Source organism: Alosa pseudoharengus, unplaced genomic scaffold (genome assembly GCF_046254945.1).
Source record: "Alosa pseudoharengus isolate Yale_2024_CS ecotype anadromous, Long Island Sound unplaced genomic scaffold, YU_APseudo_1.1 YU_APseudo_1.1_scf_20, whole genome shotgun sequence".
NCBI classification, from domain to species: domain Eukaryota; kingdom Metazoa; phylum Chordata; class Actinopteri; order Clupeiformes; family Clupeidae; genus Alosa; species Alosa pseudoharengus.
Genome location: NW_027468664.1, coordinates 22760390 through 22904568, shown reverse-complemented (window position 1 = coordinate 22904568; position 144179 = coordinate 22760390). Strand labels below are relative to the sequence as shown.

The window sequence follows — 144179 nt, the reverse complement described above, 5'->3', positions numbered from 1 at the left end:
TAAGTTTGTCCATCATTAAAGTGTGTTTTTCTAAATTCTGCCTGGAGGAGTCTTGCACTTGTTTCCTATCTGCCTACCCTGACAAAATGACTCATTACAGGGCGAATGAAGACTCTCTTGCCCGCCCCTAGGCCTACTGCCTGTAGGAAGAATATCCCGCTTGCAAGTTCAGTGTATCGTACCTGCTGACCTTCAGTCTCACAAAGTCTCAGACATCGCGAGAAGCAGGATCAGTTTACATCCTGCATCCCCAGCACAGGCAGGCTAACGAAACGCTAGCGATTCTTGCAAATGTGTGTATAATGGCAGAGCCGGCGAAGAAGCAGCGAAAACAGGGCTCTCAAGTTTTGAAGTTTGCAAGGAGTGAGACTTTGTTTCGGGGGGGGGGGGGGGGGGGGCTGATCGAAGTACATGAAAGTCCTATGTCTGCTTGAACTACTCGTGGCGCCACGCCCCCTCCCCCCGATCAACAGACCCACCCTCCCCATGTCCCATCAACCCAGCTTCATGAGAGAGCACAAATTCCATTATTTCAAACACACTGTTTTATTTATTCTACCCTATAGTAAATAATAATAAATAATAATAACGCATCACTGCAAACCTCAATCTGATGCAGGTTATGTAGACCAGCCTTTCTCAAACTTCTTTGACCTGAGGCCCAGTCATGGCAGACTTTGGGGTCATAGGGCTCATCTACACGTACCCAACCCCACTCCCTCCAAATCAAATTGTCATTGTCATTATCACAATCATTATTATGCCTATATTGTTATACATGCACTTTCACTTAAATGTTTTGTGACATGCACATCAGAAAACTGCTTTACTAATGTAAGATATAATTAGTTTAATTGCTTTTGCATGGTTGCATGATGCTTGCATAAGAAGAATACTTCTCAAAACAGCAACAATTATATGGGTGCTATTGTTTTGGGATGTTTCCCTCATGCAAGCATCATACATTGGTAGGAAATGGAGAAAAAAATACATGTTTTTTAATGAAGTTTAATTTGAATGCCTGAATGTAAGGATTCAGGAAACACAATACCAGCTTTTTTGGCGAGCAGATAGGCGTAAATCACTGATCTGTTGATCTTTAACAGATAGAAAGAAGGCTACGATAGCTTATGGCCACGTTATATTCAAATTTGACTATACAATACTCAGTGCTATACAGTGTATTATACAGTCTCTGCTCTGTTTCTATGGAAGTTCCAAAAATCAACATTGTTCTATTAAGTGTCGTTAAACAATTAAATAGCATTCAACAGGTTGAAGCGGAGCTTTGATACCAACGTTATCGATTAGTTTCAGTTTCTCTCGCGCAGACGCCTGCATTGAATGAACGCTCATACCACCACTTTATTGTATGGCTCCATGTTTAATGACATCGATAGCAGAAACGTTTGTTTTCTTTTTTTGTCGGTCCGCGGAATCTTGATCAACTGCGCAGCAAATTATCGAATTATAGACGAAGCACCGGGCCTAATTTCACTCCACGACTCCGCGGACCAGCAGTCTCCACGTTGCGGACCCACATCAAAACAAAACTATTTCCTGATTGGTTGAGAAATCCTGTTTTCTGATTGGCCGATAGGTTAGTAACTGAACAGCAGCTCTCTGAGCTGAATGAGTGCACAGACAGCAACGTTGTATGACACGTTTGTAAAATATAGCCCTTAGAAATTTCTGTGCGGGCAAGTTAATAATTTCTCGGAGTGAGAAATGCCATGTGTGAGCGTGTGAAGTCATTGAAATGCGTGTGTCTCACACTCAATGCGTGAGACTTGAGAGGTCTGAGCGAAAACCCTTGACAGAAGATGCAAAGAAAAGGAAAAGGAAAAGAGCTTCAGACCGAGCGAGGGCTCGCACACGTATCGACACGTACAGACACTAGGGGGAGTTTCGTAGAGAAAAAGCATCAGGCTTGCCTGGTGTCCCTTTAAAGCCACCTGAGGTATATGTTACAAGAGGTGGGTTAAATATCCGGTATGATAATGCATTAATCCTATTTAGCGTCAGAAAGTTCAAAATAGTCCAGTGTAGGAAATGGAATTGTCCAGGGGGATTAGGAGTTGTCATAGGGCAAGTAGTGGGTCACTAGGCAGTACGGGCCAGGAATCCAGGTAGGGGGTACAGTTAGGCGATGGTCATTTAACCTTTCAAATGATTTCTAAACAGGTTTATTAAGTTGAAATAGTTGCCAAGTTCCTCTTTAAGTTTTTCACCAGATGAGTACCTTGGTATCTTCTAAGTTTTAGATTTGATTTATTCTTGATAGTCTCATATTGTCATGTGACATAAAGCAGTCTATGGGTGACACTTAGTGAAAACAAAATTGTGGTTATAACTGTTCATTGAACGTAAAAAAAAAACGGTAACACTTTCTATGAAGGTTGTTTTTATAATGCCCTATGAATGCATTCATAATGTTTTATAAGGTGTCTATAAAGCATTGTAATGCTCATTATTACCATCTATATGTATTCACAAGTCGTCATAACCAACTTCATGATGCATTATGACAGCTAATTATGAATGATTATAATTTTAATCTGAATAATGCATTATAAATATGTCAAGATCTGCCGTCTCACTTGTCAGTTTTATGATGCATCATAACTACTTTGCTTTGCTAAATGCGTATAGTGATGCATAGTTTTGACTTCTACTGTAGTCCTATATATCTACAGCTATAAGTATATGTAATAAAGTTATAATAATTTATACATCTCCGTACAGCACACAATTATAAACAGCTATGCAATATCATAAGTGTTATTTGTCAGCTCTAAGTAAAGTGACAAGAATATGACCCTATTATCCTACAATGAAATGAGAGCCTGGACAGTAAAGACAAAAGGAATGCATTTAGTTGTGCCTCATATATAATAACCTTATATCTATTTATAACAACACCTCATTTGCTCTACTTTACCTAAAGCTGACAAATAACACCTATGACATTAACATAGTAATTTATAATATTGTGCATATGGGGTAAAAATGCTAGACTCGGTACTTAGGCTAGTTCATTGCACCCTTTAATTACTCAGTGAACTTATATCTGTTAATAATAGGGTCATATTCTTGTCAATTTACTTACAGCTGACAAATAACACCAATATTGGATAGCTGTTTGTAATAGTGTGCTGTACGAAGATGTATAAATTATTATAACTATTACATATACTTATAGTTATAGACAGTAGAAGTCAAAACTCTTTATGCATCACTATACGCATTTAGCAAAGCAAAGTAGTTATGATGCATCATAAAACTGACAAGTGAGAAGGCAGATCTTGACATATTTATAATGCATTATTCAGATTAAAATTCTAATCATTCATAATTAGCTGCCATAATGCATCATGAAGTTGGTTATGACGCAGGGCCGTGGGAAGTGAGTTTTGGTTGGGGGTGCTGTAGTGGGGGGGGGCCTTTCTCTGTTAATGGACAACAGCATACTGGCATTGCATGACACACAGCACAGGCATACATCACTGTCAAGAACATTATGGCTACACTACAGAAAAAATTAGCTTTCCAAAAACGGGAGATTTTTTTTCGGGGGGGGGGGGGGGGGGGGGGGGGGTCAGTGTTTATAGGCCTACCGGATCTGTGTTTGCATATTTAATACGTTTCATACACGTGTTTCAACTTTGAAAAATTGCTCAAATTGCTTTTACCTTACCATTACCTTACGCATGCCAGTTATCCACCAGCTGCCTGCCTGCAGCCTACTTCCAAAACTCCAAAGCTGCTTGCTGTCAGATTTGGTTCCGAGGGCACAAGTTCAGTGTATCAACAACACTCAATAACAGTTTATGTGATGTGTTAATCAATTAACTCAGTTAATCAGTTAATCAGTTAAACAATTTCACAACAGCTAGTTCTGGAGTAGGCCATTCAACTAGCCCGCTTGCTTACAACGAGACTCAGGCTGCGTAGGGCACCCGCTCCTTATTTGGGTTTTGGGTTGCCAGGTTTTAGCCTATGACAAAACGGTTGAAATTGAAACTAAGTGATCGTGTATGTGTAGGGTGTATTTCATACACAATCTGGCAACCTGAATGGATCAATGATTTTAAAATGAAGTTTGATGGCCTTGCAAATTACAGGAGTTTTCCGGGAGAAATAACAAAACGGAAGGGTGCTGGGAGATGACCTTGAAATACGGGAGAAACCCGGGAAAAACGGGAGTGTTGACAGGTATGGTTTACACGATCCTTCACTGTGCTGTGTTAATATGACCGTGCTGATGCTAACAGCTGCAGCTCCCTCAAATCTATATAGGTTCTCATTTTATATTATATATTAGGCTAGCTTTTGCCAATGAAAATGAATGCAACATAAAAAAAACAGTAGGCTACTGCTAACTGAAGAAACGTTTACGCCTACTGTAAGGAAATTATTATCATTGTATAACCATTTGTGTAAGCTGTAAGCAGAAATATTGTTGTGCTGAGTTCTAAGAACAGAGAGTTCAAGTTAAATGTTGTTGTGCTGAGTTCTAAGAACAGAGAGTACAAGTGTGCACCCAGACAGACAGGAACTGCACCCTGTCTGTGTGTGTGTGTGTGGGGGGGTGAGATAGTATGTCACAATAAAGTCGCTATGTCTTGCTTCCTATTTTCTGTGTGCATCTGTACAATAAAAGACACAGCTTTTGGGCTGCAGTCAGAGACTGATGGTGTGAGGAATTCTTCCTTACATTAGCAGGCTCTCCTCTTGGTACCAGAGTTTGTGGGCAAAGCCATACTTGTGGTTCTTATATGTTGGGGTTAAATTCACTGACAGTTACCAACAATGTTAACAACAAACTCAGCTTCACTGCTGCAAACAAAGTTGGCTATATGCTTCGCCATATAACGAACCAGCTAGCCTTGTGATAACAAAATCTTTACCTTTTGTTTAGTCCACTGAAAGTTATCCACATATCAAACGATTAAATACACAGTTATGGAGGAATTGTTTTGGGGAAGCAGTTGCACTATATCCCACTTTTGCTGCCTTTAAGCCACTTAAATCCATAGCCTAGATGAGCATTGCGCATACGTTACAACTTGACGTGATGGTGAAGCTAAAATGCCCAAGAAACGTCACGTCATAAAAGTTGTAGGCCTACTAAACGCAAAAACTTAATGACAGCTTGTTCGTGGTGGTGTAGTGCTGCCTAATTACAATGGGATAGGCAAGGGTTATCTTATATTCGGCTATTACGTGTGGCACATTTATTGGGCTTAGCCTCTTTTAATTTATTTGATGAGGGACTGATAAAGACTGAGCAGCAGAAAAGTCATAGTCGATACATAAATCGTTTATTATTATAATTAGGCTATTGATAGCCTACTATTACTGTTATTATTATTATGGAGTTGTCGCAACTCTACCATGGCTCTGCCTCACACGTAATTGGAATCAAAAGAAAACTATTGACCATGCCAAAAGAATTGAAAAGAACGCTATTTAGCAAGGAAAAGAAGGGTTCAATTCAGGCTTTACTGCAATTTTTTGAGGTCTGAAAACACTGCATCTTTTTTGTTATTTTGACCATTTGTCATTTTTTGCAAATAAATGGTCTACATTTTTTTTTTTTTTGGAATTTGGGAGAAATGTTGTCAGTAGTTGATAGAATAAAACAAAACTGTTAAATTTACTCAAACACATACCTATAAAGGTATACTTCTCAAGTACACATTACCTCATGCAAGATAATTTGAAAAGGTCCAAGACTTCTGTAGAATATGTAGAATAATTATACAAAAGAGGACCATATGCTCATGAAACGTCCCAAACATTTTTAATCTAATAATATTTTATAATCCAACTATTTATTACAGAGTTGTGGTTTGTATTATGTTCATAGTTTTAGAAAAAAATAAGAGACTGCAATTTTGAAATCAGCATCTCTGCATGTATGACAGCCATTCCATTCCAGTGTCGGTTGAATTCCAGCACACCTCATTCTACTTAATGGTACTGATTACCTGAACTAAATCGTATTTAAGAAGGAAAAATATAAATACCACTGCTGTGGTCATCACTATCCTCTTGCATTAAGACCATCTGGATGGCAAAAATAGTGCTAGTAGTAGGCTACCTCACACGTAATTGGAATCAAAAGATAACTATTGACCATGCCAAAAGAATTGAAAAGAACACTATTTAGCAAGGAAAATAAGGGTTCAATTCAGGATTTACTGCAATTTTTTAAGGTCTGAAAACACTGCATCTTTTTTGTTATTTTGACCATTTGTCATTTTCTGCAAATAAATGGTCTAAATTTTTCTTTTTTGGAATTTGAGAGAAATATTGTCAGTAGTTGATAGAATAAAACAAAACTGTTAATTTTACTCAAACACATACCTATAAATAGTATTCTGAAATTCTTATTTTTTTCCAGAGCTGTATGTTTTTTTTTTACTATTCTAAGCTATTCAAATTGTTTATTTTAATCTTTATATAATGTTTATTGATGTCATGGTTAATCGCTTTGGACAAAAGTGTCTGCTAAGATCCTTAAACATAAATATAAACGTGATAATTCAGCTTCTACACTAAAATATTCTGTAGTCTATATATCCTTCTTCTTGTGTAATGCCATGTGCCGGAGGTTTGAAATAGAACACAATGTGTTTTCTAGAACTGCACTAGGACATTCTGAGGGTGGAATATCCTAATGTTTCACTGAAGTGTAGAATATTCTCTGTGTAAAAGATGTGGTGTAGACTCTATTAATGGCACACAGAACAAACACTGAAAGATTAGAAAGCAAATCAAACCAAAACACAATCAAATCATATGTAGCAAATCCTATGAAATAAAAAATAACAAAATAATCCAAAATGTATTATCCAGAAATTAAATTTTACATTATGATAAAACATTTATATTCACAGAATTTTTAGTAGACAACGTTTATTAAAAAAACAAAAAAACATCAAAATCAGTGGTTCACTTTTAAATGTTTCATCTCTTCTCAGCAGCAGGAGGCGACAAAGTCCACGTGTTCCTTGTGCAATAAACGCTTATCCTTTGATTCCCATTGTCGTTGGAGATGAAGAGAACGTACAGCAATTCAGTGACTTTTATCACTAGAGGTACTAGATACAGGATGTAGTTTGGCATTGACCCTTGCGGGATATGCCTGGACCTCCCTGCTAATTGAATACAGTACAGGCCTAGTGAGCTCCTACTCTGTGTGGGATGGGAGTTTCTGTAGCCTATTAACCTACATTAGTAGTCTGTATTGGACACTGTGTAGTCCAATGGTAGGTGCTTGGAGTACCCTCTCATTCACTGTATACTTTAGTACACTGTTTAGTCAAAGGTGTTGTTTTTTTTAACAAAAGACCTTCAAAAGTAATCGGGCCGTATACATTAAAAGAATAATTGTTAATAGAAGAACTGAATAATGCTTGTTATCCCTCTAACAAACAGCATGTGCGTGTTTTTGGAGATTATATTCAGTTTGTAAATTTGGTTACATTGTGATGTGAGAATGCTGAGGGAACATAACTGCCTGTTTGAAGAGGTCAGACTGTGGCTGCCAATGTCTTTCCATGTAGCAGTACGCTTCCTCGTAACAGAATTTCCAAGAATCTTGTAAATCTCTCTCTCTCTCTCTCTCTCTCTCTCTCTCTCTCTCTCTCTCTCTCTTTCTCTCTTACACACATACACGTTTTTCTTTTTTTCTCTCTATCTCACCCACACACTATCTTTTTCTCTCTTACACACACACATACACACACACACACACACACACACACACACACACACACACAAACATTATCTTGATCCACTAGTGACTGATAAGACTGAATATTTATTGGGTTTGAGATTAATTGGATACAATAACTAGAAGTTTGCTATCATAAAGGTCTATGGTCAATCCGTTATGAGTCTAACCAGTCAGAGGATGAATTTATGAACAGGTTGGCAATGGCATTTGTGCACTCCTCCACTGAGAATGATGAATCTACCTCTGCTTTTGTTATGGGGGACTTTAACATTGACTCATCAAAGAGCCACCCATTATTTGCAAAACATTTGATACAGTTCTGTAATGACAGCAATGTTGTTTTATCCATCAAAATGTCTCTGCCTGAGACCAGTTGTACTAACATTAGTGAAGTCCAGCACACTCAGTCCTGGTTTGATCATTCATTGCATGTGTATAGTGGATGCTTATACCTCTCTTGTCAATATGGAGATAAATTATGTGATAGCTACCTCTGATATCAGTTCATATTTCATTAAATGTTGAAAATATACGCTACCGGTGAAAAGTTGGGGGTCACTTAATAATTTCCATTCCACTCAATTATAGACAGAATACCAGCCGATTACATTATGTGCTTATATAATTGCAAAAGGGTTCTCCAATGTTTTGTCAGTTAGCCTTTTAAAATGATATCAGATTAGTAAACAGAATGTGGCTTTGGAACATTGGATGAATGGTTGCTGATAATGGGCAATGTAGATATTGCATTAAAGATCAGCCATTTCTTTCTACAACAATTGAGAACCCTTTATGTAAGCACATAATGTAATCTGAAAACTGCTACCCTGATTAAAAAAAAATGCTACTGATCTCAGCTGGTATTCTGTCTATAATGAAGTGGTATGGAAATTTCTATGTGACCCCAAACTTTTTTTTCAACGGTAGTGTAGCCTACCTGCGCTGACTTCTATCAGATGTGTGGCTACTGGTAAACTGGACTGGTCAAATTTTACTAAAGAGATTTAAAAATATTTCACCACAACTGAAAGACTTTTAAGCATGGAGATGCTTGCTGTGTTCTAACATAAACTGTCAAAATTTACATCATTGAATTATGCTGTATGGCCTTGTGGCAACTCCTGATGGTTCTAGTAAGCATTAATCCAAACTTATGCAAAATAGCATAATAGCCTATTAAACTAAATATATTAAAGGTTACAATGACTTAAATTAACTTTGAACTTTGAATGTGTTTTCTAGTGTTACATTTACTACAGGCTGTTGAAATGATTGACACAATTAAACCCATTTGTTTGGGTACCGTAGGCCTACCTGGGTACCGTTCCCACTATTAAGGTGGCAGGAATAATTGCCTGTGAGCAGTTTCATTTGCAAAGTCGCAGATGCGCAGTGTTACGATTTAGTTTGAAATAGCGCCTCACTATCGCTTCTTAAAGGGATATTCCACCATTTGGGGAATTACAGTCATGTTCCACCTCCCCTTGAGTTAAACAATTGATTTTATTAACTTTCTCCAGTTCATCCAGCCGTTCTCTGAGTCTGGCGACACCACAATAGCTCCAGCCTAGGATAAATCATTGAATTGGATTAGACCATTAGCATCTCGCCTACTAGCATCACGTTTAAAAATGACTAAAATGTACGGTAATTTTCCTATTTAAAACTTGTCTCCTCTCAAGTTAGAAAGTGTAATAAGACCACCGGAAAATGAAACATAACATTATGCACACCTGTCAGTTTTTCAGAAAAGTTTTCCTTTACACTAACCCGGTAGCCTATGCCTTCAAGAGCATGCGAAACCTGTACGTGGCAGTGCAACAAGAAGCTCATGCCCATGTTAGCCAATCAGAATCCCGAAAATATCAACAACAGCAACGAATCACTTCCTCTTTCTCTTTTGAACTGACTAAAAATCTCCGCCTTGTCACATAAATCTCCGATGTACCTCTTTAGTTTAGACGCAAACGAACAAACAGAGTTTTCCCCAAAAAACGATCAGCCCAGAGTTTTTAAAAACTTCGTTTGCGGGGGATAAGACCTCCGTTTGCGTCTAAATTACAGGGTCAAAGGCAAAAAACCATCACCGGTTGCATCGTTTTCATTGTTGTCTAAACAGGGCCTCAGGTTCTGCATATCATTGTGCAATTTGATTAATTTAGTGAAATAGGTAGTCAAGTGTGAGCCAGGATCTTAGGAAATGGAATTCACACTGTCAGGAAAAACATATAAAAACAGGAGGTGAATTCAATTATTTGTGTAAATTGATTCAAATTACATAGATTTGCATTAGGTCCAGGTGGCCTACCCAGTTGATGTACTTCCAAAGTTATTTGTGTCGCACTACCTTAAGAAAACGCTTTACTGACGTACCACGTGATACGATTCCTGGAAAGTTCCTAGAACTCGTTCTTTTGTGTATTGATCTGTTCAATCGGGATTGTTATTATATACCAAAGAGACGCTGCGCTGGTCACTGAAAAATACGTTTATTTTGGAGTGGAATGTATGTCGGTTAAACTTAGACTTTCATGGTGGGTAACAGTCTAGCCATTAGGCTACATGTGAGTGAAACGCAGTTCACGCCAACAATCTGTCTGTCCCCCGCAGCTAACGTTACGCCTCCCTCGCAGCGTTTGACACGGCTGTTTTTTGTAGCCTATACCTTGCCTGCTCTCATTGTTCTTCGTGACATTTTGCCAGTCGACATAGGCTATGATCATGCCACGGCGCCTACTATCTACCGACACAATACAGCCACTGCGTTATGTCCAGCGGTGTTTCTGTGACAGTTCGCTATCCAGAGTGACAGGCTTGTGAATGGTATTTATTCAGAGTTTTTAATGACTTCCGTACAGTCGTCGGGATCGCCATTGCAGGTTAACGTTAGGTCAGGCGTCATTGAAATATTTGGTTTGTAGTGCTTGCTCGTTTCCAGAGAGAGCATATCATGGACCCTTGTCTTAATCTCAGTTTTATTAAGAGTAAGTGTGTTTGTTTATTACATGTAAGTAATTGCTTTATATCATATTGTTTAAATGCAATAACATGCATGCAGATCTCGCATTTCGCCCACACATTTGAATCGAATGTGTCTGTCAGGCCAATACTTTACCGTTTAACTTGGCCATCATGGGTAACATAACAAGCACATAACATTACGCAGTACGCAGAACTGTCCAAATGTGATTAAATTGTGATTTGCGTAAATAACTGTTTTTTTATTATTGTCAATCTAATTGCTTAGCCTACTTTTTTATAAGTAGAGAGCGATCGTTTGCGCTGAGAGGACGGGGACTGTCATTGCCATTTCCAAGTAGACTTGTTAGTGGTGGTTCGGAGAATGCGCTACCCTGCATCCCTGATCGCACACTGAAAACGAGTGTCCACGTTCTGCTGGAATCAAGTCTGTCATGTGTAGACTATTGTGGGTCAGTTTATGCGCTTGTCATGAAGGCAACATTTAACAGTGTATCAGGCTACTCGGTGTAAGACGGAAACAAAGGGAGGCCATTGATAGCCATATAAAACAATCTATAGTGTTGAAGATGTGGTCTCACCAGTCTTTTTTCTTATTTGCAGACGGACATGCAGCTTTGCACATGATAACGAAGAGCTAAAAGGATTATTTTGCGCACAAGGGAACTGTCTTATAAAAGCAATTGGAACCTGTCGTCAGGAAGGGACTGTAACGTGTGTTGGATGTGTATCGCTCTTCTGGTGGCTAGCAATTCCAATGACTTGCCACTCATCCGAAACCATCGAAAATAATCGGAGATCGGAAACTGAAAGCCGCGCCGTAGAGACTGACCAGAGTCGCGTGGCCTCCGCCATGAGAGACCTGAAAAATACAGGTAACAGTATTTGTTTTCCTAGTTAATGATATCTTATGCCAGCGCGGTACATTCCTTTCTTGGTTGACTGACTGAATTTTTATTTGGTCTGCAGCCATACCTAATGTGTTCAAGAATAACCCTGAAATTGTGTAGAGTTGTAGAATAGAACCGAGGCAGGTGTAGGCTACGGAATAACGCTTATCTAGGCCTATTAAAAACTATTTCCATCTTGCTCAATTAAAGAGAATTATTCCGTCAGTCCCATCCCCTCTCAAAATCAACGATCATTAGGCTATATAAAAGCGGCATAATTCACTTCGCTAAAATGCCTCTCTCATACGTATCCTTTAGAATATGGACGTGTTGTTTTTCTTCCTAATTTCCCAGAACGAATAAAAAACATGATCATATTTCCGTTTGGGTTAAGTAGGGAAAGCTGCCGTGTGCAGAGTTGTAGGAACGGTCTTGATACAGGCTTTACCGAATTCCACAATATATTTCATAGTTAGAGATAGTATGCATGTAGAACAATCTCAAGGATTGAGGTGTTGTGTGCGTGTGTGTGAACGCGGGTGTGTGGGTGCTTGTGTTGTTTTATTGTTGAGATTAAATCGTCCAAATTGTTTTTAGTGGTTCATATTTTCCGAGACAGTTGGAATGTGCTGTAGAAATGGACTATATTTTGAGTCATGATGTAGCCCTATAACAGCACACCGAAGCTATGGCGATTGGTGAACCTCTGTACTAAACTCTTTACTTCAGACCCTTTTTGGGCATCTACCATACTAGTGTTAAATATCTAACTAAGCCTCAGTCGAAAAACAGAAACCCTCTAAGAACTGATTACAAACTCCAATTTGTATTACCCAATAATATATATAATCTTTATTCTTGCATTTCATCATAGTTTCTTATTGCGCATATTTTAAATCATAGCAATGGAAAATAAATACATTTTGCATTTTGTTTTTAGAAATATTCAGTAAAGGTAGCCATGAAACATTCAGGGTACTTGCATTCATATATTGCATTCCACGGAATAGTGGAGCCTGGCTGTACACCCCGTGTGTGTGTGTGTGTGTGTGTGTGTGTGTGTGTGTGTGTGTGTGTGTGTGTGTGTGTGTGTGGACTGTGAGATTAACTCTTTGCTGACCAAAACCTATTCACCTCTCACTGGCCATAACCCCCCCCCCCCAACACACACACACACACACACACACTACACCTCGTTGTTGTGTGTGTGTGTGTGCGTGTGTGTGTCGCGGGCATGTGTGCCACTTGTATGTGCCATCCAGTGGCATATGAGCTGCACCTGTCTGCCTGGTGAAGGGGGTCTGAGATGGGCCGTCTACTTCATGACATAGGGAAGTCCGACACGACCGAGTAGTTGTCAGCAATCTCAGCATCACTCCGCATGTCTAAACTGCACATCGTGGGTTGAGCCACTTTCAACCCAGGCATCAATATGATTTATCACAGTCATACAATTTAGTTTTTGGGGTTAGGAAAGGGAAAAAAAAACACATATTAGAGGTTGTAGCCCAATCCTTGCACCAGACACGTGCGTCGGGAGCAGCAGTCATAAAGTCTTGTGCATGCCTTTGCTCAACTGTAAATACGGACACAAAAGTGTCAGTGAGTGTTTTATGATTTGTTGTGGAATGCCATGTGCTGGGTTGGGTCACATGATGCCAGGGTAGGGTTGGGAGATAAGGTGTCGGTATTTCTGTAATCCAAGGAGAGGAACCAGATCCACATCACTGTTACTGACACAACTTGGTGTTTATACTTATACTGCAGGAGTGGGTTGGGTGCTTGTGTTAGCTGTTTTATATTATTGAGATTAAATTTTAGTGATAAAAATCATCCAACTTGTTTTCAGTGGTTCATGTTTTCCATGACAGTTGGAATGTAATAAAATAATGTTGTAATGAAATAAACCAAATGTGGAATGTGGAAATAAACCATATTTGAAATGTGGAAATAAACCATATTTGGTGCTAGATTCATGTGATGCTGCACATAAGATTTCCTTTGAATGATGCAATGCATACTTCTGCCTTTGAGGAAAAGACTGTTTTCTTAACTTTGGGTATCTTAACTCATCAATGAAAATGATCTTATCCATCTTAATGCCTTGGCAACACTACTCATGTTAATAATTGCTACTACTAAACCATAAAAATGCAGTCATGCTAATTAAGCACTTTGAATTGGAGAGGCTGCAGTATGAGCAACAACAGTCATTTTCACAGAAATCACCTCAAACACATTAAACCATTTCATATTGACAACTTGTGTGTGTGTGTGTGTACGAATACTCACTCTCGGTGCTAATGTGTGTCTGCACATTACTGTTCAACATCTGTGCATACATATGCTTGTATATACAGTAATGGCTCACCCTCTGTGAGAGTGAGTGAGTGAGTGTGTGTGTGTGTGTATAGGTGTGTACATGACAGCTACTTAACCATCTGTGCCTAGGTGTGTGTTCATGATCATGCACCTCTGACTATGCTCTGTGCTGATATGTGCAGATGCAGATGTGTGTGTGTGTATAAATATTGTGTATGTGTAATCGAGTTTCGCAACTGTATAAAAAAATTGTGCATGTGCACGGAAACTTTGTACTTGTAGAAATATTTTGTGCATGTGCGGAAAAATAACTGTCTTCGAGGATATGATTTGCACAAGTGTAGAACCGTTTTGTAGCTGTGGAATTAATTTGTCTGTGTGCAAAAAAAAAATGCGTACCTGCAGAAATATTTTGTGCACTTGTAAAAAACATTTGTCCACGGTGATTTAGTTTGAACGTGTGTGGAACCGCTGGATCTACGAAGCTACAAAACTTTTTTACAGACACAAATTTTGGCAGTGTTTTGTCGTCGTTTCTAAAGAGCCAATCAGCGAATTTTGGCACGGTCTTGACACCGTTTCTGCATAGCCAATTAGCACTTTGCATCGCCTATTGACTAGCCAATCAGGGGATGTCCTGCATCACATCTCTCGGCTAGGGTCGGCGAGCCGGGCACCATAGCACGCGCAGGCAGGCAGGCAGGCACAGAGCTAGCGAACTTAGGTCTTAAATCTAACAAGTTAGGCCTTTTACAACAAGCTTTTTGATGGAAAAGTGGTGTTTAATTTCCATAATCTTTGTTTAGTGAACGCATAAAACTGTCAGTTTGTAAGCAAGAAGAATCAAGAATAAGAAATCAAGAATTACGATCTTTGAATTTGTTTATCGTTACCTAGCAACCGAGGCTTTAAGTGTTAAAAAATATTGCAGTTTCATTATGTACAAGATGTGCCGTAGCACAGTGGTTAGAGGAGTGAGCTTTGATCTAAGGATCATTGGTTCAAATCCAGCATCAATCATTGTGCCAATGTTAGTTTTGGGTTAGTTTTCACGCACACATGAAGCACTGCCTTGCGCTCTATGCCATCCAGTTTGGAGGAGAAAATAAATCCAACTGATAATAAGCTACTTTACCATGATAAGCCCATATAAAACTCTGAGAATGGAATAATAATAATGGTTTCCACACGCACATAGACTCAAGTAGACCTGACTTGAAGTAAGCCTATAGCCTTTGATGAAGGTATACCTACATTAAAAGAAGACAGCTTTGTGAATTATGGTGTTTTAATCACCACCGCCCAAGCAACACAACCTTTTGTGTTGGCATGTAAATATCCAGTCCAAAACTAACATTGGCAGAATGATTGGATTGGATATCAGTTGGATTTATTTTCTCCTCCAAACTGGATGGCATAGAGCGCAAGGCAGTGCTTCACGTGTGCTTGTGTGTGTGTACATGACTACTCACTATCTGTGCTTGTGTGTGTGTGTGTGTGTGTGTGTGTGTGTGTGTGTGTGTGTATGTACATCACTACTCACTATCTTTGCCTCTGTGTGTGTGTGCGCGTGCGTGTGTGTGTGTGTGTGTGTGTGTAGATGACTACTCACTATCTTTGCCTCTGTGTGTGTGTGTGTGTGTGTGTGTGTGTGCGTGCAGGCTGGTACTGGGGCCGCCTCACTGCCAACGAGGCGAAGGAGATCCTTGCAGACTCGCCGGAGGGCACCTTCCTGGTGCGGGACAGCTCCCAGCGCGACTACCTCTTCACCATCTCCGCCATGACCGCGGCCGGCCCCACCAACCTGCGCATCGAGTACGCCGACGGCAAGTTCAAGCTGGACTCCGTGGTGCTGGTCAAGCCCAAGCTGAAGCAGTTTGACAGCGTCGTGCACCTGGTGGAGCACTACGTCAAGCTCTCGCGGACCTCCTGCAAGGCTGGACAGGGTCAGGGTCAAGGTCCGGGTCCAGGGTCAGGTGCGGCGCCGCTCGGTTCCAACAACAATGTGACCGTGCAGCTGCTGCTGACCAAGCCGGCGTACGCGGCCACGCCTTCGCTTCAGCACCTGTGCCGCATCGCCATCAACCGGTCCACGCGGCAGGTCCGCGCCCTCCCTCTGCCCAACAGGCTCAAAGACTACCTGACGGACTACACCTACCACGTCTGAGTGTGGCCCTCGTGGCGCCGCTGTGATCGTCGCAGCGTCCTCCAGGGCCCAGCGATGGCTTGAGCGTCACCATGGTTACGCTTACCTTGCCTGCAGCAGCTTTAGGGGTCGCCACTCGTAGTGAGGCCCCCCTCCTCAGGCATCGGGAGACGGAGCGATGCCCTCCCACCTCCCACCCTTCTTGAGGACTACTTGATGGACTACACATCCGCAACGTGTCTGGGGGGGGGTCCTCCAGGAGGGTGCTATCATGAGACTTCACTTGAGGGGGCGCTCTCGCGCCCTGCCCACGGTCATCAGGTTAACATGCGGCCTGAGACAAAGAAAGACTGTGGTGGCCGTGTGTGTGTGTGTGTGTGTGTGTGTGTGTGTGTGTGTGTGTGTGTGTGTCTCACTGTTGTGCACCTTTTGTAGTGTTTTCACTACGTGATGAACTAAACTGAATTGACCTGAACGGCCCGCCACGACTGCACTGCAACAGGGCATAACAATGACCCCTCAGTGCGGTGCGAGGGCCGGCGAAGCACCTTTACATTAATGCTCAGCGCATTCAGACAAACTCCGTCTGTCCGCGTCTCATCCGATGCGGACGCCGGACACTGTGTATACCTTTTTTGCTGTTTCTGATTCATTTTGTTTCTGTTTGTTTTTTTGAGGACCTGTTTTATTTGCTCATTGGTTTTTGTACTGTAATCGGTTAATGAGGGGTCATTTTGGTTGGGGGGTTTGTGGGGGGGGATCTTCTGATTTCCTGACGAATGCTTTCTTGTACATTACAGCAAGCAATACTTGAAACTCTGACGTTGGCTCGTTTTGATTGGAGTGTGCTTCTTCTCTTCCCGGTGTTTTTGTGTTCTGCTGAGGTCATGTCCACATTAAAACCAGAAGTTATAATATAATATAATATAATATAATATAAATAAATACACATAATTATTAGCCCTTCTTTCCACATTAAAACAGCGTATTCCGACACTGAAAATGATACTTTTCCAAAACAATATCTGAGGTGGTAGATAAATTTGAAGACTCCAGATTTGCGTTAGTATGTATTGGGGAAACGGAGGGCTTCACATACGATGAGGTGCGGTTGCCAGGATGATGGTGATAAAAGTCGGAGTTCCAGATACTACCAACAACACACACTTCTATGATGTTCTAGTGTGGATGCAAAACTTTTGAAAAACAATAATGTGGACCGAGATTGTTTTCACCTCAAATGTGCGTATTTATATTTATGCGGCTTAATGTGGACTGGACAAATCGAGATTTGAAACTGGCTACTAGTAGAGAAGTTGGTTCTAGAGCTGAACCACATAGCAGCTTCACCATGTTTTTAAAATGTATATACCGGTACACACACACACACACACACACACACACACACACACACAGAAGACTTATAGGACTTAAAGTGACGTATAGGTCAAAACTCATTGAATGTGGACTGAGATCATTTTCACCTCATATGTGTTTTTTTATTTACCCAGCTTAATGTAGACACAGCCTCAAGGGATTGACAATGATTGAAGTCTTCAGAAACATACCACATTTGCGTGCTGCTATTTTCTTATTGGCTGGAAGGCTTGATTGCTTATCTGCCAGTGTGTGTGTGTGTCTGTGTCTGTGTATTTGCATAATCCGAGTAATGACACTAGCTTCCGTTATACTTGTATATCATTTATTTGCATAGTGACTGCTAAAAGATTAGTTTTAAAGATGCCCTTCTATTTAGCATGTCTCTCAGTTAAAGTCATATGAGGCTTTAACCCTTTTCACAGTGAAGACTAAATCAAATGCAGGAAAGGAATGTTCTCGGGCGTGGGCCAGGCCTATAGCATAATCATAGCATAATTCACTGGAGGCAGGTTGTTCCAGTTAGCCTATAGCTCCCTTTTAACTATAGGCTAGCTATAGGTTAATGAGAATAACCCACTTTCAGTGAATTAAGCTATGCTAGGCTAACAGTGTCAACCTGTATTGCACGCAGATAAGAGGGGTATGTCTGTCTTCTTATTTATGTTTATGTTTATAGTATTTGGCAGACACTTTCCAGAATAACTTACAGTATATGAACACTACAATAGTTAAAAATAATAGTTTCAAATAAAGTTGAAAAGCCTACATTAAGCATAATAACAAAAGTATCAATAATAATAACACATTTAATTTGACATAGTTTGATTGCACTGAGAGTTTTATGTTCATTGCTGATTTACAACAGTTTCCCCTATAGTTGGGCCAGCAAGCAAGTAGTGAAAGCTTGAGAGTCAGTGCAGAGAAAAGGTGATACCCTCTCAGCCTGAAGATTAGCTGGGAACTGATACTCAACAAGTGACTGTGACCGATACTCACCTCTTTCAGTTTAAGTCCATTACGCATGAGGGTAAACTTCTACCACGCAGATCCCTGGAGGTCCAATTAGCGGATTGGTCATGGTGATTACCGGCCAGTCGAGTCGTTCTGGAAAGGTTACAGCTATGTTTGACTTTTACTTTTTCTTTTTTTCCCTTCTTTTCTAAACAAACCCAAAGCAATTGAAGATACTGGTGGATATGTGTTAAATCCTATTATAGACATGTGACATCATGGAAAGAGGTACATGGAGGGCTACACTTTTTGCACACCCTCCACATGCACACACACACACACACACACACACACACACACACACACTTTTTGCACACCCTCCACATGCACACACACACACACACACACTTTTTGCACACCCTCCACATGCACACACACACACACACACAGACTTTTTGCACACCCTCCACATGCGCGCACACACACACACACACACACACACACACACACACACACTTTTTGCACACCCTCCACATGCACACACACATACACTTTTTGCACACCCTCCACATGCACACACACACACACATACACTTTTTGCACACACTCTACACACATACACACACATACACTTTTTGCACACCCTCCACATGCACACACACACATACACATACACCACCACTGGCATTTTGATGTTCTTTTAGGGTTTCTGCCGACACTGAGGCCAGGAAATACTGTGTAATGCTCCCTGTCATTTCCCATTTCTCCCAACCCATTCACAGCACGCTTTGACTTGCAAGCAGAAATATCATAGCGTTCCTGGTTATTCCTACGCGGAATCAGTCAAACTCCCCGGGCAGAACACATAACTGATCCCTGTAACAGAGGGCTGCTTGAATGATGATCTTTCAAATGGATGAACTATGCAATCGTCCCACCTACTTTTAAGGCCATATAACAATGACATCATTATAACTATGGTTAAAAAATAGGATAGGTGCTAAATTGAACGGTGTGTGAACCTGACACAAAGTAACATTCATTTATAATGTGACCACTTCAGTTCTTTACCTTATATTCTTCATTCTTGCTTGTAGAGTGCATTCATTGGAAGTGCAACTACTCTGAATCTGCATGGTTTTTCCAACACATTTCATGTTGTGTGTGTCTGTCTGTGTATGTACATGGGTTGGATGTGTATGTGTGAACAGTATGTGTGTGTGTGTTGAATGTGCATGTATGTATTGTGTGTGTGTATGTGTGTACACAGTACACAACAAGTGTGTACATATTAAGGTCAAGTAGCTCAAATGTATAACACACACAGACACACACACAGCTCCAAGCCCTACAGGTGCAGTGAATGTCTTCTGAAAAAGGATTACCCCTGCTGACGTGAGGGGAATCCTAAGGTTAATTAGTTCTTTTCAATCTTTTTCATGCCAAATGCTTCCAATCAAGCCATTAGCTTCAAAGCTTAAAATCTCTTAAAACTAAGCCGCAGACCGAGCTGACTGCAAAACAGCATGCTGTCAAGTCCCCTTATGTTTTCCCCACTCACAGGCACAAGTTTGAAAACACAAATGCTGGGGTGATACCTAGCTTCCCAGATGTCACACACAATATACCAGACACACAAGTTTGTGACCGTAAAATAGCAGGAGGGGATGCAAATGGTTACTTTGCATTTGATGTCCTAATCTAGAGATCAAACAGTGCTCTACTGGTCATCTCAGGTGCAATACAACATAAAGACAAAGACTATACTGTCTTATTTCAACATTTTGGAAATATGCAAATAGGACATTCATAATGCCAATCTAGAGAGCACACAAACGTTGCTTTCCTGATCATGTGAGACACAATGTTATGTTACACAGACAAAGGTTCCAGTGTGTCGCAACGTTTTGAATAGATGCAAAAGGGACATTCTGATCTGTTGTGATAATATCAGTGCCAAGGGTGCCATGGGGGGCTTTAGCACTCTGGCCAGGTGGCATATAAAACACAGCGAAATGAGTAGGCCTCACCCAGTCTCTTTGCAGCTTTTTAGAGCGCTGGACCGAAGTTATAACTTTAAAAGAAAAGGAGAAAAGGCCGCTCTTTGCAGAAACGTTCATGTGAAACCCTCAAAACTACACCAGGTATTGGGACAACTTGCTATTGGAGGCAGTCAGGGGCGTGGGCTAATGTAAGCGAAAATTCAAGGGGGGCACAACAACCGAGCATGTGTGTGTGTATTGTTTTTGTACAAATTGTCACCAAAATACATCACTGACTAAGAGTGATCAGAATAAGGCCTATGAGCCAGACAGAAAGGTTAGCTAACCATGGAATATACTGGCTCTGGATAACAACAACTGTTGCCAAGGGCGTAGGTTTGGTCTCAGCTTTGGTGGGGACATCCAACCCCCCCCCCCCCCGCTGAAAAGTTAACTTTTACTGACAAGAGTCAGACTGTCAATAGACAATAGCCTCTTTCATTATTTATAGTAGCCTACTCTAAAGGTATTAGCTAAAGCATCTCCGACTGGAGAGAAATATGTGCAGACGAAAACAATTGTTTAAACGTAAATAAATGTTTGACCACTAGATGCCAATTTTGTTTCTCGTGATAACAGAAGCTAAGCATATCTTAAATTTGCCCAGATTATATAGTCATATATATCATATAGTCATATAGTTATATAGTATTTTATTTATGTTACTGAGTATGGAAATGCACCATAGTTTAGGACTGAATATGTCTATGAATTTATGCGACTCTAAATTATATTTGTATTTGCTTAACTGTAATTGGAATTCTTTTGCTGTAAGATAGTAGTGCCTTAATGGCGATTTCCTTTGTTATTTCAGACTGTTGGCAATACAGAATATCAGAAGTGAATCTACTCCATTTCATTATATTGTACAGCAATGCTGCTGACTCCAACTGAATTGACAATTTGACATAGGCTAATAATTAGAACCTCACCTGAAGCCCTGATGCTGTTTCCTCAACCTGCCATCCATCTGTAGTGGTTTGATGCTGTCTTTCCTGCATACAGTACAAAGTGGTTCATTCATTTTGTAGCCTATCCTTTGGCTAGCGAGTTTAACCCTCCTACCATATTGTATATGATAGTGTTATTTGGATATTATTCATCAAATAATGATTGATTATATTTGAATAACCAACAGTGTTAACTTATTCACATTGCCAACACGTTTTTACAGCATGTGTCATAACAATGCAATGACAGTCCTTCAAACGAATTTGGGTCTCCCTTTTATTTCTCTGCATTGTGTAGGCTACACTCAGAAATTCATAACATAAACAAAATAGAAACGAAAAATGTCCAGATCCAATGTTTATTGTGACTTCCAAGATTCTAACTTAAGGTAGGCTAATTAACATTCAGTGACTTGGTAATAGCATCTATTGTGATAGCGCGACTTCTATGCGACCGTGCTGCACACCCCTAATCAACACCTTGGTTGAAAGATTACAGAAGCTAGGTTTATCTTTAACAATATCCTGGGTAACATATGCTATCACCAGTTAATACTATTTTTCCACATAATAGAATCTGCATAATTTGAAAGCCTGGTCACTACCACTGCTAGCTTGTGTGGCTAGTTATTTTGCTTACTTACACTCTGCTTTATGAAAAAGCTTCGTATGTCCCCTTTCTTCTTCTTGGGTGGCATAGCTGATCTACACACCACAAAAAGGGGTTTGTATGTAGGCCTATGCTGAAGGGAAAAGGGAATATCAAAATGTTTCACTCTGGCCTTTCATGGGGTAGGCCTATGTATTGACAGACAGCCCTAACTTAGCCTACCGTTGTCGTTGACACACCTGCTCGCTTGACTACCAGTGCAAGAATAAAGCGTGCAACATGCGTGTCAGATAACCCTTCAACCCTTCCCCCCCTCGGTTTTTCAGCCAATCAAATGACGACGTTTCTTGTACTGTCGTGCTGGCTGTCGGAATGATCAGCACCACAAATGAGTTCGCTTAAATATTGGTGGGGACAATTTTGTCATCTTAAAATATTGGTTAGGACTAGTCATGAGCGTCCCACCCTAAATCTACGCCCATGACTGTTGCATAGAATGTACTGGCTCTGGATAACAACAACTCCTGACCTGAGGCACTCAGACAGGGACTTTCTGTATGTTTTTTTAAAAAAATGCTGACTTTTCCCTCTGCATTTTGACTGGGAGATATCAAATGGAATTCAGAGTTTTAAAAACAAGCCGTTTAGCTTACTGCCATAATATTCAAACAACTGTGATTATGGTCTACACAACAACGCATTACCTAAATTATTATTTATTGACTACCATTCATGTTGCAAGGAATATAGCATATGCTTCAAAAATAAAAATGCCCACTCTATGGCTTAGCCACTTGCAAAGAAATATGTAGATAAATAAATGGAAAGGAAATACATTAGTATTTTGAGATATTATATTTTGACATTGTATTTGAGATATATATTTTGACATGAAGTTCAAGAATCATGTGGTGAGTGAGGAGCTTGGGAGCTATTTAACTGAGAAGAAAGGGCGTGGAGATTGACAGAGAGCTGTATGTCCGATACAGAAAAATAATATATTCACATATATGCAGCTTGAACATATTCCAGTATAAGCACATCTATGTTAAATAAATATATTTACATCTATGTGAAATACATATATTTACATGTATGTATCAATATATTTCAAAATATAAGTAAATATTCAATATTGGCCACTTTCTTATATTTTATGCATATGATTAAATATATTTAAATATATGGCAGTAAGAAGCATGATCACATGACCCTTAATGAAGATTCTGATCACATGATCTATATATTTCAGACATATATTTCTCTAATATAGTTCATATTCTACTATGGTTTGATATTTTCCGCATTGATCAATAAATATTTCACTATTGTGTTTACTTAAAATGAACCATAGTATCAGTATAAAGAGGAAGAAACACACAACACTTCTGTTATCTTTTATTCTATTTTATTGAAAATCTTTGTTTTTGTGATGGAACCTCAGTTCTGTCACTTTGGCATTTATTGCCTGGCCCAGCAATCTGGAGTGAGTGTCTGGCCTGGGAACTGCTTCAGGGTGGCCTCTGAATAAGACAGAACATATACAAATAGAACATGCAAAATATTAGTGACACAAATACAGATGCTAAAGTGCAGAAACACTGTTGTGTTATCACGATAATTGGAGATAAATACAAAGTGAGTTGGAGAGAAAGACAAAAACTCACCAATTATCGTCTTAGTCCTCTCAGGGTCCAGGCATGCCCTCTAAGTGCCTCCTAAAAATAGCACAATCAATTAGGACCTCAAATAGTTACAGTTTACTAACACAGAAAAGATCTATGATGGTGAGGCGAAAAAATGTGAAGCAGTCCACACAGACAGCCTAACACTTTTAAATGAGACAACACAACTAATATATCATATACACAGAAGAGAGAAGCACACAGATACACACTAAAAGGAAAAGTTAGTTTCATCCTCACATTTTTACTAAACTTGTACAACCAAGAAGCTGCTATTTCATTAAAGTTAAACGTGTACATTTTAATGTAAAAGTTCACATCTGTATGAAAACACTCTACAAACCTTGTTGAATAAAAGCCTTCAGACTCACAACCTCCTCTTGGAGAGCCATTATCGCCACCTCTTCTTTAGGTGGTTGTCAGTTATCTCCCACAGCTCACACTCATAGAGAGCTCTACCAGCCTTCTCTGAAACCTGCAAGTGAACAGAATATACAGCATGAATGAGAGTGGCGTTGGTAAAGGGTATACTCGCGTAATATGTAATGTCCTGGGATATTCCCACTCATGAAGTGTCTCCCATCCGAGACTGCTATCTGAGACTGTAGGGAAGCTGTACCAACCATCATAGAAAGATACGGTTGGAAAGGTATTTCAGTTCACTTTGTGTCCCCAGTAGCTTGAAGCTAATTTCTTGTCATTCAAAAGATCAAAACTACTCAAACAAATGTATAAATTCTCAGAAACAAAAGGTTATGTTCTGCATTCGAAAATAGACCTTTAACAAAAAAGTTATATTCATAAGTAAACATTATTTTTTGATTACCTTTGGTCTATGTGATGATGAAGCATCAACATCAACATTTGTCAGTGAAGCATACTACTGGTTGGGCTTGGGTCGTCTTGGTCTCAGGTCTTCTGGTCCTTCCTCCGGTGTCCTTGATGTAGCTTTCGAGTGTTGCCTCTCTCTCGAAAATGTAAAAAAAAAAGGGGGTTTCAGTGCTCAAATATACTATATGACCATACATGGTCCTTTTCAATACAATTCAACTTTTACATTTCCATAATTTAGCATGGGTATGAATGGTTTTGCAAGAATGTCAGTGAACAAAGCATGACAAAGTAGTTTGATAGTGCACAAAAACAAAACACATTACTTGCAATACCATTTCCATGAAATTAAGCACAGTACTTGTGTCTTCAATTTCTACACGTCCATTCTAATACTCTCCCACACATACCACATTACATCCTATCTAAAAAAAAGAGCTAATGTTAGCTCTAAGTGTTGTCCATGATGCAACAATAGCAGCTAGCTAGCTAAACCACAGTGCATAGAATGTCTAGAAGCTACACCTTAGGCTAGTAGCTAATGTTAACCGTTACATTTTCTGTCTTGCATGACAAATCATAAGTTAGCTTCTATTTATGCCTAGCTATCAATCTACATGCCAGAGGCAAATATACTACCAAATATGACCGGGAGACAGGTTAAATTGGTATTTCACTGTCATTACAAGTCGTTTTCATTAATTGTCCAAACGTTTCTCAGTGAATTTATTTTTCAAACCCCTTTCAGGTGTAAACAAATAAAGCTAGCGCTGGCTAATTTATGCTAACGTTAATGTTACAGAAAGTAGCAAAGGTTAGCTTCCAGCTTCCACCAATAATACCATTGTTAATTCGGACATTCACTTCTGCAAATGTTATATGAAAGCAATTCAGCATACAATGAAGATCTACTTACCAGCAATTTTGACCACCATGGCCTCGAAAACCGACCAAGAGCCTTCCTCCCCTCCACCACATAACGTTTGTTTCTAGCAAGATGTTGTCCCACCCAGAGCCGTTGAAAAAGTCTTCCTCATTTCATTAACGTTAGGTCTACTAATGCAGTCAGTTGGCAAAATACTGGTTTTGCCCTCATACTCCCCGCCAATCCACTTAGAGCAAACATTTTGCATTTGGACTAGTAGTAGCTGTTAGTTATGGCAAAGATCCTTATCAACCGTCTCTGGTTAGAACTATGCTTATGTAGTGAAAAAGCTGCAAACATTTTAACCGTTATTCCAACGACCTTAGAGTACGTTGGTAGTGACGTATTTTGAAGTTGAAGGTTTTTTGTAAACCCCACCCATCACTGCCTGTGTGCAAATAAGTTAATTGAATATATTCACCATATATGTTCATGTACGATATCCACATATATGTTACATTGCTGGGTCCCACATATACTTGCATACATTCTTGTACTATATATGTATTAAATATATTGTAGCCATCTATTTAAATATAAGCTGGATGTAGCTGCATATATGTGAATATATTTTTTCCCTTGATTTTTCTGTATGAATAAATTTGATAGCTATAAATTCAAAGTCATTATTCTTGCCAGGGTGCGATTTGTAGGGGGGGATGGTGAGGATTTCCCCCCCTCTGGTTTTCCTATCCCTACCTCTGCTAAATTATTTTTATCCCCGGTGGGGACAACATTTATCCCCCTCTGCCCCTCATATTGATTAATGCTACTTCATATAAGTAAAGCGCTGCAACGTGAGAACAGTCTAGTAGGCTAGCCTACATAATAATCTGACATCAGAAACGCACCGTCACCGTCAGCACTCATCCTGCTGACACAGTGGCTGCGTGATAACTTAATTTGGCCTTCATCATGCAGGACATTTCAGAATGTCGAGTGTGTAATCCATCATAAATGGCTAGTTTCAATGGAAAAGTTAACTGGACAAATGAAAGAAAACGAGAAGGATTCAGTGAAGCATAATAATGTTTTAGAACCTTCAAAATTAGAAAACTGATGCAACTGAGATGGAGGACAACTGCACGTAGAGTAGAACGTAGGCCTATTGTCCGAAGGAACGTGAATGTCACAAAAAGTGTTACAGAAATTGCTTGGCATCGCTTATTCAATGGCTCTCTACCGAAACACCTATAGTTTGCGGAGGACGAACGAGAAAGCACTCGTTTGATAAATCAGCCAGTAGGCTAGGCCTAGTAGACAAATAACTTTTAGAAATAATCTGTACTGCAAAAACGAATGTTGGTGGGTATTTAAACTATCTAGCGGGTGTTTTAACAGCTGCAAGAAATAGAAGCTTCATGGTCTTTATGTTCTGGTTCATAAATTATTTTCATAAAACTTCAAGTTGCCCTATAACTTTACTCTCCAAACTCTTCACTGCACTAACTGACAGTATGATAGGCTATTTATTTTCTGTAGGCTACAATAAACACATTTATTTTTTCAACTTTTGCAATATTACGCACTTGGCTACTGAACGCAAATCAGCAGGAGAGAGAATGCACGTAGCCTATCGTGTAGCGCAATGTGTAGGCTATTTGGTTACCAACTAACACTGTTAGCCAATTCACTAACTTAAGACTTCAGTGCCATCATATACAACGTTTTTTTACACAACAAATACAGAGGTATGGAGGCAGCAAAAGTAGAGGAGTCATTTCAGATGGGGCAAGAACAAGGTGAATTTGTATGTTTGTCAAAACGTAGTCCTACCCTGCATTAGAGGAGCTGATCATCATACCAAGCACACTCGCTGTTTAAATTCATACACCACGGTAAACTAAAACTAAAATGTTACAAAGGTGGCAAAAATAATATAGGGCATTTTCAGCCATGACATTACTAGGCTATGAATCGTTCGTTCATTTTTTTTTTTTTGGTGGCAATTTACAACAATCAGTAGTATGGCTGCACAACTAATCGATTTTTGATTGAAATCACAATTTGAACTAGAAGTTAGCTAATCGCAAAGGGTACAGTTAATCATGCAGCTTGCAACTCAGCCCCAGTAGTTAATCTTGTCACATCTACGATTTTTATATCCATCTGTAATGTTTTACAGACTGTGAAGCTTTCCTATCAGAAGTAGCCTACTGTAGCTACTGTGCTTCTAAGCAATATGCATGCTCACCATGTCAGAAGTGGCCTAAGTTAAAGCGACATTTGGAATATAGAACTGAAGCATTGACTTTAAAAAAATAAAAATCAAACCAAATCGCAATATCTGTCAGAAAAATGGCAAGTTTTATATAGGTTTAGTCAGATTTTTTTCTTCTTCTTCTTTTTCGCATGCCCAAATTTCCATCAAGGATTCCCGGGACACTGAAAGACCGGGTTACACAAAACTTGGTGGGCATGTAACCCCACATGGATAGCATGGAACCATCGTTTTTCGTTTTGATCTGTAGCCCCCCCGCTGGACTGGACCCCCGAAAGGAGGGTAGGGCAGACACAGATTTCTGTGAATATCTCGAGAACTGTAGGGCCTAGGATGACCATTTTTTTCCGTATGTTTGCCTCCAGGGGTCATGTTAACCCATTTTATGTGCACACATGTGCACAAACAGATACACACGCACACACATACATTCACAGTAATCATACGTATGACACATACTCACACAGTAGACATATGTACGCATGTATGCACAGGCACAAACGCAGGCACACACACAAGCACACACACACACACACACACACACACACACACACACACATAACATAAACATGTACATGCACACATGTACACAATTCAAGAATTTCTCAGAATTATGAACAGGCAAGATGGAGGTGGGGTTGTATAAAATGAATTTTACATGTGAAATCTATGAACTAATCATGTTTTGGTACTTGTTGTCTAGCAGATACCAGTGAGAATTGAGTGTGGATAATGCAATTTAGTGAGAGAGTTAGAATCCTATAGGCCTTTCAGCGTGATTTATTTTTGTGGAAAAAATGTGCTGGACTGGGCGGCGGTCATATTTTGTACCGTTCTGCGGTACATCTAGTTTTGGCTGTAATAGGCCATGGTTAAATTGATTTTCTCAGACTGTCTGTAACTCAGTAGGCTACAAATACAGAGGAACAGTGAGCCAGGCAGTACCTGGAATATAATCTCAGATATAATTGACAACTCATTCCTCTCAGTTATGATTCAAACTAAAGGATTTGCATTTTTCAAGAAATTTCAAAATGTGCTAAATTGCTAATCTGTCTAAGCCTGGCTTTGGAGTTGGATATTTTCATCAAAATAATTTGTTGTGGAGCTTTTTTTTACATGACTTTAGACCTCAGGGATGTAAAAATATTACTAAAAGTATTACTAGGCTACTGCTGAAAAAGTAGCCCTAAGGTTAGTGGAATAGCATCAACCTGTTTAATGACTACTAATCAGATTTATTTTTTCAAATAATATTCAAAAGTGCTGTATCACACACCAGCGCTTGCCTGTTTTTAGTAACAATGTCGGTAAAACGCTCAAATAGCCTAATACAGTGGTCCCCAAACTACGGCCCGCGGGCCGAATACGGCCCGCCAACTCATTTTGGGTGGCCCCCCAAAACATGTCCGTGGTATATAGCATCTGGCCCGCACGGGAGTACGACATCGTCAAACTATAACCTCCGTAATTCTCTATGGCAAGTCTTAAAGCAACACCAAAGAGTTTTTTATACCTTAAAATAATGTTTCCAAAATCGTTTCAGTGGTTCATCAACTCGTAACAGGGTGAACGGCAATTCTGCATTCGCTTCGTGGCCCTCTATCGGCTATAACCGCACTATGTAAGTTTGCCAGATCGGGTAGCGGATCTGTAGTTCGATGGAATGAGACATAAGAAACTACAAATTTGACTTGCATCTGATGTCGCAATACATCATACTTTCAAAAGTCATGCAAAATATTCTACCTTGTCTGTGGACATCGTTATTTGCAAAGCGTTGCTGGATAAACAAATAGCGTGCGTGCGACAGAGGGAAAATTCATGTAATACTCTTTTTGTCCACTGGTGGTTGTTTTGGCGCTGTTTCACGTTTGCTATCGAAAATGAAATGAAATGTAGGCCTACCTGTAAACAATGTAAGAGGCCTATCGCTGACTGCATCATTGCTCAAAGTATTCTAAACGTTTATCAATTATTTGTTAATAACTAACTAACTTCTATTCAAGTCATATTTCTGGGACTTTCTGGGATACTTATTTCTATTTTTAATTCACACGTTCAAATGTTCACATAGAGTTCAAAGTTCTCATCAGGTGAGTGAAAATTAGAATGGTGGTCATTTCAGATGTGTTTGCCAGCACTTCATAAAACTCTCATAGTTTGATAACTTTAAATTATTTGTAGGATATTGCTTGTTCACAACTTGAGCTATGTATGCAAAGAAACAGAGTCTTTTTATTAGTATTATTTCATTTGAGCTACATTTTACACTGATATGGAATGGTGGCATCATAAACACAGCTAGCAATGGTATTAAATTCTAGTGATTATTAAATGTAATGGAATATTCAACTAAGGTAGACTGCTGTTGTTCACAGCACTAAGCTATTTATGGTTGATATACTCCGAGTCTCTGGCCCTCTCTTAGAGCCAGGCATAGTGAGCTGGCCCTCGGAAGAAAAAGTTTGGGGACCACTGGCCTAATACATTATAGGCAGGCACTTCTCTTCACACCATACCAACAGATGATTCCGGGGTTTTGGTTTCTCATCGGACGGTATGTAGGGCGGACACGAGCCTCCTGGAAAAGTAAACACGAGAACCATTGACGTAAGAAGAACAAGCAATAGCTATCGTAACATCATATTTCACAGTACATTTCTTATGTTCTGTCTAATGAAAACAATTTGCCCTTGAATATGCCTAGTAAATGTTTATTGAACTGCAGGGCTTTGATGAAGGCTAGATACGAGATAAATGCATGTTAACGTTAGCTCACTGTGTGATGAGTGACTTCAAACTATCAAGTTAGCTTGCTAACTTGTCAGAAGTTCTTGGTTAGTTGTGACTTGCTGCTGTGACTTAATGTCATTTCATTCAGCCAACACGTTACCAACGTATTTATCAGATAATTTGCTGGTATTGACATGGAGCCTCAGCATAAATATATTCTTCGTAAACACAGACTGGATCTTTCCTCAAACATCAGCACAGACGACACTATCGTGCAGTACCTTTACCAGGAAGAAATCCTAACATTGGATCACGTGGAGGAGATTCAGGCACAGAGCTCTAGCAAAAAGAGAACTTTAATGTTGCTCGACATCCTCCCAGGCCGAGGGCCGAAAGCCTTCGGGAAATTTCTGGAGGCTTTGGAGATGGAATACCCATGGGTGCAGGAGAAGCTGTTGCAGAGACTGGACAACAACGCCGTCCAAATCACAGGAACAGGTAAAAATAGGGCCCTAACCCATGGGCCTGGTTAAAGTCCCAAAGTATGTTATGTTTTACGAGGCTACATTATGAAAATCCTTACAACCTAAAACATTTCCACAGCAATTTAACAGCATCTGGCTGTGGTTTTGTCCATTTGAAACACTGAAGATGTAAGCTATAATATCGATGCAAATTTAATTTATTATGACAATCAGTAAATCCTAACAAAATCATAATTTTTGATCGTAATTCAATGACTTTTTTTGTGAATTGTGAAGCAATTGTGAAGTGTCTGATAAAAAAGGCACCTTTTAAAAATCTAGATAGAAATGTAGCCTACACAGGTTAGAAGAAGAAGAATTTTTTTTTTGATGGCTGTTAACAAGTAACCTGACTCTCGCCAGATGAATTTCGTTCCGCCTAGCTCCACTCATCCATCTGGGATCAGTCCATTGAAGTGTTGCTTCAGAAGGCTGGGCCTAATCAAAAAATGCTTGCATATGATTGGATAAGCCACTTGTCCGTCATCTATTGACGTGCTACTTCAACCACTCACATCGAAGCCAACCCGTGACGCTGATAACAGTCTCACATTCGCTTTTACGCTATGTCACATCTATGAAACTCCCGCCCTGCGTCCTGATTGGCTTTGTAAAGAATTCAATGTCCACGCAGTCTTAGAATTCTTAGAAGATTATTATTTTGTACCTTTATAGAACCAGTAGTACAGACAGGTAAGTGGTAGCTTAACTTCACTCTAGCAACGTTCAACTAACATAAGGCCCCTCGCGCATTGCTACGCATGCGCACTACATGCCACATAGCCATTAAAGGGATTAGAGCTATATTTCACTATTCACCTTATATGACATCTCCCCTTTTCAGGATTTTTGTTTTTTTCTCTAGCCAAACAAACAAAACACACATTGCTTCAGCACTGTTGAACATTCAAAGTATTCTGCATTTAACACTTAGTATTAACCTTTTAAACACCTTGAACAGTAATCTCTGTGGGTATTATCACATCACATAACCCATTATGTTATAACGTTCTCTCTTTTCCCCACCCCACAGTATATGGCCCATCTCTTAAACAAAATAGGCAGTTTGACCTTAAACATACACAAACTTATATACAGCACGTTTTTTTTTTTTTTTCACAAATTCATCCTTTCAGCAGGTTTACTCAGTCTGCCAGACCGGGTATACAGTAGTCCAGTCTGCTTGTCTGTTGATGCGACACTGGGCATCGGCAAGACAGCGTCAGCAGAGACTGTAGGGTCAGGCTGATGTGTGGCATCACCTTGCTGATGGTCATCAGGAATGCAAGGGATTGCGGTTGTCACAGGAACACGTTGCAGATGACGGCGGTTGCGTCTCAATCTGTCCCACTGGGGTGTTTCAATGACGTAGGAACGTGGTGTGGTGCTTTCTCCTGTGACGATAGCAGGTGTCTGCCAGGACTTTTGATGGTCCAGCTTAAAGACAATGGGATCACCTGGCTTTAGTGATGGTAGGGGTCTTGCACCATGGCACTGATTGAAGTAGAAGGCTTGTTTCTGTTTCTCACTGGCATCCTTATTTTTGATGACTTCTAGATCAGGCCATCGTGGCTGCAGATTTGCTTCCAGTGTAGGAAGAGTTGTTTTGATCTTACGGCCCATAAGGAGCTCTGCTGGGCTCACGCCTGTGGTGGCGCAAGGTGTTGACCTATAGCACATGAGGGCAAGCAGAGGGTCTTTCTGTTTCAAAATTATTTTTGCAATCTGAACTCCACGCTCTGCATGTCCATTCCCTTGGGGATTGTGTGGACTCGAGGTAATGTGCACAAAGTCAAATTTCACAGCAAAGTCTTTAAACTCCTGACATGAGAATTGAGGTCCGTTGTCGGACACAACCTCATCCGGACAGCCAAATCTGGCAAACACTGCCTTCAGCTTTAGGATAACTTGTGAAGCAGTGGTTGTTGGCATGTGGAGTATTTCAAGGAACCGCGAGAAGTAATCTGATACAACTAGGTAAGTGTGTTTGTTATACTCACACAAATCAGTGGCAAGTCTTTTCCAAGGCCGCTCAGGCAGAGGAGTTGAGATCAAGGGTTTTTTCCGCTGAGTAGGTTTCATCTCCCGACAGACCTGACAGGACAGGACTTTCTGCTTGATTTCGGATGAGATGCCAGGTAGGCTTGGGTATCGAATATCGAGTATTGGTTGGAACCGGGACTATCTTTGCGATTTTCCCGGAATCGTTCAAAAGTTTAAATTTCGATTCCTAGTTTCGATTCCCAGTCCACCGACCTGAAGAAGAAACGGCTGAACACCAACGAAGAAGTCCATAGTTCATAGAATTAAAATTCATGGAGAAGGTCAGACTATTTCATTCAGAAAGCAGGGTTCCCGTGGATCCTTAAATAGTCTTAAATACAACTGAATTTTCGAGAAGTATTAAATGTGCGTATGGGACAGCCAGCGAGTGCAAGAGAGCGAGTGATGTCTCAATCCAGTTTCGTGTATTTAAGTGTAGTGGTTGCAGTGTAGTGGTTGCAGAGTGAAGATGTTTTTCACGGGTGTGGTTAAAGGTGTGAAAACGGTAATAATACAGTAGGCCTATGTACAAAATAATATGCCTGACGTTTTCGTGGTGTAGCTGAGGCCAGAGAGATATACAGGTAGCCTACGTGGAATGAGGAAGCCTACGGTAGAATGAGCGGGAGAAAGCGATAGGCTGGCCATACGTTCGAATTTAGACCAGACATATGGATTTTAAAAGCCCTGTCCGGCGTTCGGCGCAGCCTCAAGCCGGACGCTCATTTGTTCTCCTTTTTGGAGTTGCGCTTGGCATCTAAAATCGTTGCTCGGACGCAGCATCGTTTAACAAACTATGGACGCGAAGACTGCTGGTCAAATGATGTGCAGTGCTTCGCAATCAGGAGGAAATACTGTATATGTTAAGTTGATTTGTTTGCATCTTTCCAGCGTGTGTTGCTGGCCTAGCCTAGGGAAGAAAATATCTGTCTACGTTATAATAGCCTACCTGTAATATCTGTCAGCAGCTTGCTTGCCAGCGTTTCCCAGTAGGCTAGGCCTACTTCGCAAAAGTTGTGAACTATAACCGCATATTTTTTGAATGTCGGCGACTGGCTACATAAAAAAAAACGTGCGTTCATAATACGTGCGTGCTTGAGATGAAACCAGCAGTTTTCAGCAGGATCATGCGAGGAGGACCTGTCTCTTAATTCATTTAAAACAAGTCAATGGTTTTACAATGTTTCAGTCAAGCTTTGGTTGGTTTAGATACAACTGGTATGCAAAATGTAAAGCAGTGGATTAACTTTAATTTGCTGTGCTGCATATTGGACAATAGATGCAAATAGTAAATTGTATAGGCTTATTAAAATATGTAAATAGCTTAGTCTAACTTTGAAAAAAATATTGAAGGGAATCCAGTCCAGTGCACATGCCTTTGGCAAGTAGCCTAGGCTACTTCAGACACAGGTGAAGAACAGTCAGCCTCAGCAGTAAGCAAAACCAAATATGTAGGCTACAGCCAGCTTCAAAAGCAAGCAGCCCAGACCCTAAAATTGGGAATTTATACTGTAGCTTTGAAGGTAATTCACACACAATTATTTTTCTTTCGCCAAAATATATTTGGTAACTTCTGTAGACATCCAAAATGGGGTGGGGGTTAAAATTAGTAGGAAAAAAAAACGATTGCATAAACAGTCATATATATCTTTTTGCCGTGGTATAGTCTTAAGTTTCATTTAGATGTCTTGAAAAGGTCTTAAAAGTCTTTAAATTTGAACTTGGAAAATGTGCAGATACCCTGAGAAAGACCGTTGGTTAGCTAGCTCATTTAAAATATCTTAAACTTTTTTTTTACCCTGCCTCTTAAAAAAATCGGAATCGAGAATCGTTAGGAACCGGAATCGAAATAAGAAATCGGAATTGGAATCGGAATCGTTCAAATTCAAACGATACCCAACCCTAATGCCAGGCCACCATACAGCCGTATGGGCGCGCTCCCTACACTTGGTCAGACCTTGATGTCCATCATGAATGCGCTCCAGAGTGTCTGGTCTCAACACGTCTGGTATCACCATTCGGCTCCCTCTGGTGACAATGCCATTGAATTCAGACAGTTCGGTTTTTATTGGATAGTACTCTCTTATTGCTACTGGTACATTACCTACGTACTCTGGCCACCCAGTCTTGATATACTGCAACACCAGCTGTAGATTGGGATCACTCTCATTTTCCGGACACTGAAGTGGACTACGCGAGAGGGTGTCAGCCACCGTCAACGTCCTTCCAGGCGCATATTCAGCAGTTGGTTTAAATCTCATCAATCTCATGAGTAGCCTTTGACATCGAATAGGCACATTGTCCAAGTCCTTTTTGTTCATGAGGGGAACTAAGGGTTTACGGTCTGTGACCAACTTGAAGTCTTCAAGACCGCACAGATACTTTTCAAATCTCTCGCAGGCCCACACACTTGCTAAACATTCCTTCTCAATCTGTGCATATCTGGTCTCTGCATCAGACAGCCGACGAGAGCAGTACGCCACTGGTTTCCAGTCTTTATTGTGCAGCTGTAGAAGCACCCCGCCAATGCCATAACTGCTGGCATCAGCTGAGACAGCAGTGGGTCTGTTCACGTCGTAGAATTTCAGAACTGGAGAAGTAGAGAGGCATTCTTTCATCTTTTGAAACACTTCCTGCTGAGTGTGGTCCCATGTCCAGACTGACTTTGACTTGAGCAGTTCATACAACGGCTGGCCTATTGTCGATAGATTTGGCATACATTTTCCAAGATAGTTGAACATCCCCAGCACACGTCTCAGCTCCTGGACATTTTGTGGTGCTGGGAGCTCACGGATTGCTTTGACCTTATCAGGGTCGGGTCTCACACCTGATTTGTCAATAACCTGGCCCAGGAAGTGAAGCTGGCTTTGTCTGAACTTACATTTTTCCTTGTTAAGCTTCAGACCTGCTGACTCAATTCGCTCCAACACTTTGCTGAGACATTGGTCATGCTTTTCTGGACTGTTTCCATATACCAGCACATCATCCATAAAGATAGCCACGCCCTCAAGGCCGCTGAGAGTCTCCGTCATCTTGCGTTGGAAAATGTCTGGGGCGCTTGTAATTCCAAATGGGAGTCGTTTAAAAGCGTATCTCCCAAAGGGCGTTATGAAGGTGGTTAACTTGCTGCTTTCAGGGTGAAGAGGAATCTGCCAAAATCCAGACGCTGCGTCTAATGACGTGAATGTAGTTGCGCCACTGAGTTTTGCAGTAATTTCCTCTGCAGTAGGAAGTATGTATCTCTCCCTTCTTACAGCTTCGTTTAATCTCTTCAAATCTACGCAAATGCGCACCTTTCCATTTTTCTTCGGAACTGGCACCATTGGTGCACACCAGTCTGTAGGTTCCGTTACAGGCTCTATCACTTCATTCTCCTCCATTCGTTTTAATTCCTCCTGGACTTGTTTCAAAAGGGGCAGAGGAACACGGTGGGCGGTATGCACTGTGTATGGCTGAGCGTTCTCTTTTAACCGGATTTTTACTGGATCTGTTTTAAGAGTTCCCTGCTCACCAAATGCTTTGTGCACTTCTTCAACCCGTTTCACCAGTCCCATCATCGTTGCGGTGTCTCTATTCAGCAGACTGTTTGCATTTTGGCCACTGATGACATAGACAGGAAAAGAGTATGGCTTTCCCTTGTACCTTGTGCTGGCCTCAAACTTCCCCAGACAGTCCAACTGACCACCTGGGCTGCAGAGTGTGACATTAGATGGCTCTAATTTCTTCTCTGGAACTAAATTGTTGAATGTCTCCTCTCCCATAACGTTTGCATCAGCCCCCGTGTCAATTTTGAATTTGACCGGCGTTGCTCCAATTGTGAACTGTACTGACCATTTCTCATCATTTTTGTTTGCATTTGTTACAGCACCTAGGAAATATCGTGCCTCTTCTGTTTCTTCAGTCACTTCTCTGACTACTTTACTGCGACACTTTCTTTCCCAGTGACCCACTTTTCCACATTTGTTGCATGTAGAATTCTTAGCTGGGCACATTTCAGGATCTTTGTGTTTTATTTTCCCACATCTACCACATTTTGGATCTCCTTTATCTCCATTTTCGTTTCTTTTAGGTAGCCATTTTGGCTTTCCCCTGTCTGCTACTTTCCCGCATATCTCCTGTACCGCGGCGTATGCCTCCCCCTGCTGGTGCACTTGCAACGCGACCTCCTCGGACTGGCGAACAGTTTGAATAGTTTGGGCAAGTGTAAGGTCAGCCATCAGTTGCAGCTTACGTGATACTTCTTTATCTAGAATGCCCACAACAATACGGTCACGTATATGTTCTTCTCTGGTCATGCCAAAGTCACAATGTTCTGACATCTCATAAAGAGCTCTGATAAACATTTCAGCCTTTTCCCCGGGCCGATGCACTCTTTGGTAAAAACAGGCGCGCTCGTGGATCACATTCCGTTTGGGATAAAAGTACTCGTCATATTTTCCTAACACAACGTCGAGCTTCTTCCTATCCCCAGCCTCAGCAAATGTGAAGGACTTGAAAATGTTCTCAGCCTCAGGGCCCATAGCATATATCAGTGAACTGACCTGAACTTCGCCGTCCTCTTTGCTCAGTTTCGTTGCCAATCGAAACCGCTGGAATCGTTGCTTCCAGTCAGACCATTCATTCGGACGTTCGAAAGCAAAACTCTCCGGTGGATTAAATTTGGCCATCTCCCCAAACAGAAACGAAGAGTCCATCGAACTCTTCTGACACCATGTAAAGAATTCAATGTCCACGCAGTCTTAGAATTCTTAGAAGATTATTATTTTGTACCTTTACCTTTGGTAGCTTAACTTCACTCTAGCAACGTTCAACTAACATAAGGCCCCTCGCGCATTGCTACGCATGCGCACTACATGCCACATAGCCATTAAAGGGATTAGAGCTATATTTCACTATTCACCTTATATGACAGGCTTTACCATAGAATCTGGTGCAGAAATCACTCTCAACGGAAGAGGTCCCAGATCAGGGGGTCAGGATTTGACGGGTTAGCTTCAGCCACTTAGCATGGCATTTGGCCGCCGACATTTTTGAAAACATGGCGTTACATGGTTGCAACTTCCTGCACCAGTTTTTACATGCTGATTGGTAGATGACAGCTCATGCACGAGTTTAGTGTTGGGCACGAGCGTCCTCGCGCGTCCATGTTGGTTTGCATTTCTGGAAGACGACAAATAAAACAACTAACTACTTGGATTAAGCTACTGATACTTGACTTAATGCCTACATGGTTAAGGCTGTATTACCGGACTTTGTGGTAAATAAAAGAAAAATGTTAATGTTGTCATATTAGGCTATTATTTGCCGTATATGGGGTGCCAATTACCTAAAGTAACTGACTATGACCATACACTTTGGCAGATGCATAGCAATGACCTATATCCAATTATTAGCCTACTCATTGCGTTGTGTATGAAGACTATTTTAAAACGCACAGGCTGTATGTAGAATGCAACGTCTGGATCAAGTAACCTATGTCTCCCCAAGTGATTTAAAACGAAACAAATGTCAATGACTTATTTCGTTTGCTTTCTTGCAACATTGACATGATTAGGCTATGCATTTGATTTAAATGTTCAGGCTGCCAGTTGAGGCAAAAGCCAAATGTCCAACAACAGTTGCAGACTCTATGCCTGCTCAAACCACAATACCCGAGGATGTGCGCTTCTATCGGTAAGTTTAACTTGCGTTGGCTTAATTTCGTCTGCCTGCAAATGTAGCCTAGGTTTAACAAGCTGCAAATTCACACTGTGTGCAGCAAAAATACCAGCTATCCACAAGTTTCTTAAATCCCATGTCTACTTGATTATATAATTTTCGTTGGATAGCCTATAGGCCTACAACCTGTCCAAATATAGCATTTAGGAATTATTATTTGTGTAGCCTAAAGTGACTCAATATTGATTCGCATGGTTTATTATCACATATGAACATCACATTAAATAACCTAGGACTTCAGAGACAGGGCAAACTTCTAACACCATTCCCAAAACCAATTAAATAAATTTGCGCCTAGGTGAAGTGAAGCGCGTTCCCGAACAAATTCTTTTCCTCAGGGAATGTCCAATCTTCATCAACGACATACCATTGTACCTGACGTTGTCTCTGTCTGTAACATGAAATCTAATAGGCTAATTCTAGCTGGTGCCGGAAACGAACACCCATGAAACGCCATTATCATAAAGATGGCTGCGGTCAATTTCAAACTTTTTTGGCTGAAGTAGCTAGCCTAGCATGGGCCATTGAAATGAATGGGGGCGGGACTTAGTCACTCTCTCCAGTTATATATAATACCTCCATGTCCCAGATGGATGTGAGTGAAGCTAGGCGGAGCTAAGCGGAACGAAATTCATCTGGCGAGAGTCAGGTTAGTTAACAAGCACCATTATTATTGTTTTCTAGTAATGCTTTGTCATTCTGAGCCCTGTCATAACATGATAGTTTAGAGTTTTCTTAAAAGCTCTCCCTCAAAAATGGCTCTGCCAGGTAGTCTATGGCCATTACCAGTGTGAGTAAACCCTCCGGGTCAAAGGTCACAGCTTATTTCTATTTCTAACAACCAAGGGTCTATGTTTGGATGACTTACGTTAATTTGAGTACTTTTGAGCTAGATGTTGTGTGTGATGTCTGCAGGGTGCGATTTGTGTAAAAACCAGATGGTTTGTTAACCCCCCCCCCACCCAAAAAAAAAAAAATGAACGAACGATTCATAGCCTAGTAATGTCATGGCTAATAATACCCTATATTATTTTTGCCACCTTTGTAACATTTTAGTTTTAGTTTACCGTGGTGTATGAATTTAAACAGCGAGTGTGCTTGGTATGATGATCAGCTCCTCTAATGCAGGGTAGGACTACGTTTTGACAAGCATACAAATTCACCTTGTTCTTGCCCCATCTGAAATGACTCCTCTACTTTTGCTGCCTCCATCCTTTCTGTATTTGTTGTGTAAAAAAACGTTGTATATGATGGCACTGAAGTCTTAAGTTAGTGAATTGGCTAACAGTGTTAGTTGGTAACCAAATAGCCTACACATTGCGCTACACGCTGCGTAGGCTACGTGCATTCTCTCTCCTGCTGATTTGCGTTCAGTAGCCAAGTGCGTAATATTACAAAAGTTGAAAAAATAAATGTGTTTATTGTAGCCTACAGAAAATAAATAGCCTATCATACTGTCAGTTAATTGCCTACAGTGCAGTGAAGAGTTTGGAGAGTAAAGTTATAGGGCAACTTGAAGTTTTATGAAAATAATTTATGAACCAGAACATAAAGACCATGAAGCTTCTATTTCTTGCAGCTGTTAAAACACCCGCTAGATAGTTTAAATACCCACCAACATTCGTTTTTGCAGTACAGATTATTTCTAAAAGTTATTTGTCTACTAGGCCTAGCCTACTGGCTGATTTATCAAACGAGTGCTTTCTCCTCCGCAAACTACAGGTGTTTCGGTAGAGAGCCATTAGATAAGCGATGCCAAGCAATTTCCGTAACACTTTTTGTGACATTCACGTTCCTTCGGACAATAGGCCTACGTTCTACTCTACGTGCAGTTGTCCTCCATCTCAGTTGCATCAGTTTTCTAATTTTGAAGGTTCTAAAACATTATTATGCTTCACTGAATCCTTGTAGTTTTCTTTCATTTGTCCAGCTAACTTTTCTATTGAAACTAGCCATTTATGATGGATTACACACTCGACATTCTGAAATGTCCTGCATGATCAAGGCCAAATTAAGTTATCACGCAGCCACTGTGTCAGCAGCATGAGTGCTGACGGTGACGGTGCGTTTCTGATGTCAGATTATTATGTAGGCTAGCCTACTAGACTGTTCTCACGTTGCAGCACTTTACTTATATGAAGTAGCATTAATCAATATGAGGGGCAGAGGGGGATAAATGTTGTCCCCTCTGTTATTGTCATCTCTGAGCCAAAGTGGGGCCTCATAAGAGCTGTTGCTATCAGGCCAGCTCGGCGTCAGTACAGAAGATGAACCAATGGGGTGACCGAATGCCGCAATTATATCGAAACAATAACTCGGACTGAATAAATGAGACAAACAAGAAGAATTAAACTTGACAAATGACAAAAGGGATGAGCCAGTTTGAATTCTTTAAGATTACTACTGCAAAAATATTGAATAGGCTACACAGTTCTGAGTTCTATGAGTCTCAGAATGACACATGGAGAGCATTGATATTGTTCCTCAGTTGCCTCCGAACAATCTCTGTGTTTTTGTTTAATTGACCTTATGAGCACTTTAATCGGCCAATGCTCATTATGACAAAATATTATTATTATAATAATAATAATAATAATAATAATGACAACAATAACAACAACCTGGATTTGTATAGCGTCTTTCATGAAACCCAAGGATGCCTTTGAATTACAAATAAAGTGTATTTGTTTTTGTAAGGATGCTGTCAAGTGATAATACACCAGTCATGTTGTTATGTCTTTATAATGTAGTGTGCATGTATCTTGTTTTAATGAAATAAATTCAAATTATTTAAAAAGTGTTATCAATATAGCCTAGAGAGAGTAACCTGACTCTCGCCAGATGAATTTCGTTCCGCCTAGCTCCACTCATCCATCTGGGATCGATCCATTGGAGTGGTGCTTCAGAAGACTGGGCCTTATCAAAAATCCTTGCATATGATTGGATAAGCCACTTGTCCGTCATCTATTGACGTGCTACTTCAACCACTCACATCGAAGCCAACCCGTGATGCTGAGAACAGTCTCACAGTCGCTTCTACGCTACGTCACATCTATGAAACTCCCTCCCTGCGTCCTGATTGGCTCTACCATACAATCTGGTGCTGAAATCACTCTCAATGGAAGCGATCCCAGATGGATGTGAGTGGAGCTAGGCGGAACGTAATTCATCTGGCGAGAGTCAGGTTATAGAGAGAGAGGAAATACAGAAGAATGTGTGTGTGTGCGTGTGTTTGTGTGTGTGTGCGTATGTGTGTGTGTGTGTGTGTGCACTTGTGTGTGCGTGTGCGTGTGTGTGTGTGTGTGTGTGTTTTAGTGTATGCATTGGTGCATGTGTTTACTGTTGTATATCATGTGTATCTCTTTGCATAGCTTAAAGGAAGGGTAAAGTGGGGATATAAGGAGGGGATATAAGATTCATTGTTGTACCTTGAGACACAGACAGCGTTCAGTCCTGTTTTTCATGGAAGCAGCACTAGTTCTCAGTATTACTGCAGAACACACACACACACACACACACATACACACACGCACAAATGCACTCTCTCGTATCCTTCTTTCTAGGAAAAATATAATCAAAGCCATTTGAAGGCTGCTTGCCTCTGACTCTCCCTCCCCCTCTCTCTTTCACTCATTCTCTCTCCCTCCCTCTCTCTCTCCCTCTCCCTCCATCTTTCTCTCACTACCACACTCCCTCCCTTATCCATCTCTCTCTCTTTCACTCACTCTCTCCATGGTCATCTTTCTAACTCCCTCCATCACACTCTTTAATTCTCTCTCAGGCTAACAATCTCTCTCTCCCTTTCTTTTTCTTCTCTCTCTCCTTCTTCCCCCTCTCTCACCCCCCTCTTTCTTGTTCGTTTTATTGACTGGACTCTGGGGAAGACGCTCATAAATGGCGGTAGAGGAGGTACAGTGGGCGGTTAGCACGAATGCTGGAAAAATCAACTCCTTGGGATTCGAAGAAGCATCAAAAGTATACAGTTCTGTTTAATACAACTCTGACTGCAACGAAGCGTGTGATATGAAAAAGGTCTATGCAGCATGTTTTTTGCACTGGAAAGAAGTTTAACACAAGTATTAATAACATGAATGCTAATAAATATTCATGGCTTCTGTTCTGCGAGTTCATTGTTTTTGTTGATGGCTCCGAATGACGCATGACCGTTGCCATGGAAATTGTTATGTCCCTTCTTTAAAGACAAGTGCTGTTGAAGTGGGAACTAGAAGCCCCACTCCCCCACCCCGTTTTATTTGGTATCAGACAAAAAATTATTATATATATGTATATAATAGACTGCCAATGTCTGTGTTAGTGGATAAGATGGAGCCCTATTCCTGTAGCTTGTTTGGTGCCGAACAATAAGCCTGTAGGTAGAGGCACACGTCACTACTAATGAATGTTGCATTCGCTTAATATTCTGTGGTTGAACAGACACCGCACATACCCGTGGCTGTGTGTGTGTGTGTGTGTGTGTGTGTGTGTGCGTGTGCGTGCGTGCGTGTGTGTGTGTCTGCGCCACTGCCTGCCCGGCTGGTAAACATTCATCTGAACTCCTCTCAGCGGAGCTCAGGGCGATGAGAGCTTGTGTGTGTGTGTGTGTGTGTGTGTGTGTGTGTGTGTGACAGGGCGATGAGAGCTGCTGGGTGTGTCAACACAAGGCGGACGCAAGTAGATTCGTCACTTTTCAAATGTGTTTGTGACATCCTCCAGTCGAGTACGCACCACTGCAGCAGGACAAATATTCAATGTTGACAACACCATGTGAATATGAGTCAGTAGAAACAGCTGAGTAAATAGCTTAACATTTAATCTAATAAAGGCTTAGCATGGTACATCTTGCTAAGTGTTGTTCTTGTGTGTGAGAGTGTTTTATAATACCTTTGTATGTTGCCTTTGGTCCAAGCCTTACACAAAAAGTGCCGGGAACTTTGTGCTCGGAGGAGGAGATGGTGCTCTGAGGGGCCATCCACACGGAGACAGCAGAATGCAGAATGACAAGAAAAGAGAAAAAAGTGTAGGGTGTTCTATAGCTGGTGTTCTATAGCCTGGTGTTCTATAGCTAGGTGTTCTATAGCCTGGTGTTCTATAGTGTTCTATAGACCCTTTCAACAATAAAAACAAAAACAATGCTTGAACAATCTACTTCCTCTGCATTAAGATAACATATGGAATGTTAAAACGGAAGCCTTGTGGGGCCAACTATGATGCTGATAATGGAACTCTCTTGAAAGGGTCTATAGCTGGTGTTCTATAGCAAGGTGTTCTATAGCTGACATATCGCTGCTGTTGGGTGGACTCCTTGTATCTCCAAATAAAAATAAAAAAAAATGATTTGATGAAGCAGTGTTGGATTATTTCGAAAATACAAGGTTTTTTCAATTTCCTGAAATTTAATGGATTTGGAGATACAAGATTTCCACCCGACAGCAGCGATATGTAAGTCGCTTTGGATAAAAGCGTCTGCTAAATTAATAAATGTAAATGTAAATGCCTGATGTAGCTGATGCAGTCTGTGAGAGGGTGTTGTCACAAGGTCTTTGACACGCGTCTTGGGCCACGCATAGAGGCTGTAGATCTCTGTGTGTGTGTGTGTGTGTGTGTGACAACTGTCTTGAGGTCCTGATTGTGATAAAAGTAAGGTGACCGTTAATAAGCATGAACTGAACGGTCCCGACAAAAGGGTCTAACCCACAGAAGGCCCGTCCGAGGCCTGTGTGTCTCCTGCGTGGTCCTTAAGGCCCACAGCGTTTCGCTCAGTACATCCGTGCAACCCCAGTGTGCCCCCCCCACCCCCTTCTCCTTCACCTCATTGAGGAAATGGCACAACATTCATCTTCTCCTCTATCTAGAAGAGGCTGCTCTCGCCTAATTGCTTATTTTTTTGGGGGGGGGAGAATAAATGTCCAAAGAGGCAAGAGCAGCACATCCTTCGGCATGCCTCAAGTTGTTTTTCCGAGAAGTTTTTAAAAAGTTCCACAAAAACCAACCCTTTTTCTTTATTGTCGATCGGCCCTCCCCTTTTCACATCCTTCCTTTTACTCTCCCCCGACTTCCCCGAACCGAGACTCACAGTTTCCATGGAGATGTGATATGATAAAGGCGGCTGTCTTCATGGTTATGCCATTCCACTGCGGCTCCTGTAGCACAGAGGTCTCGAAAAAGAAGTCATGTGTTCGTCTTTTGCCACACCGTTACCATAGAGGCTTTCGAAAAAAAGAAACCTTGTTCTTCTGCGAGTGTTCATTAAAAGTAAAGCCCAAGAAAAGAGGTTTTTGATGAGTTCCTATCAGTAGCATAGGGCAGAGACGTCTAGCTTGACCCTGCACATTCAATCATTCCGTGATGTGGACAGTGGACAATGAATGCCAATAAATTAAGAAATAGATACATAGATAAATAGATAGATAAAAAGAGAGATACCGGTTGATGAAATGTTTGATTGCACGATTTGAATGAATCTAATTTTCAAGATTCCAAGAATTAGCCTGTTGGTTGCTGACCAAGAGTCTTTCCTCCAGACTCTGTGTGTGCAGTGTAAACATCAGACAGGAAGTGTCTGTGTAAGCTGTGTTGTCATTAACGTTGAGGAACAAGGTGTATGTGTGTTTGTGTCTTTGTCCGTGGGGCTGGTTACACTATGTCCTAACTGCAAGTGTCGGTGACAAAATTAGTTGGATTTCTTTGTTTTTTAATTCGAATGTCCTGACTTAATGCGAGCAAAGCTGTCCTGTACAGTGTGACACAACACAGTGCTTTGAGCACAACTTTTGTTGGACACCCTGTTTTTAAAGCTATATTAAACAAGACACATGGCTTAATAGCAGAATATTCATATTATTTTTTAATGGATTCAGTGTGGACAGACAGCATTCAGTGCTGCATGACAGTTGGTCGCTCACAAGCAGTTAGGACAAGCTGTTACTGCAGTTACTACCCTGGAGCTGAGCAGGAGGGGGGCAGGGGTGGGTGTGTGGGGGTGCAGGAGGGAGCCCCCCCCATCCCCCTCTGTGAAATGGGCACATTAATAAGCCTCCTTAAAGGCTCTCTGGCACAGAGGAAAGCTTCTCCGTTTGTTTTTCTTGGCAGATGTCAGTAGTGCTGTTCTCCCTCCTCCCTCCTTTTTCCCCCATAAACTTTTTTTTCTTCTTTTTTCCTTCTCGCTGAGAGCCGTACGCTTTCCAGGAATCTTGGCGTGGCAAGAACTTTTTTGTCAGCGCAAGACTAGGGCCCCCGTTCTGCAAAACCAGAGAGAGAGAGAGAGAGAGAGAGAGAGAACAAGAACAAGGGAGCAGTGAAATCAAAAGCAGAGAGGGGGAGAAGAAATCCAACATGAAAAGAGAAAGAGAGAGAGAGAGAAAGAAAGAGAGCATAGAGAGGGGAGAGAAGGACACAAGTGAAGACAAAAAAGGTCAGACAGTTTAAGGGAGATGAACTTTAAAGAAGCGAACAGAGAATGAGGGATTCAGGAAGAGATGAGAGAGAGCTGTTAGAAAGAATGAACTAACACAAGTCACGCTCCTTGTTCTAACAAGCACACACGGAAAAAAACCAAAAAACTGCTCTTATTGTGTACACTACTCACACAATTGAGTTCGCACACACACACACACAGTGTCACACTACAGTCACCATAGACAATTTACACTTACGCACACACACATACACACACAATTTACACAATTTCACCTGCACACACATTCCCCCACACACAGACTAACAGTGGTGCAAACATTTGCTTATCCTTTAAAGCTACTGTAAATGTGCAAAAATGTCCTCAGGAAAACAGCTTTAAAAAAAAAAAAAAAAACATTTGGAAATCTACACCCTGCATATCAGTCAGGATTGTTCCATTCCTTGTCACGCAACAATGACAAGCTGTTCTTATTCATTATTCTAAAACATCAACGAGCGCATTGCCATCTAAACCAAAAATACTTAGCCATGGTGTTTACTGCTTATGTCGCTTGTGATATGTCTGGTAACCAAGGCTTTGAACCGTTTCATAAAACAAAAAATAGAAACAATTCATAGATCGTTATCAATTTTTAATCTTCTGGAACAGAAACATGTATTTGAAATATTGATAACCGGTTAATAATGTTTTTTTTTCTTTTATTATTACAACGATTAAAATATTGTCTGCTTTAGAACTGATACAGTGTTTGTGCATGTCTGAATGGTGGACTTAATGGCTGCAGGTAGTAAACTGTGAACTGTCTCTATGAAATTAACCTTAAAGGGGAACGTGGCAACTATTTCAACGTAATAAACCCGTTTAGAAATCATTTGGATGGTTAAATGATCTGTTCCGGTGAAAATGGTGACTGTCCCCGCTGTGCCTAGCGTCCCCAGGCGGAAAACCAACCTTGCAACATTGAGACTACCGTCCCAGAAAGAGAAGTGAGAAACAAGAAACTCGTTTTAAATCGTGTTTCTTACCTTCCACATCCACATAGTTCTGCCAAACGTATGCTAACCGTTCGCTAGCTTGTAAACAAATCCATGTGCTTTATCCCACAGTTTAAAGTAGCATAATGCACAATTTCTCCAGCAGAGGGGGAAATCCTGCCAAGTTTCCCTTTTAAAGTGAAATGTGTCTCCCGTCCCTATATATATATAGCTATTAGCAAGCGTTAATTGCGGCATTAAAATGACAGTTTCTCATTTAAATGTTTATGCTTAGATGGTAAGGCATCCAGGGCGGCAGCATTTTTTTGTTCCTCCCTGAAACCAACAAATCTGTATGCAAAATAGATAGGCTAGACATTTTTATGTCATCTGAATTATCATGTCACATAGCCCTACATGGAACGTTATTAACCGTTTATTTGGTTCTAACTGGTACTGGGAACAGTAATTTTAAGATGGAAAGCAAAACTAGAAACGTTAAAATACTGATTCTGCTCGGAATGAACCGAATGAAAAAAAAAATCTGGTTTGGAGCCCTACTGGTAGCACATTAAAAACACCTAATGGACACGTCAAAAAGATAAAACACCTTATGGACATGTAAAGAAGATGCAAAAATAGATTTTTGTCTCAGACATCCAACTCCCAGTTCCTGACCTTGCTATGACCCCAAGAGAAGCTCAGCCTGTCTAAGATGGGGAAGCAGGGGGGTTGCAAGCAGGGGGGTTATGCAAGGGATAACGGCCACCGAAGTGTCCTGTTATACGGAACTAATGGACGAGGGCGAGAGGCAAAGAAGCGTTTTAAAAAGAAGCCGACTTAATCAGTTTGTTGTTTCTTTGGCCCTGTAACAGCGATAGCATGGACAGTTAACTTGTTTACAGTTGATTCCATTGTTGCGAAGCCTGCTTCCAGGCTCAACTGTTGTCCTACTATGGTTGTTATAGTTACCATTCATAAGCATTGATATGGAACGGTGATCCCACCCCAACAGTCAATCAGAAAAGAGTGTTTCTTCTCTCCGGGTGATAAAGTTGTTATAACACCCCCACTTTTGCTGAAACACGATTCTATCCCCCCACTTTTTGTCATGAAAATGTAGCAATGCTGGGAGTCATAGACGCTGAAAGTGGGGTGCGCGCACCAAGCTGCTTGTTGTTACTGTGGGGACAGGCCCTTGGCTACACTAGACACGCAACTGCGTTCTGTTCTCAGAGCACATGCTTCCTCTGTCTATTATCTGAAACATTTGTCAAACTATGGGCCTCCTAGACAAGAGGATTACTGGTCCACGGAACCACAAAGTAAAAATATAGCCGCAATGGCGGGCCCGAGCACCTGCGGGCTGCAACCCGTGACATGTCGGAATTCAACAAAGCACTGACGTAGTGCGTTTGTGAAATGTACATATTTGATGCATGTGCTATTTGTTTTTGTATTTTATTTTCTGCCACATTTACTTGCTTGGCCAGGTGGGGGCGCAATGCAAGGCAGGCCCATTGGGTTTCATCATAATTATAATATATATTAATCTAAGAAATTTCAGACCATTCATTTTAAGCAAAGAACATTTCTGATACACTTTTTGGTTGGCCACATGGTGGCGCTAAGTTAGGCATGGAAATTACACATGTGAATATCATCACAGTAATGATATCCAAAATGTTTGTAAACTTTCAGATCAATCACTTAAGGCATTGTCCATTTCTGGCACATTTCCTGCTTGACCAGGTGGTGGCGCTATGCCAGGCAGGCCCATTGAGTGTCTGGATATCATCATAATCATAATATCTATTAACCTGAGAAGTTTCAGACCATTTATTCAAAGCATAGAGCATTTCTGGCACATTTCCTGCTTGGCCAGATGGTGGCACTATGCTAGGCCTGTGAATTACGCATGTGAATATCATCACAATAAGGTTATCCAATATTTTATAAAGTTTCAGATCAATCACTTAAGGCATTGTCCATTTCTGGCACATTTTCTCCTTGGCCAGGTGGCGCTATGCCAGGCAGGCCCATTGGGTGTCTGGATATCATCATAATCATGATATCTATTAACCTGAGAAGTTTCAGACCATTTATTCAAAGCATAGAGCATTTCTGGCACATTTCCTGCTTGGCCAGATGGTGGCACTATGCTAGGCCTGTGAATTACGCATGTGAATATCATCACAATAAGGTTATCCAATATTTTATAAAGTTTCAGATCAATCACTTAAGGCAGTGGTTCTCAAACTTTTTCTTTCATTCCCCACTTTGATCAAGGGGACATTCTCGAGCCCCACCTGTCCCTCATCGTTCTAAGAAAGTGGTAGGTCAAGCTTAAAATTGTCAAATTTATTGAAATAATGACAAGTTCTAAATATATCCTCTTCAACAGAGTTAAAATCAGCTGGTGCTGCAGATATAATAATAAATACATAACACACATATTTCTGTTTTCCAGCAACATATTAGGAAGTATAGGCCATTTTACAGCATTGTACAATATATTCAATGAAATACCAACATGCTGCATTAAATGGATCCATAATCCAGTCATACTGAGCACTGCTGGTTGGGAAATATTTTTGAAATAAACTTTGCAGGGATGTGATGTGTAGGCCTACTGTTTAATACATGGGATCACAAGAGTGCCTCCCAATCAGACGTTTCAGCGATTTCGCTCAGAAATCTCAAAAGCATAATACTGTCGCGATCGAGGCGCCTGTCCCATACTCAAGTTTTTTTGGTGAATAATCTTATTTGCTAGGTGAGGTAGGTGCTTGTCTTTGCCTTGTAACTGGACATTTAACTCAAATGTATCGCTAAGATATATCAAATATATCGCTAAGATAGGCCAGCTTCGTCAAGAAATGTTCATTAGTGAACGTGCTTGCAGATTCAAACATGCGCTCTTCCTCCAATAAGAGGCGACTCGGAGCTCAAACACACGCGACAGCACTTTACCTCGGGAAAGCCACCTTGCCTCGCTGTGAAACAGTACAGCCTTTTGATCAGCTACCATCTCTTCGCAAAGTGCGGAGAATAGACGCGCTTTTAAGGGCCGGGTTTTGATGTAATTCACCACTCTCACAACAACGTTCAAAATCTCATGTAGGTCGGGACTAACTAAGCTGCCTTGACACGAGCGCTTCCCTGTGAATAACACAGTGCGTCCATTGCGCATCGGGTGCTACCTGGGCCCAGGCTACAGATAAAAAATAAAATAAAAAAACTCCTGTTTTTCACGTCAGTTCGCGCCCCACCTGGCATGCTCGCGACCCACAGTTTGAGAAACGCTGACTTAAGGCATTGTCCATTTCTGGCACATTTTCTGCTTGGCCAGGTGGCGCTATGCCAGGCAGGCCCATTGGGTGTCTGGATATCATCATAATCATGATATCTATTAGCCTGAGAAGTTTCAGACCATTAATTCAATGCACTGTGATTTATGACACATTTCCTGTTTATGTGGTGAGCTATTAAAATCATATCAAATATATAACATATCAAAAATCCCTTCACGGACTTCCATTTCCGCCCCCTGGCTGATGGCTGTACTGTGATCAGGCTGCCAACCCCATTGACCCCTAAACCTATAATAACGAACTAATTTGAGTAATATTTTATAATTTTTTGTTTTACATATATGTAATACCAAGGGCGTGATCAATATGAGTGGAACAGGACGCAAGACAGAGACTTCAAACAAAGCTTCCACAAACTCAAAAGCTAGCACCCAAGCTAAAGCAACAGGTGACTCTGGTGATTTACTGGCTGAAGTGTTAGCTGAAATGAAACAAATGAGAAGGGACATTCTGAAAGATTGGACAAATTTAAAGAAACAATTAAGGACGTAAGGGAACAACTACAGGCATGTGGACAGAGAATGAACGAGGCAGAGCAAAGAGTGAGTGACTTGGAAGACCGAAGCATTCGAACCGACAAGCTCTTAGCATACATGTTGCGTAAACAACATCGTCTAGAAGCACATTGTGAAGACATTGAGAATCGCGCAAGGAGGTCAAATTTGCAGATTTATGGTGTGAAAGAGGGGACGGAGGGCAGCGCCAATATGTGCGACTTCACAGAGAAACTACTGAAGACTGCTCTCGGTCTCCCTGCAGAGGAAGAATTGGGCATAGAGCGTGCCCACAGATCCCTCGTCTCAAGGTCTGCGTCAAAAGCCCCAAGATCCATCATAGTGAAGTTCCTTCACTTCCAAACTAAGCAGCGAATCCTGTTTAAATGTTGGAATATGAAGAATGTGCAGTATGAGGGCTCTCAGATCAGGATGGACAATGATTACTCGGCGACAGTTCAAAGACGACGAGTGGAATACACAGAGATCAAATGGCAGTTAAAAGAACGCAGCATCAAGTTCAGGTCTGGATATCCAGCGACGTTACGAGTCTATCTCAAGGAGGGAGAGAAGACTTTCAACTCAGCATGGGAGGCCTTAAAAAAGTTAAAAAAGTTATTAAAAAAGTTTACCCGAAATTAAGTGTTGGGTCTTCTATTCGCGGACCCTGATTCTGAAGGGGAATATCTGCCTTCAGAAAATGACGTTGATTTGTTTAGTGAGGCTTCAGATGCGTCCCTGCCTTCGCAATGATGCAGCTGGACAAAGTGAGAGTTTAGCTTACACCAAGCACAAACGTTGAATCGTTTGCCCAATGTCAGTGGTGGGAATAATGTTTCACGGGGTTGGAGTGTTCATCAGGAAGTTAGCAGGGTGTTAGTGGTGTGGCGAACGAGGCTGGAGGTAATGTCCATGTAGCGCTGGCTTCTGTCTTCTGACCGTGTGCTTCTCCGCAATCGCGGCGACAGTAACGTGGTGGAGCCTTTGTCTAATGCCACTGGGTATGTTAGACGAGGTCGAAGTGCTCATAGGATAGTTAGGGGGGAACGTAGAGGCAGTGTGGGGAGTCGCAATGAGAATGACAGTAGGCCTAGTCCGAGCTGCGCAAATTCTCTCCAATCGGCGCGCGCGAGCAGATCTGGCCATGCTGCTCACAGCAGGAGCAGAGGTGGTGACACGGGGCAGGGGAGCCGACACGGGGCAGGGGAGCCATTAGGCTATGCATAGTCTATCACAAGATGATGGGAATGCCGGCCCTGTATGGATAGGGATAGGGAGTCATTATCTCTACAGCAAAAGGCCTGCTACATAAAAAAAAAAATGTCAGCCATTTATTAGTAATGATTTACACTGTTGATTTGCTACCTATTTCCCTGACCATTTAGGACATACACTAGGCCTATGTGTTCTTTTTTGTGTGTTCATGTCCTTGTGATGTGTGTGTCTTTGTCAGCTAAGAAAAAAAAAAAAGAAAAAAAATACTAATATTGTCTCTTGTCTTGTCTCGTCATCTCACTCCTGATCTGTGCCTTGCCGTGGCAAGTGAGCTTTTGAACTAAACAGGTCTTGTCTACTTGTGTTTGTGTGTCATCTGAATAATATATATGTGCCCCATACATGGAATCAGAGTGCCTACTGTATGTAGTAAATGGAAAATCTCTACAGCAAATGGCCAGCCTACCGCTACATGCATTTGGTTTGTTTCTGCCATTTATTAGTAATGATTTATACAGTTTGTTTACTACTTACTATTTACCTGAGCATTCAGTATTGTGCAATATAGCATACAGAAGGTGAGGGACATTTTGGGGGAAAAGAAGTGGTGCATTTTATAATTCAAACATGCAACTTTTCATGAAAATTCTATAATCCAAGATGGCCGCCACCATATGACGTCATAATATGCAAATTAGATATAAACATTTAATCTCTACATAAACTTTGGGTCATCCTTAATATTTCTCTAATTTACAGAAAGTCTCTATCTCATCACTTTTAAGATATAGCCTTTTGAAATGAAGATGTCAAAATCGAACGTTTCGAAAAAAAACCTCTGGCGCCTAAAGGGTTAAGGTGGAACCACCAAGATATGACAGCTGGCTGGACATAGTTAGGGGAATATACACAATGGAGAAGATAACATTTCAATTAAGACTACAGGAGGAGCAATTCCAGGTACGGTGGGCTCCATGGTTGAAAGTTATGGAGGGGGAGAACTGTTCTGCTTGAGGATTGGGTTTCTAGTTGGAAATATTTCATACATAGCTTACAGCAAGATGGTGTATATAGTGGTTAGAGGAGACCTATTATGCATCTGCTTATGGTGTGTGTCTTGTTTTGTTTTGTTTGGTTTTGTTCTGTAGTTTTGTTTCCTTTTTATAATGCTTCTCTGTTGGTTGGTTGGTCTTTTGATTTTTACTGTGATTGTAATATTTTATATGGGGATTTCATTTTGTGGGTATGTGATATTTAATTTATGTCTAAAGATTTAGAGGAGAACTTTTTGTGAATGTTATGAAAATCCACCCAATAAAAAATGTAAGTTGCAAAAAAAAAAATCCCTTCACAATTTATCATCAGCGACATCTTGGCATAATGTTTGCCACATTTCAAATTAATCTGACAAACCGTCTAGGAGGAGTATGTTCAAATTGATCATATGACATCAGTATAATTGTCATTCTTTCTGTTGTCAGTTGGTGGCGCTATGCCAAACATGCATTATGGGCATGTGAATATAAGCCATGCATGGTGAATTATGACACATTTATTGTTTATGTGGAAGGGTATTAAAATTAATAATTTCGCCATTTCGTCAAATTACAACATATAAAAAAAAAGCTTCACAATGTATAATCGGGAACATCTCGGCGTCATGTACACCAACTTTGACATGAATCGGATCAACCGTCTAGGAGGAGTATGTTCAAATTGATCATGTCCACAACGCACAAAATCTTAATTACCTCACTTCCTGTGGGCATGGCTAATGGCATGTTAATACAAAAGTTGTTTGTTTTTGGGAGTTACATAGACCCACCAAATTTGGTGTGTGTATCTAAAACTATATGCCAACCACAAGTCACAGTGACATAAGGGGGCGCTATGGAGTTCCTGGTCAACACCCGGTGCCAAGCTTTTATCACTGTCTATTCACTGTACCACTTGATGTGTGTGCCAAATTTCATGCGTTTTCACCCATGGGAAGCACCTCTTTTGGCATCATGATTCATCACATATTTCATCACATATTAGTCTGCACAAAATCACAAATATCTCACTTCCTGTTGGGCGTGGCTAATGCAATGTACATACGAAAGTTGTTCATCTTGGGGAGATACAGACACCTACCAAATTTGGTGTGAATTTGGTTTGGCTGAAAGTATATGCCCACCACGGGATCAGTCACCTAAGGGGGCGTAAAGGGTCGCTAGCGAGTCCCTGGGCCATGCCAGGGGCCAAGCTTTTGTACCTAGCTGCTTTGTGTGACACCTGATGTGTGTGTCAAATTTCAAGACTTTTCGACCATGTTAACCCCCTCAAAATATATACCAACCACGGGATCAGTCACCTAAGGGGGTGCTAGTGAGTCCCTGGGCCACGCCCGGAGTCAAGCTCTTGTACCTAATTGCATTGGTCTTTTCACCAACAGTATTCTAACAATACTCTATTGTAGTATGCTAACCACCACAACCCAACAGTATTCTAACAGTACTTTATTCTAGTGTGCTAATCTCTACAACCCAATAGTATTCTAACAATACTTGATTCTACAGGACTATTTATTTGTCGTGGATAAGATGAAGGGTTTGATAATGGAAGGCAGTGTTTCCCAGAGAATTGAATTGTATTTGTGGTGGTAGGTGAAGGGGGGGAGTGGGTTCTGTGTTGGAGTCAATAAGATAAATAGCCTATAATTATACTTGCCTTGCACTACAAGTCCATATTGACAAGTAGGTGTAATGTTATAGTGTGCTAACCTCCACAACCCAACAGCATTCTATTCTAGTATGCTAACCTCCACAACCCAACAGCATTCGAACACTAATGCTTCAAGTGGGATTTGAACTCTCAACCTAAGGATCACCAGTAGAGCCCGACCGATAAAGGATTTTGAAGGCCGATACCGATACAAATATTTGTTGATTTAAAATTCCGATACATCGGCCGATATATATAATTTTTTTTTTTTTTTCAGAAAAGCGCAACAAAACATTAACAGATTTCCCTAACATTAGTTATTTGTAGTTATTTATGATATTGACTAAAATAATATGATAATGCATTTCAAAAACAAACTTGTTTATTTATATATATCGAAATATATTAAAGTTCTGATAAATAAAATGTATAAAAATAGAAACTTTAGATATGAAACTTAGTCTTTTGAACAAAAACACAATAACAACAACAAGCTTCATAAATATAACTTTGAACTAAGACTTAATAATTACAAAAAATAATGATGAAATTATTACTATCATCATTTGTATTATCATTAAACAAGATAAAGGTCACTCCTAAATGTTTGAGTGTGCGTGTGTAATAATTAGTCCCTATTGCCTTATAAGCTACCTTATAATTACAATGTCAGCTTGCTTATCCCTTTACCTGCACTTTTAAAATTATTTCCATCAAGCTACATCAAACCATTTTCAATCATCAGTTTCTGCCTGCCTTCTAAAACCTACTATTTAGTGATCTAAATCCATTATGTAACTCGTTAATGCTGCGGCTGAACGACAGTCTGAAACGCACACTTGGCGTCATTGGATTTTACACACGTGTAAAAGAAAAGCTAACTTTTATGCACAAGCTACGTTTTGCACAAGCTACGTTTGATACTTTTTCTCTATGTCTAAATGTTCACTCCTCTCACATCTAATTTACATTTTACAATGCAGGGACTGTAACTACGGATATACCAGTAATAAATCATTACTTTATATAGGCAGAATAAGTTCGTTGTGGTTTCCAAGCTCATTAATGTTAACGTTAGCGGTCTTCCACTGATATTCATAGCATTAGCTAGCTTTGTGGTTAGCTAGTCTATGATGAGCCCTAATTTAGCAATGGATAACGTCATACTGCAAATTGTAAAACCTTTCAAAATAACAGGCCGGGGAGAGATGATACGTCTCACTGCTATAACGGTCACGCTATTAAAGAAATACATCTTCAGTCACATTGTCAAAAGTTAAAAGGACAGACAGTCAACTACACTGTAACAACGTAACGTAATTAGCCTACTAGCTAACTCCGCTTCACTCTCGGCTTATTTAACAACAGCAAAACTGGACATTTTCATGAATTTTGTCATGCTTATTTGAGTTAAGAGAACTGATGGGGATGTTCTTTTAATTGTTATTTCAAGCAATGTATGTCTCGTGACCAAATCACCATGAACACACTTCACTGATGATCTCACTCGGATAACTGGTTCTCTCTGCCCGACTCTGGCTGGATCAGCAGGTTGCAGGATGTGTGGCGCGTTATACACGAGTGTTGCCAGCAGGGACGGTGTAGAGTGCCCTCTGGTGGACAAACTATACAACGCCAACACTCATGACATGGTTGAAGGGTGTTTCGTCCGTTTTTATTTTATTTTTAAAATATTCATTTATCGGCCATCGGAAAATGCCTAATATCGGCCGATAAATATCGGCCCGCCGATAAATCGGTCGGGCTCTAATCACCAGTACAAGGCATTATCCCACTGAGCCACAGTCAATCCTACATGTTGGCCAGTCACATTCACATGGTGAAAAAGTGTATTGGTAAACACACAACAAGAAAAACTCCAAGCACACATTTGACAATAAAACGAAGGGCTTTCCTAAAAGAGTACACCTGAAAACTTTTTGAAATTCTGGGGCAATTAGACATTTGTAGAGATGAACACTAATGGATGAAATATAAATATGATAGACGTAATGATGAAGGAAAAATAGTAAACAAAGAAGTTCCCCTAAATGTAATAGAGAGTCCCGGCATTCTGATTCTTGGCAACTGATGAGTGTGAATGTTGATTGCCTGATGTCATTCAGGTGCTGTTCAATGTGAATCTTAAATGACCAATAGCATGTGTAGCTTAATCCTAAAACTCCAGCGGGGATTTGAACTCTCAACCTATGAAACAGCAGTACAAGGCATTATTCCACTAAGCCACTGACAATCTTACATATTAGTCAGTCACACATTCATATGGTAAAAGTGTGTTGGCAAACACACAACATCAAGTAAATTCCTAGCATACATTTGACAATAGAATTAAGGGCTTTATAAAAAAAGAGTACAGATCTGAAAATGTGCACTGTTAATGGTATCCACATAATGATGGTTGTTATCCAAGAAAAAAAAAATACTCATATAGGAATATAGGAGAAATGGGCTGAGTGGTCGAACTTTATTGGCCTATATCTCTGAAATGGAACAACATATCTAAATTCTTTTGATAACTTTTGTGAGGCTTTGTCTAAACATTGTCTGTGAGAATTTTGGTGAAGATTTGATAATTGATGAAGCCTGTGAAACTTTTTATGATGTTTGGCTTTTCTCTGAAATTGTGGCAAAAGTAAAACATTTTAGAGCATAAGACCAGGGTGAAAAAGATGCATCTGAATGTAGAGATTAATATGATGAAAGAATTTTGAGTCTAGGTCAATCTGGTAAGGAGAAATAAGAGTTTTTGACAAGAGTGCCACCTTTGGGTGCAGTACCCCAAATTTTGGGTTATGGGTAGTGGGGGGTACTGGTAACAATACTTGAAAATGAAAATAGGATTTACGGTTTATAGGAATATAGGTGATCTAGGAAAAAGGCCTAAGTGGTCTAAGTTTATTGGCCTATATCTCTGAAATGGAACAAAATATCAAAATTAGCAATAACTTTTGTAAGGCTTGGTCTAAACATTGACTGTGAGAATTTTGGTGAAGATTTTATTATTTTTGAAGAGTGTGAAACTTTTTCTAATGTTTGCCTTTTCCTTGAAATTGTGGCAAAAGTAAACATTTTTAGACCATAAGACCAGGATCAAAAAGATGCATCTGAGTTTAGAGATTAATATTACTACGCTGCTCGGACCCCTAATACAAATAATAATCCTTAAAAAAACAATAGGGCCTTTCGCACTGGGGTACTCGGGCCCTAATAATAATAATAATAATAATAAATATAGCTGCAAGCAGCAATGAGGGGGCCAAGCAGTTAAGCAGGAGTTGGGATTGGATTGGACTGGACTTGACTGTGTTGTGTTAGATTGGATTGGATTGGACTTGTTTGAATTGGACAGGACTGGATTCGAAGGTCACCGAATTTATTGTGTGTCCTCAAGATGTACTCCTAAGTCCACATACCAAGTTTGGTTTAAAGTGGTGAAAGTGTTGATAATTATAGCGTCCCTAGTGGTCAAAGTACACCAAATGTATTGTGTGTTCTGAGGATCGGGTCCCGAGTCCATATACCAAGTTTGGTTTCGATAAGTAAAGGCGTTGCTGAGATATGAGCTAATTTCCTGTATCTCTAGCACCCCCCTAGTGGTCGAAGGTCACCAAATGTATTGTGTGTCCTCAGGATGGGATCCCAAGTCCATATACCAAGTTTGGTTTCTATATGTAAAAACAGCATTGCTGAGATATGACCCACTTCCTGTGATTATAGCGCCCCCTAGTAGTCAAAAGACTCCAAATTTATTGTGCGTCTTCAAGATGTGGTCTCAAGTCCATGTACCAAGTTTTGTTTCAATATGTGTAAGCATTGCTGAGATATGAGCCTACTTCCTGTGATTATAGCGCCACACAGTGGTCAAAATGTACCACATTTCTAGAGCCTCCTCCTTATTGGGTCCTGAGCACATGTGGTAAGTTTAGTCTTGATACGAGAAAACCTTGCTGAGATATCACTTCACTTCTTGTTTGGTGGCTTTGCCGACAATTTTAATTGGCTGTTTCGGGCGAACGGTATCAGATTTGAAGACGAAAAGGGATAACTTTTATGAGGCTTAATCTAAAGATCATCTGCACCAAGTCGGACAAACTATGTGACCTGTGAAAACGTTTAGGTGTTTTTGATTAAATCCAATATGGCGGCCTAATCAATTACGATGACATCACAATTTGGCTAGGGTCAGCCTATGGACCTCCAACAGCATTAACAGACCCCACTAGTACATTTTAATTCCAAACACAACAGCAGCTACAAGCCAAAACGCATTTTTCCTAATTGCAGCGCCCCCTAGAGGTCAAAGGTCACCACCGTTTTTGAACATCCTCCTGATGAGGTCCTGAGTCCAAGTACTAAGTTTGGTTATGATACATGAAATGGTTGCTGAGATATGAGCTCAGTTCCTGTTTGGCGGCTTCGCCGCAAATTTCGATTGGCTGTTACGAGAGAACGGTTTTAGTTCTGAAGACCAAAAGGGATAACTTTTGTACGGCTTGGTCTGTACTAAGTTTCGTGAAAATCGAACAAACTATGTGACCTGTGAAAACGTTTTAGTGTTTTTGATGAAATCCAAAATGGCGGAAAATGACGTCATAGAGTGCGCTGAACTCTGCTTGGTCCAAGGATTCCAACAATACCTCAATTTTGACAATCGGGTCAACGGGTCAAAAGGTATGTGCGTGAACGCACATCCAACTTTGGCCTGTTGGTGGCGCTAGAATTTCAAAATTCCCCCCTCATAAAATAGGCTACTTTCAACATCCCTGCAGGGTGTTTTTAATTTGGCTAGGTTGTTTCACTTCCCTATCCCAGAACCCCCCCCCCCAAAAAAAAAAAACACACACACACACACACACTTTTAAAAAGCTTGATAAGCCTCTGGGAGGGTGCAAAAGTGGGAGTCTAGTGATTCGCTCACTAGAACGTTCTATACTCTTTGATTCGCTTCGCATGATTCTTAGCTCACAAATATTTTGATTAATTGTCGGACTCGAACCAGGGTCCTCGTGGGCACTTGGACTCAACTGTGGTATCGGTGCTGTAGCCAGTAAAACATCCGATTAATCTCTAGGTCAGTTATTTCACTCCCTTAGTTAGGTGAGACACTTAATGCTCTCATTGTTCCTTGTCTGTGACACCGTAGGTCAGCCATCACCAAATGGCGGACCGCGGTCCGAGTCCGGACCGTGACGTGATCCTATCCGGATCCAGACCATAATAGCTTAATTTAGATTTTCACGTAAGATTTCAAAGCTGCGCTAAATGTTGCGTTGGTTAGGATAACAGCATTTAGGCCTACTTCAGGAGCTTCAGGAACCATCATTTCGCTTGCTGCTACTCAGCCAGTGAAATCTGTGAATTCTGATAAAGATGAGTCAGTGAGTAAGTAGCCTACTATGGAGAAGAGACTGATAGCCTGAAATGAGCGAGGAGAGGAGACGGGACGAGAAACTTATCTAAGTTAACGATAAGTAAGTTATTTTCAAATCATCGATTGCTCAAAGAGGAGAAAGCTAGACAGCGAGAACAGAGCTTTATATAACGATACGGGGGCAATACCACGCAAAACTGTCACGTCCGTAACGCCAACTTAATATGGATATGACAGTTTTGCGCGGAATTGCCCTGGACCTCTTCTATATATACTGAGACAGGCAATTTGAAGCACCTCTACTAGACAAAGCATATATTTTGAGCAAGCATAGGGTAGGCTAGGCCCATTCAACAGTGAACTGAGACCACAGAATATTTTATGATTTAAGGCAAGATTGATCCACCACAATCTAGTTAAGCCTACATGCATTCACTGCCCAACAACGTGATATTCCTGGGTTTCCAGGATTTCGGGTCAACATAAAAAAAACAAAAAAAAATAAATTAAACTTGCTGATTAATGGGTTCAAGGAACCAGCTGCGGAATATCCATCCTTGTCTCAGCTCAAATTTTATTTTAAGTTCACGTTAAGATTTTAAAAATAGCCAAGGCTACTCAGTTTTTCTCCCCAATTAGGCTACTCTTATCTTGCCTTATTTCTCCTCATTTCGAATGTTGCCTTTTAGGCTACTTATTTTATTTCACATTAAACATTAGGCCTAGGCCTACAATCTTCTATTTCTTGAATTTCCCCTTGGGGATCAATAAAGTATCTATCTATCTACAACTAGGCTCCATCCATCCATCCTAATATTATACATACATACATATAGGCTACATAGCCTAAACACTCACGTTAAACATTATGATGCTCCGGACCTTTGCTTAAGGAAATTTTCCGTAACTGGACCTCGCTGAAGATTAATTGAATACCCCTGCCGTAGGTCAACACTATTTCTGCAAGTCTGGAGGTCTTACTTTGGTTCCTGGAGGCAAACACTTATGGTAAGCCAGTTAAGCATTTATCAAGCCCACTGCATTTCCACATTCCTTGTGACCAGGATAACTTATACTTTGACTGAACTGTTACTTCAATATCTGACCTTATTTGTTTTCTGTAAGCTGTACCATATGAGCTGTTGTTTGTCATATTTGAAAATAAAAATGTAAATTACAAAAAACGCCATACAGCCTAAGTTCAACTTGAATTTTCTCATGAACCGTTTATCACAACGTTTAGCTGCTAATATCATTGAGAAGCTTAGGTTCCGCTGTTTTACGTGATGTGCTGTGATGCTGTAGTTTTGTTCTCTGGATTGCAAACCACTTGGGCACTTTGGCCTTTACCAAAACAAATTTGCTGAATAGATCACCAAGTGTATCTGTTAGCAAGCTAGCTAGTGTTTTTATCAGTGGCAGGTGCGTGCATCTTTGTTATTGGTTCTTGCAGGGGGAGTCTGCTGACTTATAGCCAGTTAGCTTGCTTATTTTAGACAAATACTCCTTACTGCTAGTTTAAATGACAGACCTTTTTGTCAAATCTCTTGCCAGATTGGGGACAAACAGTAAATCAACCCTGGAATGAATTGCCTGTGTTAACAACCCTCTCTCCACACACACACACACACACACACACAAAAGCACCCCCTTGTTTGGATTTCCACAACCATCTGGTTCCTCTGGGGATTAATTGTGGGAGCCGTGGCCTTTTTAGCTGCTGATAACACTCTCTCTCACTCACACACACACACACACACACACACAAACAAACACCATCCAATGTCTACGGGACAGTAAGACCCCCACTCCATAACACCCACCCACACACACACACACACGCACACACACATACATAATAAGGTTTTAACCCCCTGCTGAGGGGTTAACATTATGTTGCGTCTGGTGTTTTTCTGTGTAGGAGATTGAAAAACTACTTACAGAGAAATTAAAGTGTTCCATGAAAGGATAACGAGACAAGCTCACCCATAACTGGCAATTTTTTCTCTTTGGAACGTTTGAGATGAGTGTCTGTTGTGGCAACCAGCCATGAACGCTGGGTCAAATTCAAGACTCTTTTCCTCAGTGGTTCCTTGTTGGTGGAATGAGTTGGCCAGTGCTCTCTGTTCCTGTGATAGTGGATGAGCAGCAATTTCTCAAAGCTAAATGACGATAAAACAGAGATACTTTTGGTTGGACCAAACTCAAAACGAGACACCGTTCTTACTAATCTTGGGAACCTGGCACAGCAAGTCAAATCAAAAGTAACAAGCCTAGGTGTCTTCTTAGATTCAGAGTTAAGATTCAAGCCCTATATCAGTAATGTTACCCAGACAGCTTATTTCAACCTGAGAAACATTGCCAAAGTGCGGCCTTTTTGAACACAACAAGACGCAGAGAAACTAATCCATGCCTTTATCACTAGTAGGTTAGACTACGGCAATGCACTTTTTACTGGTCTCTCGAAAAAGGATATAAAGAAATTGGAACTCATGCAGAATTCTGCTGCTAGACTTAAAGAGGCCCTATGCAACAATTTTAGCAAAAATGACCTTAATTATGCAGGTTGAGAGTCGTTCTGATGGTTCTACAACACTTTTTGGGTCGTTTGGTGGGTGCTTCGTCTCCCCCTAGTGCTTCTCCGCGGAAAAACCGAATATGCAACTTTCTGGTCATGGTCGGAACACATCCGGATGTAACTCGGCGGAAATACTCGAAAATGTAGTCAGATTTAGTCAGATTGTAGTTTCTAAGAAGACTGCAAAACGGACTCCGACTTGGCTTTGTTGCTGTTGAAATTGTAAGTAGCCTACCTTTGGGTGAACTTCGTTTTTGTAATGTGATTTTTGCTCGACCGTTTTATTGTGAGCCCTATATGTTTAGCTTGGTTTATTGATGCTAGCTCGCTAGCTATTGGGGGTTTAGCGTTGCAGTCACTTGCTACCGAAGCTGCAGGGGGAGCTATGTCGTGAATAATGCGAGCCCAAATCAGGCGAAAACCCAGAAACAGCGAAGGAATAACCAGACCTGCATAGGGCTTCTTTAACTAAGACCAAGAAGAGGGAACACATCAGCCCTGTGTTAGCTGAACTGCACTGGCTCCCTGTTTCCTATAGGATTGATTTTTAGGTTCTGTTAATGACTTAAAAAGCTCTAAATGGCTTAGCACATTCATATATCTCTGAGCTTTTAATATCTTATCAACCACAAAGAAACCTTAGATCTTCCAATGCTAATCTTTTAATTGCCTTGATTTGTTTGTTTCTTTGTTTGTATTATTACAAATGTATTATTATGTTAAATGCTCCAAATGTAAAGCTTTGAGCTGCATTCTGTGTATAAAAGGTGCTATACAAATAAAGCTTATTGTTATTAGGGCCTGAGCACCAAAGGGGGCAAGGCCCTATTGTTTTTGTAAGGATTATTATTAGGGCCCGAGCACTGACGGTGGCTCGGAAGCTTTTTTTGATATGTTGTAATGTGACGAAATGGCGAAATTATTAATTTTAATACCGTTCCACATAAACAATAAATGTGTCATAATTCACCATCCATGGCTTGAAATGTTTTAAACCGAGACGTGCGAAGCCCTATTGTTTTTGGAAAGATTATTATTAGGGCCTGAGCACCAACGTTGCACGAAGCCGGGACGGCCTTGCGCACCGAGAGGTGCGAAGCCCTATTGTTTTTGTAAGGATTATTAGGGCCCGAGCACCGAAGGGCGCAAGGCCCTATTGTTTTTGTAAGGATTATTAGGGCCCGAGCACCGAAGGGCGCAAGGCCCTATTGTTTTTGTAAGGATTTTTATTAGGGCCCGAGCACCGAAGGGCGCAAGGCCCTATTGTTTTTGTAAGGATTATTAGGGCCCGAGCACCGAAGGGCGCAAGGCCCTATTGTTTTTGTAAGGATTTTTATTAGGGCCCGAGCACCGAAGGGCGCAAGGCCCTATTGTTTTTGTAAGGATTTTTATTAGGGCCCGAGCACCGAAGGGTGCAAGGCCCTATTGTTTTTGTAAGGATTATTATTATTAGGGCCCGAGCACCGAAGGGCGCAAGGCCCTATTGTTTTTGTAAGGATTATTATTAGGGCCCGAGCACCGAAGGGCGCAAGGCCCTATTGTTTTTGTAAGGATTATTAGGGCCCGAGCACCGACGGTGCGCGAGGCTGGGACGGCCTTGCTCACCGAGAGGTGCGAAACCCTATTGTTTTTGTAAGGATTATTATTATTATTATTATTATTATTAGGGGCCGAGCACCGAAGGGTGCAAGGCCCTATTGTTTTTGTAAGGATTATTAGGGCCCGAGCACCGAAGGGCGCAAGGCCCTATTGTTTTTGTAAGGATTATTATTATTATTATTATTATTATTATTATTATAATTATTATTATTATTATACTTTTTTGCTTTCCTGTTTTTGAGGTGGTTAACATGGCTGGAAACTCTTGAAATTTGGCACACACGTCAGGTGTCACGCATCGCAGTTAGGTACAAGAGCTTGACCCCGGGCGTGGCCCAGGGACTCGCTAGCGCCCCCTTAGGTGACTGATCCCGTGGTTGGCAAATATTTTGAGGTGGATAACATAATCGAAAAGTCTTGAAATTTGGCACACACATCAGGTGTCACACAAAGCAGCTAGGTAAAAAAGCTTTGCCCCGGGTATGGCACTGAGACTCGCTAGCGCCCCCTTACGCCCCCTTAGATGACTGATCCCGTGGTGGGCATATACTTTCAGCTACACACAAATTTGGTAGGTGTCTGTATCTCCCCAAGATGAACGACTTTCATATGTACAATGCATTAGCCATGCCCAACAGGAAGTGAGGTTTTTGGGATTTTGTGCAGACTAATATGTGATGAAATTTGTGATGAATCATGATGCCAAAAGAGGTGCTTCCCATCGGTGAAAACGCATGAAATTTGGCACACACGTCAAGAGGTACCGTGAATACACAGGGGAAAAGCCTTGGCACCGGGCAGAGGCGTATCAAGCTTTTTAAAAGTGTGGGGGTTGTGGGATAGGAAAATGAAACAATCTGGCCAAATTATAAATAACTCCCTACAGGGACGTTATAGTATTTTCTGAGAGGGGTGCGGACTATATTGGTGTCCGGGAGTTTCTCCCCCGAAATTTTTTTGAAATTCTGATTGCTAAACACACATTTTAATGCAGTTTGGGAGGGACAGAAGAAGCAGTGCCCCTATGTGTGGCTCATGTGACATGTAGGCCTACATGATCTACCTGCTATCACTTCACTATTTGACACTACCCTATATGGAGACATATCTGATATCTCATGTTATAAATCAAGAAATCATTTCAGTTAGCAGGCTACAATAAATTGCCTAACAGACAGCAGCCTAATTTCGAGGTTATCACTAATACCTATTAAATAAATGTAAAGGACAGAATAGTGACAGAACTGTAAGCTCAAATTCAAAAACGTTTGAAGTCTACCCAAACATATGCAAAGGGAATATAAATAAATTGTGTTGCATATAGCCAGCTTAATTAATGTAAATTTAAAGATTATGATTAGCAGTTTCTATGCTTTTTCCATTGATAGTTACAGGAAGCCACGTTGTTGTTTAAACTATTGTTGCTTCTAGCCCACACCAGTTTCACTTGCTGCAGGGACGCACACATTGCATGAGCGCTCATAAGCGTTCTGAGTTCTACATGCTGGAAATCTTAGTTCTCAGATGTAGAAATCAAATGTGTCTCGACCCGGCCGTTTGTAAGATCAAAATAAGATGTTCTAAATGGAACGCGATCGTATTTAAGACATTAAGATCTCCAGTAGGCTAGATGTGGCTAGGGATCGACCAATTATCGGCCTGGCCGATATTTAGCATTTTTATAATAATTGGTATCGGTAATTTTTTCCACCGATAAGCCGATATTGAAATGGATAAAGAATGAAACGCGCTACTTTGTCTGTAAATCGTCTCTCACTCCCCCTGCATTTGTTACTCTGTGGTCAAGAGCATTGTCCTGCCCACTACACCGTCTGATTTGTTAGTTAGCACGAATGCAGCCAATCAGGATCGAAGACTGAACACAGACAAAGTTTAGGATTCTCACTGAGGCAGACTGTAGACTGGGCTTCAGCTGTATGGAGCTATTTTTCGAAGGTAAGGAAGGTAGCCTACATTGCTGAAGTTGCAATGAATCACAATCATCTACACTGAAGTTACAAAAACACCACTTTGTAAGCTATTGTCTCTTTGATCCGGATCAATAAGTAAAGCACCCACTTCCTTCATTTAGCGAATTCCCGATTGATGCACGTTACTGATGCTGTTTACTAGTTAGCCTACAAACTCAGGTGCTGCGTGTCGGGAGTTCTCTGCCTCCGCCTCGTTCGTTAATTGTGAATAACTGGACACCACGGCGGACATAGTACAGACAAGTCCTAAATTATGCGATAGCGAACGTCAAAAAGTCTAATTGCTCCTTTTTGAAACGGACTGTCAGAAAAGACAACATGCACCCAGGGCCAGCCGTAATTTAATCCGACCTGAACTAAATCGCGTCCTGAGCTTTAGGCTCTCAAAAGTGTAGCTTGTAGCCCACACATGGACACAAATTGCATACTTAAATAGCCTAAGAACTATTTTAAAACTGTTTTGTTAAACTATTCAACCGTAACACTTGCCATCACGCATGCACCTCTTCCTCTCCCTCTCTCGTGCACTCACACACACGATAGCAAAGCATCCTCTTTGTGACAGGTCCCTTAACAAGCACATAGCCCATTGTGTAGGCCTAGTCTATTAAAATAATTGCTATCACTTAGCTCTTGGATTAACATGATACACAGGATTTACACTTGCAAGTGATGCAAGTTGATAGACAATTGTGTATCAAAAGAAGAAAGAAAAGTTTGCATAATTAAATGCTTTTGAATTAATTTTTTGCAGCATATCGCCTTTACTACCTACCCCCCTATTTGACAACTGACATATCGGTTTTACATATCGGTTATCGGCCTCCTGTTTTGGTAATAATTGATATCGGTATCGGCCCTGAAAAAACCATATCGGTCGATCCCTAGATGTGGCACTACGACATTGACATTGAAATGCCGCCGACGTTTGTAAGATCAGATCAAATAAGACGTTCTAAATGGAACGCGATGTAATTAAGCTGTTCAGATCTTTTCCAAGCGTCTTGGAGACGTAGGCCTATGTGTGCTGACTGGGCTATGTCTATATAGTTGATGACACCAAATTAATAAGTATTTCTGATTGGGGAAACTTTTAGCCTATTTTTTTTTTCAGTCCGCGGTTCCATTCAATCTTGCTGCAAATTATCAGACGTGTGAAGCATTTCGCGGCTACGTCGACCAGTAGGTTAATTGTTGAGGAGGCCCTTAGATCATAGACAGAGAAAACATAATGCTCTGAGAACAGTAGCCAAAGGTCTTTCTGCAGAAACAACAAATGCCTTGGTGCGCGCACCCCCGCTTTCACTTTGACTCCCTGCATTTCTACATTGTGACAAAAACTGTCAGTCAGACAGTGAATTTTGGTTTACAATTATCATTTCAATTCTACCAGAAATATGCTCACTGCAGACGTTATAATGCAGACCTAAGCAGCAGCACAGCCTTGAAAGACGCACACTTTGAATTTGATCAGAGCGGCTCTGGTTCCTCACTGGCTAACTTGATGTGATTGGCTGGATGACCGTTCAATCAAATCAACAGACCTTTTTGTGTCTCTCTGTGTGTGCGTTATGGTAGATACGGTTCCAACTCTTTACGGGAGCGTTTATTTCCATATTTTACTTTCATTTTAATCTGACAAAAAGTGTGGGGGATAGAATTGTGTTCCAGCAAAAGTGTGTACGTTATAACACCCACATCCCCACGCTTGCTACGCGCCTGGCACCGGGCGTTGCCCGGGCACTCCATAGCGCCCCCTTATGTCACTGTGACTTGTGGTTGGCATATAGTTTTAGATACACACACCAAATGTTGTGGGTGTATGTAACTCCCAAAAACAATCAACTTTTGTATTAACATGCCATTAGCCACGCCCACCGGAAGTGAGGTAATTGAGATTTTGTGCGTTGTGGACATGATCAATTTTAAAGTACTCCTCCTAGACCATACATGGGCAACATACGGCCCGCGGGCCACATCCGGCCCGTGGGCTTTCCCTGACCGGCCCGCGTAAGGTCCGTGAAAGAACAATAGAGCCTAGCATAGAGATAATGCATGCAAATCAATATCGTTGTTTTTATTTTGAAAGCGACTGCTATTTGTACGCCCATACATTTGTGCGTGGATGCATACGACGTAAACACCCTCACTGATGTGCTGGTGAATTTATGCTTCTGCGTCGACACAATGCCGTTGCCTTTACGTCGGCGTAAACCTTTCAAAGTTTTGTGTCTCTGCGTCGCTCACCACCGCAAAGGTTGTTAGAACGAACTCCTACTGCTGCTCGTTGGCGATACGAAGTGTTCATTTCAAAACGTTACTGGCAGATAGACAGTTTACAATCGGATAACCCCATAATTGTAACCAAAATATGTCTGAGTTTATTTGCAAAGCTTATGTTAGCGAACTATGATGCTACTAGGCCTAGCCACAGGTTGCTTGAAGCAGCCGGCTCAACACACAGAGCGAGTTGACCAATCACAGTTATGTGCATAAAGTTAAAGCAAAAACATAGCCTACATTTTTAAAATAGTTGTCTTTGTGCATGTTGATTAACTAATGACAGCCTACTATTGTCTGCTCCACATTTTCGTAGTCTAATTCTGCATAGAGTTAATTTAATGATGGTAATGATTTAATGATGAAATATTGCTGAGTGTTGATGAAATGGTGGCACAGGCCTATCGGTTGTACTGACTCCTTCACATTTTCATGACCTAGCCTAATTATATAGATATTGTAGTACTTTTTTATATCAGTCTTTGAAAACTGAAAAAAAATGTCAATGTCAAAAAATCATTTTCGAGAATGAGGATTAAATACTGGACATAGGTTAAATATTGCTGTTTTTCCTTTGTCTCCCTCACATTTTCATCTGTTCTTACGACTAGTAAACAAAACCATATGATTTACTTAATGTTATAAGAACAGAATAGAATTGAACAGAATTGAGTTCAGACTTGAGTTCGGTATTTTGGGTCCGGCCCTCCTCAACAGTCCCAGTTTGTCATGTGGCCCCTTGGGGAAATTAGTTGCCCACCCCTGTCCTAGACGGTTGATCCGATTCATGTCAAAGTTGGTATACATGACGCCGAGATGTTTCTGATTATAAATTGTGAAGCTTTTTTTTGATATGTTGTAATTTGACGAAATGGTGAAATTATTCATTTTAATACCCTTCCACATAAACAATAAATGTGTCATAATTCACCATGCATGGCTTGAAATGTTTTATATTTCACAGGTCATTGAAGACCATGTTAATGATAATATTCACATGCCCATAATGCATGTTTGGCATAGCGCCACCAACTGGCAACAGAAAGAATGACAATTACACTGATGTCACATGATCAATTTTAACATACTGCTCCTAGACGGTTTGTCAGATTCATGTGAAATTTGGCAAACATTATGCCAAGATGTCGCTGATGTTAAATTGGGGAGGGTTTTTTTTATATGTTGTAATATACTGTATTATGGTTTTAATATCTCACCACATAAAGAGGAAATGTGTCATAAATCACAGTGCATTGAATGAATGGTCTGAAACTTCTCAGGTTAATAGATATCATGATTATGATGATATCCAGACACCCAATCGGCCTGCCTGGCATAGCGCCACCACCTGGCCAAGCAGGAAATGTTCCAGAAATGGACAATGCCTTAAGTGATTGATCTGAAACTTTATAAAATATTGGATATCATTATTGTGATGATATTCACACATATAATTCACATGCCAAGCATAGCGCCACCATCTGGCCAAGCCGGAAATGTGCCAGAAATGCTCTATGCTTTGAATAAATGGTCTGAAACATCTCAGGTTAATAGATATTATGATTATAATGATATCCAGACACCCAATGGGCCTGCCTGGCATAGCGCCACCACCTGGTCAAGCAGGAAATGTGCCAGAAATGGACAATGCCTTAAGTGATTGATCTGAAAGTTTACACAAATTTTGGATATCATTATTGTGATGATATTCACATGTCTAATTTCCATGTCTAACATAGCGCCACCATCTGGCCAACCAAAAGGTGTATCAGAAATGTTCTTTGCTTAAAATTAATGGTCTAAAATTTCTCAGGTTAATATATATTATGATTATGATGACACCCAATGGGCCTGCCTTGCATTGCGCCCCCACCTGGCCAAGCAAGTACATGTGGCAGAAAATAAAATACAAAAACAAATAGCACACGCATCAAATATGTACAATTCACAAATGCACCACGTCGGTGCTTTGTTGGATTCCGACATGTCACGGGTTGCAGCCCGCAGGTGCTCGGGCCCGCCATTGCCGCTTGCGGCTATATTTATTATTATTATTATGTTTCACTATTATTAGGGCCCGAGCACCGAAGGGCGCAAGGCCCTATTGTTTTTGTAAGGATTATTATTATTATTATTAGGGCCCGAGCACCGAAGGGCGCAAGGCCCTATTGTTTTTGTAAGGATTATTATTATTAGGGCCCGAGCACCTAAGGGCACAAGGCCCTATTGTTTTTGTAAGGATTTTTATTAGGGGTCCGAGCAGCGTAGCTCATGTTAAATTAATTATGCTAATTTCTCCTTACCAGATTGACCTAGACTCAAAATTCTTTCATAATATTAATCTCTAAATTTAGATGCATCTTTTTGGCCCTGGTCTTATGGTCTAAAAATGTTTACTTTTGACACAATTTCATGGAAAAGCCAAACATTATAAAAAGTTTCACACTCTTCAAAAATAATCAGATCTTCACCAAAATTCTCACAGACAATGTTTAGACCAAGCCTCACAAAAGTTATCGGTCAGAATTTTGATATTTTGTTCCATTTCAGAGATATAGGCCAATAAAGTTAGACCACTTAGTCCATTTCTCCTATATCACCTATATTCCTATATGAGTATTTTTTTCCCTTGGAGAACAACCATACAACCATCATTATGTGGATACCATTAACAGTGCACATTTTCAGATCTGTACTCTTTTTTATAAAGCCCTTAATTCTATTGTCAAATGTATGCTAGGAATTTTCTTGATGTTGTGTGTTTGCCAACACACATTTTCACCATGTGAATGTGACTGCCAAATATGTAGGATTGTCAGTGGCTCAGTGGGATAATGCCTAGTGCTATTGTTTGTTAGGTTGAGAGTTCGAATCCCCGGTAGTGCTTTAGGCTCTAGCTTGAATACTATTGGTTATTGAAGATTCACACCATTGAACAGCACCTGAATGACATCAGGCAATCAACATACACAGTCATTAGTTGCCAAGAATCAGAATGCCGAGACACTCTGACATTTAGGGGAACTTCTTTGTTCACTATTTTTCCTTTATCATTAAGTCTATCATATTTATATTTCATCCATTAGTGTTCTTCTCTACAAATGTCTAATTGCCCCAGAATTTCAAAAAGATTTCAGGTGTACTCCTTCAGGAAAGCCCTTCATTTTATTGTCAAATGTATGCTTGGAGTTTTTCTTGTGTGTTTACCAACACACATTTTCACCATGTGAATGTGACTGCCCAATGTGTATGATTGTTAGTGGCTCAGTGGGATAATGCCTTGTACTGGTGTTTCTTAGGTTGAGTGTTCAAATCCCCGTTAAAACTGTAGGATCAAGCTGCACATGCTATTGGTCATTTAAGATTCACACCATTGAACAGCACCTGAATGACATCAGCCAATCAACATTCACACTCATCAGTTGCCAAGAATCAGAATGCCGAGACACTCTATGACATTCAGGGTAACTTCTTTGTTTACTATTTTTCCTTCATCATTAAGTCTATCATATTTATATTTCATCCATTAGTGTTCTTCTTTACAAATGTCTAATTGCCCCAGAATTTCAAACAGTTTTCAGGTGTACTCTTTTAGCAAAGCCCTTCATTTTATTGTCAAATGTATGCTTGGAGTTTTTCTTGTTGTGTGTTTTCCAATACACATTTTCACCATGTGACTGGCCAACATGTGGGATTGACAGTGGCTCAGTGGGATAATGCCTTGTACTGGTGATCCTTAGGTTGAGAGTTCAAATCCCACTTGAAGCATTAGTGTTAGAATACTGTTGGGTTGTGGATGTTAGCATACTACAATAGAATGTTGTTGGGTTGTGGAGGTTAACACACTATAACATTACAGCTACTTGTCAATATGGACTTGTAGTGCAAGGCAAGTATAACTGTATAATTATAGGCTGTTTATCTTATTGACTCCGACACAGCTGTAGCCTATAATTGGGGGCCTAGCAGCGAAGCTGCGAAGGCACCCATTGAGTTAGTAGTTTTTCCTATTATTATTATTATTATTATTATACTTCCGCCATTGGAGTCTATGGCAGCCCATAGAACGCCTGGCTAAAAAGTTCAGATTTTTTCGTCGAAAGTTTCGGGACACTCCACTAGGGCTGCACGATATTAGGAAAACATGCGATATGCGATAACATTATTGAGTACTGCGATAACGATATAACTTGCGATATTTAAATATTTAATGTTTTTCTCCATTCTACTTGCTGCTAACATAGACTGTAGGGTTAAGGGGGGGGGTAAATGTATAATTACAGAAATAAATGTATAATTTTCTACATAAACAATATAAATATACTGCTCAAAAAATTAAGGGGACACTTCAATCATACACTGGATTGGTGCTCTGACACTGTTTGGTTCTGAGCATAAGAAAAACTTTTAAGGCGTTTTATTTTGCAAGAACTGTCAGACATTCTGTGAATGTAGTTTGAGAATGGAGAGAAGGGTGGAAGGTTTCAAAAAATGGGTTTTAACAATTGTGGAAAACTGTAAGTGTTCCTTTAAAGGAACCGTATGTAGGATTTTGGCCAAAACTGGTACTACAATCACTTTCAAAATACTGTAGAGCGGTGTACACCGCAGATGTGGTAACTAGAGCAGAGCTGGCAACCCAGATGCCGAAACACTACTGATTTTGTGATTACTAGATAGGTGGAGGGTGGCGGATCAGGCTAAAACACAAATATGTAAACATCAACATCAGTTGAGGGCTGCAACTTCACTTTTTTAAATGACAATATCCTGGCCGGACTACTGTTGTCAGTGATATAAGTATTTGAAATTAGCATGATTTCCTAATGTCTAGTGATAAATCAGGGCCATTTTATGATTAATTGAATTACATTTCTTACATACGGTTCCTTTAAGTAATCTTTGCGGTATGTCCATCGCAAGCGTTGATATCGCGATAACGATAGATTTGAGATATATCGTGCAGCCCTACACTCCACTGACCACTCACACTCATTTACGGACCTCTAAACCCAGCCGTCTAGCGCCACCAACAGGTCAAAGTTTGGCCGAAAGTTGAAAAGCTGGGTTGAAAGGTATTTGCAAGTCATTATTATTATGAAATTTAGCGCCCTGATTCAGGACCGTCCCATGATCACTCTCACCAATTTACAGAACTCTATGCCGAACACTCTAGCACCACCAATGGGTCGAATCTGGACTCACATTCACGCATGTAACAATTGAACGGTGTGTTCGATTTTCACAAATCATGCACCGTTGGAATCCCTGGACTGACTTGAGTTGAATGACCCCTACTACGCCACTTTCCGCCATGCTGGACCTCCGCCATATTGGATTTAGTCCAAACTCTACGAAAAGTTTCAGCGTTCGTAAATTTCTTCGGATTTTCATGACACTTGGCTGAGATGATCATCAGACCGAGCCGCACAAAAGATACTTGCCAGATTTTTCAATTTCAAGTTTGTTTGCCCGTGACAGCCAATCAAATATGGTGACAAAGCCACCAAACAGGAAGTGGACAAACATCTATGTGACGCTTTGAGTTAACATAACAAAACTCGAGACCATTAGTCAGGACACTGTCCCAATCACTTACACCAATTGTTATGTATACATTGAACACTCTAGCGCCACCACCAGTTCAATGCTGGACATGCGTTCATGCGCGTGATCCTTGACTCTTTTGTCTGATTTTCACAATTGAGGTAGTGTCTGAATCCTTGGACCATACAGAGTTCATTGACCCCTATCCTATCACTTTCCGCCATATTGGACCTCCGCCATATTGGATTTAGTCCAAACTCTACGAAAAGTTTCAGCGGTTACAAATTTCATCCGATTTTCACAGAAATTGTTGGAGATGATCTTCAGACCGAGCCGCACAAACGATACTTGTCAGATTTTTTAATTTCATTTTTGTTTGCCCGTGACAGCCAATCAAATATGGCGATGAAGCCACCAAACAGGAAGTGGGCTAACATCTCGGCTATGCTTTAATGTATGAAGTCCAAACTTGGTACAGGGACTTGGTATCTGATTGTGAGGACGCACTAGGAAATTGGCATCATGTGGCCTCTATAGGGGGCGCTGCAATACAGGAAGTGAGCTCCTATCTTAGCAGCACTTTGATGTATGAAGTCCAAACTTGGTACAGGGACTTGGAACCTGATTGTGAGGACACAGTAGGAAATTAGCATCATTTGGCCTCTATAAGGGGCGCTGTAATACAGGAAGTGGGCTCATATCTCAGTAACGCTTCATTGTATAAAGTCCAAACTTGAAACATGGACATATTAGCTGATTGTGAGGACATGCAAGGAAAGTGGTCTCATTTGGCCTCTAGGGGTGCTGTAATAAAGAAAGTGAGCTCACATCTCAGCAACACTTTGGTGTATGAAGTCCAAACTTGGTAGAGGGACATGGTAGCTGATTGTGAGAACGCACAAATACATTGGTGTAATTTGGCCTCTTGCTGTGAGTGCTTGCTCATGCCATGGCAACGCCATTCCTGCTATAGCGCTCTGCTAGGCCCCCGCATTGCTGCTTGCAGCTATATTTATTTGTTATTCTTATAATATTTGTCTTTTTAGCTGTACCGGTCATTTTTGGACAAAATTCTGTAAAAGTCATACTGCAGCCTAAACGGTAACTCCAAAACTCTTGAAATTTTCTGGTATGGTTACCTGTACCCCCCTCTACCCATAACCCAAAATTTGGGGTTCTGCACCCAAAGGTGGCGCTATTGGAAAAAAAGTTAATTATGCTTATTTATCCTTACCGGATTGACCTACACTCAAAATTATTTCATAATATGAATCTCTAAACTCAGATGCATCTTTTTGGCCCTGGTCTTATGCCCTACAAATGTTTACTTTTGCCACAATTTCAGAGAAAAGCCAAACATTATAAAAACTTTCACAGGCTTTAAAAATTATCACATCTTCACCAAAATTCTCACAGACAATGTTTAGACCAAGCCTCACACAAGTTATCCAAATAATTTGGATATGTTGTTCCATTTCAGAGTTATAGGCCAATAAAGTTCCACCACTCAGCCCGTTTCTCCTATATCACCTATATTCCTATATGAGTAATTTCCTTTTTTTGGATAACAACCATACAACCATCATTAGGTGGATACCATTAACAGTGCACATTTTCAGATCTGTACTCTTTTTATAAAGCCCTTAATTCTATTGTCAAATGTATACTAGAAGTTTTCTTGATGTTGTGTGTTTGCCAACACACATTTTCACAATGTGACTGACTACACAATATGTAGGATTGTCAGTGGCTCAGTGGGATAATGCCTTGTACTGCTGTTTCATAGGTTGAGAGTTCAAATCCCCTTTGGAGTTTTAGGATTAAGCTGCACATGCTATTGGTAATTTAAGATTCACATTGAACAGCACCTGAATGACATCAGGCTATCAACATTCACACTCATCAGTTTCCAAGAATCAGAATGGCAAGACACTCTATGGCATAAAGGGGAACTTCTTTGTTTACTTTTTTTCTTCATCATTAAGTCTATCTTTTATATGTCATCCATTAGTGTTCTTCTTTACAAATGTCTAATTGCCCCAGAATTTCAAACAGTTTTCAGGTGTACTCTTTTAGGAAAGCCCTTCATTTTATTGTCAAATGTATGCTTGGAGTTTTTCTTGTGTGTTAACCAACACACATTTTCACCATGTGAATGTGACTGCCCATTATTTAGGATTGTCAGTGGCTCAGTGGGATAATGCCTAGTGCTGGTCTTTGTTAGGTTGAGAGTTCGAATCCCCGGTAGTGCTTTAGGCTCTAGCTCGAATACTATTGGTTATTAAAAATTGATAATGAACAGCATTATTAGGTGAACAGCACCTGAATGACATCAGGCAATCAACATACACAGTCATTAGTTGCCAAGAATCAGAATGCTGAGACACTCTGACATTTAGGGGAACTTCTTTGTTTACTATTTTTCCTTCATCATTAAGTCTATCATATTTATATTTCATCCATTAGTGTTCTTCTCTACAAATGTCTAATTGCCCCAGAATTTCAGCCCTTCATTTTATTGTCAAATGTATGCTTGGAGTTTTTCTTGTGTGTTTACCAACACACATTTTCACCATGTGAATGTGACTGCCCATTATTTAGGATTGTCAGTGGCTCAGTGGGATAATGCCTTGTACTGGTGATCCTTAGGTCGAGAGTTCAAATCCCACTTGAAGTATTAGTGTTCAAATGCTGTTGGGTTGTGAAGGTTAGCATACTGGAATAGAATGCTGTTGGGTTGTGGAGGTTAGCACACTATAACATTACAGCTACTTGTCAATATGGACTTAGTAGTGCAAAGCAAGTATAACCCACCCCCCCCCCCCCCCCCCCCCCCCGCCCCTTCACCTACCACCACAAATACAATTCAATTCTCTGGGAAACACTGCCTTCTATTATCAAACTCTTCATCTTATCCACGACAAATAAATAGTCCTGTAGAATCAAGTATTGTTAGAATACTATTGGGTTGTAGAGATTAGCACACTAGAATAGAGTACTGTTAGAATACTGTTGGGTTGTGGTGGTTAGCATACTACAATAGAGTATTGTTAGAATACTGTTGGTGAAAAGACTCCCTAAGTTTATATATATTATTATTATTATTATTATTATTATTATTATATTGTTTCTCATTTTCGAATGTACACTTAAATCTGCACAAAGTCCTTGAGGTGAAAGTGCTGTGGAGAAATTGGATTGTTTGGCTCTGCCACCTAACCACGCCCAGTTTACCTGCTGGAAAACCCTGTAGCTCCGGAGCAGGGGCTCAGACCAGGATAAATTGTTTGCTCGCCCTCAGTTCACTCTTTTGTTCATCTCAACCCAGCACTCCAGTGTGTCCTGCTTTGTGTGTGTCTTTGAGTTAACGTAAGTCATCACTTTAATGACCCTCACTATGACTTTTGTGATGTTTATCAGTTTGTAGAGTAGCTCTGCCATCATGTGTAAAGTTAAGGTCTTTGTTGGTTTGGTGTGTTGGAGTCCCATGTGAGAGATGATTAGATGATGTTGGTTGACTTGGGATGTCAAGTATTGTTTAGTTGTTCCTTATATAGCCATATGATTTCAGTTTATTGTTGTGAGTTGGGATCTGTACTGATTTACCCCATTTCACTGATTACTCCATTTTCTGTTTGTTTCCTCTTTGATGGAGCACACATACAAGTAAAGAACAAAAGAACAGATGAATTGAAACTCAAATAAAGTTTACTTGTGTTGCACCGAAACCTGCCATCTCCGTGTCATCACTCCATACCATTGAGCCTTCTGACCGAGGCTCTGCCTGCTCGCCACACACTCATTCTACCTCAACCCACATCGCCCCCTACAGTTCCTTCAGTTGGGTTGTGGAGGTTAGCATACTAGAATAGAATACTGTTAGAATACTGTTGGGTTGTGCAGGTTAACACACTATAACGTTACAGCTACTAGTCAGGACTTGTTGTGCAAGGCAAGTATAACTGTATAATTAAAGGCTGTTCATCTTATTGACTCCAACACAGAACCCACCCCCACCCCCGTTCACCTACCACCACAAATACAATTCAATTCTGTGGGAAACACTGCCTTCCATTATCAGACCCTTCATCTTATCCACGACAAATGCATAGTCCTGTAGAATAGAGTATTGTTAGAATAATATTGGGTTGTAGAGATTAGCACACTAGAATACAGTATTGTTAGAATACTATTGGGTTGTGGAGATTAGCACACTAGAATGGGGTACTGTTAGAATACTTTTGGGTTGTGGAGGTAAGCACACTAGAATAGAGTATTGTTAGAAAACTATTGGGTTGTGGAGATTAGCACACTAGAATAGAGTACTGTTAGAATACTGTTGGGTTGTGGAGGTTAGCACACTATAACATTACAGCACAGGGTAATCCTAATTTTATGGATCAAATTCATTCCAATCCAACTCAAAAGTTTTGAACAACACAAGATTTGAAATCCAATAGCCAAAATCTGGTAACTGAAATCCGATAACCAAAATACAATCACGTTTTTTTTTAACAATTGGGCCCAAACAATCAAAGCATATGTAAACTAAAAAGCTATGCTACCTCATGTTCATTTTGCTCGGACCCCGTTAAATCACCGCTTGCGGTTATATTTAGGGGCCCGAGCACCGAAGGGCACAAGGCCCTATTGCTTTTGTAAGGATTATTATTATTATTATTAGGGCCCGAGCACCGATGGTGCGCGAGGCCGGGACGGCCTTGCGCACTGAGAGGTGCGAAGCCCTATTGTTTTTGGAAAGATTATTAGGGCCCGAGCACCGAAGGGCGCAAGGCCCTATTGTTTTTGTAAGGATTATTATTATTATTATTATTAGGGCCCGAGCACCGAGAGGTGCGAAGCCCTATTGTTTTTGGAAAGATTATTATTATTATTATTATTATTATTATTTTTAGTTCACCTTTTTGCTATTTTTGAGGTGGTTAACATGGATGAAAAGTCTTGGAATTTGGCACACACATCTGGTATCACACTGGCTACACAGGCATAAAGGCTTGGCCCCGGGCGTGGCCCAGGGACTCAGTAGCGCCCCCTTAGGTGATTGATCCAGTGGTTGGCACATACTTTCAGCTAGACACACCAAATTTGGTAGGTGTCTGTATCTCCCCAAGATGAACGACTTTCGTATGTACAATGCATTAGCCACGCCCAACAGGAAGTGAGGTATTTGGGATTTTGTGCAGACTAATATGTGATGAAATATGTGATGAATCATGATGCCAAAAGAGGTGCTTCTCATGGGTGAAAACGCATGAAATTTGGCACACACATCAAGTGTTACAGTGAATAGACAGGGATAAAAGCTTGGCATATAGTGACTTGTGGTTGGCATATAGTTTTAGATACACACACCAAATTTGGTGGGTGTATGTAACTCCCAAAACCAAACAACTTTTGTATTAACATGTCATTAGCCACGCCCACAGGAAGTGAGGTAATTGAGATTTTGTGCGTTGTGGACATGATCAATTTTAACGTACTCCTCCTAGACGGTTGATCCGATTCATGTCAAAGTTGGTATACATGACGCTGAGATGTTCCTGATTATAAATTGTGAAGCCTTTTTTTGATATGTTGTTATTTGACGAAATGGCGAAATTATTAATTTTAATACCCTTCCACATGAACAATAAATGTGTCATAATTCACCATGCATGGCTTGAAATGTTTTAAATTTCACAGGTCATGGAAGACCATGTTAATTTTAATATTCACATGCCCATAATGCATGTTTGGCATAGCGCCACCAACTAGCAACAGAAAGAATGACAATTATACTGATGTCATATGATCAATTTGAACATACTCCTCCTAGACGGTTTGTCAGATTCATTTGAAATTTGGCAAACATTATGCCAAGATGTCGCTGATGTTAAATTGTGAAGGGATTTTTGATATGTTGTAATATGTTATGATTTTAATATCTTGCACATTAACAGGAAATGTGTCATAAAGTCAAAGTGCATTGAATGAACAGTCTGAAACTTCTCAGGTTAATAGATATTATTATGATTATGAGAATATTCAGAAACACTATTGGCCTGCCTGGCATAGCGCCACCACCTGGCCAAACAGGAAATGTGTCAGAAATGGACAATGCCTTAAAGGAATTATCCGGAGTAAAATGCACTTTAGATCAATTTACGGATGATTGGGAGTACATACGTTGAGTTGACATCCAAATCATGTCATTCAGATGTGTTTTAAGAAAGTTCGATGTTACCGTTTTTAGTCAAAACTCGTTAGCGTGGAAGTGAGAAGGGCATATTATTTCTTTAGGGGAAAGTTCACAATTTCTTCGCCGTTTAAAAAAAAAAAAAAAAAAAAACATAGTCCAGTCCATACAACTTCATTTCAATTTCAAAAGAAATACTGGACTATGTTTTTTTTTTTTTAAACGGCGACGAAATTGTGAATTTCCAGAGCACACTTGGCAATTGACTCCTACGGACTTTCCCCTAAAGATGGCAGCAAAGATGACAACATTTCCGGAAAGGTACTGGCTTGATGAAATTCATTCTGGACTCTGTATCCGACCACATAAAGACCTCGGGATACTTCGGTTTGGCTTTAGGGACCCTCTACTCACTACCACGTAAGTGTAATGTTGTTTGGAACTGTAAAAGAGGTATAAAAATAGCGTTTTGTAGCGGCGAAATAATATGCCCTTCTCACTTCCACGCTAATGAGTTTTGACTAAAAACGGTAACATCGAACTTTCTTAAAACACATCCGAATGACATGATTTGGATGTCAACTCAACGTATGTACTCCCAATCATCCGTAAATTGATCTAAAGTGCATTTTATTCCGGATAATTCCTTTAAGTGATTGATCTGAAACTTTAAACAATATTGGATATCATTATTGTGATGATATTCACATGCGTAATTCACATGCCTAGCATAGCGCTACCATCTGGCCAAGCAGAAATGAGCTTTGAATAAATCCCATTAACTCATTAAATGCCAAGCTGTTTTCGGAATTTTTGTCCTAGAGTGCCAGCAATCTAGACCATTGTTGATGATTTTTGTACAGCCACAGCATATTCTGTGTTATAGCTATGAACACATACAATGGCTCGTTTGAAAGGTGAGACTTTAAGCTCTCAGTGGGTGCATACACGCCTCTGTTCCTGAGAAATACCAAGCTAAACAGTGGCTAGTTTTCATCAAAATCGCTGTTTTTTTCTAGAAATGGAGATATAACGTCTTTCATGAAATATGAAGTGTTGCCTGTAAAGTTTCCGGGAAGTGACCTGGCGAGACTGCCACCTAGTGATAGACCCACGAAAATGGCCTGGTTTTGAGCTGACGTGCATGCGTCACTGATTCGACCCAAAGCGGCAACCGAGTTATGATAAAATGTCCAGATAAAATGTCCAGATTGTGCGTTTTCATGAGTTTTCGATCGTCATATATTTCATTTCCATTCATCACAGAGTTCCCAAAATCACATATAAGGTGTGTTAGAGTGTCTAGTTTCGTAATTTAAAAAAAAAGCTAAAAAACTTAATATTACGTTTTTGGCACTCAATGAGTTAAGTGATTGATGTGAAAGTTTACAAAAATTTTGGATATCATTATTGTGTTGATATTCACATGTGTAATTTCCATGCGTAACATAGCGCCACCATCTGGCCAACCAAAAAGTGTATCAGAAATGTTCTTTGCTTAAAATGAATGGTCTGAAATTTCTCAGGTTAATATATATTATGATTATGATGACGCCCAATGGGCCTGCCTTCCATTGCGCCCACACCTGGCCAAGCAACTAAATACTACACGCATCAAATGTGTACATTTCACAATCGCACCACGTCGGTGCTTTCTTGAATTCTGACATGTCACGGGTTGCGGCCCGCAGGTGCTCGGGCCCGCCATTGCCGCTTGCGGCTATATTTATTATTATTATTATTATTATTATTATTATTATTATTATTATATTATTATTATAGTTTTGGGTCTTTCAAGAGGGGTCTTCAAGGCCTGAATCTAGTCATTTATTTTGTTTCTACTCTACTAAAGGGTATAATAACAACAAAAACCAAAGAAAGAAAAACAACTATCAGTATCAGCATCGTTCATTGGCCAAGTTCTTATTTTATACGGTATCAAATTTCACAATCGGTGCATATTTAGTTTGATAGATAGATAGATAGACAGATAGATAGATAGATAGATAGATAGATAGATAGATAGATAGATAGATAGATATTTTATACGGTATCAAATTTCACAATCGGTGCATCTTTAGTTTGATAGATAGATAGATAGATAGACAGATAGATAGATACTTTATTGATCCCCAAGGGGAAATTCAAGTATGCTGTGTAACAGTTGATCAGTGCCTTGCAGTGCAATGTCTAATAACTCAGTTGTCACACATGATTACGAAAACAGAGCGTATCAGGGAAAGTTTGCATGTACACAGCCACACACAGAGATGCATATGTGCGTGCGTGCGCGTGTGTGTGCTGTTATGGTTCTTGGTGGCCTTGTACCTCGTCTGATGTCTTGGAGGTTTGCATTGCTAGTCCCTGTCACGTAGGACACCATAGTGGTTGAGCTTGGGTGGGGTGGAGTGGTTGTGATGGAGATTTATTCCCTTCAGCGGATACAGCCTCTTTTCTGAGAAAGGACAAAACAAAAAGAAAAATGGCCCTAGTTGGTGGAACGAGGATATTTATCAGTCCTGTAGAGAGTGACAAGTAAACAACACACACACACACACACTGAAGCTGAGATTTATCAGAGAGGGCCCTGGAACTGGTGGGCTTTTCAGAGAATGTTCCAGAAAGCAGAATGGCCTCGAGCTTGAGTGATTTAAATCAGGGGATAATGTAGCGAGCCACGGGTTGGTCGGGTCTGCTGGCCAGCCAGCCAGCAGAGAACAGGCCTCCTCCTTTCACGGAAACAGTAAAGCGTGGAGTTCCGTACAGACGCTCACCCAATATGTACTTACAGCATCCCAAGCACACACACACACACATAAACGCACGCACGGACGCACATATGCACACTCTCACGCACGCAAACACACACACACACACACACACACACACACACAAGTTATTCATTTTCACATATTGTTATATGGTTATGGTTACGCTTTTGTCCAAAGCGACATGCAAATACAAAATAATATAATACTTAAAATGTAACAGGGTACAAATTAAGATGTTAGTCAGACTATACTAAGGAGAATAGAAATAATAAACAACCATGTCAATTCAATCAATAGCCTAATGAAATACACAATAAAAAAAGACAAAATAGCATTAATAAACAATAATGTACATTCAATCAATAATATAATAACAATAACAATAGCATGGTAAGACTACTTTATGGAGAATATCAATAATAAACAACAATGTCAAATTAATCAACAGCCTAATGAAAATAAAACAACACTATACCACCATAACACATAAGAAGTGCTTAATGAACTAAGTGCCTGTTGAATTATATATCAGATACACAGATATGATTGTCTGAGCAAATGCTTCCGCGAGAACTCTGGATTCCCAGGGTATGTCCTATAGGCCAAAGTGAGAGATTTTTTACATTTATTTATTACATTTATTTATATACTATTAAATATTGTATATAACTAAGTTGATAACGTAATTATCGGCACTGGCATAACTAGCACCTAAGTGGACTTGCAGATGTGGTCAATGACCAATCAGTGCCCTGAAGCCCACCTCCCTGTCCACCTGACATTAAGTGTCCACACGTGTGTGAAAACTCATGCTGGAGCATGTGCCCTCGTCATGAAAAAAAGTCCCTGTTCTTATAAGAGTGGAATGTTTTGCCAAATCTCTGGGAATGTTTGGAGAGCACCAGGCGTTTTTATCAACGGAGGCCTGGGCAGGGCAGTGGCTGGCAGTATACCCCTCGAGTGCCCATCCTCATTGGCACATATGTCTGCGTCTTGCTAAATTTGTTAAATGCTAATGCTAAATTATTTCCCCCCAAAAAATGTAGTTCACTCACTGGCTGCCCACCTCTCCCTACCAACCCAACTAATCACCCACTCACCCTTCCCTCCCTCTCCCTCCTTCTCTGCCTCCATCTCTCTCCATCTCTCCCTCCATCCCTCCTTCTCTCCCTCCCTCTCTCTCTTTCACTCTCTCCTGGTGCTCGTTTTTGTTCTTTGTTTGTCTGCCTGCAGCCGACCCCTTCGCATCCATTTTTAGTTCCCTGTTAGAACACATTTGGCCCGGTTCTCTTGGCATCGGGCTCGGAACGTGCTGCTTTCCCAGAATTCGTTCTTCCCAGCGTGTGCCGAAGAGCAAGTTCACGTGTGCGGCACTGGGAACCGCACGCGCGCCGCGATTGGACTAAAGGCAAAACAAAAACAATGACACAAAACATAAATGTGGAATCAGGAAGTACCATCAGCAGTGTCTGAAACATGAGTCACACCGTGAAATGCACTTGAGGTCGATAATTGGCCTTGTACTGGATTTCTAAGAAGGAAATCTCCCCGTGCAGTCAAGCCACGGTCAGCTTTATATGGCCTGGTTCAATCCCACTCACTTTCATTTTCTGAGCACAAACTTTATCATCCGAATATCTGATAGAGCCACCCTTTAACTGCCTCATTAAGTTCATGGAACCCACATGGAATTCTTTTAAATGAACTCACAATTGGATTGTTGGAATGGAATTGGAATGTGTTTTTTACAGTCTATGAGGCAAAGATTCTAGAGCGGAGCTCTGTTCTAGAATCTTTGCTATGAGGTGAGGTTGTTCACTATGATGCTTGCATTCCATGCCTGGTGAGGTTCGGCATTGATACACGTAGCTGGGGTTAAGGATGTTATTCTTTGTACGGAAGCACTTGACCACAATCCGCTCTAATGAACCGTGGCCTAAATTGCCTCCAGCATGCACTGCTGATGTGTTTATATTTAGCAGCAGGAGAGAGACACAAATAGGTACAGTAATCTGAAAAATTAATGCCGCTACCAGGAATAACTCAGAAGAAAATAGGCCCGTCACTGTTCCGTCTAATTTAAGATGCCTTCACAGAGATGGATTGCATTAATGAGGGTGGTGTGTGTGTGTGTGTGTGTGTTAAAACAGAGAGCAGAAATGTGTGTCCTGTGCATTTGGTGCAGCTGCAGGATAAAAAGCAGTTGAGTGTGTGTGTGTGTGTGTGAGAGAGACAAGAGTGTGTGTGTGTGTGTGTGAGAGAGACAAGAGTGTGTGCGTGTGTGTGTGTGTGAGAGAGACAAGAGTGTGTGTGTGTGTGTGTGTGTGTGAGAGAGAGAGACGAGTGTGTGTGTGTGTGTGTGTGTGTGTGTAGAGCTGGTGTTCACTGATGAACACCAAACACGTCCAACTCTAGGGAAAAAAAACATGGATGACAATGCGCAGACACACACACACACACACACACAAACACAAGCAGTCCAAAGACCACTAGACCTATGCTATTACAGCATACCTGAACATACCCACTAGGGTTCTGATAGCCTGAAATAAATGTTGCCATCATTTCACAGATGTCATGCTCTGATGATAAAAATGCCACAGAATAATAAGGCTTTTGGACACATTTGTAGTATAGCACATCTGTAGTATAGCACATCTGTAGTATCTGTAGTATAGCACATCTGTAGTATACATGTAGCACATCTGTAGAATAGCCCATCGTAGTATAGCACATCTGTAGTATCTGTAGTATAGCACATATGTAGTATATCACATCTGTAGTATAGCACATCTGTAGTATAGCACATCTGTAGTATCTGTAGTATAGCACATCTGTAGTATAGCACATCTGTAGTATAGCACATCGTAGTATAGCACATCTGTAGTATAGCACATCTGTGGACACATCTGTAGTATAGCACATCTGTGGAAATATCATGGTCTGAACATGCATAGTGCGGGACACTTAATAAAAGGGTAAGATGGTGAAAACCTGTGTGTGTGTGTGTGTGTGTCATGGCTGTGGATGAGTGGAGATCAAGGGGAGTGTGTTTGTGTCTATGCTAGAAATGTGTATGGTGGGGGTGGGATGTGTGTGTCTGTGTGTGTGTGCGCATGTATGTAGAGTATTAAGAGTTGAGTTAAATGGCACACACACAATGAGCACAAGGAGATCATGTCGTAGCGATAGACTAGGCTGCAGCCAGACACACACACTCTCTCTCTCTCTCTCTCCCTCACAGCATGCTCTTCTTTACACAAGCACAAAAGGGTCCAAGTTCCCTACTTCTTCTCTAAAAAACATATACTCACACACACACACGCAGAGGAAATCATTCACCCTTGCTTACAAACACACACCAGCTGGCATGACCATTGCCCTGTAATCAGGCTGAATTGTTCTAAACTCCTGTGGGCACAGTCAGTGGGCACAGTCAGATTCTTCTGATCTGGGTTCTCAATTCAATTCAATTCAATTCAAGAATGCTTTATTGGCATGACAAGCTCACTTATATTGCCAAAGCAGTTCTACAATAAATCTGAACACATACATGTAAGTAGATTTTCATGAGAATAAAATAAATAGGTAAAATAAAGTAAAATGTAGTGTATGATGCAGTGTGTGTGTGTGTTTGTGTATGTGTGTTGTGTGTGTGTGTGTGTGCGCGCGTGTGTGCGCACCTGTCTGCATGTGTCTGTGTGTGTGTGTCTGTGTCTGTGTGTGTATTTATTTGGTGATATAGGTCACTCATTGTCCCTCAGATTGTGGCATGTTGATACATATTGGGCAGCAAGATATGCTTTATCTCCTTCTCCTAATAATATCTTTAATTTTGATATGTCATTAAGTTCATTAAAATTAGGAATTTCTGAGTTAAATTTGTTGAAGAAAAGGTTTCTTGTTTGATTGAAGGATGTACATTGTAGGAGGAAGTGCATCTCTGTCTCGACCTCACCTGTCATGCAGTAACCACATATTCTGTGTTCTTTTGGTTGCCATGATTTTCTGAGTCTTCCTTTTTCGATTTCCAATTTGTGGTCACTTAGCCTGTATTTGGTTAGGGTCAGTCTCTGTTTTCTATCTCTGACAGTATTAAGATATTCTGCTAATTTATATTCTCGGTTTAGGGACAGATAGCATTGTAATCTACTTTGATTTTTAGTTTCTTCTTTCCAGTATTCCAAATAGGCTTCTACATTGTTTCATAATTTGGTTTACTCTGATTTTTGGAAAACAGTGTTGTTGTGAGACTGATCAGAGTGGGTGTGTGGTAAGGCAGTTAGTCTCTGCAACAACTGGTGTAGGGGACTTTTTTCTGGGTTCAGCTCTTGGGTTTGGAGGGCTTTAGAATGAAGGGTGTCTTGTGGGCTGGATTTAAGGTGATTCAGAAAATTGAGTGCTCTTTTGTTGATGTTAATGATTAGTGGGTATCTATCTAATTCAGCTCTACATGCATTTGTTGGTGTTTTTCTCTGTACTTGTAGAATGTATCTGCAGAACTCAGCATGTAGGGATTCTGTTGTGTGTTTGTCCCAGTGAGTATAGCTATGATGACTGAGTGGACCCCATACTTCACTACCATACAGCGCAATGGGCTGGATGACACTATCAAATATTTTAAGCCAGATTTTAATTGGAATTTGGAGATTATAAAATTTTCTTTTAATTGCATTTAGGGCTCTTCGAGCTTTTTCCTTTAGTGCATTCACTGCCATATTAAAACTCCCTGATGCTGTCATTGTTATACCTAGGTAGGTATAACTCATGGTGTGGGGGATGATAGAATTGTTTATTTTAAATTGGTGTTTGTTTTCTTGGCATTTGGGGCGTTTTTGGAAAATCATTACATTTGTTTTGTCTAGGTTTATCTCTAGGGCCCAGGTCTTACAGTACTTTTCTACTATGTCTAACTGTAGTTGTAGACCTTTTTCAGTAGCAGACAGTAGAACCAAGTCATCAGCAAAAAATAGAGACTTCACCTCTCTATCTAGGAGGGAGAGGCCAGGACCGGGACATTGCTCTAACTGGATAGCAAGTTCGTTTATATATATATTAAATAACGTCGGACTTAAATTACAGCCCTGACGGACACCTCTCCCTTGGGTGAAGTATTGGGTTATTTTTTTTTTTCAATTTTAACAGCACATCTGTTATTTAAATACATGGTTTTAATTAGGTCATACACTTTACCCCCTATCCCACAATTTAGTAGTCTAAAATAGAGCCCTTCATGCCAAATAGAATCAAACGCCTTTTTAAAATCAATGAAACAAGCAAATATCTTGCCATTTTTTGTTTGGTTAACATGTTTATTAATTAAGGTGTGGAGCGTATAAACATGATCGGTGGTACGGTGTTTTGGAAGGAAGCCAATTTGATTTTTGCTTAGAATGGAATGTGCATCAAGAAAATCTGCTATTCTCTTGTTTAAGATACTGCAGAACAGCTTTCCCAGGCAACTGCTGACACATATGCCACGATAATTAGAGGGGTTTGATTTGTCCCCTTTTTTGTGGATGGGGGAAATCAGCCCTTTACACCACATGTCAGGAAAATGTCCTGACCGTAATATGATGTTGAACAATTTCAACACTGCACCCTGCATCTCTGGGGTGCTGCATTTAAGCATTTCATTTTTAATGCTATCTGGACCACAAGCTTTCCTTGGCCGTAGAGCATTTGTCTGGGTGGTTAATTCTTCCCAAGTAATTGGAAAGTCAAGGGGGTTTTGGTTGTTTTTAATTTTTTCTTCTAATGATTGGAGTTTTTCTTTTATTAAATGTTGATCTGAATTGAGGTCATTAATTGGTATGTTTTTGTATAAATCTTCAAAGTGTGCTTTCCAGATGTTGCCATTTTGGATGGGTAATGCTTCTCGTTCTTTTGTGTTGAAATTGTTCCACATATCCCAGAATTGATTTTCATTAATGGCTTTCTCAATATCTTCAAGTTGCTTTTGGCTGTAGTTTTGTTTTTTGTTCCGAATAGGGTTGGGCGATGTCGCCTAAATTGGCATTTGACGATGTGTACAGTAAAACATCGTGATGGACGATGATATCGTGGGGGTGGGGGGTAGTGTGGTAAACACTAATTAATTAGCCTATAGCCTATGTCTGTACAGAAATACATTTATAATGTTCTCCATAAAAAAATAAAAAATATATTATATAGGCTATACGGCCTGATGAAAGTGGACAGCTAAGAGAGACATACTGACCAGGCTACCGAAGTTGTGTGGAAGATCTGCTCCAAGAAAATTGTTGTGAAAGACGGATAGACAATCAATCTGAACACTTGCGTGTGCACCGACCAGCGGAATATTACACATTGCCAGCCTTTGCTGGGCCCAGCAAAAAAGCTACTTAAGACTACTATCGTGGTCACTCATTTAAAATCTTGGTAGGCCTACTATGCAGCATCCCACGTTATCAGGCTACCGTCTATGCTGACTATGAGGGCGGCGGGAAGTGAAAGTAAAGGGTTGCGATCGCGCAGTCCAGGCTATATATAGGAGGGCAAAGTAAAAACACTTTTACAAATAACGAATCCCGATTACCACTCCGCTGCTGTCTGGGACTTTTGCTAAATGCATGAAATACAAGCCATACAGTGAAAGACGAATAGGCTACCTTCTGATCCTATAATTAACTAAAGAAATGGTTTATTTTAACACAGAGGAGAAGGACGCATTTGGCGCTCGCTGTAGCCTTGCAAAAATATTTGAGCGCTAGAATGTCCTAGTCGTAGCCTAACAATAATAAATCTATATTTTCTGCTAAAACATTAGGCTACCTATTAAGTCCAATGTAGGCTATAGGCTTGCGAGACATGTAGGCTACAAAAAGACAATTAGGCTACACATTCACGTCACAGTCAGGAACTAGAATTGCGGTTCCGAGGAACTGCAAGAGTGGGTTTGATCAGTGGCACGGAACTCGGCCTCATCCAAGGATTCCAACGGTACCTCATTTATGAAAATCGGGCACACGGATCAAAAGTTGTCTGCATTAACGCAACATCCAATAAGCTAAAACGCATAAATAACATGGTTGCTATGCTGGTTGCTATGGTGGTCGCTAGGTTGACATTACAGGGGTGGTTTCTAGGTTGTTGCTAGGGTAATTAGTTAGTTGCTAGTAAGCCATCTTAAGCTGACTGCATAAAGTGATTATTTTAAGAGATACATTTTCAAACCAGAACTGTGTATAGGTCATGGTTAAAAACGTATCAGAATCTCAGAAATAATCACGTAATGCAGCCAGTTTAAGATTTTTTAAAGGCAATCAAATTTCTGCTGACTCTCTTCTGGCTGCGGTTAAAGGCCAGCGCCTCCTGAGAGGCCTGAAGGGTCAGTTCTGAGGTTGTTGGCTGCTGGAACCAAAAAAAGGACTGCATTTTCTTAAAAGACAATGTGACTGAAGTGCGGGCAAAGTTTGCACAGAAATGTACGATTTTTCCCACCCTCATCGACCTCGTCATAAAACTTGTTTAAATGATCACACGACGCCTCCTTGCTGCTTTGTTGTCTACATCAGCATTTCTCAAACTTCTTTGACCTGAGGCCCAGTCAAGGCATACTTTGGGGTCATAGGGCCCACCTACATGAACCCACCCCCTCCTCCCAACCCCTATCAAATTGTAATGATATCACAATTATTATTTTTATACTATATTGCCTACATGCACTTCAAAACAGTCAATGTTTAAAGTGCTAAGATTGTTTACAAAAGTTTGTGAAAGCATGCACATCAGAGTACTGCTTTACTAATGTAAAATATTACCTTACTATGCACAGAGAATCACAGGCTTAGTCCCTGCCTCAGTCATTGCAAGCGCCTCTGATTTATTAATCACCACTATGTGGATACTGTTTTTAGAATTGATTTAGATTAAGTGTTAGTATAATTTGTATTTTTGTAATTTGTATTTTAGTATATTTTTATATATTGTATTAATGTATTAAGTGTTAGTATAATTTGTATTTTAGTATATTTAGCATATTCTTATCTTCTACTGTCCTTACTGCTTAGTTGTGTTTTTATATTATACACTTTAATTACTCTTTCTGCTGTTAAAGAATGTGTTGTGTTGTATGTATGCTGCTGAGACCTTGAATTTCCCCTGGGGATCAATAAAGTATCTATCTATCTATCTATCTATCCGTCCGTCTAGAAGGGACGCAGCGTTAGGTCGGCTTTAAATAGCATACAGAACCTATAGTAATATAACGTTGTCTGTAAGCTCCACAGATCGTGGCAAGACAATTGAATTGATTGTGGACTTCTTGCCGGGCAAAGATGAGTAACTTGATTAGTAATGCTGCGTGGATATGCATGATATCTGTATGAAAGTGTGTTTCTCAATGTAAAAATCTGTACAACTGTATACATGACTAAGTTCAAATGGAGCTAGCTGGGTATAGGACTGGGCTGAATGGATTGGTGAAATACTTTATTTATTTATTTTTTTAATGACCTATATGAACATGGTTTGGCTTTAAAAAAAAAGAGGAGACATGACCTTTACACTTAGTGCTGGCAAGGCATTGAACTGGGCTGAATGGATTTGGAAATATATATATATATTTTTTAATGACCTGTATCAACATGGTTTGGCTTTAAAAAAAAGATGAGACAGCGCGAATCTTTTTTTACATTACCTTTACACTTAGTGCTGGCAAGGCATTGAACTGGGCTTCATTCAAGGATTCCAACGGTACCTCATTCATTAAAATCGGACATACGGGTCAAAAGTTACATGCACACACCTTCATATACACAGACAGCCCAGCCCAGCCCATTAGAGCTCTGCCAGGTGGCTTAGAACTCTTCCAGGTGCAAGCTTAAGCAATTAGAGCTGTGATGTCACAATCGAATTAGAATCCTTGAACATTCCGCCATTCATTTCAATGGGGCCCAAAAACGCCGAAAAACGGGAATACCGCGAAAACGACAAGTGCCAGCGACACGAAATCAACAAGCAAGTTACACCGGTTCGGGCCTGAAAAAGTGGGTGAACAGGAATAATAAATAAACTAGAATTGCGGTTCCGAGGAACTGCAAGAGTGGGTTTGATCAGTGGCACGGAACTCGGCCTCATCCAAGGATTCCAACGGTACCTCATTTATGAAAATCGGGCACACGGATCAAAAGTTGTCTGCATTAACGCAACATCCAATAAGCTAAAACGCATAAATAACATGGTTGCTATGCTGGTTGCTATGGTGGTCGCTAGGTTGACATTACAGGGGTGGTTTCTAGGTTGTTGCTAGGGTAATTAGTTAGTTGCTAGTAAGCCATCTTAAGCTGACTGCATAAAGTGATTATTTTAAGAGATACATTTTCAAACCAGAACTGTGTATAGGTCATGGTTAAAAACGTATCAGAATCTCAGAAATAATCACGTAATGCAGCCAGTTTAAGATTTTTTAAGAAGTCAGATTTTTTAAAGGCAATCAAATTTCTGCTGACTCTCTTCTGGCTGCGGTTAAAGGCCATCGCCTCCTGAGAGGCCTGAAGGGTCAGTTCTGAGGTTGTTGGCTGCTGGAACCGAAAAAAGGACTGCATTTTCTTAAAAGACAATGTGACTGAAGTGCGGGCAAAGTTTGCACAGAAATGTACGATTTTTCCCACCCTCATCGACCTCGTCATAAAACTTGTTTAAATGATCACACGACGCCTCCTTGCTGCTTTGTTGTCTACATTAGCATTTCTCAAACTTCTTTGACCTGAGGCCCAGTCAAGGCATACTTTGGGGTCATAGGGCCCACCTACATGAACCCACCCCCTCCTCCCAACCCCTATCAAATTGTAATGATATCACAATTATTATTTTTATACTATATTGCCTACATGCACTTCAAAACAGTCAATGTTTAAAGTGCTAAGATTGTTTACAAAAGTTTGTGAAAGCATGCACATCAGAGTACTGCTTTACTAATGTAAAATATAATTAGGCCTACACTAGTTTCATTGTTTTTGCATTGTTGCATGATTGATATGCTATTTAATTACATTTCATTTGAATGCCTGAATGTAAGAATTCAGGAAACACAATACCAGCTTTTAACATTTCTGTTGTTAGTTTATGTAAATCACATAACACATGAACTGTTTACATACTACTGATAGCCCATTACTGTACACAATAATACTGTGCCCATTCATTAACATATATTAAACATCAGGCGTCTTGTTTACACATTTAAACCATATTTGCACTTCGAATTTCGCTTCCAAACTGTAATAACTACATCTACAAAGTCTAAAGAAGATAACCATGTAGTCTGTTCATAGATAAGATCAATTTTGACAGAACTACAGACTTCGTGAAAGTAGCCTAGTAGTCCTACATAAAAGGCTCCATATTCACTTCATTGCAAAATCGCGGTTGGTCTGTTTACACACTAAAACCATATTTACACTTCGAAATTCGCTTCCAAATTGTAGTAACTACATCTACGAAGTCTAAGGAAGATAATCATGTAGTCTGTTCATAGATAAGATACATTTTGACAGAACTACAGACTTCGTGAAAGTAGCCTAGAAGCCCTACATAAAAGGCTCCATTAACTTCATTGCAAAATCGCGGTTGGTCTGTTTACACACTAAAACCATATTTACACTTCGAAATTCGCTTCCAAATTGTAGTAACTACATCTACGAAGTCTAAGGAAGATAACCATGTAGTCTGTTCATAGAAAAGATCAATTTTGACAGAACTACAGACTTCGTGAAAGTAGCCTAGTAGTCCTACATAAAAGGCTCCATATTCACTTCATTGCAAAATCGCGGTTGGTCTGTTTACACACTAAAACCATATTTACACTTCGAAATTCGCTTCCAAATTGTAGTAACTACATCTACGAAGTCTAAGGAAGATAATCATGTAGTCTGTTCATAGATAAGATACATTTTGACAGAACTACAGACTTCGTGAAAGTAGCCTAGAAGCCCTACATAAAAGGCTCCATTAACTTCATTGCAAAATCGCGGTTGGTCTGTTTACACACTAAAACCATATTTACACTTCGAAATTCGCTTCCAAATTGTAGTAACTACATCTACGAAGTCTAAGGAAGATAACCATGTAGTCTGTTCATAGAAAAGATCAATTTTGACAGAACTACAGACTTCGTGAAAGTAGCCTAGTAGTCCTACATAAAAGGCTCCATATTCACTTCATTGCAAAATCGCGGTTGGTCTGTTTACACACTAAAACCATATTTACACTTCGAAATTCGCTTCCAAATTGTAGTAACTACATCTACGAAGTCTAAGGAAGATAACCTTGTAGTCTGTTCAACGATAAGATACATTTTGACAGAACTACAGACCTCGTAAAAGTAGTACCTAAAATTAGTGTGATAAATGGCCATCACGTAGCCTAAAGCATATAGCACTAGCATATGACAACAGCAAATAGCTAACGTTTACGTTAGCCTAACTTACTTATCGTTGACGTTGACCCGACACGTTTATAAGTTAGACCATAGACTGATAAGGACGTCCATCAAAATTCCGTGTGTATCCTGTGTATCTTTCGTGCTGCTATCCTGTTGCCTTTTCCCTGTTGTTCCGGCAACAAGGTTTTTACGCGATATTTGCCACATCCCAGAGAGTTGTTGTTTGGTGGGTCAGGTGACGAGCCGTCGAATCACAGCACAGCACCCAGAATGCATTGCAACACACCGTCTAGAAGGGACGCAGCGTTAGGTCGGCTTTAAATAGCATACAGAACCTATAGTAATATAACGTTGTCTGTAAGCTCCACAGATCGTGGCAAGACAATTGAATTGATTGTGGACTTCTTGCCGGGCAAAGATGAGTAACTTGATTAGTAATGCTGCGTGGATATGCATGATATCTGTATGAAAGTGTGTTTCTCAATGTAAAAATCTGTACAACTGTATACATGACTAAGTTCAAATGGAGCTAGCTGGGTATAGGACTGGGCTGAATGGATTGGTGAAATACTTTATTTATTTATTTTTTTAATGACCTATATGAACATGGTTTGGCTTTAAAAAAAAAGAGGAGACATGACCTTTACACTTAGTGCTGGCAAGGCATTGAACTGGGCTGAATGGATTTGGAAATATATATATATATTTTTTAATGACCTGTATCAACATGGTTTGGCTTTAAAAAAAAGATGAGACAGCGCTTCGCGCTGTCTCATCTTTTTTTACATTACCTTTACACTTAGTGCTGGCAAGGCATTGAACTGGGCTTCATTCAAGGATTCCAACGGTACCTCATTCATTAAAATCGGACATACGGGTCAAAAGTTACATGCACACACCTTCATATACACAGACAGCCCAGCCCAGCCCATTAGAGCTCTGCCAGGTGGCTTAGAACTCTTCCAGGTGCAAGCTTAAGCAATTAGAGCTGTGATGTCACAATCGAATTAGAATCCTTGAACATTCCGCCATTCATTTCAATGGGGCCCAAAAACGCCGAAAAACGGGAATACCGCGAAAACGACAAGTGCCAGCGACACGAAATCAACAAGCAAGTTACACCGGTTCGGGCCTGAAAAAGTGGGTGAACAGGAATAATAAATAAACTAGAATTGCGGTTCCGAGGAACTGCAAGAGTGGGTTTGATCAGTGGCACGGAACTCGGCCTCATCCAAGGATTCCAACGGTACCTCATTTATGAAAATCGGGCACACGGATCAAAAGTTGTCTGCATTAACGCAACATCCAATAAGCTAAAACGCATAAATAACATGGTTGCTATGCTGGTTGCTATGGTGGTCGCTAGGTTGACATTACAGGGGTGGTTTCTAGGTTGTTGCTAGGGTAATTAGTTAGTTGCTAGTAAGCCATCTTAAGCTGACTGCATAAAGTGATTATTTTAAGAGATACATTTTCAAACCAGAACTGTGTATAGGTCATGGTTAAAAACGTATCAGAATCTCAGAAATAATCACGTAATGCAGCCAGTTTAAGATTTTTTAAGAAGTCAGATTTTTTAAAGGCAATCAAATTTCTGCTGACTCTCTTCTGGCTGCGGTTAAAGGCCATCGCCTCCTGAGAGGCCTGAAGGGTCAGTTCTGAGGTTGTTGGCTGCTGGAACCGAAAAAAGGACTGCATTTTCTTAAAAGACAATGTGACTGAAGTGCGGGCAAAGTTTGCACAGAAATGTACGATTTTTCCCACCCTCATCGACCTCGTCATAAAACTTGTTTAAATGATCACACGACGCCTCCTTGCTGCTTTGTTGTCTACATTAGCATTTCTCAAACTTCTTTGACCTGAGGCCCAGTCAAGGCATACTTTGGGGTCATAGGGCCCACCTACATGAACCCACCCCCTCCTCCCAACCCCTATCAAATTGTAATGATATCACAATTATTATTTTTATACTATATTGCCTACATGCACTTCAAAACAGTCAATGTTTAAAGTGCTAAGATTGTTTACAAAAGTTTGTGAAAGCATGCACATCAGAGTACTGCTTTACTAATGTAAAATATAATTAGGCCTACACTAGTTTCATTGTTTTTGCATTGTTGCATGATTGATATGCTATTTAATTACATTTCATTTGAATGCCTGAATGTAAGAATTCAGGAAACACAATACCAGCTTTTAACATTTCTGTTGTTAGTTTATGTAAATCACATAACACATGAACTGTTTACATACTACTGATAGCCCATTACTGTACACAATAATACTGTGCCCATTCATTAACATATATTAAACATCAGGCGTCTTGTTTACACATTTAAACCATATTTGCACTTCGAATTTCGCTTCCAAACTGTAATAACTACATCTACAAAGTCTAAAGAAGATAACCATGTAGTCTGTTCATAGATAAGATCAATTTTGACAGAACTACAGACTTCGTGAAAGTAGCCTAGTAGTCCTACATAAAAGGCTCCATATTCACTTCATTGCAAAATCGCGGTTGGTCTGTTTACACACTAAAACCATATTTACACTTCGAAATTCGCTTCCAAATTGTAGTAACTACATCTACGAAGTCTAAGGAAGATAATCATGTAGTCTGTTCATAGATAAGATACATTTTGACAGAACTACAGACTTCGTGAAAGTAGCCTAGAAGCCCTACATAAAAGGCTCCATTAACTTCATTGCAAAATCGCGGTTGGTCTGTTTACACACTAAAACCATATTTACACTTCGAAATTCGCTTCCAAATTGTAGTAACTACATCTACGAAGTCTAAGGAAGATAACCATGTAGTCTGTTCATAGAAAAGATCAATTTTGACAGAACTACAGACTTCGTGAAAGTAGCCTAGTAGTCCTACATAAAAGGCTCCATATTCACTTCATTGCAAAATCGCGGTTGGTCTGTTTACACACTAAAACCATATTTACACTTCGAAATTCGCTTCCAAATTGTAGTAACTACATCTACGAAGTCTAAGGAAGATAACCTTGTAGTCTGTTCAACGATAAGATACATTTTGACAGAACTACAGACCTCGTAAAAGTAGTACCTAAAATTAGTGTGATAAATGGCCATCACGTAGCCTAAAGCATATAGCACTAGCATATGACAACAGCAAATAGCTAACGTTTACGTTAGCCTAACTTACTTATCGTTGACGTTGACCCGACACGTTTATAAGTTAGACCATAGACTGATAAGGACGTCCATCAAAATTCCGTGTGTATCCTGTGTATCTTTCGTGCTGCTATCCTGTTGCCTTTTCCCTGTTGTTCCGGCAACAAGGTTTTTACGCGATATTTGCCACATCCCAGAGAGTTGTTGTTTGGTGGGTCAGGTGACGAGCCGTCGAATCACAGCACAGCACCCAGAATGCATTGCAACACACCGTCTAGAAGGGACTCAGCGTTAGGTCGGCTTTAAATAGCATACAGAACCTATAGTAATATAACGTTGTCTGTAAGCTCCACAGATCGTGGCAAGACAATTGAATTGATTGTGGACTTCTTGCTGGGCAACGATGAGTAACTTGATTAGTAATGCTTCGTGGATATGCATGATATCTGTATGAAAGTGTGTTTCTCAATGTAATAATCTATACAACTGTACATATGACTAAGTTCAAATGGAGCTAGCTGGGTATAGGACTGGGCTGAATGGATTGGTGAAATACTTTATTTATTTATTTTTTTAATGACCTATATGAACATGGTTTGGCTTTAAAAAAAAGAGGAGACAGCGCTTCGCGCTGTCTCCTCTTTTTTTACATGACCTTTACACTTAGTGCTGGCAAGGCATTGAACTGGGCTGAATGGATTTGGAAAATATATATATATATTTTTTTTAATGACCTGTATCAACATGGTTTGGCTTTAAAAAAAAGATGAGACAGCGCTTCGCGCTGTCTCATCTTTTTTTACATTACCTTTACACTTAGTGCTGGCAAGGCATTGAACTGGGCTTCATTCAAGGATTCCAACGCTGCCTCATTCATGAAAATCGGACATACTGGTCAAAAGTTACATGCACACACCTTCATATACACAGACAGCCCAGCCCAGCCCATCAGAGCTCTGCCAGGTGGCTTAGAACTCTTCCAGGTGCAAGCTTAAGCAATTAGAGCTGTGATGTCACAATCGAAATTTGAATTCTGAACATTCCGCCATTCATTTCAATGGGCCCAAAAAATGCAGAAAAACGGGAATACCGCGAAAACGACAAGGGCCAGCGACACGAAATTAACAAGCAAGTTACACCGGTTCGGGCCTGAATTTTTGGAGTTCGAACCGCGTCGATAGCTCAAACGGTCTAGGAGCAGTAGTTCGGCCAAAAAGTGGGTGAACAGGAATAATAAATAAATAAAGTAAACTTAAGAAGAACAATAGTGGGCTTGCTCCGCAAGCCCATGCTGTGGGCTTGCTGGATCAAACCCACTAATAAATAAAGTAAACTTAAGAAGAACAATAGTGGGCTTGCTGGATCAAACCCACTAATAAAGTAAACTTAAGAAGAACAATAGTGGGCTTGCTGGATCAAACCCACTAATAAATAAAGTAAACTTAAGAAGAACAATAGTGGGCTTGCTGGATCAAACCCACTAATAAATAAAGTAAACTTAAGAAGAACAATAGTGGGCTTGCTGGATCAAACCCACTAATAAATAAAGTAAACTTAAGAAGAACAATAGTGGGCTTGCTCCGCAAGCCCACAGCATGGCTTTCAGCCATGCTGTGGTCTTGCTGGATCAAACCCACTAATAAAGTAAACTTAAGAAGAACAATAGTGGGCTTGCTGGATCAAACCCACTAATTATTTGAATAAGAGGGTAGACTAATACGTCTTTTATTTTACAAGATGGTAGACTAATACGTGATAACTGTTTGGTTGACAGCCTTTAAAGTAGGCTCAATTTCATTTTCAGGGAAAGTTTTTTTTTATGTTTTAGCGTGTTACAGCAGGAATTAGTGACTGGCATGTGGGGGCGTGGCATCACGATGGTTGCTTTCCATCGTGATGCCTGTCAATCATCACGATGGACGATGATATCGTCTATCGGCACAACCCTAGTTCGGAATTGTATGTTTATATTTGTTTAGAATTTCATTGTAATGAATACGTAAGGCTGCGTTGTTTGGTTGACAATGTTTTCATTTGCTATTTTTCTCAGGTCTTTTCTGATGGTCTTGCATTTGTCAGATTTTTTTCTTTTTAAAGGCTTCCGTTTTTGCCTTATGAGGTCAGCTTTGATAGCTGCTTTATGAAATATCATGTTGATATTGTTTACGGCCTTGTTTACACCATTACTTGCAAGGTTATATTTGTTTTGATCATATGTTGATATGTCATTTATCAGATCAGGTGAGTTCAAGGCCATAATGAACTTGTCTCTACTGTCTGGGGCCCATCTGTAAGTGGGATGTGAATCACATAGATTACAAGGTTCACTTTTTGTGTTGCTCTTTTGACCTGAGAGGTTAAAGAACACATTGATCTGACTGTGGTCTGAAAGGGGAGATTGCTCTCTGACAGTGAATGCACTGATAGTGGAGAGGTCCATGTCAGTGATTGCATAGTCTACTACACTGGATCCAAGAGCTGAGGAGTATGTGTATCTCCCTAAAGAGTCCCCTCTGAGCCTACCATTAACTATGTACAGGCCTAAGGCTCGACAGAGACATCTCCCTGCCACTTTGGTTTATTTCAGAGTCAAGGTTGTTCCGGTGGGGGATGGTTGGTGTGGTAAACAGGGGAAACTGGCCAAATACATGGTTGTTTCCCTGTGGGTCAACAATATCAGGTTCAGTTCCTGTTCGTCCATTTAGATCTCCAATTAGAATTATGTTTCCCTGGGCCTGAAAATAGGCAATTTCTGAATGAAGGGTTTCAAAAATGTCCTCTTCAAAATATGGGGAGTCTACTGGGGGTATATAGATAGCACAGAGGTATATGCTCTTATCAGTTATGCCCAGTGTTTGATCTAATCTTAACCAAATGTGTGATTTACACTGTTTTATTGGTAATATCTGATGGCAAAGATTTTCTTTATACCACACCAAGATACCTCCTGATGTTCTGCCCTTGCGTATATTTTTAAACTTTATCGAGGGCACCATGACTTCATTATATCCTGGGGGACAGTGAGTGAATGTATCGTTTTTACACCATATTTCTGTCAATATAATTATATCAATATTTTTGATAGAGTTTATGAATTCAGAGCTTCCACTCTTCAACTCAAAAGTTGAAGAGCGAAGGCCCTGAATATTCCAACAACTTATATGAAATGAACGCATTTGAAAACAAACAAAATGGACCTGTATAGTTTGACACATGAAAATAACTACAACTATCTACATTTACAGTAGTAATAAGAATTTCATAAAGCTTTAAGCTAATAGTAAAAAATAATATTATGTTTTGTAATAAATAATAAAGTTTTTTTTTTTTTTTTTTATAAATGAAGATATGTAACTTATATGATATGTTGCTCTGTTATTAGAATAAATAAATAATAATAAAAAAAAAAAAAAAAAAAAAAAAAAAAAAAACGTTACAAATGTTACTCATCTACTAGGAATATTCATCAGTATTACTACACAGTTATTACGTTTTTTTTTATTTTTTTATAATATATTATTAGTTATGTTACTTAAAATATAAAGGTTTCTTAGCTGAACAGAAGTCGGGTGCACAGGGTGTGCAGCATCTCCCTGATCTCTCCCAGCTCAGATGTTGCAACAGGAGCTGTAATGGCAGTAGGCCGGGCAGAAACAGTATGGCTCCGCTGCTGTGGGTGAAGAGGGAGGCAAGAGGCAGCTACTGCAGCATAGTTCTGCTGCTGTGGGTGGGGAGGGGGGCAAGGGGCAGGTGCTGCTGCATATCTCTGCTGCTTTGGGTGGGGAGGGGGCTGGTGGGTAGGGGGTGGGGATGGGGAAGGTGGCCTCCTCTGGTTTGGCCTCACGTTGATGGGGTGGTGGGCCATTAATGGGTCTGGGGTCCAGATTGAACCATTGTTTTTCCTTATGGTAGGATGGATGATCCTAGGGTGGTGATGGGGAGGAGGATGCCTGGGATGGTGTATATGGCTCCTATCAGAGGAGGGTGTAGCACATACATGGGCAACATACGGCCCGCGGGCCACATCCGTCACATAATGCATGCAAATCAATATCGTTGTTTTTATTTTGAAAGCGACTGCTATTTGTACGCCCATACATTTGTGCGTGGATGCGGCGACGTAAACACCCTCACTGATGTGCTGGTGAATAGAAAAATGCTTCTGCGTCGACACAATGCAGTTGCCTTTACGTCGGCGTAAACCTTTCAAAGTTTTGTGTCTCTTATGTCTGCGTCGCTCACCACCGCAAAGGTTAGAACGAACTCCTACTGCTGCTCGTTGGCGATACGAAGTGTTCATTTCAAAACGTTACTGGCAGATAGACAGTTTACAATCGGATAACCCCGTAATTGTAACCAAAATATGTCTGAGTTTATTTGCAAAGCTTATGTTAGCGAACTAGTATGATGCTACTACCCACAGGTTGCTTGAAGCAGCCGGCTCAACACACAGAGCGAGTTCACCAATCACAGTTATGTGCATAAAGTTAAAGCAAAAACATAGCCTACATTTTTAAAATAGTTTTCTTTGTGCATGTTGATTAACTAATGACAGCCTACTCTTGTCTGCTCCACATTTTCGTAGTCTAATTCTGCATAGAGTTAATTTAATGATGGTAATGATTTAATGATGAAATATTGCTGAGTGTTGATGAAATGGTGGCACGGCCTATCGGTTGTACTGACTCCTTCACATTTTCATGACCTAGCCTAATTATATAGATATTGTAGTACTTTTTTATATCAGTCTTTGAAAACTGAAAAAAATGTCAAAAAATCATTTTGAGGAATGAGGATTAAATACTGGACATAGATTAAATAGGCCTATTGCTGTTTTTCCTTTGTCTCCCTCACATTTTCATCTGTTCTTACGACTAGTAAACAAAACCATATGATTTACTTAATGTTATACAAGAACAGAATAGAATTGAACAGAATTGAGTTCAGACTTGAGTTCGGTATTTTGAGTCCGGCCCTCCTCAACAGTCCCAGTTTGTCATGTGGCCCCTTGGGGAAATTAGTTGCCCACCCCTGGTGTAGCAGGACTACGCCCCAGGGCCGTGTCCTTCAGAGATTTTGCAAAAATCTTTATCCTCTCCTTGTGTAGATGGAGTCCATCATAGAGGTCCCAGGTGCCAAGGGTTGGATGGAGAGCCACATGGACATTGGGCAGGCTGGCACATCCTCTTCTGATCTCCATGTTAATTTCATGGATGACATGAGGTGGGGTGTCTGTCCTAGGCAGTAGGGTGGAGATCACAATACGGGTGTCAGGGAACTCCCTACTGGCCTGCTCCGCCATCCTGTTCATTGCTCCAGCAGTGTCCCTTTGGAGCCTATGCAGGTCGTTTGTTCCTGTGTGGATCACCAGACATTCAGGGTTGTTGAGCGTCTCCTTCCTCAGCAGCTTCATTGCCTGCCCTGTGGTGCTGCAGCGTTTAGACAACACTCTCTTTCTGGGAAAAAGCTTGTCTGTGTCCAGGAATTTCCCATTTGAGTCAGTCAGCAGGACCACTTGTGGGCCTTGCTCCTCAGACCGCATGGAGGGAAGCTGGGATGGGTAGAGCTGACTGTTGGTAGGTGACTGCAGATGTTTCAGGAGTTGGGTCAGGAGGTTCCAGAGTGTTGCTGGGCTGGGTGCAGAGGAGAGAAGGCGAGGCTGAGACATGGCAGGGGTCTGCAATACTGGAAGGGAGAGTCTGTGTCTCTGTGCTTGTCATTTTTGGCATTGACAAGAGATCCGTCAGGCGTTGGATTTGCCTGGTGAGATTCTTCTCTCTCTTCTCAGCATCCTCCTTCACTTTTGCCAGCTGAGCACGGAGCACACTGTTCTCCTGTTTGAGTGTCTCTAGACTTATGCTGAAGTCAGATGCCAGGGCTCTGTGGTCTTTCTTGAGCTGTTGGAGTTCCATTTTGAGCAGCTGCATAGTGTTGTCTGGGAAGTCAGACAGCCTGGCCTGGGTCTGCTCTTTGAATTCAGCGAAGTCCATTTCCAGCAGGGCCATACTCTCTTTTAGCCGGTTGGTAAGGCTTGCAGGTGTGGGAGGAGCAGAGATAGACAGGTTATCAGCTGGACTCTCATTTTCTTCATTGTCAGAGGCGACATACACTTTCTTAGTGTTAACCTCAGCTTTCAAAACTGGGAACAGCTCTTCAAAGAACTCCAGGTTGGCTTCATTACCTTGGATCAACACTTTTCCTTTTGTGTAGTATGTGATGGTAAGCAGAGGGTCATCCTTGTCCAGATGTTCATCTTTGCAGATCTTTAATCTGCCTCCTGAACCAATGCCCTAACTGAATACATATGGATAATGGTTGCATAGGGTATCTTTCCAGATGTAAATGGAGGGGGTGAAGAAAATTATGTTGTTCTTCTTTCTTCCTCCTTTCTGCTGAGCGTAGTCAGTGAAGAGGACCTCCGGGATAGTGTCTTCACCTTGTGTTTCTCCATGGCTGTTCCACTTTTGCATTTAGCTGGGTATTCAATTTCCCTGCTCTTTTCTCTAAGAGCTGTGCTCTTTTTTGCTGTCTGTTGGGTGTTTTCCATCATCAGAATCCTTTTCTGTTAGCTTCTTCAGTTAGCTAATAGAGTCCCGAAGCCATGACGTAGCGTTGCCAAGGCAGCGATTTCACTGGATCTAAACAAATCAATCTAACCATTGAAATCGCCATAGCGGTGGCTTTCTTAATCTATTTCAATAATTTTACAACGTTTCTAAGACGTTAGTATATTTGTTTACACTGTAGGAATCACATACTACAACATATATTCATACCAACACGAACAAATTCGTGACTACAGAGTTTTATTTTAGCATGGGTTTCCTCCGTAAAGAGACCTGCATGTAACTTCACAGCATGCGGTTAAAATCCTTAAATTCATGGACGTGTTTTGGCTTTATTTTTTTGGCAAAAAACGTCGCTCTTAACAGCCGCCAGTCTTTGAGAAGACGTGAAATATCCACTGGAATTTCGTTTCTTTCTATTACACCTGCCAGGGAATCCGTGTTATGTGGCTAAGCTGCTGCCTAGCAGGTAAAACACGTTTAAATGGATATATTTATTTTTATTAGCTAGAAATGATGCCACATGTCTACATTCAATGCTATTTATGCCACTTCGAAAGTTTGTTTAGATCCAGTGATTTTGCTGTCATGGAAACGCTGCGTCACACTTCGGGACTCTATTTAAGGCAGTTTCTCCTTTGGAATGTTGGCAACAATGGCAGTTGATGATTAGCCTTTGATAGCTATATAGATGTTTTGATTTGAGAAATATGATAATACTCTCCTTTTAAGATATTTCCTCTTCAATTGTTGGTTATTATTGTTGTCACCTCTTCTTTAGAGTCTTTTCTGGATGTTTGTTGAGGGTTATTTTTCAAAGTGTCCAACTTTTTTAGTCCATATTTTGAGATGATTTCAGGAGCTCATTTTTGATGCAGCTTTTCCTTGGAATTAGAATCTCAGCATATTGGTTCTCTCTGACCAGATAAACCGGTTCCTTACACGTGGAACCCACCACACAAAACGCCTGAACCAGAACATGCTCCTGAATATATTTATTTATACCGAACACAATAATATTCAGGCATTGACACTACTGAAAAACATCTCAAAATGCAGAGGTGTGCTGAACAAGATCCTGAAAAATGATTTATTTTTCCTCTGTGTGCGTGCGCATGCATGTGTGTGTGTGTGTGTGTGTGTGTACGCGTGTGTGTGTGTGCATGCATGTTTGTAATAATAAAATAAAAAAAGTGTCCAAACTGACAGGATAGGAGGCGTCTCTGTGATCCGACGTGTGTATGCATGGGCGGACTGGCCATCTGGCATACCGGGCATTTTCCCGGTGGGCCGACGCACCTTTTGGGTAGAAAAGGCTATAATTGAATAATTTTGGCCAACGATCGGCCCAAAGGAAGGACAACCAGCGGCCCATTGGTTACATTTCCATATTGACACTCGACTGATCCGATAACAGCTCACGTCAGGCCCCACCCCTCGCATTTTGGCTCAGAGCCAGGATTTTGTGAGCGCATCAAAAGTTAATGAAAGTTGCCTACACGAAATTGCGGCGGGTGCCGGTAGTGTCAATAGTGCAAAAGTAACACTAATGTAGAAGCTTCAAAAATACAATATTGCAAGTAGGCTAGCATATGTCGGCAACATGTTGAAGTTCGTTGAGTTTGAACGAGGATATAAGCAAGCATACAGAGCAAGGGACAGTGAGCAGGTGGTGGAGCCTAGTTGAGGCTACACAAGAACTCGGTGGTGGTGCAGGTAGGCTATGTGTGACATGCCATGCTGACGATGATTATGATCATCGATGATTATGATGACTTTATTAATTGCGATAATGTAATAATATGGTAATGATAACGTAAGGCCGTGCTGTGATTATAATAACAAATAGCGCAACTTAAATGTTCTAAATTAATGATTTGCAAACCCAGACAGCAAAAGAGTGTCAAATCGATGTCAGATCGAGGTCAGATTGATCAGTTTCCGTCAGATGCCCAAAATTCAACATCGATGGCATGAGAGTGGTGGTTGGTCTCTCAAAGTAGAGCATCGAAAGGGTTCTATCTTGGAAGGGTTATCATGGTAAATAAAGATGGGCTAAAAGACTGTAGACTGACGGAAAAAAACAGAGGCTACAAAACATCAAGTCATATTCATGCACAAGCCAACTAATATACAATAACCTATATGATAGCCTACTGGAAGACATTAAAGATAATTAGTTAATGTAGCTATAATGTTCCAAAATGTACCAGCAATGTAGTATAGATAATGTATGTAATAAAATATTTCCAGCAACAGCCCTGTTTATTTTGTGTTGTTTCAGTTGTCCTACAGTGATAACTAATATAAATTACATTAGTGTCTAAGACAATCTGGGTATTTTAACTCTTTACACATAGGCTTCAGTAATTTTTGGTGCTGCTGTCAATTGTAGCCTATTGAATAATTTGAAATAATACTTTGAATTCAAGCAGAAACTCTTCTTTAATAATTGCTTGTTAGCCTATTTGAATATGGAGATCATGTGCTCCATGGCTACCTCTGATCAGTCAGAGTGATAGCCAATGAGGCCTACATCACTTTCAGTGCTCCATGAAAATGTATGCATAGTTAGAGGGTAATGCAAAGATTTTGTATTTAATTAGTTGTGCCCGACCGATTTGAGGGCCGCTTGGGCCAAATATGCCAGGCCCGATTTGTGGTCCCAGTCCGCCCCTGTGTGTATGTGTGTGTGTGTGTGTTGACTTTAGCGTAGTGCTCAGCTGTTGTCTGGGGCCCAAGCCAAAAGGTGGTGTTTTCGCTCACACGCACACACGACAACACCACATGAGCATCTGGTTCTGTATGAGTCTGGCCCGCTCCCTAATGAGGGGGTGGTGTGTGTGTGTGTGTGTGTGTGTGTGTGTGTGTGAGTCCACGGTCCTGGTCAAACATGCTCTAATGAGGGGGCGGTGGTGTGTGTGTGTGATTTGTGTGTGTGTGTGTGTGGCCCGCTCCACGGTCCTGATCAAACATGCTCTAATGAGGGGGTGATGTGTGTGTGTGTGTGTGTGTGTGTGTGTGGCCCGCTCCATGGTCCTGGTCAAACATGTTCAAAGTGCCCTGTCAGAGCCACGTCCCTCCTTCCAATGACACCATTAATTTAGAGATCATAATTTGGACGCTGAGCAAAATGTAAATAAAACCAGAATGCCATGATTTGCAAATCAAGTGAACTCTATATTTAATTGAACATAGTGCAAAGACAACATTTCAATTGTTGAAACAGAATTATGTTTCCTGTTCTTTTAAAAAATAATTTGAATTTGATGCCAGCAACAAAAAGTTGGGTTGGGGGCATGTTCACCACTGTATTGCTTCACCTCTTCTTTAAGAAGAGTTTTGAGAGTGAAATGTGTGTCCCATTCTTGCCCGATAAAGGATTTCAGCTGTTCACCGTTGTGGGATTTTCATAATCATGTTTGTCATTCCATGATGCACCCAGAAGATTTGATATTCTTCTCATATTTACCTCTATATTCCCCTCATATTTAGCTGATATTCCCTTCATATTCACCTGATATTACTCTCATATTTACCTGATATTACTCTCATATTTACCTGATATTCTTCTCATATTTACCTGCAATTCCTCTCATATTTACCTGATATTCTTCTCATATTTACCTGCAATTCTCCTCATGTTTACCTGATATTACTCTCATATTCACCTGATATTACTCTCACATTCACCTAATATTCCCCTCATATTTACCTGAAATTCCCCTCATATTACCATTTACCTGGTATTCCTCTCATACAACCCGAACTCCGATGCTTTGTAAAATGTGAATAAAGAAAAGAATGCTTCGATTTACGAATACCGTCAACAGGGTCGCAGCGCTGTACCAGTGCTGTGGTTTCGTGTGGTATGATTGTCCATGGTTATCATGTTGTGTACATTTGCTTAATTGTTTTAGGGCAATTCCATGGAAAATTAAGTTTTTTGTAACATCCATAACGCCAATAAAATGTGATGGTATGGTATGATGTGAATGATTACCATATTTTCCGGACTATAAGTCGCACTTTTTTTCATAGTTTGGCTGGTCCTGCGACTTATAGTCAGGTGCGACTTATATATGAAAAAAATTATATAATTGAACATGTTTTTAAATGTTAATTTATATTAACTGACATGAACCCTACATGAAACATTATCGTCTACAGCCTTGAGAGAGCGCTCTCAAATGCACAAGTCGTGAAACACACGTGCATACTTAAATCCTCAAATTACGACCAGGATTCTATTTATAGCCGGGCCTCAGATTCGGACAAATAAAAGCCAGTATAATTTTGTTTCAATTTAACTCATAAAAGAGCTCTTCTTAATAATTTATATTGTTGGTTGGTTTAAAATTGTTGCCAATGAAAAGTCATCGTCCTACACCATGAGTCTCCAACACCTTTGTTCTCAAGCTACCAGTCGCACGCAGGTTAACCTACATTTAAACACAATTGTTGCTGCCAGGCATCAGCCTACGAATTTTATAAAAAAGTAAATCATGCATAATTTAAAAAATAACTAAATTTAGGCTATCTTAGACTCTTTGGCTATACGGAATAAGGTTTCCCTTGCAGCACAGCACACGTACAGTACCATAAATGAAAGCGGATGCATTTCATACACGAAACTTAATAGTGAACCATTGCCATTGATAGCCTACCGGTATGCCGCTCCAAACGAAAAGTATAGGCCTATGTCTCACAGTAAAACGCAAGAAATAAAGGCCTATAGCTGACTCGAATAGGCTACAAGCCATGGTCCAAATAAAGGTGCTGTGCTTTGCCAAGCCATAAATTCAGGATTCACGATAGTCCCCTAAACATTCCTCACCCGTTATCTAGACATGCATGAAAACATTTGAAAACAAAACTCACTGCCATGTAATATTTGATCGCTGTTTTGCTACTAATTATCTTTCACGTGAATAGGCCTACGCACAGAAAGTGAAAGTAGGCCTACTATGAGCTCTGTGCCTGTAGCTGTCTGTTCATGTCCGCAATCGATTATAACGTTCCTCAAATGGAGAACACATTCATGTTCTCTCGCGTTATATTATAGGCTGTCATGCTTCTGTGTTTGCAAAATTCCTGACGGTTCCTGATCGCTAAACGTTTGTTTTCCTTTCCTGTCGATAGCGGTTGATGTAGAAGCACCTATAGGCTAGGCTATAATTTGACTTTAGCCATGACAAATCCTGCTGAGAGAGAGAGAGAGAGAAAGAGAGAGAGAGAGAGAGAGAGAGAGAGAGAGAGAGAGAGAGAGAGAGCTAAGAGAGAGAGAGGCACCCCCAAAGTGGTCCTGCGCACGTGCGCCTCTGCATGGGGTTCAATTGAAGTCAGAGTTGGTCCGTCCAGTCAATAGTCCCGCATTCAGGCCACTCCATTATTATATTAACGTCAGACAGCGCTGTAAAATGTGTGGGAATTTCTTGCTTTATGATGGCTAGAGTTGCGGGACTTTTATTAGTATGCTCAATACTTAGTAATAATGTATGCGCAATCCCACGCTGAAATTTAGGCCCTGGTTTTAAATGCGCATCTTTTTTTCTCTCGCTCTCTCAGCGAGCATTTCTTCTGCTGCCAGCTTGTGCCAATATATTGTCCAAAATGCTTGATTACATTGCATTCTCCACATTTTTAGCTAAATTTGCATGTACCACCAGCATTTTTGTTCAGTGAATCTTTACAATAGCGTCGGGCCCTTGTCAGCAGCCTTCGGCTTGCCTCTTTTACTCCTTCGTCTTCAACATTCCCTGTAGAATTCTCAATATTTTTGGCCTCCATGTGTCCATAGTCTGTCTGTTCTTAGTCTTGGATTTTGTGAAATAAATGTTTAAATATCACCTGCTTGCTGCAGCTTCGGTCTGCACGTCCTTTTAAAACCGCATCTTTTTTTCTCTCAAGCATTTAATCTGCTGCCGGCTTGTCTCTCCACATCGTCCAAAATGCTTGACTGCATTGCATTCTCCACATTTTTAGCTACATTTTCAGGTACCATATAAGCATTTTTGTTCAGTGAATCTTTTGTAAATTGCTTTACAATTACCGTCGGGCCTATAGGCCTATTGCCTGCTTGCCTCAGCTTCGGTCACGTCCTTTTAAAACAGTCTTTTTCTCTATCAGGACGTGAGCATTTAATCTGCTGCCAGCTTGTGACTCCACATCGCCCAAATGTTCGATTGCATTGCATTCTCCACATTTTTAGCAACATTTTCATGTATCATATCAGCATTTTTGTTCAGTAAATCTTTTGTAAATTGCTTTACAATTACCGTCGGGCCTATAGGCCTATTGCCTGGTTTGCTTCAGTCACGTTTAAAACTGCATCTTTTTCTCTCTTGTGAGCATTTAATCTGCTGCCAGTTTGTGACTCCACATCGCCCAAAATGCTTGATTGCATTGTATTCTCTGCATTTTAGATACATTTTGGTGTACCACATGGTATTTTCTTTCAGTGAATCTTTTGCTTTGCAATTACCTTCCTGCCCTCCTTCACTCCTTTGTCTTCATTAACATGAATCTTTTTGGCCTTAATAATCCAGTCTCTGTTTTTGGTTTTGGATTTTGTGAAATACATTTCTAAAATACATACATACATACGTAAAATACATTTCTAAATGCGACTTATAGTCCAGTGCGACGATATATGTTTTTTTTCCTGTTCATGACGCATTTTTTGACTAATGCGACTTATACTCAGGAGCGACTTATAGTCCGGAAAATTTTGGGCTGAAGAATGTACATGAGGAAAAATGCATGTTATCATTCACATCATACAAATGCCAAGGCATTTCACTGGCGTTATGGATGTGACAAAACGTCAATTTTCTGTGGAATTGCCCTTTAATTGTTTTTTGTATGTAGCATCTTTTTGCAAAAAACTCTGGACACTGAAGTTGCTGCTGTTTTTTTGTATATAGTATTTTGCACTCTGACAATACACATCTCTTGCATTATTACACTTTTGCACATCTTTCTGCTCTATAGGCCTACAATTTCTTCGCAAACTGTTACATTCTTGTGTTATTGTCTTGTGATTTTGTCATTTAATGTTTAGTGTTAAAAATGTTGTTTCTTCTTCACAGTGGGATAGAGAGAAACACAATTTCAATTCCTCTGCATGTCTAGTATATGTGAAGAAATTGACAATAAAGCTGACTTTGACTTTGACCTAATATCAGTATTAAGAAAATGCAAATGAATTGACGTAATGTGGCTGCTATATTAAACATGTTCGCCCATCTTCGAGAACACCGCCTTAAACCTAGCATAGTTTAGACCCAAATTTTCTAAAGGTTTGTGTGGGTATTCCCAGGCTATCTTAAACCATCCCCAGCCATGATTTCCCCACATCCCAGCGCCAGGCTAAATCTGACGTGCAAACAGACACAAAATACAATACTGTATTCTGTGATCTCTTCAGAGACACACATTATCACACCCGCAGAAATCTTAAAAAGTCCAACTCGAGATCAAGTGTGCCTGTCGTCGGCGTTTCCAGCTCGAGACTTTCCTCATCTCCTTGGTGTGTGTGTGTGTGTGTTCCTGTCGTCGGTGTGTGCGTGCGCGCGTGTGTCTTGTTTCCTCCCTCCCTCCTTGTTTTTTTTCATTTCTAGGAATAAGCATAGTTTTGAGCCTTAGCCTGCCAGCACCCACAACCCTTTTATACAATACTTTTCTCTCCTCCACGTTCCTTCTCTCCTCTACGTTCCTTCTCTCCCTCTCTTTCTCTCCCTCTCTCTCTCCCTCTCTCTTTCTCTCTCCCTCCCTCTCTCTCTCCCTCTCTCTTTTTCTCTCCCTCTCCCGCTCATATATATTGTATTTTAATGATTTCTATCTCTATTCTATCTCTCTTTATTTAATTAAATGAATTTTCATTGTAATCTGATATCATTTTAAAAGGCTAACTGAGAAAACATTGGAGAACCCTTTTGCAATTATGTAAGCACATAATGTAATCTGAAAACTGCTGCCCTGATTAAAAAAACAACGCAACTGATCTCAGCTGGCATTTTGTCTATAACGGAAATTTCAAAGTGACCCCAAACTTTTGACCGGTAGTGTAGGTTGGTGCTCTTAAAAACAACCTGTTGTATTCGGAGCAATGTTTTCTTTGTCAGTGACACACACATACGCACGCACAAAAGATTGTGAAATGGACCCCCGATTGCACAGTGTGTCGTTGATAGTAGTTTTTCTCTGCTTTGTGGCCTAAAGGGGTCAGCTCACAGGTTCTTTGGTAGTCAGTGCGCAGCAGAAGGGTTACATCACTTAGGCCAAATTATTTATTTATTTATTCATTTTTTTAAATGTATTTATTCATTTTATTTGTTAGGGACTATGTACAAGTTTTAAAGGGACACCAGGCAACGTTTTCGTGTTAATTACTCATCTTCGTAAATCGGTATATGGTTAAATGACTCATTACAGGGCGAATGAAGACTCTCTCGCCCGCCCCTACTGCCTGTAGGAAGAATATCCCGCTTGCAAGTTCATTGTATCCTACCCGCCGACCGAAGCAGGATCAGTTTACATCCTGCATCCACAGCACAGAGGCAGGCTAACTAAACGCTAGCGATTGTTGCAAACGTGTGTATAATGGCAGAGCCGGCGAAAAAGCAGCGAAAACCCTTGACGGAAGACGCAAAGAAAAGGAAAAGAGCTTCAGACCAAGCGAAGGGGGAGTTTCTTAGAGAAAAAGCATCAGGCTTGCCTGGTGTCCCTTTAACATAAATGTACAAATACAAAGAGCACATAGGGAAATTAAGGTTACACAAAAAACATGCACCTCTGTGTTGTGGCAACATGATAACTGCTGTACAGTAGTTGCCTACTATTTAAAGTGCAGTCAGCGATCTGATGATTTCAAGCTCATAACATTTTTTGTCACATTCAGCAACCATCTCCTGACGACCACTAGCCCATTCACTGTGCATTCACAGCACACTGTAAAAAAACCTGGTCTCTGTAGGCTGCTCAGGATCTGACAACTGGAAACAAAGTGGGGGCAGCCTGTCCCCCAAACAAAAACGAAACCCTGTGTGTGGAGTTTCTCTGGGAATACTGAAGGGAGGGGTTATCTAGCTCTCTGGTGTGTTTCGTTTGGTCCTTGGCTAAAATATAATGTACGTTCTTTTGGACAAAGGTGTCTGTGAATACATTTAAATTTAAATATAAACATAAACAAATGTGACTTCTGTGACTTAAGGATTTAATTGTTTATTGTGTCTACTGTTTACAATGTGTTTCATGTATTGCATTTCATGTGTTGGATCTGTCTTTGCAGTGACTTTAGTTGATGCAGCATTCTGTGGATCATGCCATAACATTTTGAACTAGTGGAGTTAAACAGACAATTGATCTCTCTCTCACTCTCTCGCTCTCTCTCCCTCTCTCTCTCCTCTCTCTCTCCCTCTCCTCTCTCTCTCTCTCCTCTTGTTCTAGACCACTGGGCTGTTTCAGAGTCGGTTCTTCAGTCAGTTCCGTCCGAGCGTCAGCTGAACCGGCTGGCGGGTCGCCTGGGTCCGGAGTGGGAGTCCGTTCTGCTGGACCTCGGCCTTTCTGCCGAGGATGTGTACCGTTGCCGTGCCAACCACCCTCTGGCCGTACAGAGCCAGGTTCTGGCAGGCCTGGTTCTGTGGAAGCAGCGGATCGGCCGGAGGGCCACGGTCCAATCGCTTGTCCAGAGCCTGCAGGCCGCGGAACTGCACCCCTCGGTACTGGACCAGGTGTTTCTGTGACCCAGGGCCCCATACTCCGCCCTGTCACCTGCAAAGCACTGCAGCACTGTTAGCCTACAGGACCAAATTCACCTGCAGCACTGTTAGCCTACAGGACCAAATTCACCTGCAGCACTGTTAGCCTACAGTACAGGACCAAATTCACCTGCAGCACTGTTAGCCTACAGGACCAAATTCACCTGCAAAGCACTGCAGCACTGTCCGTCACACTCATAGCATTCACATGCCACTATATGTTGCCGTCAACCACTCACTCTTAAAGCACTGGACACCATTACAGCACCCAACGCAGTAAGGTTACGCGCTCCGCACTCACGTCAGAGTTTGCGCCTGCCACACTGGAACCAATAGGAAACGGCTACAGGACTAGCAGCACATTCAATTGACATTCATAACAGACACCTACAAAAGGATTGCCCATGAAATTGAAAAGCTACTGACTTATTGGTCATCTCTTAAAATTCTTTTGCAAAGTAATAAAATGGAGAAAATTAGGTTTACACAGCATGAGAATAGCATCCCAATGATTCTTTTCCCCCTTACTATTGTTTGTGAATGCAAAGGTGCTTTGTGTCCTATCTGGGTTCCTGTAGCCCAGCTGGGTAAGCATGCGTGTGACGTGGTCTGTGTGTGTGAGAGTGTGTGAGAGAGTGAATACGCTTGTTTTTGCTCTTGTTTTAGTGTTTGTTTACACATTCGACCAATGTGTCCTGTTTGCCCTCAGGTGAACCCATTCACCGGCCTCTGTTATCCTCACCTCTCTTCACCCCAACACAACCACACTCTCACTTACACACACACACACCCACACACAGACCACCCCCACTCGCCCCTGACCTGCACTTTCAAAAACACACTCTCATACATGCTTCTGACCTGGACTTTACCCAGCAAACTCACCCACTGACACAGCCGATGGTACAGGGCCCAGTCAGGCGCTGTGGCGTTCGTGGCGGGTTAGGGGTGGGAGGGACTCCCCTGTCCTCCCTGTTTAATGATTGACAGGAAGCCACTTGTTTGTCTGTTTTTTGTTTTTCTGTTTTCTATCTCAGGATTACAAGTGTCTAATCTAAATTGAATTTACAGGTTGTCTATACGAATCAGCACCATCATCACCTTAGTATTTGACTTGTTTTAGGTGTCTTTTAGACAGAAACTAATTATTGATAGTTTTCAAATGAACTAATCAAAAACAAATCAAAATGTGCATAGGGGCCATTACTATGTTGTTGTGTATTATCGCAGAGAGTAAAGTTGCACCTCTGGGGGATATTCCATCAACCTCGCTAAAGGCCAAACCTGGCTTATTTCGATAAATCTCGCTAATTTTAGTGAGAATTCCGTTCCATTAAGGAGGTTAACGTGAATCCCAGCTTGGTAACCATGGGAATTTATGCCACAGAACTAACCTGCTCCGTAGCAGGTTAACTTTCAAGCTAAATTAAGCTGTGTTGCAAAAAAACCAATCAGTCGGAAAACGAGTCCAAAAAGATGGTTCCGTCAACCTGTGCTCTCGTCACCTGTAGCCTACAACTTCAAAAATAGAAGTAGGCCTATAGAAATGTTTTTTTTCCGACAGTGCACCAAGCATGGATTTACACATTCACTAGCTCCAAAGAATGTATGAAGATTATACAATTAAAAATGTTTTAACTTCACATGCGTGTGGTTCTAGGAATCGTGCTACTCTGCGTCACTTACGTTCGGTGGTGGTGTAACGTGCAGCAAGACTGCATAGGAAAGGAATTACATTCCTGCGTGTTCGCAGGTTCGCTTCCCAAACGAAGTATTAAGGCTACATTGTTTATCACCTTGATAATGGCATTTTTAGTTATAATCTTTGATGAAAGACATATGTCTACTGCTGATAAAGGGTCATGCACATTTGGTAGGCTGTTCAGACAGCTTTGCCAGTGGGCTATATTATATCTGATGCCAGCCAAAGGATAATTATTCTGTAGCATAGGCAGCTAATAATTAAAACTGCTTCATGTGTCGACGATTGTTCATGAATGTCAAATCAACTGTGTGCTACACAGATTAAATACTAGGCATAAATTGAATTGAAAGCAATTGCAGCCATTTCAGATAATTTTATTTCAAACACTTTTATAGGCTACTTATGGGAGACAATAGGCTATTATGTTGATACTAATTTATTTTATGACCACCTACACCTAGACAATAATTTGGAGTGAACTCTTGTAATATAAGAACGTAGGCTATAGATAGTTTTGAATATATGCCAAAGTTGTTTTTAAACTATTTATTCATTCACTCGTTTTGTTCAAGCATAGACTGTATAGACCTGTTCAAGAGTGAAGCCAATCAAACTAGCAATTGATTTCAAAACCATTAACATTGTTGTTTTAAATGTATGCTTTCATTATTCTCCCATTTCTAAGTAATCTATTTTTTCTCTCGATGTTAAATTTGATGACTTTCAATGAAAATCCTGTAGATGGCGCTTGCCAAATCGAACAAAAATCGTCTAGTATTGTCTTCATTTTACGACATATATCCTCTTTTCGTCAATCTACTGTTTTGGTCTACTGTTCTACCTCGTGCACGAGCAGAGATGAAGCTGACTTTAACCTCGCTTGAATAAACGAGACCAAGATGCCGCTAACTTGAGTTAATGGAACGGCTTCAGCCCCAAGTGAAAGTCTACGCTAGTTCAAGCCAGGCTATTTCTGTTAAGCGCCGCCTTCATTAGCGAGGTTGATGGAATATCCCCCTGGTTAGATGCTAACTGCATTTCATTGGCTCTGTGCTTGTATTCAATGACAATAAAGTTGAATGTAATATAATTTGATCTAATCTAGAGGTTTAAGACTTTCAGATTGTAGGTGCATGTGCATTAATGAACTTAAATGAAAGGAAACCTTTTTGAAACACTGATGTACGCTGGAAAATAGTCCTCTTTTATAAAATAAAACATGTAAAATGAAAAAAGACATGACTTATGTTTTTAGGCCTTTGTGCACTGATCAGGGATTTTGCATTTATCATTTGCAGTTATCATGTGAAGCTTTATGAGATTTTCTGTCTCTAAAGGTGTTTAGTCCCCAATGTGTTTCTCTGTTAAAATCTTGTCATGTTTTTTTGGTATTGTATCTAATTGAACAGACCATTAAATGGATGATAGTGTCTTGTCCAGGGCCTTTTGTTATCTATTAACCTTCTGTGTTGCACCACATACCATTGATGTCCTTTTTTCCTACCAGACCATGAGAATATATGTATGTTTGGGTGGCTAAGAAACAGGGCTAGCATGCAGTAGCCAGAAAAGTGGCCACCTTTTGGCACTTAACCCCGAGATGATCTGGGAATAAATGGAAGCGTAAGCGTTAGTTCTGTCAGGAAGACTTAATTGGTCACTCATCATTCATTACTTCCGTCCAATCACCTGTCTGCATCAGTCTTTATAATGACATGACTTTGCACCTGCCTGTTGCTTTCAGGTGCCGGTTTTCGATGTTCCGTATCCATGCATGGGTAGCTAGTCATTCACTTCGCCAAAACTTTAACTTGTGATGCAGTCACTGATCTTACCTTACGTTCGCTTTCAACTGTTTTGGATGCATCAACAAAGTATCGGGGTTCAATTAATGTAGGAGGACATATCTCTCGTAAACGTCGGAGAGTAGGTAGGCCAAATTGTTGCCACTTATTCGGGTTGTCCGCTTGGTCTTATCAACAGAAAGAAACAAGTTCCACGGCTTTTGAAGGTTTCTCTTTTTTACCCTAGTCTCGCTAAGATCCTAGTTGCTTAATGATGTTTACGTTCGTATCGCTAACAATGCAATTGGTCGCTAAACCTTCTGAAGGAAAACGTCAGACTTATTAGGCTACGCGGTCACCGTAAACACACGGAACCCTCTTAAACCTCAGTTATTCCAGTTACTGTAGGCCTATCGACACTCGCGATGGTTTCCCTGCTATAATACAGCTTTGCTAGGTCCACATCCTAGGCGAATTGGCTTGCTGGTTAGGCTACTGTTGTGTATGGAAGGCCAACAGGGACAAAAGTAGGCTACTTTCCTTGTTGGCTGCAGTGCACTGGTCTGTTTATGACTGCAGTTCAGGAGACGGGATGTTAGTTTGCAGAGATTTATGGTAGGCCTGTTGGTATTGTCTGCAGGGCTATACTATCGTCATTAACCCATAATATTTCCGATGCACCTGAAGGCCATGATTAATCCATTTTCATTCTCATGTCTGGCTGATCATTATCGTGTCATTGTCTGTTACTGTCATGGTTAAATGTGTCTACATAATATGTAGGCCCATACATTGTTGATTTAACTAATGGCAATGTAAATGTTTCATGGCTGTTTATTTGCCCGCGTGCTAGATCCTTTCGAAAATTCTGTATGTATGCTATTCTGTATGTCTCCTCTCTAACCACTCCATTCCTCCTTGCAGGTCTTCAGGCTGTAGGGACTAGCTTGCACCACATTTGCACCACATTCTTGCATCGCAAGAACTGAGCTTATGCAAGCTCCTGCACTTCGAATCGACCTCTGCATTACCAATGCTGGTTATGCTCAGCTTCAGGCGCGCCTGCAGGTGTACGTCCGTACGCACTGTGGGTACCATCAGGCTCAACAGCGAGAGAAAATTTCCCGTGTGTGTGTGTGTGTGTTCACACCAAATTGGCCTACCATACCTTCCCAACTATCCCATTAGCTGCATGGGTGTGCGTACCATAGCATTAATTCCTGCAGGCGCCCCTGCTCATCTTTACACTCGAGAGAGCACTCATCTCCATGAGCTGTTCTTATTCCTCGATCCCTATTCTAAAGAACTTATTACCCATGGCCAATGTCTAATATTCATGTTTTCTTGTCTTGTTTAGCTAACGTTACCTATGCTGCTCATCTTATTTTGGGGGGTTTTCCAAGAGCAAGGTGCAAAAGCATGGCCTCCCTCATTCACCTTGCCCTTGGGTCTGCTTTAGCTTCATTCTGTTGCAGGATGCGGCTTACTCACAGAAACGGTCATCTCTTTTTAATAGGGGTCGTCCTTAAATCAGATTTATTCTGTCTTGTAATCATGTACTTTCTCTTGCAAATGTCTGGTGGTGGTTATTATCTAAATTTAATCTTTCTTTATTCATCTTTTCTTCACTTCGTTTGTTCCAGGGCTTTGGCTTGGTGGCATTAGTGCAGCTGGCACCTTGTGCACTGGGTCTGGGTGCTTGTGGGTTGTCTCATTAGTACCGCTGCTCGAATAAGGCCAACTCGGGCCACCATGCATCGAATCATGCATCATGAGCTTCTGCAACTGCAGGCTCTATTTCTTCTGCTCTAACCCTGAGCATTTGCAACTGCAAGCTCTCTGCTTCACTGCCCCGAGCATCTGCAACCTCTGTCCCGCTGCACTGACCCCAAGAATCTGCAACTGCGAGCTGAATCCTGCAGCACTGTACCTGAGCATCTGCAACTGCAGGCTCTATTTCCCTGCTCTGACCCTGAGCATCTGCAACTGCAGGCTCTATTCCCCTGCTCTGACCCTGAGCATCTGCAACTGCAGGCTCTATTCCCCTGCTCTGACCCTGAGCATCTGCAACTGCAAGCTCATTGCCCTGCATGTCATTTGGGGGGTAATTGTGGCCTACTGGTTAGGGCTTCGGGCTTGCAACCTGAGGGTTGCCGTTTTGATCCCCGACCAGTAGGAGCGGCTGAAACGCCCTTGAGCAAGGCAGCTGACCCCTCAATGTTCCCTGAGCGCCGCTGTAGCAAAGCAGTTCACCGCTTTGGGTTAGTGTGTGCGTTTCACCTCACTGTGTGTTCACTGTGTGCTCTGTGTTCACTAATTCACGGATGGGATAAATGCAGAGACCAAATTCCTTGTATACATATGCAAGTATCCTATACCGAGAAACCAGATTTGCATTTAAATTTACATGTTAGTTAACAACATCTGCAAGCTTGACTCCCTTCTATAGCACCAAATCAATCTTAAATCTTTGAGTTACAGGTGGTTGAATTACTATCAAATCATGAGTTTTCTTATTAATAGTATATTTATTCAGGTCATCGGATACTCTTTCTTGCTTTCTCTGATTCATCTCCTGGGTTACAACATGCACTGTTTAATATTGTTATGCTCTATTTCAGAGAGGATGACCATCTAAACATTTCTTATTCTTTGGGGGTAGGCTCCGCCACCTGCCGTTGCATTCTGGCAGGATCTGCAAGGGTCTGCACCAGGGCCGTAGTCACCATAGACATTCAGGGGGACGTGTCCCCCCCCCAATATTCAAATATGACCAAAATGTCCCCCCCAATATACGGACATAAAAAAATAAAGAAAGAATAAAGCGCTATACTAGGCGATACCAACACGCATTTGAAATGTAATCAAACGTAAATAACGCACAAATTAGTGACCTATGGTTCCAGAGTAGCCTACACCTCTGAGTGGTTTGTCCTGGTGATTTTCCGTTTTTCGTTAGTGGCGTGCGCTATCAAAAGCTTCCATTTACTGAACCCTACTGCAGTGAGGTAGGGCTGTCAACAATATCGCAAAAGCTACCGGTACAATCTTCACAAAACTTATTTGAAAGGTGTAGCACAGGCTAAGGAAATCCCATACATTTTTGGAGCCGATCAGACTGAAAGGGAACATTTTCCATATTGTACAGTAGCCTGTTCTCGCAATGATAGCGAAAGTGAAATGTTTTATTTTAAATGATGAATTTGTGCAAGCCTGTGTCATTTCTTTCACGTCTTTCAACATAAATAATGCATTCATATGCTAGTAGTAATGCCAGAAATTACCGTTTATAGGCCTCTTAGAAATTATTGTTGCATCTTGCATATTATTTAAATGCGCACTCAATCGCGCATCCATGCAGGCAAAACATGATCAAATGTGGCGACGGCACACAAGTTGAAATAAACGTTTACAATGCACTGGCGGTGATAGCCTACAGTTAATGTGAATCGCGGACAATAACCAAGGAAAGGAATTTGCACCTCCATTCACCAATTAAAGGCTGTAGTAGGCCTAGTGTTTCTACATGTTGGCACAAAATGTAATTTCTGTCAGAAGCCAGTCTATAATGCATACAAGGGTAACATGAGGTGAGTCAGACAGAAAAGGGGCCTGTCTTAGTAGCCTATTCCTGAATCCTAGTCCCTTACTTAAAATTGTGTGATTAGCCGCCAGCATAATAAAATCTATGCCCACGGGTTCATAATCCATCCATGCCATGCCTATGTCCGTCAAAAGTTTGGAATACCCTAATTGACTGACCTAACTAACGACTTGTTTGTGATTTTTAATAATATTTTGCATGTTAGGAAATGTATTGAAATTCTGTTTGGGGGTCCGTCTGACCCCACCACAGATTTGGTCCCCCCCATTGTTGACATCATGACTACGGCCTTGGTCTGCACATTCAGTGACCTAGGACGAGGCCTACGCCAAAGACCATCTTATTGTTGCTTATGTATTTTGTGTATCCTTCGATGGATTAAAACATGTGTTCACTTTCATTATACTTCCCTGAGTCTTTCTGATAGAACTGACATGTATAAGGCACTTTGGATAAAAGGGTCTATATGTGTGTAGCGTTTATGAATGCACTATACAAATACAGCTGGAGTTTTTGGTTACACTTGACAGTGTTGACATAAGAGTGACATGACACTGTCATGAATAAGTCATAAACGTTTATGATATAACGCTTCGGTTATTAAGTGACATTAGTTTTTTGTCATAAATTAAGGTTAGGGTTAGGGTTAGGTTTCATGTGTCATGACAGTGTCATGTCACTCATGTCGATACTGTCAAGTGAAGTGTTACCGATTTTTATATATATTTTTAAGTATATATTTTTTTGCCTTTTTTTACATTATTCAGATAGGACAGTGCAGAGTGACGAGGCCAGTGTGAGAGAGAGATGTGTGAGATCATGAAATGGCCGCGGGTTGGATTCGAACTCGGGTCCCCATGAACCCAAATGACCGCGGATGGATTCGAACTCGGGTCCCCATGTTGTTGCCAGCGTCCTCTTCTATGCATTTAGTATGTTGGGGAGGAAGCACAAGGAAGAAGGATGCAGGGCGAATTGACAGGCTGGTAAGGAAAGCTGGCTCTGTAGTGGGAGCTGAACTGGAGTGCATCACTTCACTATCTGACAAAAGGACCCTGAACAAACTGATCAACATCTTGGACAATGAGTGTCACCCACTCCACAGCACTATTGTTAAGCAGAAGAGCCTGATCAGCTGGAGACTTCGCTCACTGCCTTGCACAACTGACAGACTGAGAAAGTCATTTGTCCCCAGGGCCATTGAACTGTTCAATGCCTCACTTAAGGGAAGAGGAGAGATAGACTTCTCTGCATAGTCTGTCTGCCTCTTCACCCCCTCCATGTTTGGATACTGTCTGTCCACTAGCCACTTTTACCACTGTCTTATGCCTCACTGTTTGCGTGCTATATTAGCACATTAGCACATATGCATAACCCCCCCCTCCATGCCACAGCCGAACTGTGGCCACACTTATACATTTTCTTTAAAAAGTTAAATATATAGATATATAGACTTTACTTTACTTTATTTCTGCATTGTTGCACTGTTGGACTTACTCATTTGCACTATCACCATTGCACTACCACATTGACACTCATTCACACACAGCGCCTTAGAGCACCTTACCATACCTTACTATGCACAGAGAATCACAGGCTCAGTCCCTGCCTCAGTCATTGCAAGTGCCTCTGATTGATTAATCACCACTATGTGGATACTGTTTTTAGAATTGATTTAGAATAAGTGTTAGTATAATTTGTATTTTAGTATATTTAGCATATTCTTTATCTTCTACTGTCCTTATTGCTTAGTTGTGTTTTTATATTATATACTTTAATTACTCTTTCTGCTGTTAAAGAATGTGTTTGTGTTGTCTGTATGCTGCTGAGACCTTGAATTTCCCCTGGGGATCAATAAAGTATCTATCTATCTATCTATCTAACCCAAATGACCGCGGATGGATTCGAACTCGGGTCCCCATGAACCCAAATGACTGCGGGTTGGATTCGAACTCGGGTCCCCGTGGGCACATGAACCCAAATGTGATTTGGACGCTTCAACCACTTGTGCATTTGTTTTACATTTATTAATTTAGCAGATACTTTTATCCAAAGCAACTTACAGTACATAGGTCAATTATATTACAAGGGCCGGAGCAACTCAGGGTTAAGTGCCTTGCTCAAGGGCACAACGGCGGAAGGTGGGAATTGAACCCACAACTTTTTTCCGGCTACTGCATGCTAGCCCAGCTCCTTAACGACTACACTACCACCTTGCTACCACTTTTGCCACAGTTCCCCCTAATACAGCCTGATATCATTTTTTATTTGATTTGGTTAATTAGCTCCCTGTAGAGGTCTGCGCAGATTTTTCAGTCCTGTGCCCGCCTGCTTCCGCGACATTCTGTCCCGCTCCTGCAATAATGTGTCATTTTTAGTCCCGCTCCTGCCCGCATCTGTAACATTAGGTCCTGCTCCCGCCTGCAAAAGCCCGTAGGATATGCAGTAGGGATATTCAGTTTTGCCTTCTGTCTCACAAAAGGAGCACTTGATCATTGCTATTTGTTATTTTACGCAAATATTTAATTTGCGGGAGTGCAGTGAATCATCTGTTTCTCCCGCACGCTCAAACGCACCTCTCTCATCCCGCCCACTCCCGCATAGAGCTTTCAAAACATGTCCCAAAACATGTGCCGCACTCTTTTGCGCCGCGACCCGCCGGAGTGCAGACCTCTAGCTCCCTGTGAGTCGGACCCACGAGCGGGTGGTCAGGCGGTTGTAGTGATGTAATGTTAGGTCACCCAGCAGTGGACTCAGGGGTGTGTGTGTATGTGTGTATGACTGTGAGTGTGTATGTGTGTGTATGACTAAGTGTGTGTGTGCGGGTGGCTTCTTTAGGCTCTGTGTGTGTGTATGACTGAGTGTGTATGTGTGCGGGCAGCTTTAAGCTCTCTGTGGGTTGAAGGCCAAATCTAAGCATGTGCTTAGGCGGTTAGTGATGTAATGTTAGGTCACCCAGCAGTGGACTCAGGGGTGTGTGTGTGTGTGTGTGTGTATGAGTGTATGACTGTAAGTGTGTGTGTGTGTGTATGACTGAGTGTGTATGCGTGTGGGTGGCTTCTTTAGGCTTTGTGTGTGTGGGTGTGTATGTGTGTGTGTGTGTGTGTATGACTGAGTGTGTATGTGTGCGGGCAGTGGTGGAATGTAACGAAGTACAAATACTTTGTTACTGTACTTAAGTAAATATTCCACGTATTTGTACTTTACTTAAGTAGAATTTATAGTGCATACTTTTGACTTTTACTTCGTTACATTTTACAGCAATTATCTGTACTTTTACTCTGCTACATTTCTACAACACCATCGTTCCTTTTTAGATACATTTTATGATCAGATTTTTTTTCTCTCTGACAAACACGTTTGTTTTACCAGGGGGCGAGGTTGATACCACAGATTCTGGAGCGCTACGTGCCCAGCTTCTAAATCTTTGAAACATAAGCTTCTAGTCTAGACCAGGCAAAGCGTGAGCTTGTAGCTATCTGCATTCGGTAGGCTATATTCACCAGACCCATGGCTACACTGGTCATGCAACTGTGTTCTGTGCCTTTCTCTGTCTGTTATCTGCAGCGTTAGGGCCTCCTCTCTGATGAGATTGCTATCCGCGGATCAGCGAAGTTACAGGCTATGCCCATGCTTCTGTCACACGTCTGATCATTTGCGGACTTCCGAAAAAAACGTAGCATTTTCCAGATTAGGAAATATTTCTTAATTGTGTGTGATCAAATAAAGAGGCATAGCCTACAATTGGGGGGGTAGAAATGTGAGCGCTTATTCAATGTCTATGTGCGTCTGCGCAAGTGAAACTGAACCTAATCATAAAGACACCTTTGTCAGCAACTTTTCTGTTCAATCAGCAGAATTGGCATTACGATCCACCCGACGTTTCCCTGGTCTACCCCGTTAAACTTCAGGCTCTCGTGTTTTGCTGAATGATATACTCAGCAGATCACCCTAGTAGATAACCAGAATTACAGTCTCTAGAATTGTAGGTCAGAATGTGAACTGGGCCACAGATGGTAAGCACAATTGCATTAGCTTAAAACTATCTAGTCGAATATAGCCTAACCTAAAACTAGCTTAATTAAAATGCCACAGCCCATACTATTTTTTCTTTTAGAATATAGATATTAAGAGAATAAATCATTATGCAAATACTTTTACTTTTAATACTTAAAGTACATTTAAAAGCAGGTACTTTTTACTTTTACTTAAGTAGGGTTGTCAGTGTGGTACTTTTACTAGTAAATATTTCTCTGTGTATTTGTACTTTTACTTAAGTACTGAGATTCAGTACTTCCTCCACCACTGTGTGCGGGCAGCTTTAGGCTCTCTGTAGGTTGAAGGCCAAATCTAAGCATGTGCTTAGGCGGTTGTAGTGATGTAATGTTAGGTCACCCAGCAGTGGACTCAGGGGTGTGTGCGTGTGTGTGTGCGTGTGTGTGTGCGTGTGTGTGTGTGTGTATGACTGTGAGTGTGTATGTGTGTGTATGACTGAGAGTTTGCATGTGTGCAGGTGGCTTTAGGCTCTGTGTGTGTGTGTGTGTGTGTGTGTGTGTATGTATGTGTGCGGGCAGCTTTAGGCTCTCTCTGGGTTGAAGGCCAAATCTAAGCAAGTGTTTCCTGTGCTAAAGAAGTAAACAAGCACAGCTTTGGCCTTATGGGACTGGTAATTAACTCTCCCCCCCCCCCCCCCCCCCCCCCCCACACACACACACACACACACACACTCCAGCTGTATATTTGGCCTCCATGGTCAGCTCACCCTCCTTTTTCTCTCCACACACACTCTGGCTCTCCTTCTCACTGACGCACAGGCATAATGAGCGTTTCAGAGTTAGCATCAAAAAGCAGGTCGTCAGATCAGCGAGCTGGACAGACGCACACAGCGATGGTGACTCACTGGACAGCGTCTGATGACCAGCACTGCTATGATCACAAGCCACGGGCTGTGTCCTCCGCCCTGACAGTAATGAAATCATACAGGACAGTCAAACTCCATCAGTCAGAACAGGGACCGAAGAAGGAGCGGCGAGCCTTGGCGTCGGTTCCTCATTAATCATTAGGCATTAGGCGTTGCTTGTGTGTGGGCAGCAGCCGCGGGACTGCTGACTGGGTATTTAACCTGTTGAGGAGTACTGGTCACAAATATGTGATTAGAATGTTCGCGAACCGAGAGTTCCGCACTATGATGCGACAATTACCCTCAGAGATGTTTCCCAATAGACTGTATAAAGAACACTGAAACTATAGAATGCTTGTGTAGAATTCTAGGAGGAGCCAGGAAAAGAATTCACTCCTCATCATATTAAACATCAGAGATGACGCTCAACATGCTACCAGAAGTAGCCAGGGAGGGATACGGAGGGAGGTGTTAGGGGTAGTGATGACGAGCTAGACTTCCAGCTCATCAATTCTGTTTGTCAAATACTTGGCAAAGCTGTGTCGTTCAGGAAGGGGGCTGGGCCAACCACTAAATCCTCAAATTACGGGTGTATTGTCTTAGCAAAATGACACACTTGCAGCCACAGAAGCTCACACACATACACACCATCATATCAGAGAGATACATGCAATTGGGAGATGGAGGAGAGTTACTGTGAGAAAGGAAGGATTGACTTTACGTTACTTTAAACAATAACATGTAACAGCTGCTGCTTCTTCTTCGTCTTCTTCTTCGTCTTTGTCTTCGTATTTCCCTTCTCCTTCTTATTGTTATTGGTGGTGATACTTCGTTGCCTCTTAAGTTGTGTGGTAAAGATGATTCTCCAGGACAGGGGGTTGCTGGAGGTGGCTCCTGAGGTGATGGCCCTGTGAGCTGATCCAGCTTAGTAAAGAGCAGAAGAAGGTTCTACAGCGTTGGAATGGCCCTCGAGGAACAGAGCTGGAGCAGCGGCCAGAACACTTGACCTCCGCTCACCTGCCCATCCACCCTGTTCCCATGGCAACTCAGGTGAGGAGAGGAGAGACAGACAGGCCAACCGATTGTCAGTTGGTGATGTTACCGTTGCTCCACCACGCCCATCTCTTCAGACAGACAGACAGATAGGTTACCATGTAAACTCACGTGAAGTAAGCACAGTGCCAGTTCAGACTTCCATGGGGCCCTAAGCAAAATCCTACTAAGGGGCCCTCCATACCTGAACTCTGTGGGCCAAAATGTAACCATTTTTTTACAGTTTGGATGTCTACAGAAATGACTTGTGTTAGAGATTGTGTCTACATATCTGGTTGTGCTAGCCGCCTACTGGCTGAGGTTGACTGTTCTTCACCTGTGTTTGTAGTAGGATATACTTGCCAAATGCGTATAGTGCATATCAGCCAACACCGCTGCACTGGTGGTCACCCCAACACCACTGCACTGGTCACCCCAACACTGGTCACCCTAACACCACTGCATGGTCACCCCAACACAGCTGCACTGGTCACCCCAACACTGGTCACCCTAACACCACTGCACTGGTCACCCTAACACTGGTCACCCCAACACCACTGTACTGGTCACCCCAACACTGGTCACCCTAACACCACTGCACTGGTCACCCCAACACCACTGCACTGGTCACCCCAACACTGGTCACCCTAACACCACTGCACTGGTCACCCTAACACAGCTGCACTGGTCACCCTAACACTGGTCACCCTAACACTGGTCACCCTAACACCACTGCACTGGTCACCCCAACACCACTGCACTGGTCACCCTGACACTGGTCACCCTAACACCACTGCACTGGTCACCCTAACACAGCTGCACTGGTCACCCCAACACCACTGCACTGGTCACCCTAACACTGGTCACCCCAACACCACTGTACTGGTCACCCCAACACTGGTCACCCTAACACCACTGCACTGGTCACCCTAACACTGGTCACCCCAACACCACTGCACTGGTCACCCCAACACTGGTCACCATTACACCACTGCACTGGTCACCCTAACACAGCTGCACTGGTCACCCTAACACTGGTCACCCTAACACCACTGCACTGGTCACCCTAACACTGGTCACCCCAACACCACTGCACTGGTCACCCTAACACAGCTGCACTGGTTACCCTAACACCACTGCACTGGTCACCCTAACACAGCTGCACTGGTCACCCTAACACTGGTCACCCTAACACCACTGCACTGGTCACCCTGACACTGGTCACCCTAACACCACTGCACTGGTCACCCTAACACCACTGCACTGGTCACCCTAACACTGGTCACCCCAACACCGCTGCACTGGTCACCCTAACACAGCTGCACTGGTCACCCCAACACTGGTCACCCTAACACTGGTCACCCCAACACCACTGCACTGGTCACCCTAACACCACTGCACTGGTCACCCTGACACTGGTCACCCTAACACCACTGCACTGGTCACCCTAACACTGGTCACCCCAACACCGCTGCACTGGTCACCCTAACACAGCTGCACTGGTCACCCTAACACAGCTGCACTGGTCACCCTAACACTGGTCACCCCAACACCACTGTACTGGTCACCCCAACACTGGTCACCCTAACACCACTGCACTGGTCACCCCAACACCACTGCACTGGTCACCCCAACACTGGTCACCCTAACACCACTGCACTGGTCACCCTAACACAGCTGCACTGGTCACCCTAACACTGGTCACCCTAACACTGGTCACCCTAACACCACTGCACTGGTCACCCCAACACCACTGCACTGGTCACCCTGACACTGGTCACCCTAACACCACTGCACTGGTCACCCTAACACAGCTGCACTGGTCACCCCAACACCACTGCACTGGTCACCCCAACACCACTGCACTGGTCACCCCAACACCACTGCACTGGTCACCCTAACACTGGTCACCCCAACACCACTGTACTGGTCACCCCAACACTGGTCACCCTAACACCACTGCACTGGTCACCCTAACACTGGTCACCCCAACACCACTGCACTGGTCACCCCAACACTGGTCACCATTACACCACTGCACTGGTCACCCTAACACAGCTGCACTGGTCACCCTAACACTGGTCACCCTAACACCACTGCACTGGTCACCCTAACACTGGTCACCCCAACACCACTGCACTGGTCACCCTAACACAGCTGCACTGGTTACCCTAACACCACTGCACTGGTCACCCTAACACAGCTGCACTGGTCACCCTAACACTGGTCACCCTAACACCACTGCACTGGTCACCCTGACACTGGTCACCCTAACACCACTGCACTGGTCACCCTAACACCACTGCACTGGTCACCCTAACACTGGTCACCCCAACACCGCTGCACTGGTCACCCTAACACAGCTGCACTGGTCACCCCAACACTGGTCACCCTAACACTGGTCACCCCAACACCACTGCACTGGTCACCCTAACACCACTGCACTGGTCACCCTGACACTGGTCACCCTAACACCACTGCACTGGTCACCCTAACACTGGTCACCCCAACACCGCTGCACTGGTCACCCTAACACAGCTGCACTGGTCACCCTAACACTGGTCACCTTAACACTGGTCACCCTAACACCACTGCACTGGTCACCCTAACACTGGTCACCCTAACATTACTGCACTGGACACATGCATCACCCACACATGCATCTCACACACACACACACACAAACACACACATACACACACAGCACCACGATATCCATGCACCTGCACTCCCAGCATGCAGTGTTAAGCGTACTACATACTCGCCGCACCCGACCGGTAGCGCGACAATGTGACGTCAAAATTGCGTCATTTCCTCTGTCGCACGAGAAAAAACAAGCAGGATGAGCTTGAAGCCAAGATCAGGGAGCATGCGTGCCTCTATACAGACATCAACCACATTCAGGCATTTCATATAGCCTAGCCCACATCTTAAAAAAACATGCTTGAATAATCAGTTTGAGAAGAGAGGGAAATTAACCTGGCTAGGTTACCAGCGAGAGTTCGTGATTTTTAAATAGTCTGCTGGATAAGTTAATGAAGCTACCAGAGAGAGGGAATTAAGATGAAAGACCTAGGACCCAGGGACATGCCAATAATCCAGCAAAAGGTAACAAGTATAAAATATTATTTATTTTCAACCAAAGGATATCTAAGACCTGAAAAAATCTCTTTCCACCTCAGGAAATTACACAAACTCATTTCTCAGCACCAGCCAGCTAGCTTACTTGCTAAAATTACCCTCGGGATGAATAAAGTATCTATCTATCTAACTGCACATACCTTGGAAACTAGATGGTAATGGAGTAGATATAATAATAATGTGTGTATGAAGGGGAGCCTTTGGGTTAGATGCAATAATGTGTGTGTGTGTATGAAGTGCAGGGGAAGTTTTGTTGTCAATGTATCGACCCATTCAGCAGTTCAGGGAGGCCGTTGGTCTGGATATTTTGCTGTTTGAGAGTGCAAGTGGCCGTGTGCAGGGGATGTGATGGTGTTTGAAGCGTCCGGTCAGGACAATGACCCCACACAGCAGAACTCAGTGTTCGTGTTTGTTTTATAATATTTGGACGACAAGTTATGGCCCCTTTGAGAGAGAGAGAGAGAGAGAGAGAGAGAGAGAGAGAGAGAGAGACTTTATGCTTTGGCAAAGCTATTCTCTAGTAAAACATGGCCAAAAACTTACTGAAATTGAATTATTGAAGTGTGTGTGAGAGAGTGAGAGAGAGAGCAAGTGGGTGTCTGTGAGCAAAATAGAGAGAGAGAGTCTTTTGAACGGCTTCTGTTTTTCTGTTTGTCCGATCATGCACGTGAAGTGTTAGGCCTATGCTCTCTTATGATTGGTTGATCCACGATGACGTGATTTGTTAGGCATATGGTCTGTTATGATTGGTTATGATTTATGATGATGTGATCTGTCATGAAAATGCAGGGGGCAGCACCTTTGTCTCAGTTAAGACACTTAGAGGTGTGTGTCTCTCTCTGTGTGTGTGTGTGTGTGAAAGAGAATCTCAGTTAAGACACTTAGAGGTTAAGTCTGAACTTAAGGCTGAGCACTGCACGAGACAGGCTTTTATGAATAATGGATAAGATTTCACCACCATACACAACCAAGCTCTCCACACACTGATCACTCACAGAGGCTACACTTCAAACACACTCGTTTGGAGGCTCACTCATGTTTTCTTTTAAATATTCTCTCCTCTCCCTCTGTCTCTCTTTCTTACTCTCTTTTGCTCTTTCTCCCCATCTCTCTCTTTCTTCCTTTCTTTCACTTTCTCTCCCTCTCTTCATCTCTCCCTTTATTTCACTCTTAGGGGCATGCCTTCCTTTAATCCCCTCCCTGAGCATCTGAGATAACGTTCATTCCCAAACACCCACTGGACTACTCCCTAGTTTCAACCTTCATTTTTTGCATTTCAACAAAGGTGTTTGAAGTAAGGAAGAGTATGGTTACAAAGACTAAAAGTAAAGTAACTGATCATACTTGCAAAATGTTTTGCTTGCATAAAGGGATAGATTCATTAAGTATAAACTGCCTACAATGTAGATTGTGGCAATGTGGTAATAACAGAACAAAGACCTCTTTTATTCTAACTATTTCTATACACTCTTTTAATTCTTAAAATAGTTAGGCCTGTTCAAATACATAATGCTCCACCTTGATTAGAACCTTGTTAAAAATGACTATTGGTCGATATACCGGTTATCGGTTTTTGAAAACCTCAAATATCGAAATCAGTATCAGCCTTCAAAATCCCATATCGGTCAGGCTCTATAGATGGAGACAAATTAACATACATACACACGCATGCACACACACACACACACACACACACCCACACACACACACATCCACACGCATGCACACACACACACATGCACACACACACACACACACAGGCACGCACATACAAGCATACACAAAAGTTGCAAGAGTAGGGGATGGAGTAGGAGATGGAGACAAATTGACAAGCGTGATTTATTTTTGTGAAGAGGATGTAGAGGACTGAGCACCGGTCATATTTTGTACCGCTATGCGGTACATCTAGTTCATTATATCATATTACATTATATTACATTACATTATACTATATCATATTATGTTATATTATACAACTGTATAATGGATATTGATACTGGGTAGCATTGTTTCAGTATGAGTTGTATAATCATTGTATTGCCTTCAACTGCTGAAAGTATTTTCATTTAATTTCTCGCCTTTTGTCAGGCCTATCTGAGGATGGAAACATCAAATGTGTCAACCTAACCCAGGTGTCAACCTAACCCAGGCTCCAATTGTGCCTGCAGTCACCAGGTAGATGGGGGTTTGGTCCTAAGATCTACAGAGCCAAGGCCACCCATGTCAGGAGTACTTCTCTCAGTACAGAACATGCAGCATGCATCGCATCTGATTTGATTATGGTGTTCGAACCACAGAAAGGTATTTGTAATGGTGCCATGAATAAATGGTGTCTGACCCACACCAATGCTTATTCTACCAACATCCGGCTAAATGCAGCTCAGGGTAAGGCCCTTCTATGGTTTATGGGCTAATTAAAGATAATAATTCCTATGGCGTATCAAGGCTTCCAAGAAAGCTTAACAAAGCACTTTTCCAAGGAACTCTAAAAAAGGCCACAATAGGCCAACTGTTTTTGACCAATAAAAGTGTGGGTGACTCAACACACTTGTGTTCTGATCAGAGTTTGGTCCCATAACCCAGGGTTACTGGGTTATTAAACTGGGTTATTGGTATAAACTGGGTTATTGGTATTACATTTTAACGTTACTCAATCAAAATAACAGATACAATTGTATTGATATTACCTAGAAAACAGAGTTATAGAACATGACTTATAAATATTCCCAAAAAATGGATATTGTATTTTGGAGCCAAACTCTTATAGTTGTTCACAATGTAGTGCACTACGATTGATGCGATGTGATGCGATACGATACGATACGATACGATACGATACGATACGATACGATACACTTCATTGTCCTGCAGGCAAAATGTGTCAATTTATAATTTGCTCACACCAATGATTTCACAGTACAATAAACAGAAACAAAAACAGCACAAAAACAAGGGCAAACTACACACCCCACTAGCGAATTAAAATGAAGTCATCATGTCCCTGTTAATGCACATTTTTCTACTGCGCTGGACGGTTTTCCATCAACAGATGTAGCGAATGGAACACTTCTAGCGAATGTAATCAAAGGTAGCGAATGGAACACTATTGTGAGGTGAGCGTCTTGGTATGCGTGAGACAAAATTCAGATTTTCGCCGAGCTTTGTGAACATTCTGAGCAGGCATCACAGTAACTCACATCGCTCCAACCCTTTTCCATCACATTAATGTCGAAGTAACTCTTGCTTATCCACCTCTGGTGAGCGTATTAACTTGTCACGACAAAACCGAGGTTACATCGATATAAGCTGATATATTTTGATGCGCATCGTATTTAAGCAAATTATTTTTTTAAATGGAAAAAGGGTAATGGACAGCACAACGCAAGCTGCATCTCGAGCTGAGTTGATGTTTAGAGCGTATCTAAGAGACGATGAGCTGTGAATCTGGGTTATGTGGGTTCACTTATGTGGCATTCTTGTGAAGAGAGCTTTTTTCCCCCACCATTCCTCTGAAATATGAACTGAGCAAACAGTGTGCGAGTGAGAGTGAGGGTGCTGTGCAGTCAGCCAGTCCATTTGAAAGTCAAATCGTAATGGGGGTCGGTAGGAGTGTGGTTGGAGGATGGGGGGTTGTTTTTCTGAATGAGAGAGAGAGAGAGACTTTGACTGTTGCTGTGCTGGATGTCTGCAAACATAGCCAAGCCATCTGTGGCAAGCTGTTCTGAGAGCCTCTGCTTTTCTCAGGAAAGGGCTTTGAAGTTCACCAGAGTTCTTTCCCCTGCACTTCTGAGAAACGGGGAAAGTAGTTTGGACTTCTTTTATTGGGCTGTCCTCTCCTGACCACTACCCGCCTTTGGGCCTGTTAAGGGACAAGGTGTCTACTCTAGCCCACAAAAAACACACACACACACACAAACACATTGGCGCATGCACACACACACACACAAAGAATGACTGACTCACTAACATACACGAACACACATACAAACACATGCATGCACATACACATGCACACACACACACACACTCACAGACACACACATGCACAGACTGATTGACTCACTCTCACACACACACACACACACATACACACACACACACACACACACAGTGAGACTACTCCAGTCACTTCATTTCCTGCCCCCATAATGTTCCCTTGAACGCTCAGACTTCCTCCATAGAATGCGACTGGAAGCACACCATGTGTTTGAGGAAAACTCTGTGGAATGTGACTGGAAGCACACCATGTGTTTTAGGAAAACGAGGTGGTCGATGGAATCTCTGATGGTCCCTCACTGAGGTTGTCCTCTGCCACCTTCCTATAGTTCCTTGCTCAGGCACTCTTCACAGGAAGTGACCTCAGGAAACTGTCCTCAAGTCTTCAGACATCCTGTAAGCCGCGCTCGGTGCTAGTTTTCTATCCTCTTTCTCTTGAACTCAATGGAACTCGCCGAGCATTTATTAGGTTATCATATATCCGGCCTGCCACGCACTTTAATCAGGCCTGCCGAGCATTTAATTAGGTAGGCTGCTCGCTATTTTTTTCAGCATGAGGCCAAGGACAGGTGTGAAGAGGAATTCATGAGAACTTTGAAAAAGACAACGGCAGCGCTAGGGACCACTTATACCAAGCTATGTTATTATGGGAAGATGGTGTTATTCACATGCGTCATATTCATCTGTTGCTGTTCCTTAGGCATTATATTACCGTTTTTGCCCATTGCTTACACACTAAAAACAAATGCTTAGACCAGGGGTGGCTAAACGTCGGCCCGCAGGCCATATGTTTTGTATACAGCACATCAGTGTGTTGCTGCACATCAGTGCGTTGCTGCTGATTAGAAAGAGTACGGTAATTTAATTGGTGCATGTGTGCAGCATTTTGTTGCAAGAATAACATTTTTAGAAAGGACTGTTACATTTTGATTGCAGTGTTTCATTTTGGCATAGATGTGAGTTGTCTTATTTGGCTTGTAGAGTTTTGACATACTAAGCCAAATTCTGCAAAATGTGTGAAAGCAAGGAGGCGTTGCCTGGCAATGCCAACTCCTGAACAGGGTCAGAGGTCACCCCAGTGTTCTTTTGTCTGCTGATGAACACACTCACTGCAAAGTGAGTCATGTAAAGATTTAGGATGTTTGCCTGTGTTACAACACATCTTTTTACTGGGATGAGTCAACTGCCATAGTAGTCTTATGTGGTAGGCACAATTCATTGTGCAATTCAGTTCCATTCTATTTTATTTCTATAAATAGAACTTTCAACAATAGGAAGGTTAGGGAGAAAGATGAAGAGGAAGAGAGAGAGAGAGAGAGAGAGAGAGAGAGAGATAATGGAGAGAGAGGACAGTTGAGAATAACTAAAGAAAAAGAAGGAGTGACATTTACAGAGAGAAAAGGGAAATGCAAGGGGCAAAAAATACTGTGTGAGCGAGAGAGTGAAAGAGTGAGAGAACAGGCAGAACATGAAATATAAAAGATAAGTGGAGTACAAATCAGAGCAAGGCAACGATTCATGTTGGTGCTGAACGCTCCTCACGGAAGATCTGCATTATTCATGGACAGAGTCAAGGGCTTTCAGGTTGGACATATTAGGAGAGAGAATGCTTTACCCTCTTTGGGTGAGCATACACACAAACACACACAGATACACACCCACACACCTAGAGTAGACTTCTTGTCTTCTTTTTCTTCTTAGAGTTCTGCATTGTCACGACTGGTCACATCATCGTAGATAACTAATCATAAAAGACCATACGCCTAATGCGTTCAGTATTCTCGCCATTCCCGACCTGTCCTGTCAAAATGACGTCATTTCCTCTGTCGAATTTTTAGCCTCGCAGTGTCGCGTGTGGTCGCGTCTTGATCGAAAGCAGGACGAGCTTCAGGCCAAGATCAGGGAGCAGGTGTGCCTCTACAGGCATCAACCACATTCAGGCATTTCATACAGCCTAGCCCACATCAGAAATAAACTGAGTCATTTAAATAAAATGACTGTGGTCAAAGTTTAAATAGTCAGTTTGAGAAGAGAGGGAAGTTAAAGGGATATTCCACCATTTGAGGAATTAAAGCTGCAAGATTTTTTTGATCTTATTCACTGAAACCGACACTATGCTCCGACAGAACATAAATCAGCTGGTTTTAGAAAAAAACCCGCACTTCTACCTCCACCTAGAGCCTGTTATTTGTTTTGCAAAAATCCACAACTCCCGGTTATTCTGGTCCAATCAGAGCAGGGCTGTGTGACATCTAGATAGATAGATACTTTATTGATCCCCAAGGGGAAATTCAAGGTCTCAGTAGCATACAGACATCACACATAACATTCACTTACAGCAGAAAAAGTAAAATACATATAAAAAAAACTCCACTGTACAATAGACAGTAGAAGATAAACATGATACTAAAATACAAAATACTAAATATACTATATAAACTAAATCAAATATCAACATAGTGTGCTTAAGGATGATCAAGCATGACAGGGCAGGCACTGAGCCTGTAATTCAGTGTGCATTGTAAGGTGCTCTATGAGAGTGAGTGTCATGGTAATGGTGCAAATAAGTAAGTCCAACAGTGCAACAGTGCAAGAATAACGTCTAGAGACCAGCATAAAATAAATATGGACATATAAGAGAATAATGTATAATGTAGACAAGGTAATATAAAAAAAATAACTATATCAGTGCAAGAATAGGTTGAGGTAATAGGGTTACAGCCATTGGTCAAGTATTAAGTATAAGGTATTAAGCATCAAGTACGGCCACAGTCCAGGAGGGAGGGAGGGGTTGTGCATATGTGCTAATATAGCATGTAAACAGTGTAGCAGTAAAACAGTAGGCTGGTGGACAGTACGTACACAAACATGGAGAAGGTGAAGAGGCAGACAGACTATGCAGAGAAGTTTATCTTTCCTCTACCCTTAAGTGAAACATTGAACAGTTCAATGGCCCTGGGGACAAATGACTTCCTCAGCCTGTCAGTTGTGCATGACAGTGAGCGAAGTCTCCAGCTGATCAAGCTCTTCTGCTTTGTAATAGTGCTGTGGAGTGGATGACATTCATTGTCCAAGATGTTGATCAGTTTGTTTAGGGTCCTTTTGTCTGATATTGAAGTGATGCACTCCAGTTCAGCTCCCACTACAGAGCCAGCTTTCCTTACCAGCATATCTAGTCGCCCAGCATCCTTCTTTCCTCCCCAGCATACCACAGCATAGAAGAGGACGCTGGCAACAACAGACTGGTAAAACATCCTGAGGAGCTTACTGCTGACATTGAAGGACCGCAGCCTCCTCAGGAAGTACAGCCTGCTCTGCCCTTTCTTGTAGAGTGCTTCAGTATTGGCTGACCAGTCCAGTTTATTGTCCAGGTGTAAGCCCAGATACTTGTAGGTGTTTACCACCTCCATATTGACCCCATCAATGGAGACTGGTAGCAGAGCAGGCTTTGACCTGTGGAAATCCACCACCATCCCCTTGGTCTTTGAAGTGTTGACTTGAAGGTGGTTGAGTTTGCACCATTGCACAAAGTCCTCCACCAGGCTCCTGTACTCCTCCTCTTGCTCATCCCTGATACACCCCACAATTGCAGTATCATCAGAGAACTTCTGCATGTGGCATGACTCAGTGTTGTAGCAGAAGTCAGATGTGTACAGGGTGAACAGGACTGGAGAGAGCACAGTTCCCTGTGGCGCTCCGGTGCTGCTGATCACAGTGTCAGAGAGGCAGTTCTTCAGTCTCACGAACTGCGGGCGCTCGGTCAAGTAATCTGTAATCCAGGATACCAGGTGAGCGTCCACACCCAAGAGCTTGTCTCTCAGTCTGAGGGGTTGGATGGTGTTAAAAGCACTTGAGAAATCAAAGAACATGATTCTCACAGCACTTTCCCCCTTGTCTAGGTGAGAATGTGTCCTGTGTAGGAGATAAGTGATGGCATTGTCCACGCCTACTACTTTTTCCTGGTATGCAAACTGTAGCGGGTCTAGTGCATGGCGTACCTGGGGTCTGAGTATGCACAAGACCAGTCGCTCCATTGTCTTCATCACGTGTGATGTTAGAGCGACAGGCCTGTAGTCATTAAGCTCACTTGGGTGTGGCTTCTTAGGGACGGGGGTGAGACATGATGTCTTCCACAGTGTTGGGACTCGTCCGAGACGGAGACTCAGGTTGAAGATGTGCTTCAGTGGCTCCCCCAGTTCAGCAGCACAGACCTTGAGCTGCCATGGACACAGTCTGTCCGGCCCGGCTGCCTTCCTAGGTCGAAGTTTCTTCAGCTGTCCTTTGACCTGTTCTGACTGTCAATCACAGTCTGGTGCAGTCTGGTGCGCACTGACGAGCACAAACTCCATGAGAGGGTACTCAGTGATAGTGGGGGAGGGGCATGAGAGTTGTAAACATTAAAAATTTTGGCTAAGCCCTCTCAATCTGTCAGACTTGCCAAATGCAGCTTTAAGTATAAGCAGAGGTGGAAAAAGTACGAAAATATTGTACTCAAGTAAAAGTACCAATACCTTGATGAAATATTACTCAAGTACAAGTTAAAATACCTGATCTGAAAATGTACTCAAGTAAAAGTAAAAAGTAGTTCATTTAAAATGTACTTTAAGTAAAAGTTACTTAGTTACTTTTTTTTTTTTTGGGGGGGGGGGGGGGGTACCAGAACAACCAGTTTTACCAAAGACTTTCTAATGAGGAAATACAGCACTCAAAAAATCCTCCATAGTAATGCAAGGGGTTAGTTTGTAACGCCAATATGGCAGTTGTCTACACATCATATGTCTACACATATCACAACCCTTCCGCGGCAAAACGTCGACATGTGAATACATTGAGCCAATCATGTGGTGTGTTGTAAAATACATTGAGCCAATCATGTGGTGTGCTGTGAAGACATCGTGCCAATCATCTGTTGTGATCTCGCTGCTGGAGCAAGATTGGTGTCGTGAAGCCTTACGCACACGCATTTCTGCTGAAATAGATGCACGATAAGTGCCCAAAAAGTGTTGCAATATGGCCGCCAACTGGAGGTACTTGCCTGAAAAGGACGTTGAGAAATGGAGATCTATTAGAGTTCTCCTTTAAGTTTGAGCAGTAGTTGATTTTCAAAGTTAGTTGCACTCATCCTTGGGTCGCTTTGCAGTGAACAGTAATCCAGCACAACTGAGCCCCTCACAGGCAGCTGAGGCAGGCAGGCCAATATTGAGTTGCAGAGAGTTTTTTTTATATTTGGAAACGAACAGAAGGTTCAGCAGATTAAAGGGCATCGTACTGGGGGGGAAAGTGGGAAGTATAGGGCCCCAATGGAGGAGAGGGCCCGTGAAAAGTGTAATACAGGGGGCACAACATTTTCACCAGGCATTAGTAATAACTCAGGTAATCCACACATAAAAAATCCAAACAACTCCATAAGTAGTCATGTAATGAAGTGGAATAACACAGGGGAAAAGTATTGAACACGCTAAGAAAAATATAAGTTTTGTCATACAGGAAATAAGTTTTGTCATACAGGAAATGTCTTGAAGCTGTCTTTACAAACAAAGGCTTTTCCACAAAGTATTGAAGAAATTTCAGTAGGCACGTTCAATACTTTTTTCCTGTGTCATTCCACTTTAATACACAAAACTCTTATGTTTGGATTTTTTATATGTGTGTTAATATAATGTGTGGTGAAAATTTCGAATAGACTCACTGGAAGTTTAGGCTAATTACTGAAAAAAAAAAAAAAAAGCGTTCAATACTTATTTCCACCATATATTTATTTTACCTAAATATTTTTAACTTCCAAATTAAATGTCAAAATGAATGTCAGACGAAATTTAAAGTTTGACTGACTGGATTTTGTATACAAATCATAGTGAAAACTGTGTAAGGTCACTCTCACTCTCTCTTGCTAAAGAGCTAATGGTTTAGTCCGCCTGCACGATTCATAAGGTAGTCTAGGCCTATCTTTTGTTTATTTAGTTGAGCATCGCTAGTAGTGGACCGCTAATTGTTTCGCTGCTGGTGCAATGTCTTTCTCCAAGAAAGCCAAGTCAGGTTACTAAAAACAAAGGCCAAAACAGGAAAAAGAGAGACATCAAAATGAGGGGAAACAACTGCTAATAAACTTCTTTCCAAAGAAAGGTGAGCACAAACGTCAAAACACGAAATCCCATGGTGTTTGCTTAAATATCTCCGCAATCATTAGTGCTAAAACGAACTGAGACAACCGATTGGAATAGCAGAAAATACACTTTCATAGGTTAGGCTAATCTGATGCATTTCGTGATCCAGTCTCCATCACTTTCAGAAAGACTACTATTTCATTACTTTCCACCTCTGAGTATAAGTATATATACTCTTTTGATCCCGTGAGGGAAATTTGGTTTCAGCATTTATCCCAATCTGTGAATTAGTGAAACACACTCAGCACATAGTGAACACACAGTGAGGTGAAGCACACACTAATCCCGGCACAGTGCGCTGCCTGCAACAACAGCGGCGCTCGGGGAGCAGTGAGGGGTTAGGTGCCTTGCTCAGGTGCCTACTAGGGTTGGGCAATATGGACAAAAAATAATATCTCGATATTTTTTGTGATTTTGACGATAACGATAATTAGTCGATATCCTTTAAAAAAAATTGTAAAAGTCTGAGTTACTTTACAGCTCATTATTTTTGAATAGCATCAATACAATAATAACCAATAACCTAACCTGTGACTTTTTAACCAAATCAACCAATGCATTGTCACTCTATGACACATTTCCAATTTTGCCCCTGTGTGTGTGGCAATGGTCTAGCCAGCTACATTAGAGAAGATGACTAGGCCTAACAGTGTCTCAAGAGAAAGTCTGAAGCTGAAGTTCCTTTCAAAAACCTTTACTTAGGATTCACTGTAAAACTAAACAGATCAACAGAGTACATCTCAGTTATTCCCTTCGATGTGTTGTTTAAGAGAAATCATGTAGGCTAGCATTCCGAGTTAGAGAATAGAAACTAATGCGTTAGCTTATGGCTAATGTATATGAGAAATCCCATAGAGATGCTAACGGTTAGCATAATCGATACACGTAGATATTTAGAGCGAACTTTAGTCCATTTACAAAAGGGTTACATGAGAAGAGTTCTTTGTTTACAACTGACTACTAAAATACTCAAAGGCAAATGTTTTCTCACCATATAATACCATGTAGGAAAAAAGGACTGTCTCATCAATGCTACGTGAACAGAAGTAGCTGCACAAAATCCCTTGTAGGCCACGTACACAAAATAAACATTAGACCTGCGTGTGACAACGTGGACCCACTAGGGATCATGTGACACTTGCTCTGCTGCAACGGTGCTTCTCTTGCATACACCTCCTGGATTTGTGAATGTATGGGGTTTCAATGCGTGATTTCGAGTGTGCATGTTATATCCTGGTCTAAGGCTTTAAACGTTTTTAAGTTGTGAACGTGTATTTATTAATACAAACATAGTTTAAATAGCAAAAAAAACAACATTCCGAGACAAGTGACCAACCCACCTGTATAGACCTCTCCAGAATATATCCCGCCTCCTAACATCCGTATCCATCCAACTTCCGGGCATGGATTGTCTATGGGAAATAACATGGCGTTTTGAAAGATCGTACCTGTCAAACTCTGTAGGTGACAAAGTAGAAATAGCTGCTGGGCAGATTGGCCTACACACTTCTGCCATCTAGATTCCACTGGATTTTTTGATTTTCGGTGCCGTTTAAGTAGTATAGTCTATAGTATACTACTTAAACGGCACCGACAATCAAAAAATCCAGTGGAAACTATATGGCAGAAGTGTGTAGGCCAATCTGCCCACCAGCTTTTTCAACTTCGCTACCTACAGATGTTTTACCGGTATTATATTTCGAAACGCCATGTTATTTCTCATAGACAATCCACGCCCGGAAGTTGGATGGATACGGAAGTTACGGAGGCGGGACTAATTCTGGAGAGGTCAATGGCCCCTCCTTAAGTGGTCGACTGGAAGCGGGAACTACACACAGAAATTATGAAAGATTCTGGGGCCGGCCTAGCGATACCAGTGGCGGACCGTCAGGGCCTTCAAGGCCTTCTCTGAAGGCCTAACTATTTTCCAACGAATGAAAAATAATAGTGTCTTTAATATCATTTTACTTTACCATTTATTATTAGCTTCTTCTTCTCCTTCCCGATCGTTCTTGACTAGGCTAAACATATCCTACCGCTGTCCACTATATTTGATTGACAGATTGTGTGAACAAATAGTGAGGGCGTGCGATACATTTTTATCCAATCGCGTGTCTTCCCTTGTTAAGGCCCACATCAGGCCTTCACAAGGAGTCTGTCTCAGTTGGTGTACTTATGTGAGTACACTTTCGTGTAGTACACTATGTGCACTGTGTGCTTACTGGCGGAGTGCGCAAATGTTAACAAAATAGTATTGTCTCATATCAAACACTAACTCCGTGCACTTCACGGAAATGACGATCGCAAACATTTTAATATAACTTTATTGGCGTCCTCAATTCGACAGTGACATGGTCATACTGTGTCAAAACATGAACCATTTATGTTATAACTTGCTTGTACCTCCGTAAAGTCTGTTTTCCACTGCTGCTGCTTCAGCTTTCTCAACTGCGATTACCACAAGTTTAAAAACGCTCCCTCCCCTTCCGCTATTTGGGCAAGATGGTGTCCGTTAAGGGCGAAAAGTGTCCACCGTTGCACACTCAGCTTTTTGACCGTTATGAGTGCACCATCCGGGAACTTGCAGCGCCCTTCGTGTCGTTGGAATTTTCAGTGTGAACACCCTCATGCACTCAAATTAGGTATTGTAAGTGCAGAAGTACGCGATTTGAGACACAGTCAGAGAATCACTGCGTTTTCGGTACCTAAGCAACCATTAGAAATCATATGTTTGGATTCTGGTTGATTGATGGCTACATCTGACTGATTAGCCAATCAAATCGACCTATTATGGCGAGGAAGGCAGGTCTGACTGCAGCTGGGCCTGCAATGTTCCAAAAGAATACCCGGAACCGTTCATCACGAATTTTGACGCTATCTATTTGACTTGTGGAACTTCGTGAGCATCTTCTGTCAGTCAGACTGACATTTACTGAAAAGTACATGTCACACTGGCATGGCTTTGGTTATAGCTATAGACAGTATATTGACCGTTTTTGTTTAAAAAATATATATTGATTAGCCTTCATTAAGCAAAATTATATCATGTAAAGTTACAGTGTCAACTAGGACTACATGTTAGCAAGATGCACATAATGGCAGCTAGCTCTGCACGTAGCTGGTCAGTAGCCTATGCAGGAATTGGTAAGTTTTGTTTCATGTTTATTTGATAACATAGACTTGTAATACAGTACATGCTTGTAATCTGGCCCTTTTCTTTATAAAAAAGTGTTTTTGTGCTGCTTGCAAACCGCAGTGCTTGGTTACTATACTAGATTGTATGCTAGCTTGAAGTTGTGTGTGAGTTGATGTGGCTTTGGTGAAGCTGTCTGGATCGGCATCTATGTGAAAATTGTCATTTGCCTTGGTTTCTTGCCCTGCTATAGTCTGACTATTTATATATCTGTGTTTTGTGGACATTATTGGTGAAATCAATGGCGTGGCCATCAGACATTATGAAATAGGCAACAAGCAGTAGTAGCAGCATAGGGCAATACATTTTCTGACTTTTATGTTTAATATCATGGTGGTGTGCTGAGAAATTTTCTTAGCATTTTCTGTTGAGACACTTTCTCATAAATACGTTTGGCAAACACTGATACCCTTCTGTAGTTCCACATTAGCTTTTGAGTAATCAGAGCAGCAGCACAACCTAAAACAGTTGCACTGTAACGTTAACGTTAAAGCTACAGCTAAGTAGGAGAGCCCTACAAATAGTCTGAAGCAAGTTTGCTGATT

General features: G+C 41.3%; 2 protein-coding genes and 1 long non-coding RNA gene across 7 annotated transcripts; 2 read left to right on the top strand and 1 right to left on the bottom strand.

Annotated features, from left to right (window-relative positions):
* The first annotated feature begins 10177 nt into the window (after positions 1-10177).
* On the top strand, positions 10178-16900 carry socs2 (suppressor of cytokine signaling 2). 4 transcript variants are annotated; one of them, XM_076296900.1, is made up of 3 exons: positions 10178-10281; positions 11330-11601; positions 15600-16900. In XM_076296900.1, exons 2-3 carry the CDS (start codon positions 11484-11486, stop codon positions 16103-16105), a joined length of 624 nt encoding a protein of 207 aa, XP_076153015.1. In that variant the 5' UTR covers positions 10178-10281; positions 11330-11483; the 3' UTR covers positions 16106-16900. The 4 variants fall into 4 exon arrangements, with proteins under 4 accessions (XP_076153015.1, XP_076153014.1, XP_076153012.1 ...); XM_076296899.1 differs by lacking the exon at positions 10178-10281 and adding an exon at positions 10293-10570; XM_076296897.1 differs by lacking the exon at positions 10178-10281 and adding an exon at positions 10293-10731.
* A 6503-nt stretch (positions 16901-23403) lies between these two features.
* Positions 23404-26335, bottom strand: LOC143136683 (uncharacterized). The gene is made up of 5 exons (XR_012989399.1): positions 25450-26335; positions 24529-24670; positions 24046-24177; positions 23685-23735; positions 23404-23540 (listed from the first exon to the last, which is right to left on the bottom strand). It is a non-coding gene; the product is annotated as an uncharacterized LOC143136683 (long non-coding RNA).
* Positions 26336-29925: 3590 nt separating this feature from the next.
* On the top strand, positions 29926-115651 carry cradd (CARD and death domain containing adaptor protein). Of its 2 annotated transcripts, XM_076296896.1 has the most exons (3): positions 29926-30292; positions 30648-30913; positions 113805-115651. In XM_076296896.1, exons 2-3 carry the CDS (start codon positions 30775-30777, stop codon positions 114098-114100), a joined length of 435 nt encoding a protein of 144 aa, XP_076153011.1. In that variant the 5' UTR covers positions 29926-30292; positions 30648-30774; the 3' UTR covers positions 114101-115651. The 2 variants fall into 2 exon arrangements, with proteins under 2 accessions (XP_076153011.1, XP_076153010.1); XM_076296895.1 differs by having other exon boundaries at positions 29926-30913.
* The last annotated feature ends 28528 nt before the right edge of the window (positions 115652-144179 follow it).

Coding starts and splice junctions, on each gene's coding strand:
- socs2 (XM_076296900.1), top strand. CDS start 11,484: ATGACTTGCCACTCATCCGAAACCATCGAAAATAATCGGAGATCGGAA. Junction 11,602..15,599: donor GAGAGACCTGAAAAATACAG/GTAACAGTATTT, acceptor GTGTGCGTGCAG/GCTGGTACTGGGGCCGCCTC.
- cradd (XM_076296895.1), top strand. CDS start 30,610: ATGGAGCCTCAGCATAAATATATTCTTCGTAAACACAGACTGGATCTT. Junction 30,914..113,804: donor CGTCCAAATCACAGGAACAG/GTAAAAATAGGG, acceptor CTCTTGTTCTAG/ACCACTGGGCTGTTTCAGAG.